The sequence below is a fragment of the Aythya ferina genome (genome assembly GCF_964211825.1).
Source record: "Aythya ferina genome assembly, chromosome: 7".
NCBI lineage: Eukaryota > Metazoa > Chordata > Aves > Anseriformes > Anatidae > Aythya > Aythya ferina.
In genome coordinates, this window is record NC_140302.1 from 30,744,746 (window position 1) to 30,882,058 (window position 137,313).

At 41.4% G+C, this 137,313-nt stretch overlaps 2 protein-coding genes across 2 annotated transcripts; one reads left to right on the forward strand and one right to left on the reverse strand.

Moving 5' to 3' along the window:
• The first annotated feature begins 19,707 nt into the window (after positions 1-19,707).
• Positions 19,708-47,847, forward strand: SLC18A2 (solute carrier family 18 member A2). Its single transcript, XM_084526460.1, has 15 exons — positions 19,708-19,969; positions 21,626-21,977; positions 28,227-28,285; positions 29,388-29,471; positions 32,006-32,098; positions 32,594-32,683; positions 32,791-32,834; positions 32,914-32,974; positions 36,471-36,566; positions 38,862-38,940; positions 39,186-39,237; positions 39,683-39,746; positions 40,164-40,283; positions 40,901-41,034; positions 43,147-47,847. Exons 1-15 carry the CDS (start codon positions 19,849-19,851, stop codon positions 43,255-43,257), a joined length of 1,560 nt encoding a protein of 519 aa, XP_084382586.1. The 5' UTR covers positions 19,708-19,848; the 3' UTR covers positions 43,258-47,847.
• PDZD8 (PDZ domain containing 8) lies at positions 46,551-103,634 on the reverse strand. Its single transcript, XM_084526459.1, has 5 exons — positions 102,587-103,634; positions 84,118-84,240; positions 77,987-78,089; positions 53,001-53,163; positions 46,551-51,157 (listed from the first exon to the last, which is right to left on the reverse strand). Exons 1-5 carry the CDS (start codon positions 103,492-103,494, stop codon positions 48,957-48,959), a joined length of 3,498 nt encoding a protein of 1,165 aa, XP_084382585.1. The 5' UTR covers positions 103,495-103,634; the 3' UTR covers positions 46,551-48,956.
• Between the last annotated feature and the right edge of the window lie 33,679 nt (positions 103,635-137,313).

Here is a 137,313-nt window from a genome sequence, read left to right on the forward strand (position 1 = left end):
AAACTCAGTGAAATAGGACCCGTGAATGCAGGAGCCTCATGCAATGCAGTGAAATTTCATGGCAAGTACGGGGTGTGCACTGCCCTGCTGTCCTGTTTCAGCTCAGCTACTTTACCCCACCAGCTGCAGTCCAGCTCATGGGCACTTGACCTGACACATCGATCAGTCAGTGCCTGACTGTTCAATTCATTTGTTTTTTGAGTGCTGGTATTTATGAATACCTGTTTTCATCCCTGCATAAGCCTGCCAGGTCACTCCTCTGAATACTGGGAAAAGCATCAGTCTGTCAGTCTGCAATTGTTAATTTAGCATTCAGAAATGATCCAAATAGCTCTTGGTCAAGGTTCTTGCAGCTGGCTGGAAAGATGGGAAAGCAGGGTAATTAAACAGAGCAAGAATCTGAAAAACACAGAGTGAATAAGATGTATTTCCCCTCTCCAGAGTGGAGAAAGAGAAATGTGATACACTTGCAAAATTGCAAATTATCAAACACATTTTATGAAACTGGACCAGAGAGTATGTATGTAAAACAAGCACTTATGTAGAAGTTGTCATGGTCATATTACACATTACCAAATTTATGAGATTAATAGTAGGAGAATCGATGTCCTGAGGCCATGAGCATGGCTTGTTCATAGACAGGAGCTGCCTTGAAAACCAAGCTGGAACAGGTGCAGAAAGGAGATCAGTCAGGGGAGCAGCCACACTCAGATGCTTGTTATCTGGTGAGAGGAGATCAAGAGAGACTGACAGATCCTCAGGGGAGAAGGGATATCACAGAGCAGAGCCTGGCTGGCTTGCTCGCTGATACATTTGTCAAAATTGGGCAGGAGTATGCTGAATTGGGAGAGGCCTTTGCAGGTCTTTCCTCTGAAGAAAATAGGGATGTCTTCTAATTATTTATCATTGTGCTATCCTTGTGGGTACACGATCCTTATCCATCTCTGTGGGAGATGGATCTCCCAGTCCCTAGTTTATAAACCCTTAGGACAGAGGTTGTGCTCTGTTGGTCCTGGCAATAGCAGTGAAGAGAAAAGAGCAGCTGGAGGTTACTGTCCAAGCTGAAGACAGCCCAGACTGTTTAGCAGGTCACGTGCCTAACTTATAAAATAAATAGACTCATATGTACTGAAAAGTAACCATCCTGAGTCCACACCTAACAACGAGTGAGGAACTAGTTTTTTTTCCAGTGTCAGCTCTGCTCTGATACCAGAGACCATGGATGGAAGCAACAAGAAGGTAAGCTCCCACACCTGGGTGACTGACATGGCTTGCAAAGCTCTCACTGTCTTCAAAGGAAAAACAAAATCCTTAAAAGTGACCCTATCCCTGAATAATGCACCTCCTACCATTTTAGTTGCACTGCCAAAGTCTTGAGAATGCCTTCCTGCATTTCAAAGACAATGCCATCAAGGGAAAAGGGAAGTATTGACTCAGTATGGCCTATGGATACGGTCTTTAATTGCCCCTTTTCTCTGTAACTGTGCATGCAGAGGATTCCTGGTGACTCCCAGCTCTGTGCTGCCTCAGCACCCGTTGCCACATTAATAGAGAAACTCATCAACTGCAAAATAGCACCTAGAAATAATAGTGTATTTCATATACAGCATAGGAGTAATGCTTTGTACTCCATGAGTATATTTCTAAGCCTCCCTCAAAGATAAGAAATTGCCATTATTTTATGAAACAGGGAGAGGAGGGATGCGGAGGAGTGAAGAGGCATGCCTGAGGTTGCCTACCCACAGAGCTTGGGTAGGCTGCCAGCTCTGGGCTCCCAGGCCTTCACCAGAGATACTTCATCTTGCAAAGCCTGTGTTTCATTCCTGCTTAGTGCTGAACTCAGGGGATCTTAGCTAATATATCTGCTCCCAGCCCCAGGGAGGGCAGGAGGAAAGAAAGGAGGGGAAGAGGAGGTCAGGCCAGTGGCTCTCCTGGTGTCAGGGCCTGTTGAATAATGATTTATTGCTGGGCACCGTCACATGCCTCTGCCAGGTCATGCTTTCCCTATCTCAGTACAGCTGAAGGCTTAGACTTTGGCTTGTGAAGCCTGAAGAAATAAGAAGAGTTAAAGGCTTGGAGGGATTCACCTCTGTAAACACTTAAGAAAATACAAACAAAAGCTATCTTGGTTTGGATATTTTTCAGTATTATGGTTGCCACTGAAAAATAACACTAATGTACTTATGGAAAATGATCTTTTCCTTCTCTTCAACATATTTATTAGAAATATCCTTTTCCTTCCATTCTTCACTCAGTAAAATCATCTCTTTCTCTAGCATCACTTTCACTCCTCAACCCCCCTTTGCAGGAAAGCAAAGCTTTCCCTTATCAGCTACAAAACAAGGATGTGTGATAATGATTATGGTCTGATCTCCATAATCTCAGCCCTTGGAAATGAGGTTGGAATACTTTTTTTTTTTTTTTTTTTGTGTGTGTGTGTGTGTGTGTGTGTGTGTTATAGTGGAAGAACCTTCCTTACCAATTTATTTCATATGGATTCTGGCATATTTTATTTTATTTTATTTTATTTTATTTTATTTTATTTTATTTTATTTTATTTTATTTTATTTTATTTTATTTTATTTTATTTTTTCTTTTTATTTGGGGGGGATACATGTGTGAGTGTCTTTAATGATAATAATATGTAACAAAAAGTGAGAAAAAAAAAGAATTTATGATTCAGAACTTTTATTATACTAATGTAGGTAGGTATGCCTTTTGTATTTCCTATCTCCACGTACAGTTATATGCAACCACAGGTGCCTCCTCTGTATTTTTATCACCCAGGCTCTGCTTACCGGTGACTCGGGCTGCCTGCAGCATCTCAGCTCGGTCTGAGCAAGCCACTAGATGGTGCAAGCAGACCTCGTTCCTCGGAGGGGACGGCTGCCGGCAGATGGCACGGCTGAGAGCCGCGACCTGCAGGGGTGGCCCGAGTCAGGTTTTCCATTTAACCTGGTCCCGACAGCCGTTTGACACCGCCTGGAGGCCTGGTGCTGCTCTGCTGTGCTTCATCTGCTTTGGGAACCAGGGAATGACCGGGAGAAGTCCGTGCACAGCGAGAAGCACGATTCTCCATGTAGGAGCTGAGGCATGTGTAAGTGGGTGAAGGGTTCAGAAGGAGAAGCAAACGAGTAATTTTTAGGAGGGAAAGAGTAGGAAAATGCTTAAACTTTATGTAGAGAAGCTATCTGTTCATAGTTTTAAAGCTAGAAGGGACCACAGCGATCATTTAGTGTGATGCCCTTAATTAACCTATATATAGAGAGAGTAGGTTTCAGGATGCTTCTCAATAAATTCTCATTTTACCCTTTATTTCAGTCAAAAATACCATTGAACCACATCTAGCGTCCCAAATATGATCTCAAAGGCCACGTGAAGAGGCATATCAAGGCACAGAGACTGGGGACAGAGGAGCAGAAGCCCCTCAGCCAGGCTCACCTGACCCCCTAAGATGTGCCGGTAACCATGTGGGGAGGCCGGGCTGTGCCAGCACTGCCAGTGTTGCCGGGCACGTTACTGGAAGCAGCTCTGACAGGAGCATATGATTCAGGACTGGGCCCTTTCTACTCTCTTTTTGATTTCACGTCCCTTCGTCTGACTCACCTGAAGCAAATTACAGCCCTCCTTGGCTTCCTCTGCCCTCCTCCCTTGAAGGGTGGTAATAATACCTCTGAGGGCTGTGGCAAGGCCTAATCTGTTTGTTCAGCATGGGAAAAAAGCTTTAATTAATAGTGGGAGAGTGACCAGATTCTAGTTTTTCATTGTTCTCAGTACTGATCTCTACAGGCCTTCTAGCATTAGAAAGTGAACATGCAAAATCTCAGGCAGAAAAACCTATCTTGACGCTTTTCTGCCGCGAAGTACCAAAGAATCACGATGAAAACAAAAGGTTATATAAAAGGCAAAGCAAAACACCACTCATCACACTAAATCTACCCCAAACAGATGGAGTCCTGATCAGCACTACTTTTAATGCCTGAAACCACATGAGATGATTCCGGGCATACTTTCCACAGACCGGTTATACTAAGACCACGACTTGGTGTTGTGAAGTGCTAAGGATTGGCATCATGGTGCTTCAGGTCTTGCCCCTACCTGGCCTTTTCTTCCCTTTTCCTCCCATCCTATTGCCCTTCCAGCCCCATGCTACACCACATGCTTGTTGTGGCTCTCCTGTGCCATGACAGGTCAGGAACTGACCCCTGGGAGCCATACCCCAAATGCATGAGGCCTTTTTGCAGGCAGATGAGCTCCCCAATCCATTTCACAGCACCCTGAAGCAAGCAGCTGGGGGCTGGTATCACCACTGCACACATCTGAATGTCACAGAGCAGCCTGGGGGCGAGGTCTATCATCTCCACCCAGATTTTACACTGAAACAGCATCCCAGAGATAGCCACCTCCTCAGTGCACACATGCCTTTTGTCTCCTTTGGAGTCCACAGCCTTTGTTGGAAGCCTCCAAACACCATTTTTTGCTGTAGGGGTTATCTCTGAAGCAAACTCAGCCATTTCTGTGCTACTGCAAGCAGTGATTTTCCTATTCTGCAGCTGGTCAATATTTGAACTGGCAAGAAGGTGGATGTTTCAAAGGACAGATAATCTTTTGTTTGTTCTCTTCTAACCTTGCTGATACTCCACCCAGACTTCTGCTTAAATGTCACCAGTTTCTCTTATTATTACTATTTTTAGTGGAATTTAAGCTGCAACAGTAAGAGGCCATGGGGCCTGAATCATTCCAGCTTATGGCAGCATGGCTGACTATGACTGCAAAAGGCAGAGGGATATAACCACGGGAAATGTCAGCCCCACCATGACTAGCAATGACCTTAACCCCCCTGCTCAGCTGCTGAACTTTCTCTGCCCTGACATACACACACGGTGAAATACAATGGCTGGATAGCAATGGCAATAAATATATTGTGAATGGCTCCATGGAAACTGGGGAGGAAAAGGGAAGATCAACCAGCAGAGACATGCTCCCAAGCCTCATCCCCAGAGCACAATGTGCAACCTTCCTGTGAGGAGTGGGGGGGAACGAGCACGGATTGACACTGATGGCCCCGTGCTTCCTCTGTTGCCTGCCCCTGGGCATCTCGATGCTACGTGTCTGAAGGGATTTCTCTGTTTTCTTGCTGAAGGGGAGGACAGGGCAGGTGCTGAGCTGAAGAGCAAGCACAGCCATCGCCATGCCCACCCTGTGCCCACCTGCCCTGCTGCCTGTTCCCTGCCCCAGTTGCAGCAGGGCAACCTATACCTTGCAGTGTGGACTGGCAGATTCGAGCAAGAGGAAACAGAAATGCATTTCACATGTTGTGTGAGGTGGTGGCCATGAATTTACTGGAAAGGAGCATATCCAAATATTAATTTTGACATCTGCCCAAGGAGTGTTGCTTTCTTTATTAGAAAGGAATGACTGAAAATCACTAAAAAATACTTCAGAATCATGACAGATCACACAGATGATAATTTTGTTGAAATGCTTCTTTAATGTTTGGCAAATTATTTTAGACAAACTCAAATGTCATAGATTTTAAAAAGAGGAGGATCTGTTCACTAATGATGCTGTTTGGTTATCAAAGTGCTGTGCTTTAAATAGTATCATATATCTATGTGCAATCCCTGGCAAGGCTTATATGACTCAGAAAGGGAATGATTAACATTTAAAACATTCTCTATTTCTGCTTATTGTTTTTCTCTATATGCATCAAACCTGGTCCTCTTTCTGCATCTATGAGCTCTGTATATAGACCTGAGAAACGGGAACAGAAGCACGTTACCATTGTAATCAAATTACACTAAATCACGTAGAGGGGAGTTTGTAATGTCATCATCCACTGGCACTGAATGACTTGTTTCATAAAGAAATTCAAATTAAGTACAATATGTGATGCATACAAAGCAAGTATGTTCTGTTTGTGCAATATCCTCAAGCAGGAGCTCCACCTGCAGAATATCATTCCTGCTTTTATCAACACTTTAAATACAGCACACTGGTAAATGGCTAATAGGAGTGCTGTTTGGACTCAGCAAGTTGTATTCAGTCTGCAGTGAAACAAACTGCTTGGGTCAGTGCTTTATAATAGAGGGGTGTTGCTAAAAGTAATGATAAACCCCAACTGATGTATTAATATCAGTATGGGGGTAGCGTGAAGAAACTCCAGTCAAGGACTGGAAGCCCTTTGCACTATACACTGCACAACTAAATAATATGAGGTAATGCCTGTCCCAAGTTACATATAACCTGCATCAAACAGAAGAGAGGAAGGGAGAGATGCATTAAGGAAAAGGAGGGAAAAATGGTATAGTCAAATGATCAAGAGGCAGAAATTTCCATCTGCCAGCTCTCCATCTCTTTGCCAAGATTTTGAACTTATCATGGGCTGAGGAAGGACAACGTTTCTTTAAGGAAATTATTGAAGAATACTTTTGGTGTCAAAAATAATGTGAAAGAAAGCACAGCGTATTTATAAAAAAAAAAAAATATATAATGAAGTCTGAGCTTTGTTCGCAGAATGGAAGCATCCTGGCAGCACAGAAGTGCTCAAGGACACCCCTCCAGTCGGGCTCTGTGCTTGTTTGCAGCAGTGGGGTTTACTTTGGTATTCACATACACAGCCACGGCACTTGCCAGCAGGTGCAGCAAATGCAATTTGTTGCTATGGATATTTGTCCTGCCTTTAACTTTGAAGATGTTTTGGGTTATCTGAAAAACAAAGATGTAGCACGATGCTTTGACTTTACTATGATTGCAAATTATTTCTTTTATCCTTGATTTTCCCTTTATTGCTTTGCTGCATCTCTTTTATTTATTCTTGTGAAGGGAGAGACTATGGAGATATTATGATTTGAAAACATAAGCAATGGATGCAGCCTATTGAAAGTTCCTTTCATGTGGATGCGGGCTCTAGCAGAGCTAAATTAATGGTCATTTTCACAATAAAAGTGGAAGTTGGAGTACCTGATAATTTTGACAGAGAAAAAGCACAACGAAATCAATCCAAAGATATGGTTTGTAACTATAGGTTTGAATTTCCAGAACTCCTGAAGCTTACAGGAGTTCAGTTCTCAGACCTCTGGTTTGGGTCTCTTCTCTGTGAAAGTAAGTGTGATCTGCTCCAACAGACTACATTTTAAAAATCAATATTTAATATTGGAAATTTATCAGTTAAAGATATACAAAGTTGAACAATTATTTTCTGCTAATATTCTGGTAGTATTGCTGCTTCATATTTTGTATGCTTTTTTTTTTTTTTTTTTTTTATGATGATTGTTCACAACATACTATTTCAAACTTCGTTCATTTCCCCCAAAATGCTTTTAATGAGACTACAAGTAAAAGTTATTGGGAAAAAAACATTGTTACACAGAAACCAATTAGCACCTTCATCAGTTCTTCACCTTCTTAACTGCAGGCAATCTAAAGAGTTAATTATAATTACAGTTACAGGTACAATTTGCAGCTTTCAGGAAATGTGTATGACCTGGATTCCTCAGACTGAAAAACACACAGAAAGAGAAAGCAAACAAGAATGAAGATATTCAGTCCTGTTAAAGTCCAAAACACTTTTTTTCCCCATATTGGGGACTTAAATAATAAACTAGACAGAGAAGATATTCATCTTCAGCAGAAGTCAGTGTGCTGCTCTGTCCGTTCCCATTGAAATTCAGGGTATGAAATCAAACTGATTGATGATTTATGCTTGAAATCTGCATATAACTCGTGTGAAGCATCTGTAGTGCCTGGATTTGATACCACTAAATGCAAAGCCCACTTATTGTGAGAATTTTGTTTGATAAATATACAGGTGTTTATCCACAAAGCTATTCTTATCTGTAACTTTGAGTATATGATGGGACCCCCTAGAAGCTAAGAAAATAAGCAAGTGTGTGTAATATTTGTGGACATAGAGCCATAATGGCCAGTAAAGGACCTGCAAGTTGAAGGGAAGAGGTTATAAAAAGGGCTCTCCCTTAATTTAACTGAATGAAGCAAACAAACCTTTGTAGAATGAAAGTAAAGAAATCAGATAATGAATAACTATAAAGGCTCATTAGAACTTAGACGCGTTCCCCTCAAATATAATTACGGTTAATATGATTTCATCAAATGTCAGTGAAGAGCTGGAAACTCATAATAATGAAACAGTTTTCGCTCCTTCTGCCCTTCAGTGAGAAGGTCTCACCGGGCTTTATAAATATTGACGATGACTGACTCTTCCTGCAGGGAAAATGCGTCTGGCAGGTGCAGATGCCTGATCTAACATCCAGCCCCATCCAGCATCACCTGCCGAGCGTGAGGACAAGCCTTTTACCTCCAAAGCTGCAGAGCTCGGCCATGGTGCCTGCATCCCCCACGCTTACAGAGAGCTGCTGCTGCCTCCCTCTCACCATGTGCCAGCAGTGGATGGTTTGCAGATGGGCACCCTGTACCTGGTACATGGGATCCTGCAGAAGGAGAGGGACAGCAATGCTGCCCGTGCCTCCAGTAACATGCAGCTGGTGGGGACTGAAACAGATGGGACCTCCTGTGGTGTCCCAGAGGTAGGAAGGTGTCATCTGTGGCACCAAACATCTGTTTGCCAAACATTTGTCAGATCAGAATATCTGTCTAAATGCCCTCCCCTAAAGTGTGCAATTTTTTCAGTGATTAATGAACTGTTGGATCCAAGCTTCAGTTGCAGTGAGGTGGTTTAGAAGGCAGAGGAACTGCCTGCTGAAGGGCTAGCCCTCTATACTTCATACGTGGCTGACTTTGTTCACACAGAAAAACTGGAGAAGAAATGAATTTAAATAAATAAATAAATAAATAATTGAAGTAAAAGTTAGGCAAAGGTAGGATTATATGGCAAAGAAGATATTCCACATCAAAGAATCCTGATTTTATATAACTTCTCCCTTTTCTCCATTTCCTTTCCAGAAAGGTAGAAATGATGTACAGCAATGTTTAATACCCGTGCAGCCATGCGCAGAGGAATCCCTTTGCTCTCTTTTTGGAAACGCTCTCCTGCTCACAGGCTGGTCTCTGCACAGCGATGGATAAACTTCAGGGTTTTTAAACACAGTGCTCAGCAAATCACATTTTTCCATTTCATGACTTCTCTGGCTTTGTCCATCGTGTTGTACTCTGCTGCATTAAAGAAAAATCTCTGGTAGGCAAACTAAGCTCTCCTAAGGCTGTCATGGAGAGCTCTGGGCTCAGCGTAGATTTTACAGTCCGTGGCTTCTCGGTTGGAACAAGTGTATCTTTTGACTCTCTGTCTCGGCATGGCATTTGTATGATAATGCCTCTCAAGGATTCCCTGTTTGGATGAAAGCTAGCAATGCCAGTCACGTATCTCTCCCAGCACTTGCAGAAAGCATCCCCAGGCTCCCCAGGGAAAGCAGCCAGCCCTGCCCTTTACGCAGGCTCTGCAGGCTGCTTCTGCAGGCTGCCTCCTCCACTCGCTCCAGGTTGCAAGCCCCACATCTGGGACACTGCAGGCAGAGGTGACAAGTGGCCAGGCCACCTGGCTGTGCTGACCAGGTCATGCATGTCTCAGCAGCAGCTTTGTTATTTCTAGTTATCTTTGCAATGGAAAAGGGCTGGATTGCTCCCTTCCCTGTCTCAGAGAAGGCTTGGTACTGCTCATCGGCTCCAGCCAGGACCAACACTTGTCTGAGGGATACTGCAAATGTTCTTTTCCATAACAGAAAGCTGCAAGGGGCCTTGCTGCATTTTCCCCCACCTGTGGTAAGGCTCATGGCATTTTGCTTGCTGACACCACCTGCCTCACACCTACACAGCCCCCTTTCCTACATGCCAAACAGAGCCACTCACAATTTCTTGCCATTATAGCAGTTAATTACAGGTTTGGTAACCATCTGACATGCCAAGTTCATTCTTCTGTTACATTAGCATCAATATTTGGATACACTGACAAAAAGAAAGGCATATAAGAAGGTACAAGTGTAATAAAGCATCCTGTTGAACAGCCTTGCTCCCTTCCCATAGGATCACAGCACAGGGCACCGAAGCACTCCTCATACCAGCTTCTCCATGGAGGTAGGCAGGACATCCACAGAAAATGCATCTAGCTGGCCTCATGCGTGGATGTCTGGCAGGTACAAAGTCATCATTTTGCCTCGAGAAGTCTTTGCAAAGTGAATAATTTGTGAGTCAGAGAGCACTGGGGAGGCAGCACTACATGCTTGCCCTGCTTTTTGTGTTTTCCTCAAGGCAATGGCATTTGATGATGGTCAGAGGCAAGAAACCAGCATAAACTGACCCTTGCTCTGACTGTTTCATCTGTTTTAATGATAATACTCTATTAACTGAGTATATTCAAGACTTTTATAGTTGTTTTTCAAGTTTCTCTACAGACTGTTACTAGAAAGTTGCCCCAGACCCACTCTCTAACACACAGTCACGTAATGAGCTTCTTTACAACCCTTCCATTGCCAGGAATCAACAGGATCCATAGCAAAACCGTGGTACAAGTCACCATGGTGGTGAAATCAGTTTAATTCCTGCCATGCCAAGGGAAGACGACTGTGCCCTCACAGTGCTGCAGGCTTGGCAGTGCCACTTGCTTCTGTTGGGGCTCCTGTGCATGCTGTGCATGATTACTTAGCTCATTAAGTCTGCACAGACTTAAAATCGCTCAAAATGCTGACAGAAAATAGGAAGAAGCACAGACAATTTTGATGACTTCTAACATGGAACTGTAACCTTTGATTTTCAGTCATGTCAGCATGGGCCAGAGATCTTGTGCATGGGCAAAGCCTGCTATTGCTAATGCAAATACAGCCACTAGCACCGCTTTTATTTTTTTCTTTTTTCTTTTTCTCCCAAAATAAAATAAGGAGCAAAGCAGACTTTCTGCTAACAGGAATCCAATTCTGAATTTGAATATGTGGAATCACTGTTGGGCACTGACCAGGAAAGGATCATTTGCTCGGCATTTTTTGGGTCATTCATTTGTGAGATAATGAAGCACAAGCCCACACAATCTGAGTTTGCCAGTGATGTTTTCTTGGGGCACAGAGCTAATTAGCCCCTCTGAAATTCTTACTCAATCCCTCGTGGACTTCTATCTGAAAAAGCTCAGAAAGCCAATACAAGAATTCCTGTTAATGCTTTATGTCTGCCGTTCACTACTTTTCAGTGCAGGATCAGTATCAGTGCAGTAAAAGTATTGCAGCCTTTATAACTTGTTACATTTCTAAACACACACACTATTCTGATCATTACTACAGCTGCCTTTAATTTAAAAACAAACAAACAAACAAAACAGTAAAGGGTTTGTCCTGCTTTGTTTTGCTGCTGCCAGCATAAGCTCTGAAGAGGATGGGTAGGAACTCCAACATTTGTACCTTCAGGTCCTTGCTGCAAGCACTGCCGAGCATCTGAACACTAATGCTGGATAACACCACGGATTTCAGGGGATCTTCAGCACAACCAGCAGCTCCACTTGCAAGAAGCGTTAATGGTTGTATATCAGTCCTGTTTTTCTACAGTTTCCTTCACTTTCCACTGTCTTGTTTCCCCTGTTCACCTTTTATTTATTTTGCCTTGTTTGCAATGTCCATTGCTCACCCATGCTGCCCCAAAGGCTGTCTGTGAGAAACCACTGCACAGAGATGCTCTGCAAACTGCAACCTGTGAGCGCTGTCTCAGGAACAAATGTTATGCTCATAATATAAAATCAGGTTCTCACAACAATTTCTGTAGCAGGTTGACAACAAGTTTCCTCTTCAGCTGAGCACACCCATCAAGCAGCTGCAAAAAATTACAGGATGTGAAATCTTTCTGTATCATTCTCTCTGTTAGTGGTAAGGATATGATGGAGCTGAGCTCCCTTCCAAACCTCTAAACTGTGCTCCCCAGGAATACTCCAGCTAACTCTGCTCAAACCAGCCGCCGCTGGATTATTTCTAGGCATTAAAAAGATTTTCTTCAAACAAACACATTTAGGATTTTCTAATAGCAATTTAAACCTAATCTGAGAATGTCTGGAAGTGGAAAATGACTTCTACATGCTGAGGATAGTGTTCCATTACCAGTAATTTATTGTCTTTAAGAGCATCACTGGAACATTTATTGACACAACAAAACACAGACATTTCTGGTTTATTGTAAAATCTCATTGCACTCAGCCATTTGTGACTAAGCACAGAAGTGCAATTTATATTCCCAGGCAGGGCTTCCTATTTTTCCAAGTGTTTAGACTCATATGAAGATTTTGGTTTTTTGAGAGTAAAAAATTTCCTGTTGAAAACAAATGCTGCAAAACTGCATGTCCTCTTGGTGGAAGAAGATTGAACAGGATTTTTAAAAATGGAAGAACTTGGCTGCAGAAATTTACTACAGCATTTCCATTAGTATATGCAGGTCCCTATGAAATGGTGACACCTTTGATTAAACAAAGTATTTCAATTGTTCTAGATCTTAATCATGTTCCTGAGTATGAAGAATTGTAAGTCAACAGGCTCAGCTAAGACATAAGTTTAATTTGTGTTAATTTACATGACTCTAGTCCAGAAGGATAGAAAAGAGAACACTGTTTAGAGAGCACTGATTTATTTATTAAAAAAATAATATATATGTATATAAAAGTAATTTTTACTATTGCTAGCATGCTTTGGGATCCATTCCTGCAAACTAATGTCTTGAAGTGAAGAAGATTATAAGTGTGAGTGGCTGGGAGGGCTGTCAAAGTATTAGAGCAGAAACCTTCTCTAAGTTTCATCCATTAGAAAAGGGTGAGGGAATAAGCCCATGGATGGTTTTAAGCTACTTTATGTGCCTTACAACAGCCAAGTTTTTGTTTGAGCTGTCTCAGGAGCTCCTGTATCTATTAGTCTTGATTTTCTTTGGTCTAGCAGAAGATTTTACTCTCTTTCAATATTCCACTTAGTTTCTCTATTTTAACACAATGCTCTTGGAAATGAAACAAAAACTCACATATGGGGTGTGAAAGAGATGATCAGCTCTTAATGAGACCTGGAAAATGCAGTTCTGGACCTTCCCAACCAGAGTCCTGTAACGTGTGGATTTTGCATTATAAATAGAGAATGTTATGCAATAATCAGAATAAGCTCAGAAACTTTTTTTTTTTTTTTTTTTTTTTTTTTTTTTCCCCCAAAAATTCAGACCTGTCCAACATCAGGTTAAACACTGTCATAGGATTCTTCAGAGACATTCATGTTTCTTGGTACATCTGTCTGGCCTTCAGTCCTACCAAGACCTCTATTGTCTTTCAAAAGGGAAACCTGCTGTCTTCATAGGTCTGTCTAGGAGAGCCACATTGCTCCTGCTTTCAGAGTTGCAGCTCTCTTTCTCTTTTTCTGATGCCCATTGGAAGTGTTTCCTCATGTTTGTGGCCAAACAGCTTTAAATAAAAGACTACAAGCCAGTTATTTAATGATGTCTTTCATGGGAGAATTTCAAATGTAACTCAATACATTAACTCAAAAGGCTGTGCAAAGCTACAGGGGATTAGGTGTGGAGTGATACATTACACAGAGGCAATTATGTCATGGTTTTGTGGTTTGTCCACAGCCGTAGGGGTGAGCACAGAGCAGGGGTACCACATACTCCTCTTCTGCCCCTCGCCTTTCACAGATGAGCAGGACATTTTATTTAAGACCTCAGCCTTCTGCAAAACCACAGCAATTCCCTCCAGACCAGACAGTTAACATTTCATACTGACTGCATTTATAGGTAATGTATTACATACAGGTCTGAAGAGATTTTATACATGCCAATAATATAAATAAGGCCACACAAAAGCTCTTCATCTCCCAGCTGATCTAGTATCTTTGTTCCTGCATTACACTTGTTTGTTTTCTCTCAAGCTCTGAATGTTTCTTTGTGCTCTTATCCCATAATTATTTCATTAGGATCCATGAGGCTGTTGCATCAGCACCGTGCATTCAGCCCAGGTGTTGGTAAAATTATAATCTGTGGGAAGCAATCACAGTATTTGCCAGCTTGCAGATCATGCCTGCTCTGGGGGGTTTGCTTGTTTTTCATTATGAATTTTCCACAGGGTTTAATCCAAGATAATATATTTAGATGAAGGCCTGGAAATTGATTCAATGCCACCAGCACCCACCTACTGCACGGGAACAGGGAGCCCTGACAGCCAGCTGGGCAAATGTTTTGTTAAGCCAGGCCCCCAGTACAGCTTTCAGGCTGGTGGAAGGCGCTGTGCTTTGTCCTGGTGGTCCAGCTACTGCCTGAACTGTAACCAAGAGACATAGGTGATCCTGCAGGATTTTTCTCCAGTTTTTCTCTCTTTGCCATTTTTTTTTTTGGTATGACTTTGTTTCTGCTAAGTGGAGGCTTACACATCCATGGGGAGTCTGGAGCCAGTTTCAGATGTAGGCAGAAGAGGAGAGCCTTCTCTGGCCATCAGGTATTTCCTCCTGTTGGAGGCAAACCTTCACGAATTCTTGAGTTATGTCTTGAACATACAGAGATGCCTGGGCTGAGTTCAAGCACACAGGGCTGTTTCCTCTAATTGGACTCAAGACTTGGTAAAAGCATGTCCCTGCCTAGCAGGCCTGCCTCTGTGTTTCCACTGCTGCCTTTCCACTTCTCTGGGAAATGCACTTCAAAACTTTTCCAGCTTTGTGCCCGTTGCTGTCTCTGAGCTAGTTACATTTCCTCTTTCCTACCAACACCACCAGTGATGGTGATAATGCCAGCCTTCAGGGCTGGCCCACCTCATGCTCAGGATCTCTTTTGCACAGGAGACTCTTGACCCCTGCATTCATTCACTTGGACTTGGCCAGTTCTGCAAAATGAACCAGCACTAATGCAGGCGGCCCCCAGAGAGAAGAGGATTGAACCCTCTTTGTGATTCAGAGCTCTGCTGTGTTGTGGCAAAGGGCTTGGGAAGTGCATGAAAGCTGGCTACTCTTTCAACCAGTAGATAAATGTTAAAGGTGAAGAGCTACTTAGACCAAATTGACCTTATAGCTTCCCGTACACTTCTAAGCTACTGCACAGGCTAATAAAGCAGGAAGGCCTTTGCCTGTGAAGCCCAGTCACTGAAGCAAGAGCTATTGCTTCCTTTCCCCACAGCCTGCTCGGCCTCTGCTTTGCCCTCGTACTTCCCAATGCAAGCAAATGGTGCATTACCCTGTAACTGACGGGCAGTGACACCTTACACATACACACACGTACCTGCCAGCACACACAGGCCCTAGCACATATTTAGGCGTGTGTGCTGTGTGTGTATAAACACACACGCATTATCATTACTAACCAGATTTCTTCAAACATAACATTCACAGCTTGTGCTGGAAGAGACTGTGCTTTTCGCAAAGCCACAGTTGCAGAGGATGTGAGAACAGTCAATATAAACACAATTTACATGCAATGACCAAATTCCTCTAAGCTCCAGGGACAGGAAAGATTTTTTGTCAGATGCCTTTTAGCTTCAGACAGATTTCTGAAGAAAATAATTAGGTTTGTAAAGCTGAGGCCAGCATGCGTCCCCATTGATCATGGAGCTAACAGTGGGCTGCCCTGGGGGCTGTGCTGACTGCAGACAGAAAACCAGCTCGGAAGGAAGAGAGAGAACAAGGTGCTACTTAGCCTAGTTATTTTCCAGCTTTTATTGTGCTTGGAGGATGCTCTTTTCTCATCAGAGCAATGGAACATGTCAGAGCTAGAGGTTACTGTCACTAACCTGTGGTCAGTAATGTCACCGTGCTCACACAAAGCCTGCCACTAAAAACGCTAAGAATAGCTCCCACCGCCACCTCTCAGCGTGACAGCTCTCCCGGCCGGTTCTGAGGAGGATCACGTTAAATCCTCAGGGTAAAGCAGCTTTTCCTAGTGCTTCTTTAGGCTAAGTTTTGAAGGAAGTCTGACAGGAGCGGATGAGCACACCAGGAGGACATCTCACCAGGTGGGCTGCGGGTGAGGCTACCAGGCAGGCCGCAGCAGCCCCACAAGGTGCCTGGCTGAGCAGGCACTGCTGGCACCTCTTCTGCCATCACTTCAGTTGCTGTTCCCATACGTAGCTAAATATTCTCTCCTATAACCTGCTAGCTTGGGTACTGCAGATTGTGTGCTTTCCTCAGGGGTGGCTGTGGACATGGAGCAGGAATGGAGTGGAGATTCTCGGCTCAGCCACTTTCCCCAGAACTGGAAGAGATGAATGTTTTTTTTTCCTAATGTGAAGAGCAAATAGTTCAAAATGTTATTTTTGAAGGAGTGATGTTGTGCTGCAGAATAAAATGTCCTAGTTCTGAAACTCTCTACAAATTTCAGACCCTTATGGTAATTAAATAAATTGTTTTTAACCCATTCCTTTTTAGAGGAAATCCCCAAACTGCACAATCTCTCTTCTTCCCCTGCCTCCCATCTATCTACCCTGAGCCATTCTAGCTCTTTGGATGAGCCCCTCATAGTCTTAAACCTGGGTATCACACACAGTTATTCAGCTAAATCCAGGCAGGCTGTAGTTTAGCATAATGGAATAATAAACAAGTGACCCTTTTAAAAGCAAAATTCTACTTTTTTTTTCTCTTTCTCCTCAAAGCACTACATGCCACAAAGGGCAATCATGTTTATTTATATACACACATAAATACATTCACACATATACTCGCTGTGGGTTATATGGCAGCAGATTAAAACACAATGTATATCTTCAACACCTGGGGAAAATGAGATGCATTACTCAGTGAATCTAACTACCACACTGCCTTACTACATAGTAATTAGTAGCATGACTCTTGGGCACAAAGAAGAAAAGTCTTGAAAGAGCTACAAAGGTTGAAAAAGCTGACTAAGTATATTACTTGTTATTAGTAAGCTGCCAGGTATGTCTTCCAACTTAAATAATAAGAATTATTTATAGCAGGATTTTTCCCCACTAGCAATAACTGTAAATTATTAATTCATACAGAAAGCTGAGATAATTATGAATTATTGCAAGTTAAACTGCAAGCTGTGGAAATAAAAGTAAATCTTAAAAAAAAAAAAAAAAAAAAAAGACAGCTTTGAAGGGAATTATTTTTCCCACAGGAGCCAGCAAAGTATTGTGTTTCTCAGCCTGGATGGTGAGAACTCTCGCATGGTTTTATTTTTTTGTTTGTTGGTGGTTTCTATTTATTTATTTATTTATTTAAGTTCAGCACTGAAGGAACCTGGAGGCAAACCAGCAAAATGGCACTTCCCCCTGGTGCTTGTAACAATGTTGTGTCGTGTGCTGTGACAGCATCCAGCTGTGCACAGGGGACATCTTGCCACAGGGAAACTTCTTAGCGGAGATCAGACTTTTGGCTGCCAAGTTGTAGTTTTTCTGCAGCATCTCTCCCAGACTCATGATCATTTGTAGTATTGCTGCCTGGGTGTTCTTGGCTATTTTATTTGTCTGAATAGCTCATTTGGTTATGCACCATAGAGGTGATTGAGGAGAGCCTACCAGTCAGCTGGCCAAAGCCTAAGCATCAAGTCCATGTTAAACGATATTTGGGTCACCAACTGTATGATGCTCAGTGCCTTTAGCCTATGCCCTAAAGTCCTAGGGGTACCTCCATCAGAGGGGAGCATCTATATGAACAAATGCTACGTTCTCAAAATTTGGATTCCCATATAACTATGTGATTTTGGAAGTTAGTTTTAAGCTTATAGATGTTATTTATCAAAAACTAATAAAGTTATAATATTATAATCTGGGTATAACAGGCACATGTATAATTCAAAGGACAACTAAGGAAAAAAAAAAAAGGCAGATACTTTAAAAAAAATAAATTTGAACATCTTTTTTCAAAGCATGAAATTTGTATTTCATTTTATATTTTGTATACTGGCAGTTCAATAGGGAAACCAAGTCATAAGCAGCTTTTCAAACATAATGTTCAATTTCACTATGCTCCTACTCCTCTTTTACGTGTTCTTTGGTAGACACAAAGATCCCTGACTAGGGATAAATAAATAGTGGTGAAGGAATGGAATACACTCTATACCTGCACAGCAGCAAACCTTGTGTCTTCCTGACCTGCTTGCTTCCTAGAGGTAAACATGATTTAATCAGCTAGATTAATAAAGCAATAGTGTCTGTGCACCAGTGGGCATCTCCACATGCAAATAAGTACACTCAAATGCTCTATGCTTGTCCATGCTAATAGCTCAGGCATGCTCATGCACACATATTTTGGCATTAGTTGTCTAAAAGTCAATTGGCTGAGGGTAAGAGAAGCTAGGAGAGTAGGAGAGAGGAGTGACTTCAAGCAAAGTGGCCAGATGCTGCCAGCATGAATGTCAGCATGGCAGGGACAGGCAGAGGAAGGAGAGAAATTCTGGAAGACAGACTTGGGGGGAGGAAGGGGGTGTTCTCCCCCTGACATGTGGGTGATACAGAGAAAGAAGCAAGAGGCTTCTGCAACTGCATCCCTCATCACAGACGGCTGGAAAAGCATCTTTGTCCACATCTGCTTTCTGACAGGTGACAGTAACAGCAGCACTGCTATCAGATAACTCTCCTCCAAACTGCTGTGCTTACAAAATGCCCAAACCTATGTTTTCCTCATAGGAAATTGCTATGAACATTTCATCAAAAGGTGAGATTTATTTTCCCATGCTGACCTGGCTCCTGTTGCTGACCCAGGCAGTGTTCCCTGCCTCCTCCTGCATTCCTCCGCAGTCCTCAGCTCAGTGATGTGATTTATGGTGCAAGTGCCTTCAGGATATGAACCCTCGTTTGTGAATCAAGAGTTTAGCAATACCCACTGGGGGCATTTGTTGTGCACTGGTAAAATTGTTCCCATACGAACATAATGCTTAGTGGATATGTCAAATGAAAACAGAACTACCTGCATGCAAACAAAACAGGTGCTATTAGCACATCCTCTGCCTGTTTTCACTGTTTTTAGGAAAAAATGTGTGTAGTAAAGAGCACACTGCACTGAATTCATCCCATTCCTAAAGCCTGCTAGACCCCTGCCAGCGATGGATTGGGACCTGAGATCAGTTTAGACCACATTGGTTTTTCTTCAGCTGCTACTTTGCCAAGACTTCACAGAGTAAATGGCTTTCATTAACTAATAAATTAATTCTCAAATGAACAAACCAGCACAGGCAGCTTGTTTATGGCACGAAGCGAGTGCTGCTGCAGGAGCACCAGGCTGAGTCTGAGCACCACGCCACAGGCAACCCGCGTCCTAATGGCATCGTGCTGCAGGGGCTCGGGGTGAAACTACACGAATACAGGGAACACCGCTGAAGAAGAACTGTTTGCACAGCGGTGTTGTCACCGCCTTCAGCCTGCCGTTTGCTTCTGGAGCTGTTCAACTCATCGCAAGGCTCATCCCGACTTCGGTGCTCTTTACCGGGGGCGAAGCACCGGGAAGAGGGTGAAGCAGAGAGCAGCCCCCAGGCTGGGCAGCGGCTGAAAGCTGACTGCTAAGCCGCTCTGAATCTTTGCCCAGCAGCCTCCCCTGCCAGCCCGTGGTGCTGGGGAAAGGCTCAAGGGGAGCGGGCTGGGCACGGAGCCCGGCGCTCCGGGCAGGGCGGCTGAGCGCTGCGGATCGCTCAGGTTGGGAAGGGACACCCAGAGGGGTCTCTGTGCCCCGCCTCCTCCTCCTCCTCCTCCTCTTCGTCGTCGTCGCCCTCCTCCCTCCTTCTCCTCCTTCCTCCAACCCCTCCTCCTCCTCCTGCCCAGCCGGCTGGCAGCGGGCTGCTGGCCGGGGTCCTGCGAGCCGGGGCGGGCCGGGGCAGGGCGAGGAGGGGGCTCCGGCCTCAGCCCCTGGCCCGGGGCGGCCCCCGGGGGCCTCCGCGAGGCCGCGGCCAGCGGCAGAGGCAGCGGCGGCGGCGGCGGCGGCGGCGGCGGGGCCGGGCGGCATGGCCCGGGGCGAGGCCAGCATCATCCGCTGGCTGCGGGAGGGCCGGAGCTCCCGGAGGCTCATCCTCCTCATCGTCTTCATCGCCCTGCTCCTGGACAACATGCTGCTCACCGTGGTCGGTAGGCGACCGGGTCTGGCGGTGGGGCTGCGCGCTTCGCCGTCGGTGGCTCGGGGGTGGGTCGGTTTTTGGTTCGTGACAGTGTTTTTCGTTGGTTTCTCTCCCCCCCGATTTATGCCAGCAGTAATCGCCGGTGACAGATGTGCTGCTTGGGTGCGCGAGTGATGCTCGCAAACCAAAGGTTTTCAAACACTTTGGGTGCCCCAGGTACTGCGGGCACCGGCACAAGCAGCAAAGTCTCACTTTGTTTCTCTGTCACTTGCAGGATAAGGAATTGTATAAAACCACCTTCATAATTTATTTATTTTCCCACTGAAAGCCACTAAAACTCCTCAGAATGACAACATTGATATTTTTAGCTCATCATCTTTTTTCCTCCTGCGGTCATGCAACTGAAACACCAGGCTAGATAACACTGGAGATGCCTGTTTCCTTGCGATAGTTCTCCTCTCCCCCACGCTGCTCGTCAAATGGTAGATTAATAAGAAAACTATCTACATGGGTTTTAAGAAAAGTGCTTCTAGGAGATGGTTTAATAAAATAATCAGAGTTTTGATCAAAGTTGAAGGTGCGACTTTTACTAGCTTCAAGTGGCATGGTGTCATGAGTTAGGAATTAACTCAAATCAAGTCCTGGAACATTTTTTGCTGGTAGTTCTTTAAGTCCCCATGTCAAAAGGCTCCTTTTCATATCTATTTTGTCCAAGGGATCAGAGAAACTCCTGGCTTGTGCCCACACACTGCTCATGGAGCGTGGAGCCCACCCTGTGCAGTGCTGCCCTGCCAGCCTCAGCTCCTGGGGGGGGTTCAGCTTAAAGCTGATGCCTTTAACAAAAACTCCATGAATACTTTTACCAAGTCAGTTTTGTATTTTTTAAATGAACATCCTTTCTTATAAAGTTGTTAATGTTTCCCTATTTTTTCTATAAGATGTGTGCTAGAAGCCCTTAAAAGTATTTTGGTCTGTAGACTCACTGAAAGATGGGGCTGTGTCAGAAGGGAGGCCAGGTGACTCTGCTGGTTCTGTCACTGATGCTTCCCAGTAGAATGAATCTTACATCTGTTCCAATCAGCGTGGATATGCTAGTTTCTGAGATACACGTTAATACAATTAAATTGCAGCTATGAACTAAAGCTTATAAAGCGCGTCCCTTCTAGGTGCTGTTTTCAATGTAAATTTTAAAGAAATAGTGAAATATGTAAACAGCAATACATCAATTCTGATTACTCATTTTTTGTGGCTTGTTTTGTTAACATGTTTTATTACTTTTTACTACTTTGGCTTAATGCTAGTTTCAGTGCTTTTCTCATTATTCACGTTTTCACAATCTAATAAAGGGATTTATGCAGTCATGTGCAACAGTCTGTTCAGACATGGGTTTTGCTACTTCTCATATTTTTCTTTCTGAGTTATCTCTGTATAGAAAAAAATATAATTACAAAAACTGGCAAAAAAAATAAAGACTAATGTAAAAGAACCATGTTTTAAATTGTACTATTTAAGTTCTGTGTTTCAGTCTTTTAAAATCCTTACTGATGTTATCAGTAAGGAAGCCTTGTACTTCCCAATCAATGACAAAGCAAACAAGAAAATTTGGTGATTCCATTTGTACGTAACCTTACGGTAAGATGCTAATATTTTCTATTTGTTTTTCCAGTGCCAATAATTCCCAGTTACCTTTACAGCATCAAACATGAGAAAAATGCATCAGAAGTCCAGACTGCTAAGCCTAACGTAGTTTCAGCAACGATGGACAATTTTCAGAGTATCTTCTCCTACTATGACAACTTGACGATGGTTACTGGGAATGCGTCTGCTCAGCCAGGCCCCAGAGAGCTGCCCCACACCCCGACAGAACAAATGACAGTGAACGTGACTGCTCCTCCATCTGATTGCCCTAAGGAGGACAAGGACCTGCTGAACGAAAACGTTCAAGTTGGGCTGTTGTTTGCTTCAAAGGCAACCGTGCAGCTGATCACTAACCCCTTCATAGGGCCACTGACAAACAGGTATGTTATGCAGTTAGGATTTGTGTTCATGGTTTAGTCTGGGTAGGGATTTCAAAGTACTTCTGTCTCTGTTGTGGCCCTGTTTTCCTGGCCTTCTCACTTTATCTGGAAGAGTATCTTAGCGAAACACATTTGATGAACACATCTTCTGAATGACCGCATCCTTTCCGAAATAAATCAGTAAGCACACAAGCCACTTGACAGTGTTGTACACTTCTCTTTTTCTCCAGCTCCTGAGTCCTCAGGCTTTTATAGAAACTTTTACTGAAGCGGTGTTGAAATTTCTTCAATACAGTTACACAGGGCTAAGATGCTATGGCTAAAAGATGCTACAGCTACAGGGCTACGGCTACAGGGCTAAAAGATGCTACGGCTCAGTAGTTACAAGGATCAAGCTCTGTGACTTGGTGACACATCTATTACACCTGTATTAGGCAAAAATGATGTTGAAGGTGTAGGCAGTGCTCAGATCTCTCCCCAGCTCTTGCAGACCTGCAGCTCTTGGTGTGCTTTAGTGCACAGCAATTCTGAATGTCCCGAGGTAAGGCCAAGCGGGAGGTTCTCATGGGCTTCCACAGAAGGGGAGCAGGTCTGACAAACCCTGCTGGTGCCACGTTCATCTCTGAGTTCAACAGCTCAGATTTACATCTGTGCATGATCTGCTCTGACTGTCAAATTGTCCTCTCTGAGTCCATGTGTACGTTTGATGTATTGAGCAGAATGTGTTTGGGTAGGACATTACACAAAATCCTCCTGAGCAGCATAGGAGATGCATGCACCAAAATAAATCGCTTACAACAACAGCAAACAAATAAACAAACAAACAAAACCAAATCCAAGCACTAATTACGTTTACGCAGAAATTAAAAAGTATTTATAATATCATTTAAATTTTTGGTGTTAATAATTAATTTGATTTTATTGTTAGTGTTCTGTGTAATTGTTCCCCACAGAACAAGCTGCAGCCCTTCTAAACGGAGTGTGAGATCAATCTCTGTAGGAAATAAGCTCCAAATTGTACTTAGGTCACCAACTCTCATATTTCTTATGAATCTATTTTTACAAAGAAAACATTTTCCTTTCAGAAAATTATAAGCAGAGGAAATTTTTCTGTTTCCTGTCTTGTAAAACACTTCTGTTTAGGCAGTCAGTGCTTACCACAGGTGTCAATAACCAAACTAACTGATACTCTTTAAGGCTGGATATTTCAGGTTTTGAACTAAAAGCACCTTTCTTGGATTTTACAGGTTATATGCACACTGCTTAATTTCAGTCTGACAGAGCAGTTTCCAGTGGAGAGATGAGCAGTGGTTGGACCCACAATGTTATGAATTCAAAACCTGTATTAAATCTGTGGAACTGATATAGACACAAAAGTTTTACATTAGATAGACAGCTTCATTTCTGTTTTATTTCACCTTATCTCCTCCCGTGTATCACTGCTCTGAAAGTTTGCCCTTACAAAATCACTTTTACACAAATATTGTTGCAATTTAAGGAGGAAAACAGATTTTTGTTACCCAGATTTCCTATATTGCTTTGTTAGGCACATCCACAGGCAAAGCAGCATGAAGTCAAATCATATTTCCATAACAGTTCTTTAGCTATTTTAGGTTTTACCAATAATTGTCTGTATCATTGCCTTATCTCCTATCTTACTTTTCTCCTTATTCTGCTGTTCTTATCATCATTTCCACAAACTGTCAAACCAGGGAAAAAGAAGTAAGGCACCACATGTTACCAGTGGTTTCCCAACGAGTGGGAAAAGGAGAATCAAGGAGAACACATGGCCCCGTGTGGCACGCCGTCCTCCCATCCAGGCAGAAACGAGTGTCTTCATGGCCAAGTGGCCCTAAATTAGATTTAAGGATTGCTGGTTTTCTTTCATGCACTGTTTGTGTCTCGGAGCAGTGTCTGCCTTTCTTCTGAGAAATGTTTAGTGGGAAATATCAGTTCACATATTTATCAATTAACTGTAGAAGCCACTGGCAAAACAAAACAAAACAAAACAAAACAAAACAAAAAAAGAACAAACGCAACTAAAATTGATATTTCCTAAGAACAATGTATATGTGCAGTTAAAAGGAAGTGTGAAAAATGATTATTATAAATGAAACAGAAGACGTTTGAGTCATCATTATAATGACTCTACCACTGATAAGCTGTTTAATGATAATTATTATTGCTGTTACTGCTTCTGCAAAATTTCAGCAAACTATCACAGCTCAGATTGTTAAACAAGCATGGAGTTACTTGTCTTAAAGACGCAATGTCTTTAAGTGCTTGAGATTGTATAGGATGCAACAGACTGTTCCACTCATATTGCCAATAAGTGGCAAGTCTGTGCCACAAGGCTGTGCCAGTAATTACTGAGTTTAGGTCTTCTGAAAACCTTGTAGGCTTTTTTTTTTTTTTTTTTTCCCACTTTTTCTATAACTTCTGGAGCTGAAAAATTTTAAAAATAAATTTCAAAATTAGTTTCAAGAAGCAAGCTATGCTAAAAGGTGTCTTATTTAAAGCCCATCTCCTTTCAAAGAACACCAAAGAAGACCCAAACCCATCATTGTGAGCTGTCAGCTGATGGAACACCACCATTTCCCTTTGTGCTAAGTTCTAGTGAAAATCCCAGAAAACAAACTGCCATCACTGCCCCTGAGCCTTCTTCTCTTCCTTCCTACATGTTCAGAGGTTCGCTGGGTCATGACCTGGAGGAAAATATTCCTCTTGTCATACATCTCCACTGGGGCTGAAGATGGCCAAAATGCCAGCCAGGGAAGGCTGAGCGAGCGGTGCTCATGTTGGTATTGCTGTAGCTATACTGTAACAGGGTTAAAGTCAGTAGATTGCAATCCTGTAATGGATAGGCAATTAGGCTCTAATCATCCACAGCTGCTAACCTGGTCAGTGTAACCTTTATTTTACTGCTGCACAGGACCCATCAATTGGTCGTCTCATTGCAGTGTAACATTATTAGTGAGTGTAATCCACTTCCAAACAGTTCTGCAGTCTGGGGTCAGCATGACCCTGAAATGGGGTAATTCAGGCTTTCTCTGTCACTGACAGCCTTTCCTATCCCTTCTTCAACTGATGACTGGCTTTTTTTGGGAGTCGGAAACACTTGTAGGAAGCACTTTCAGCTATATGTAGCCTCCCTGAAACATGCTGGACCCTCTGGTTGCTTCTGCTTCTCTTGTAGTGTTTTGTGAGGAGTGCCCAAGAAAATGACTTGTTAAGGTGTGATAGCAAGAAAAAGGAAGAGACAAGACAGGAAAAACGTAGAGATAACTGTGATGGAGCACAGCATGTTGTGCTCCATTCAAATTAGAAACTGCATATGCACAGGTTTCACATGGCAAGAACAGGAACAGCCCAGGACTGGGGACAGAGTCTCTGAACAGCTGGCTGTTACACGTAGTGCCTCCCCTTTTTGTGATCATTTGTTATATATTGTAATTTTTCCGATCAGTAAAAACTCCCAGTCTGTGCTTTCTCATGTCTGTTGGACAGCCCAGAACTGCAGCTGCAGATTAGACATTTGTGGTGGCACAACTGCCAAGTAATTAGCACTGCTATTTTAGGAGGAGGCAGGGTTTGCTAAGATTGTGCAGGAAAAGACAATCTACACTTCTAGCTGTCAGCTGGATGTGGGTAAGAATGGCCCCAGAGCAAGAACAACCACAACATCCAAGGGCTCAGCAACCCTGTGCACGGTAGCACATCATCTCTAAACTGTGGGGGGAGTTCCAGGCAACTTCGACCATTTCAGAGGACTATAAATACTTGCTTAGCTCAGCACAAATGCACGTCCTCTCCTGACTCTACCTTCACATCGCTTTATATGGTGGACCACAAGCAATATAGATTTTGGGTGAAAGGACTAGCTCTGCTCACACAGAGCCTGGTTCTGAGATGATTCTCTGGGTGGGAAAGGCATGTGTTAGACCTCAGCATGTGCAATAAGACGTCATGGTCTGCTGCAGGGTGAGAGCAAGAATGAGTTCTGCCTCCATGACTCTCTGCTATGTGGTGCTTCACACCTTGGTGTGACTCTGTTTGTCCAAGATAAAGGAGGAATAATATGCATGACTGCAAAAGCTAAGACCAAAGCAAATTGAGTCTTAACGCAGTGTACTTGTAGGAGCTGTGAATTGCTGTCTCATGGTCCCTGTGGCAAATCAAAGAATTACTTAATTTCTTTACTGCAATCAGACTTCTCCTCCCACAGTGTCCATCCTAGACACCTCTGGGATGGCTTTCACAGACAAAACCCCCAATTCCAATGGGAGAAGGAATGCACACTCAACTTCTGCATTCACAGTACCACAGAGCCAGATAATATCACTCACCAACAGCAGTAGCCGTGCATGCAGGGGTTATTTATCTGTATTTGTATCAGTGCTTTCTGTAATTCAAAAATTCAAATTCAAAGCAATTGTGATCAAACTCACTGTGGCCTTTTCTACATGAGCCCACTGGGAAGAGCAGTCAAGGGGATGGCAATAGGAGGTGATTCTTTTTTATGTCCTTGCATACACAGAGACATCAGTGGAGATTAGTGTCCCTCTGTATAATACTTACCATGTACACACAATGATAGAAAAGACAAGCCTAGAAAAATCATCCTCTTTAAATTAAACAGACAAAAAAAAAAAAAAAAAAAAAAAAAGGTATAGTTGTATTCTTTTAATGATCAGGTATCAAGGTTTTGAGAGATTAAAGTGATTATCGTAAGCCCACAGAAGAAGAGGAATTGAGGTTGCTGTTTGCTGTTAACCAGTCCAGTTAAGTAACCACAAGAGTAACGTTTCCTCTGCTGCATTTTTGTAGCACCTACTTGCAGATTTCAAGTAGAAAACTCAGTGCACTATGTTTTTGTCATATTTTTAATGGCAAAATTCTTCCACGTGTTCTTCATTAGAAATTTCTAAGGCTTGTGAAAAAGTGCATGCTATATTTCTTCCGTTCTCAAAACTCCAACAAATGTTAGACACCAATAATGAACAGCCTTATGCTTCAAAGACTTTACTATTATCTGTGGTCCTTACTTGTATAAAAATTACATTGACAAATAAACAAAGCTCAGAAAAATTATGTTGTTTTACCTGTCTTAAGACTACCATTATCAAAAATGAGAAGGGCCATTGTAGAGTCTTCCATTATTTGATTGACCTACTTAAACTAGTACCCCCAATATAAAAGCCCAGTACTGTCAAGTCACTGGGAATTAAAGTCAATTACTATTCCTTTGAATATCTTCACTGTTGAAGAATTTGGCCATTAAAAAATGTCTTTGCAAATACATTTGAGATACAGAATTTTAGGGAAAAGGAAGCTGTGAATAAAGTATGGTGACCACACAGACTGTCTGCAGAGCTACCTGGGTAGTACTTTTGATTCCAAGGCAGTGTTTTAATGACATGAAAAGCAGCATATTGTGAGGTCTTTGTTGAAATTTCAAATTTAGCTGCCTAAAAATGCATTTGCTTTCCAGACAGAAAATAATTTATTTCCTGGAAATTTGAAAATGCTCATAGCAGCCGGGCATATCTCCAGGCTATTTCTGATGTTTTTGTACTTTTGAGTTTTGATGAAGAAAGCTTTGATCAGCTCCATACTTAATCCTAACACTGTGGAAAAGCAAAAAATATTACTCTCAGACACTTTGGGACACTTTCAGTACTTGTAGTTGAAGCAGAACTCCCAGTGAAGCTGATGACAAATTTTCCCAGAAAAAAATCCATTGGTTTGACCATGTCTCATTTCAGTCATTGTCTCATGAGGGTGGAAACAGACGATTCTTGAAACATTACTGGAATATTTCAAAGCTCAGCATGCTTAGATGAATCTTCCATTCTCATATTCTTGGCAGCCCCATAGAGAACCAGAGGGGTTTTACTGAGAACAATTATGGTGGAACGAGAACAGGACAATCAAATTCTAATGAAGGAAGGACTTCTTCCAGGGATTTCAGATGAAAAGTGTGCTGCACCAAATGAGAAGGCATTTGTAACATGGAACAATTTGATCATGTTGTCCACTATAAATACTTCAAAACCTGCAAAGAAACCACAGGTTGGGTTTTTGCATCTTTTGTGCATGTGCATAAAAAAACAACCAACCAACCAACCAACCAAACAAACAAAACAACAACAACAACAAAAACCCAAAACCTCATGCAATTAAATGTAACTCAAAATATCAGTGAAACAATCCTGCAAATGTGATTTTATTTTATTTTTTTTTTTCCAGAATAGGCTACCAGATTCCATTGTTTGCTGGCTTCTGCATCATGTTTGTGTCAACGATCAGTAAGTGGCCACTTCTTACTTAGTATTGTTCAGATGCAACTTTTAAATAAATGATCTATAATAATGATCCTTAGGAATTCTTGTTGATGTAGAGGAATTGATGCAGAGGAGTGCAAACAGGAGCATAGCCTGCAAGTCAGCTGAGATAATTTGCCCACCCAAAATGGTGTTAATAAGGCCTTAGCTTCTGGTCTATGTTCAGTTTTGCATGGCACTTAAAGATGTGGCCCAGATGGAAAGAGGACAAAGGAGAACATCAAGCATTGTTAGAAGCCTGTGGGGAATGATTAAAAAACTGGGGTTGCTTCAGAAGGCAGGTGTAAGATTTATCAGAGTTTATGACAAAAAATGGAAGGAAATTAAGAGTTTTCCATGTCCACTGCATGTAAGAAATGGAATAGCAACCTTAAGAAAGTATTAAAGAAAAATTAAATTAAATATTAGGAAAATATTTCTGACAGCAAGGGGACTGAAATGATGGATAAGATTATCTGTTGGTAGAGTCTCTGACAACTCCAGATTTTTGGAACAAATGTTACTTAGTGTGGTTATAACAGTAGTAAGTCTAATTCATGGTCAGCTGTGCCACACAGCATCCAGTGCAGAGCTGGGAACACCTCTGTAAAACCTCTCCACCCATTCACTTACTGGAAGAAACGCTGGTGTGAGCCTGTGCATGTGTTAAATCCTATCTTTGTGAATGCCTGGAGCTTCAGCCTGGGCAGCCCAAAGTGCAGCCATGGGGGGAACAAGGCTGGAAAGAAAGGTCTTAATACGCCTCCGTGTGCAGCTGAATCAGAGCAGGATGTAATCAAATCCCAAGTAATTAGTTAAAACTGCTTGGGCGCTTGCATTCTGTGTTACCAGAAGGCTCTGACACCTAAGAACAATTCAACACTGACACATCCAAATGCAATAAGAGAGAATAATGCTGTTAGCATTGAAAGTGGCACAAGTCACTGTAAACACCTGACTGAATTGCAGAAAGGTGTTTTTTTTTTTTTTTTTTTTTTTTCTTTTTGTGATCATTTAAAGAAATCTAACTTTTTAACCTAGTTAGAGTTAACCTAATTTTAAAAATTTACCTCTGTCTTTTCCATAGTGTTTGCCTTCTCAGGAAGCTACACATTACTGTTTATTGCAAGGTCCCTCCAAGGAGTGGGCTCCTCTTGTTCTTCAGTGGCAGGTAAGAGAGCATATGATAGAGTAAAATACAGATCACCAATTCTGTCTTTTTCAGTAACAGTCATTTCTTAATTGTATTTTGTCTGTGGTTTCAATAATTAACACAAAATTATTCAATTAAATCCATTTCATTATTTTTTTCTGCCTCTTTCCTATGCAGTAGCTCACAAGCAAGTATCTTTTCAGAATAACTTGATATGTGGGCTGCAGGAAGGTAGAGCACTAGATGATGTGCTCTCTCCCTGGGGTTTCTGCATGTGTGCCTTCAAGATTTTAAATTCATTTTTAGCCCTTTTAAAGGTCACCATGAACTTATGTTGGTACTTATTATCATAGGGATAGTACCGCTGCCTGTTTCTGAAATTTCTGTTATAAAATGCTGTTTCCTGTGGCTTGTTATTCTGCCTGCCAGTTTGGACTCAGATTGCCTGTGCTAGATATCCAATATAAGATTTTTATTTTTATTTTTAAATGAACAAGTAAAATGGAGTATGGATTTTCACTCCAAATTATTCAATGATCTCTGAGACTGAGTCTAGAGAAATTATATTTTGTTCATGATGACAGCAGGAATATAAATTTGCCTTGAAAGGGGAGGTGAATAGAGCTTTGTGTCCAGAGCATGTCTCTTGGCTTCCTCAGGAAAAATCCCCCCTCCCAAATGGGACTGGTCAATAAACAGGGCTCACGTACTTCTCATAGGAACATAACAAACATTTGAGAGTTGGATTCCACCCAGATCCCCACTGCAGGGATTGTGCTGCAGCCTTGGGGCAGGTGGAGATATCCAATGGAGATCCTCAGCCCCCAAACTAATTAAGCTTACAAGTCAAGCTTTCCAAAGATAAGACATGCCAGGATCAAAATTTTTGTTCAGCTTTATCTCAGTCCCAGTTCAGGGGTGTACCTTGAGATAGGGTTCTTTGATGAGCACGTATTTTTCCCCAGACAGCCTACAAAACAGAGCAGAAAAGGCCAGGAGTCTCCCTTGTCCACCCCTTTCCTGAAGGCAGGATCTGTAATTCCTCATGCATACTTGACAGATGTGCTCTCAAAAGCCTCCAGAAATGCCCTCAGCATTGAGCTTTGTGCTTAACTACATTTACTGTTAGGAAGTCCTTTTCTGATCTCTCATCTAAAGCCTCCTTCCTGTCATTCATATCCATTTCTGGTTCTCATAGTTGAGAGAACATGAAGAACAGTTTCTACAGTTTCTTTTCTTTATCTTTGTGGCTTTTTTTTTTTTTTTTAATATCAAGACCACATCACATCGCACATCAGTTTCCCCTCTCTAGCTTTAAATCCAAAGACCTGCAGCTGTCCCTTGGTGACGGTCACTTGACCTTTGCTCATGCCCATTGCTCTTTTTCGAGTAGTCTGGACTCCCCCAGCTCTTCTTGCACTGCACCAAGGCCAGACCCAGCCCTCAGAAGAAGCTCAGACCCCAGACAAGTGCCAATGGGAGGGAAACAGTCACTTAATGAGTCCAACAGTCCACCTCATTTCCAATACCTGCTTGCTCATGCTCAGCCATGACTTGCCCTCAGAGCTGCAGTACTGTAGTAGTGGGTGTAGTATCCCCCCTGCGGCTGTGCAAGTGATCTCTGTAAATTTGCTGTGAATTCTGATATTGTTCTCTAAGTTGCTTTTCAACCAGTTTGAAGTCTGCCACGACTTTCAGTAAGCGTGTTCATCCACACAGGACCTCTGTTACCTTAACTTTCAGTACACATGATGGTCTGTATTTACATAGTGATCAGTCATGCAGGGCCGTGTGTTCTCTTTCTGGCTCGCTGTCTGGCTGGGGACCTTATATACTGAGTCCTTGATTTGAAAACAGAATTAATAATTTCTATGAGGACTCTTCTGTAGCATTTACCACTACTGTGTCTGAGTGCTCCACAAAAGCAAATGAAAGAGGCTTCATGTTTCATTTTGTGAAATGATGGCTCATCATCGAATGCAGAAATGGGGAACATGAAGATAAAGGTCAAAAGCGTCCTTTAATTTTGGGTGCTGAACTTGAAATACTCATTTTGAAAGCAATCAGCTGGGCATGATACTTTATGCTCAGAGCACAGCCTGCAGCGACCGGGGTTGTAGCTGTTGGCCATCACCAACCTTTGTGTCGAGCATCCAGAGCACAAATAGCAGATGGAAAATACTCGTCGAGAGCTTTGTTTCAACTGGCTGAAAAGCAGCTTCTAAACACTGTGTGACAAAGGCAGGGACAGAGAATCCAGCAAATCAGGGCATCATTAAACTACCTGAGTAATAGGGTGTAATAGAACATGGCATTGAGACCATTTATGTGTGCCAAACTCCCTTCTGCTTCAAGGCAAATTGCACGTGGAGGGGACTTAAACACACACATATATATGTATGTGCACCTATATATGTGTATAAATATAGATATACATGTATATGCGTGTAGGTATATACTTATATACAGATACCTGCTGTCACCTCTATCTAATACATTGTGGGACACAGCTGCCTAATTTTTTCCTTTGTTCTATTCTGTTTGTATTTTAGGGATGGGTATGCTTGCCAGTGTATACACAGACGATGAAGAGAGAGGCAATGCGATGGGGATCGCACTGGGAGGACTTGCTATGGGAGTATTAGGTCAGTGAGACTGGGGCTCTGCCACCATCACAAACCGCCTAAAGCACCTCCTTGTGGTCTGTGAAAACAGCAGCAGGATCTCCTTGGGTGCAATGTTACTGTGCCATCTCCAGATTAGTTACACAGTGCATGTTAAGAATCGTTTCTTACGCAGAAACGTATTTCTTATGCTGATATACATCAGATGATAATCTCTGAGGTGCTTGGGTTTTGTTTAAATGGAAGAGTGTTTTGGGGTGTGAAGAATATGGTTTTCATAATCACAGAGATCAATGAGCTTTTCTGTTGGTTTTATTCATCTTTTTTTGTTGTTGTTTTGTTGTTGTTTTTGTTGCTGTTGTTCATTTGTTTTTTGTTTTTTGTTTTGTTTTGTTTTGTTTTAAATTAAACTATGTGGTCCCTGTGCCAACACAGGGTGCCCAAATGCTTGCAGAGGACATTTGTTTGGGGTCAGAAACGTGGTTTCACAGCTTTTCCTTCATTTCTCCCCCTCAGTGGGCCCACCTTTTGGAAGCGTCATGTATGAGTTTGTGGGGAAGAGCTCGCCGTTCCTTGTGCTGGCAGCGCTGGCTTTGCTAGACGGAGGTCAGTGCACATGGAGAATCAGTATTGCCTTGTAGCACACCCATTTCATGTGCCTGTGTCCCGACCCCTTCTTGAAGAAACCTTACAGTATTGATTTCTTTCCACAGCTGTTCAATTATTTGTTCTGCAGCCGTCCAGAGCACAGGCAGAAGTGAGTATTGCAGTAAAGCACTCTAGGCAACACCTGATGCTTTGCCTTTCCTAATCCCAACTTTCCATTTGTTTCCTAGAGTCAGAAGGGGACACCGTTACTGACACTTTTGAAGGACCCATATATCATCATTGCAGCAGGTACCAGATCCTTTTTTATTTTTTTATTTAAATCAACTCTTGGCATTATTCCTGCCATCCTGGAAAGCCTCGAGCTAGTCTGGCCTAGCAATAATGTCATTTGCTGTTTTCATTTACATGAAGCACAAAGAACAAAGTAATCCATCAGTAACTCTGGATGGAGGTACCAGTAGAAACACGGTAGGCTGGAAGCTGGAAACGTAGGTGTCTGCCTAGCTGAGAGGGCACTAATGAGCTGCGGATCCTTGCTAAAACAAGGAATTGTGCACTGTGCTGAGATGTGGCCATGAAAATGCCCATGAGACAACTGAATAGGGCAGAGATGTGGAGGAAGGAACCACCAGCACATCCTGGGCAGACAGAAGAAATAACTCAGAAGTTTTCTTCCATCTGAGGAGGGAGTGAGGGTCTCTAGAGCATGGGTTGTGTTTCAGAAAAGGTCTGGGTCAGATGGTGAGTGGCGTTTGGTATTACATGTACTGTTTGTCTTGTGCCTTGAGGGAAGTTTGCCTTTTGCGTCATGTTTTGTTGGTTTGCTCTGAAGAGGGCTGTAATTAAGCCTGACCCTTTTAAATGTCTGTAAAATACCTGGAAGCAGATCATGATTTTTACTGCTTTGTCCCTTAATCCTAACCTGCTTGTCTGACAAAGCAATGCCTACAAGCATTTTTGGGGTGCTCGGGTCTTGGTGATCTCAGGGCATTATCACTACCTTAGCTCTGTGACAGGACACTTGGTCAAGCTGTGACTGAAGTTATACAGAGACTTTTGCTTAAAACATTCTTGGAGCATTTAAAGACTTTGCTATTGGACAAGAATATGTGAGGGAAACAAGCTGCACAGATGGGAACTGTCTTAAGAGCTCAAATCCACTTTTCATCTGATCCAGTACCTGGCCTCTTACAGTGGTTAAGAGCAGGTGCTGCAAGGTGAGGTTCATCTCTCCTACAAGTAGATGTCTTGGGAATAGTGCAATCCCTGTCAGGGTATAATCTGATAGAGCTTGTTTTAAACCACAAAATATGTCGGGGTGTTTATTTCAAGGGATACTTTGCTTGCCTGAGCTGCTCATGCCAAGTTTAGTCTTAACCACGTAAGAGAAAAGGTAGCAAGACCCATGGATCTCACCTTTTATCCCAGGAAGGAAGACTGTATGGCTGTACGGAGGGACAGAAGCACAGAGACCCTCTCTGCTCCCTTCCCTCCTGCTCTCTCCAGCTGCACATGGTGACTTGTCCACCTCCCACCAGGCATTGGTGTCCAGGAAAGATGAAAGTTCCTGCTGAGGGTCCCTCCCGTGGGTTGCACATGGGTTTGGTTCAGTGTCCACTGTCCCTGCATCCCAGGAGAGAGACTGCCCAGTGCTTGGCAGAATGGATGATGCCCATGTTCTCTAACCTCAGCCCCCTCAGCCTTAAATGTTCATTGCTTCAGTTCTGAAGCTGTTGCTTTATGCAGCAAAAAGAGTTTTGAAAGTGTCATTTGCTGTTCCTCACCCCAGTGAGGGTTTTGTTCAGATACAGTGATTTGGGAAGGTTGAAAGTCTCATGGATTTGCACTGCTCAGGGAGGACAGAAGTTCTGAATGCCTTCTAAGCATTCATTTAAAAACTCTTTAAAATTAATTTTAATTTTAAAATTAAATTAAAAAAAAAATTGTTAAACAATGACAAAATTCAAGGCATGGGGTTAATTCTCTAGTGGGTTAATTGCTAACCACAAGTAAAAAACAGGGAAATTTAAGGGGTGCTGCAAATGGACTACTAGTTTAAGTGCTTTTTGCACTCTCAATTTAGGTACACGAATTTTGTGGCATAAATTCAATCTGCTAAGTGTGCGTCATACCCTTGAGTCAAAATTGTTTGCATTTCCAAAGCACAAGAGCTTCCTGACCGATTCCCCTACCTGTGGCACCACGTCACTCTTCAGCACCAGCTGTCCCAAACTGAAGCACACAGGCCCCTCATCCTAGCTCAGCTCTTCCCTCGGCAGCCCCTGCTGCCCCTGGGCTGGTGACAGAGGGGACTTGGCTTCACTCAGTGCCACACTGATGTCCTGAGCCCTGCAGCGATGCTGCAGTGAGGTGCTGTGGTCACCCAGGTTGGGCTGCGAGATGGGCTAGTTTGAGTTACCAGACCCAAAAAGCAGATCTGAGACGGTTATTGTCACTAGCACGTGGGCTCTTGAGAAAACTCAAGGCAGCTTTTTGCTGGGTACTGGGTTTTTCACAGAGAAATACCAGTGATCTCCACGGTGCTCTGCCAGAAAGCTAGGGGGTTCCCAGCCCTGGAGGTGGAATCCAGCTGGAAGGTTGCAATTTCACATCTTCTGGCCAATGCAGGACATTTAATCTATTTTAAGCAAGAAACAATGTAGGATTTCTGCTCCCAAGATACACACCCCTAAAGAGAGCTCAGCTCCAGATAAAGCAGAGGAAAAAATTACCTTGTTTTGGGGAAGTTTTACTGAGGTAGCACGGTGTTTATTAAACTGTGCCCTGAGTTTGCAGAGTACCAACTCAGGCTCTCACCTTTCCCTTGCAGTACATCCTAAAGGTCCAGGTACCTTTGTCACTTCTGTGAGGGGCTGGCAGCAGGGACAGGTTCTGTTACCCTGTGGCTGCTTCAGGCCCTTTGGATGAAGTGGGGAAGGCCTCCCAACTCAAAAAAAGCACTGTGGGGTCTAGCAATCCCCACACTAAGGCTGCAGCCCACTCCTGAGAGAGGGCAGAGGGCTTGGACCCCACCACCAGAGCTCAATCTGCGGGCAGTGGAGCAGGAAGCAAAACCCTACGCGGGCAGAGAGCAGCCGGCAGGCAGGATTGAGTCAGCGCTTCTGTTCTTTGCATGTAAATGACCAAAGGTCCAGAGATTCAAAAGAGATTTGGAAGCATTTGAAATTCATATGGGTGGGCAAGCTCAGCCAAGCTGATGCTTTGTGGCATGGCTTAGTGGCTGCCGGCTCCCTCTTGCAGGGGGTAGGCATCCCTCTGGCTGTCAGGTGGTATTTTTAGGATACCGACCTCCACGGCTCATCTTCCTCATTCACAACGGGTTGGAGCCATGCCTCTTACACAACAGGTTCAGGTTTTGCCCCAGGAGATTGGAGATAAAGACCAAAGGAGGGTGGATTTAGCTTGTCGTTTGTACACGGTCAGACATCACGAACTTTCTAAATGTCATCAGGCTCGCTGTAGACTTTGCTGCCCCCCTTCACATTATGAAAATAGCTTAACCTTTATTGCAGAATTTCTGGGAGAATTGAAACATACAGAAAGTTAGTCTTCAGTGACTTTACACTCTGTTCTATTTAACATTAATCAGCATTTGATGCATGACAAATAGGTCTGTAAAAAGCACTTTTTTTTTTAAATAAAAGCATTGATTCTTTGCACAGGTTTTTGTTCATAGTCAAAATAAATAATTTTTACTTTTTTTTTTTTTTTTTTTTTTTTTTTTTTTTTTTTTTTTTTTTTTCCTCCCCCTTCTTTCTCCAAGGCTCAATCTGCTTTGCAAACATGGCTATCGCTATGCTTGAACCAGCTTTACCCATCTGGATGATGGAGACCATGTGTTCCAAAAAATGGCAACTTGGTAAAGTATAGCACATTACTTCGGTCTGCTATATTTTGTCTGAGGGATGTCTCTGTTCTGGTCCTGTTAATAATGCTCTCCTTAGACACTTAAAGGTAGTCTTTTTTTTTTTTTTTTTTTTTTTTTTTTTTTTTTTTCATCCCTTGCAGCAATGCTGCTGCATTGGAGACTTATCACTGAACAGGGCACAACATGACTCAATTCCTGGCCCAGCACTCTAGACATGAGCACATTTCAGGTTCTGTTTGTAAATATATGTTGTAAAGCCTTTGTGGCACTCTAGAAAAGCACAAAGATTAGACTCTCAAAGAATCAATTGACAAAAATTTTCAAAAATCATTTGGTTTAGGGTTTTTCCCAGAGGGAATCCCTCCTCAGTGCCTAGTGTGAACTGCTGGGAGCAAGAAATCTGTGTTGGATGCAGTGTATGCTGCATCCAGCATGCACACATTAGCATGGACTGCTTCCAGGGCTGCAGATGGCAATGGTAGGAAAAGCATGGACTTCTCTTAGAATGTAGCCACCAGAGAGAAACAGGACACGAGGAACATTTTCTAGTATCAATGAATGGCATTTGAAAGCAAAAGAAAAATCCTTGTTGAAAATAATATTCATCAGACTAATATCCCTAGAGAATACTAATACAGGTGTCCCTACACCACAGAGAAAATACAAACCCTGTTTCTAATGAATGCAAACTCAGATCTTGGGTGGCCATAGGTGGCAGTCCTTAATGTATTACTGTACTGTTGAAAGTGGTAATGATTGCTAGCCCATTACACAGCAAAATTAACACACAGACCTAGATATTTTAAGCCTCACAAAGAAAAACAAAGATGGCTTATCTGCCTCCCCCACTAGAGTATACTGGTGTAACAGAAATGAGATTTACAAATCTCCTATCTGAACAGAGGTTCCTAGAAGGAAAATATCCATTTTAAATTAAGACTAATTTTACCCCTTAATGATATAAGTAATTGAGTCCATTACACTTTGTCTGATTTGACAGCATTAATTAAAGTTTTTAAGCCTCTTAAATTATATCTGAACTGCAGGGTTTTAAGCAAATGATTATCTTATGCAGTTTTGAGATCCAGTTGTTTGAAGAGTGATCAGAAGAAGGTACAAAGGGCTCTAATTTTGATCAATTAATGTTACTTTGCATAAAGCTTATTTAGAAAATCACAGTTCTGCTTCAGTAGAAGCACAGCTTACCACTGCGACTGTACCACACCAACATGCAAGCCTTATTGACCAAGCTTTTGCAGTATTTTTCTTAGTTTTCGAGCTCTGCTGTAAATGGCCATTTCATATAAAAAGTCTGCTCCAAGCCATACTGAAGTAGCTGCGGTTGCACAGGTGAAAAGGTTTCGGCAGCATTGCCATTGTGACCCACAAGGATTTTAATCACAGGATATTGCTGTGCTAAAAATTACCTCTCGATTTTTCTTATGAATATCAGAGAGATAAAGGAAGGAGGATGGATAAGCAGGAAATGAGAAAATCTGTGTTGCCTTGGTGAGAGATGAGGAGCACATACACTTAGAGGAAATTGTTTGATTGTGTACCATAATGTCATGGCCGCTCTCTAAATCTGAATTATCTGATTTAAAAATGACCAAATGGAAGGCTTGCTGTGGCATGTGTTAAGTTGCCAGACTTTCCCACTTTTGTCAGGTTTCCCAGATTTACTCGGGAAGATGCAAAATTGAACAGGAACACCAGAAAGATGCAGTGCCTTACTTAGTTCCAAGAGACATCAACCCTACAACACTGAGCCACCACCTGTGCCCCTGTCTCACAGAAATCTTTCGTACAAGGCCACCTCCTGGCTGGCAGTGGTGATCGGGCATCATGGCATTACAAGCCCACCTGTAGTACAGGGGCTCCTGGCCATGGGGTACCCAACACATGCTCCATATGCCAGCCATGCAACCCAGAAAGAAGCGTGAAGGAGAAAAATGATCTTTCTTGAACTACCCCAAAGTTTACTGCAGTTCGAATTTTTTTTTATTTTTATTTTTTTCCTCTTTGCATCTCCTCTCCCATGCCAGGCCTTGCAGCTGATGCTGGAAAGCTCTGTTCAAAGGTGTCATATTGCTCCTGCATTTCATAGATGATGTCCTGAGATTTCAGGAAAAGGATGTAAGAAACCGGATATTTGATTCTCTGGGCTATGCACAAAGCCTCCATTAGATGTGTTCAGACCAAAATTGCATCGTCTGGAATTTATTAGTTTCTTCTAACACCTCGCTGAAGTCGTTGCTGATAAATCATCTCATTCATATTTTTCAGGCGTTGCTTTTCTTCCGGCTAGTATCTCTTATCTTATCGGGACTAATCTTTTTGGGATACTTGCGCACAAAATGGGAAGGTATGCTTAATTTAAAAATATTAATAATCTTCCAGTGTGTTCTTGTACCATTTGCAGTGTTTCTCAGGGCAGTTTGTTGATGGTGGAAGTTATTAAAATTTTCTTTGTAGTAGGAAAATCATTTTTGGAACACGTTGCTCCTTTGGTTGTGCTCCTCTGCACTTCAGACATGGCTTTGAACCATCCCAAATCACCTTGAATACCTTGCAGGCACTGAAGTCTGACTGATGTTTCTTCTTTGGTAGGTGGCTCTGCGCTTTACTCGGGATGCTAATCGTGGGAGTAAGCATTTTATGCGTAAGTAGAAGATGTATCTGTCACACCATCTAAATGTTCCCGTGTTCATCTTTGAACATGTGCTTTATCGTGAGATTTCACTGGAGCTTCTGCCTTACAGATATGTTATTAAACAATGTGTAGCTAATGGGTTCCAGATCCCCTATCTGAGCACTTCAAAATCTCAGTGGTTCAATTATTTTGAAGGAAGTGTGGCTCCCAAAGAAGGGGGGGGCAGGATCATTCTGTAAGCTGCTGTCACTCAGCAGCTTACTCTTGCTCGTGAGAGAGAGGGTGTCAGTGGTGCAGTGGCACAGCCATCTGCTGCAGCAGGCCAGAAGATGTGTCAAACGCCAGCTGCACAACTGTAGAAAGCATGCTCTAACTACTCTGGGAATTTCTCTTAGAAAAAGAAAACTAACCTCGTTAGTGCAACCTAATTAACTACCTGAAATTTCGTTCATAGGTGCCATTTGCTAAGAACATTTATGGGCTCATAGCACCCAATTTTGGAGTTGGATTTGCCATCGGTGAGAAAAATCACAATGACTTTTTTCAGTCTGTTGTTTATGTAAAAATGGTTTTGTGTGAAGTTACACAGCAAACAAGCTTTGTTGCTATCCTGGCTTGACAGTATTGAGGCCTGAGCTGTGGCCTGGACTGGCAGGTGGAGCCAGGAGGACCACGGGGCAGTGCTGGAGCTGATGTGCTCTAAGCTTGTGTCTCTCATGTCCGTCAGCAAGTGTCATGTGCACATCTGTATACATCCATATGTGACCTCAGACACAATACAGGCTGTTTTAACACAAACTTTTGCATATTTAAGAATAATCACCCTTTTAGTTGCTGTTGCATACCATTTTAGCACATAGTTGGCTGAGATGTTAAATAAAATTTAAAAAAAAAGGACATTTTTTCTGAACTCTGTTCCTCTCCCTCACGACCAGGAATGGTGGACTCCTCCATGATGCCCATCATGGGCTACCTTGTGGATCTGCGCCACGTGTCAGTGTATGGCAGCGTGTATGCCATAGCCGATGTTGCCTTTTGCATGGGCTTTGCGATAGGTAAGTCTTCCATCTTCCTGCCTAAAATGCACTTGACAGTAAAGAGAAATGTGCTGTGCTGCTAGGCATGAATCCCCGTGGCATTTGCAGGCTTTTTGAGCTGGGGTTGCTTTTTTTTTTTTTTTTTTTTTTTTTCTTGCTTTTTTTTTTTCAAGAAGCCAGAAGCAGAGGGAAAGAATGCAGGGAGCTGTTTGGCATCAGTTCCCCTCCTCTGCCATGGTGCTATGCATGTCTGAATAGCTGTTAAGAGGCTTGAGGCAGGCAAGCACTGATCAGAGATAGGATATCCCTAGGAAAAAGACCTTGCAAGACCTGGGACTGCCACCGTGGCTGTGCTCCTATGTGTCTGGGAGGGAAATAACTCCCCAAATTAACTCCCCCATCACCCCCTGTCCCTTGAGTGCCTGGTACAGACACGCCACAGACCCTCAGCACATCTCTGATTTCTGCAGTGAATGCAGGGTCTGCAGCCAGAGAAGGTTTCTGTTTTAATTACCTATGTATGCTTGTATTCCATAAATCTGTTTGTAAAGTGGGAGTTATGCATGTAAAATTACTGTTCAAAGTGAATGCTGCAAATTTTATGGTATTCAGGAAAAGGGTTTTATTTATAAAAGGTCCCTCTGCTGGTGGTGCCATTGCAAAGGCAATTGGATTTCCATGGCTCATGACAATTATAGGGATCGTGGATATCCTCTTTGCTCCTCTGTGCTTTTTCCTTCGAAGTCCACCTGCCAAAGAAGAGAAAATGGTAAGCGTGACATCTTCTTTGCTTTTTTTCTTTCAGTGAAATGAATGATAACTTAATTCTACATCTTTGCCTCTAATTTTCCAAAAACGGGACTAGCAAAGTTTATTTCACTGTCTTGCATCACCTTTGTTATAACCCCCACCTCATTTTCTGCCCAAGATGTATAAAGGAAATTTTTTAGTTACATGTCCCCCGTGCTGCTGTTCCAAGGTTTGCTGTCCCTGTTATACTGATCTGGTTCTGAAGTCCTGTTACTCCCGGAGGGTACCTTGTGCTGTGTTGACAGGGTTTCCTCCGCCTGGCAGCATGCTCCAGAAGGAGTTGTACTCAGGAAAGTCCCGAGTACAAGCTTTGCTGCAACACCACTCACCATGTGTAAGTCCAGGCCCCAGCACTCTGTCCTTGCTCATGCTGAACAAGGTTGGCTTGCACCCAAAATACAGTGGCAAGTTGTTTAAGGAAAGAAAATGTAATTTTGCATGGCCATTGTCTTACTATGCAGTAACAAAGCTCTGAAAGGCAACGACAGAACCTAGTGCATGAGCTGTGCATGGTTTGTACTGGTATTCATAAAAGAGAAGCTGGAAAAATGGATCTTGCTGAAATGTGATGTGTATGAGGACACAGACCTTCGGTGTCACCCATATTTGTACTGCAGAATCCCAGAGATTCCAGCTAATCCCTCAGTATGACCTTTGAACACTGCAATGACTTTTTATTTTTTATTTTTTTAACACTAAGGTTATGGAACAGAAAGAACAGAAACCAAAAGAGCTACTGTTGTTTGCACAGAGATGAAGTTTATTGTCAGCTTCCCACAGCTGAGCAGGAGGCACTGCCATGTGCAGGTGCTTGGCGGAAAGTCCTTTGAAAAGGCAGGGGTAGGCTTGCAGGTGAAGCAATGTAAGAGCATGTGGTGGTTGTCTGCACAGCCATGAGAAAAGATGATTCACAGGCATAAGGTTTTGGTACTATTGCTTGAAATTTGGAAATGTAATAGTTATTGCCATCAAGGATCAAGGACAGCCACAGATACCAGTTCAACTGTTTTGCAGAGAGGAGGCAGAGGTCATAAATTCAATGAACCGTGCTGGACCTAAAGATTTTTAAATTACTGCATTTGTTACCGGGTATTTCCACCTGATAAAACAGCATTCTTGGTACAAATCGGGACAGAAAGTTTACTTTTCAGTTGGTTTGTGCCTTCAGCTCATTTGAGCCACCTCCAAGGCTGAAATCTGAAATCTGTACTGAAGCGTTCATGCACAAACAGAGCCTTCTGTCCCTCTCTGAGCTCCCCTCATCCCCCCACACTGAGCTGCTTGCTAAAGCACCGCACTCAGCTGCTGCTTGTGCTCGGCAGTCCAGAGGGCTTTGTAAAATGAGAGCGTGGGATAGGAAAGATTAAAGAGCAGAGGGAGTCCCAGGATGAGGCAAAGCACACTGTGGCTCCAGGAGTGCTTGGGGCTGGCTTTAATCTCACGTGGTGCCATCCAGCTGAGCTGCGTGCATCCTGAAGTGAGAAAAACAAGCTCAGTTTGCTGCCTTTTGTAGGCTAAGGGCCAGTATCAGACTGTCAGCCTGTGCTCCTGCACGTTGTTCATCACTACAGCCTTAAATTGTGTGTGGATTACAGCTACATGAGGTGCAGTGCTGGCTGCCGTGATAGCAGCAGGGAGCCTGTCATGGCCAGGGTTTCCTGTGTTTTACTCTTTGGGTAATTAATTAACAGCTAAACTAAATCCCTACAACATGAAACGCTACACAACTGCTCTGAGTATAGAGCTGGGTTGTCCTAGGAAAAATTGATCCAGAATGGCGAAATGGTGGGGAAATGTGGTGGCTGTCCCCGGCCTCAGCAGCTGAGGCAGCAGGCCTCTGGCCCGCCCCTCTCGCTTCTAATGATGGTGGCCCCATTTACCAGTGGTGATATCTTGAGGAGTATGAGGTAGGGTATTGACCTACAGACGCTCTGATAGAAATCAGATTGGTTCTGCTTTCACAGAAATCCAGTGAATCCTGAAATCTGTAGATGGCTGCGGTCGAGCTGTGTGCAGGCCGCAGCTGTGCATTAGCTGGATGTGGTAATGTTCACGCTCTCTTCTCTTGTAGGCAATACTCATGGATCACAACTGCCCCGTTAAAACAAAAATGTACACCCAGAACAACATCCAGGCCTACCCGATAGGTGACGAAGAAGAGGAGTATGAAAGCGATGAGTAACAGTAAAAGCCATATATTATATTTTGGTGTACACAATGCAGTGTTTCATGTGAAACATCTCATCCAGAAATGTTTTAGATGTACTGTAGATTTAATAGTGAAATGGTCAAAAAACCAAAGGTATATTATTCATCTCCCATGGTTATAAAGCAGACTGCTAACTGCCTTATAAGGAGGGAAAAAAGCTTTTATAGAGGATTTGTATAGTGTCTACCTTTCTTTTGTGTATTTAATTTCATTGAATATTACACAGTATATTTTTGATTAAATGTGTAGTGTAAATCTGTATAAACGTGAATTTAAACTATTTGATTTTTCAAGTCAACTCACTGACCTACAATGATTCACATTCTGTTTGGAGTCATTAAGAACGAACCGATCTCTTGAATATAACTTCTCTGATTTATTCTATTGATTAAAACCAACCAAACACAAAACCCTTGCAAAGCTCAAAGAAAACCTATCCAATTTCCCGTCTTTTAAATTGTACCCTTGTAAGTACATCCACACACAGGTGCTGAAGGTTGGAATTAAGAGTGTAGACATTGCTATGAGTTTTTTTTTTTTTATCAATTTTGGATCACGTATTATTAAAATAAAAGGCACGACTACTTTGCGATTTGAAAAATGAGCTGTACCTGACCACTCATGGAATGCTTTGAAAAAATATATATATATTTTGAACAGATGAGTATATTGCTATTAGTACAATGTAATGAAGTTTTTAATCAGCTAAGGAGTTGTGCAAGATGAAGTGCCCAAAGACACAAAGAGTACTTGGTAAACAAGTATGTTTGAATGTATGTAGTTCCTTTCCCTGAAAGGGAATAAGAACCACATCAAGATACTTGTTTATATTTCTATCTTTTGGATCTTATTTTTAATATCTCAATTTTATTTTAGATGCATCCTAAGTGACTGACTAGAAAAAACTGCAGTATCAAAGTATTTAGATTCAGCATGTACTGAAAGTAAGCTAGTAACTTAAGCAGTTCACAAAAATACTTGACATGCATTTGCATACACATTTAGAAATTCAGCATATTTTTTTCCAAAAAAATGAAATAAAAATATCAACTTTCCCAAAGATAATGAAAAATATCCTGTTTGTCACCAATTTCTCTTAACATCTGGGGAGATGGTCTAACAGAGGAACACAGCACTGGATTACCTGGTCTCTGTATGCAATGAGAAAAATATGACTTTGAAAGAAAGCATTTAAAACAATTCACAATGTTCTTATCAACTGTGGTGTATCTTTTTATTTGTAAAATTAAAATCTTTATGTGCCTTCTTTCATGTAATTGCAGATGTTTTATGTACTGCAGCTATAGATACTATGTTTACATATAGTTTTGTAAAGTGTATATACTCTGGTCAGAAAATATGAAAAAATAGTGGATCAAACTTCAAATAATGCTTTGTCAAAAATTATGCATTCAGACCACATTAAAATAAAGGTATCTAAAATAATTTCATGATCTATTGTAATAAAAGAAAAAAAAAATTAACCTCTTCCCCCTCATAATTTGCTCTATACATTGTGATCTGTATACTATAAAAAAAAAATCCAGCTCCTGGGAAAGCACTCCTTGTTTCTAGTCCCTTTGTTGTGTTAGAGGACAAACATTTTCACTCTAGGTCACAAATACGTGTAACTTCTTTACACAACCACAATAGCTTCCAAATGCTGCCTATTGCGTGACGGCTGATCTGAGCTGTAACTTCTGTGAAATAGGTAAGGACAAACTGTGCATTACCAGGATACACACACTTGGAGAGCCTGCCAGAAGAGTGTTCAAGAGGGAATATTCTGAGAAAACATCCGAAGACGCTTGAATGATATGAAAGGCCAAGCAATACGGTCCGTGGCTGAGTTGAAAATCCACTTAGAGGTTTTATACCAGTGTATTTTCTACTGCGTTCTTGTGAATGTGTAACAGAGGGAGAACCTTTCTTCAAAGCTGAGAAGTGGTTGAAGAGAGGCATTAACAGAGCATAAACCAAGAATCTGCAGCTTGCCAAGTATTTCACTGCCACTAAATAACACTTGTGCATGTCAATGAATATTTACATTAGGCTCTCATTTTGCTGTCATAGAGCATTTGGATACCCAAAATTTTGCCCTAAGAAATGGTATTTTAGTTCACAGAACATCAAATTGCTAACCCAACTAAAGATGTTGGAATTCAGAGTAAGCACAGGGCAAGGTCAGTTATTCTCCAGCTGGTTATCTAATGGATCACTTAAATTCACAAACATTGAAACTTAATGAAAAACATAGCAGTTACATACCAAAAAGAGCATAGACTGGCTTACTTCATGTATTGGATTGGTACTTCTGAACAAATCAAAGCTAAGAACACCTCACATTTATCTGCAGCAGCAGGTGAGGATGAGGAGCCCCAGGGATGGATGAACTGATTGAATTCCTGTGCTGCAAACAGGGCTGGGGCAGTGCTTTGCTCTGTATCTGTCCCTGCACATGAAGACAAAACGTCAGGGCCATGTGTGGGGCTGTCTGTGCTCTTTTTACCCCACACAGACATTGAACAGTCATTCTACCTTTGGGATTTTCTGCAGCATGGAGAAATAAGTGGATTTTATCAGATAGTAATCGAGTAGTAATCTAAGCAGCACAGAATACTTTCTGTCCTGGAATAATTTGGGTTCTCCCATGTTTTCTCCCATGTTCTGTGTATTTTTTCCTCCCACTACTCAGTCCTCAGTCCTACCTTGAAGGTGTAAACTTCCACACGTGATTTATTTCAAATTTCAGGAAAAAGAAATAAAGGATGAAAAACTGATTAAACAAAAAATGAGCAAGTGAACAGCAGAGACCTCTTTAGTTATCCATTAGCATTTTCTGAGGGAAGGAATTTTTTCTTCCTTGCAGAAAAAATTCTGCAAGTCATTTTTTGGATAACCTCCTCATCTCATTTCCCCACACACAGCAACTCCACTGATAGTTCATAGTGCTGATAACTGAACATTATTTGTATAGAGGTTAGAGGTCTCAAAAAATATATATTTGGCATTTTTTAATGCTAACTACACAATGAATCAACTGCAATCACCATTTTGAATTTATGATTATTATTAAATTGTGTAGAACAAAAACAAACATATTCAAATACAAAGAATGCATGAAAGTTCAATTAATCTGGCACTCAGTAATTTTATTTAATGCAAAATGTGTCTTCTTCTCCCAAAGATATTTTCAAGTAGTGGCTTTAGATGACACACTGGTGTGATACAAATGGTTAAAAAATACTGAGACAATGCAAAGAAGATGATAATTTAGCAAAACTATTTTATTAAAGCTTGTTCTCATGATAAAATAATAGCCAACAAAATCATATTAGGCAGAGTTTCTGCAAGTGTGTGTAGCTGCCACCTATTCAGATATCATTAAGTCAAGATATTCTTGTTTTCTGTGGTATTCTTTATTTTCAGCTATGTACAATCAAGCATGAAGCAAGGGTTACATCAGGAATGTATTACACTCTTCCCCTCAAGATTCACCATGTATTGTAATTAATGCCAGATAGGAATTTATTTTCCTTCTTATCACTAAAATACAACTATTTTGCCCTTTTCCCATTCAGTATATTTAAAAATATTGCACTACGTTTAATTTATCTCTTACAATCATCATTAGCAGTACTATACAAGGAAAACTATATCCAGCTTTTCTTACCCACTGTATTACACAAGTAAATTTGAAACCTCGAATGCATTTTTGAAATCGGTATTTGCATTGTTTTCACAGCTCCTTCATGTGTACCAGGGTTTAAATGATGTACTTGGATATATTTGAAAATTTGTATAGTAGTCCATAAGAGCAAACACTGATGGAGATTTAATGCAGATCGCCACCAATGGTAAGCCACTGAGAAAATGGAGTGGGAAAGTCTTAATACGCATCTCAAGCAGGTATAGGTTAAATAACTTTTAGTTGATAAGGGAAGCTAATTTTGTGCGATTATTTGCTGAAGCTTAATTTCAGAAGTGTGATACATGCCTATTTTAGCATGGATAGTGTTTTCCATACATCAGCTAAATAATTATCAACTGCCCAGAACTCACAAAAAGTGCAAGTAGTTGCATGAGTGGAAGTAATTTTTTTCATTTAGAAGTACAAGTATGCTTTTCCATCTGTGAAAACCGTTGCTTCTTAATTTTGCCCACCACGAAATAAACTGAGAAGCAAATTTAATGGAGAGCTACAATACAAACTGCCTGAAAATTTAAATTATTTATTTCACCATCTTAGATTCAACTCCATTTCCACAAAGGCATCTTCCTACTATCAGTGATACCAGTGATAATGACCCTAATGCAGTACCTAAAATAAAGATGATATTTTATATGGCATTTCTATACAGAGAGTGAAACTTAAAGTTATGTTTACAAGAAATAAATAAGAACAATGGCCGTAGCCAGATAATGCTAAGATCTGCAATTTACACAATGCACAAGACCAGATAGTTCTTTTCAAAAGCTGCTGGCTGTAATTCTTCCTCTTGACTACTGGACTCACTTATTTTGACTCAAAAAGAAAACATGTTATATACACTATACGACATTTTTTCTGAAAAAGGTGATCGTCTGTTCAGACTGCCTCTTCTGTCTGAGAAGCTGAATGCAATTTGCCTCTGTGGTTACTCAAAAACGCTGAGAGACAATGTTTAGGTGTGTTGTCAACTCTTACTTTGTACCTTAAGCTTTCTGAAATGATAAAATCTGCAGCAGAATATTAAAACTTTTGAAATTACTTAAACTGTCATTACACGCTTTTTCATAGAATGCGATGAAACCTCCAACTCTTGTGAAGACCATTTTTTCCTTTATCAGCTTATCAGATAATACAGCAATACTTAAAGACAATTTTGTTCCAGAAGGCAACCAGCTTCTTTTATCTCCAAAATACTCTCAGTTCAATTATTACCAGTGTGTACTTCAATATCTAATATAATTCCATCAGGCTACAGTATTCCAAAGTTGTAAGGAGGCTTTTTCTAGCATGGCATTGTTACGAACTATGCTAACAACTATGAACAGTTTTTGCATTTAACAAAAGGATGGAAAACAAATGACCTGATATTCAATAACTTTACTGAGTATTATTAACAGACACAAAAAGATGTTTTGTTTGCTGTCATGATATGTTTGGCAAAGAGATAACACAACTACCTAGGAGACATACAGTAACCGTGATCAAAGTTTTGAAGCCTGGTCCCTCAGTGATTTCTGTGTCAGTCATCAGCTTAGGCATGCAACGAGCTTATTTTTTTCATCATATGATGGAAACTAAACATTTCAAGAATCCTGACAGTTTCCTGTTGAGAACATTAGCTCAAAAGAAACGAAAGGGGAGCAGGAAGGGGAACAAGTAATATATTAGGGATACCACACACATTAATGTGAAATGGTAAGGTTACATAATTAGAAAAAAATAAAAATAAGTTATTAAAAATAAATTTCCAATATAAACCCCAAAATGTAGCTTTAACCAGCCAGTTTAACAAAATGTCGGTGCTATAGCTGGAGAACCATTATCAGCTGTACTCTTACACAGGCAAATAACTGTGGAGAAGCAGGTGTCTTATACCAGTGTTTTAATTTGATTTGTGTGTTTGTAATTAAGTGCAAAGTATTTCTTTAGTCCAGTCCTTCAAAGGCTAAACGTTTAAGTATCAGTCTACTGATTGAGGTGGTTCTTCTGCTTCTTCTGATACGATGTTGAATGTTGGAGCCTCTGTCAGACTGACATCTTCGTTATCCACTTCTTCTGCTATACTGGCTTCCTCTGAATCTTTAGTCACTTTTCTGGACTGCCGGTCCGACGACATGCTCTCCAAAGACTCTATATCCTCAATGCCTGCTCTGTAGTGGATCATGAGCAGCGTAAGGGCTTGCAGTCTTTCTCCTGATTTAGCCAGCGCAGCAGCAATCAATGCTTTTTTCCTTGTATCATTTGCATCTTTTTCTTCTTTAACAAGTGAATTATTATTTTCCAGCTCCTGGTCTATTTCATTCTGCAACTTATCCAACATAAATTCTAGTTTCTGAAAACGCTCCTCTGTGGGTAAACTTCTGTAGAGATCACGTCCGATTTCTTTAACTGCAATGAAGACACTGTCATCTAGACCACCCTCCTTTCTGACCAGCTTTATCCCAGTACCTGATGCACGTTTTGAAGGACTACTTGGACCACTAATTTCGGTATCACTACTTTCGTTATCAGAAGTGTTTGGTGTGTGCTTTGGCGACGGCTCTACAGCCTCTGTTCCTTGCTCTGAAAGGCGAGCAGCTTTGGGGACTTGACGAAGGTTTAACAAACGGGTACTTGTGTTGATGATATGTCTGGTCAAACCTGTTGTTCTGTTAACAGATTTAGATTCTGAATCAACACGAGAGGACGCGGCTTGTGAAGCTTCCTGTCCTTCTGTTTTACAAGCTCCTGCAGTTCGATCAAGTCGCTTTTCAGCTCCTACACAAAAGGGAGTCTCAGTCAGACATTTTTCTTGACATTTTTTATGGCAAACGTAAGCACAGAGCATGCACTGTGAAGCTGCTTTAGTCCATACTTTCTTTTTGCAGTAATCACACCACGTTGGATTCTGAAACTGAGTATCTTGAAAGTTATGCTTGTTCTCATTAACAACAATTTGTCCCAAATAAGGATCCTCTTTCGGAAGTACAGGAACTTCTTCTTCAAAATGACATTCCTTTTCTTTCTCCACCAGAAAGTTTGAATCATCTACTTCACCTTCTTTTAAATATTTGAAGTGTAATGTTAAATCACCATAACAAAATTTTTCATTGAATCCCTTATGGGTTGTCAAATTCCTCAATGCTGTTCTAGTGACCGCTGCTTTAGGTGCAGGAGCATCCAATTTAAATGTTCTAACATATTCCATTGATGACGTAGCTATACAATCTAAAGCAATTTCTTCAAGTTTTATGCTTGCATAGCCTAAACAGATAAAACCACCGGCTTTGAAAGGGTCCCTGCACCACAGTGCAACATTAAGGTACTTATGGTATTCTTCTACTTCAAATACACAGCAGGATGTTCTTGTCTTTGGCCATCGGCCTTGCCGGATTCGATACGGAATTTCTGGTGACTCCCAAGTCTGATGATCATCTCCACTATCTTTGTTACTACGTGCATTTTCTGAAATTCCATCTTTTGATGGATCTTGTTTTGGTACCGTTGCTACTTTTGATACCGTTGGGTCTTCTGTTTGATCATTATTCTTTACTACTTTCTCTGTACATTTATCTCCATTACTGGCAGGTGGAGGTGGCCTCTCTGGTTTTTCAGAAGATAAACCTCCAGTTTCTAACTGATTTTGAGTTTCACTAGTAGGCAAATTAGGCTTACTTTGTGGCCTAGGTGGTACAGGAGGCTTAGTACTGGATCCTTGTGATTGTTTACCTGATTGTTGTGATGTATCTGAACTCTCAGCTGTTTTGGGTGTTGCCACTTTAGTTCCATCTTTTTGCTGAGTTTTTGATGTTGCCTGATAACTTCCTAAATGCAGTTTTCGATTCAGAATCGGAGATATAGTTCCAAGAGGTTTAGAAGCAAGTATTACTACTGAACGTTTTGGACTTGGAGTAGTTGGCATATCTTCTTTTTGTTCAGGTGATTCGCATGCTAAGTCCTCGAATTCTGAATCAAAGTCTCTGTTATCAACATCAGCTGATAAGCTAGCTGGGTCATCATCTTGCTGTGTCAAGAAAGCAGAGTCTTCCAACTGTCCAAATCCATCCTGTAGTGCTGAACCATGCTGATTATACCCAACAGGCCTTTCATAAAAGACTAAAACTCTGTCCCCAGCCTGTCTAATAAGCTTCAACACTTGGACAGTTGATGTGATTTTAACACCTATAAAAAAGATAAAAATGTCAGATTTGAAAATATGTTAATAATCTAAACGACCAAAAATAGTCAACACATACATTGAGATCTTTAGCCATGAGCAATAGTATTATTACCACTAACAGAGGAAGTCAAGCAATTATGACAGAAGAGCTGGACTGAAATCCTTCCATTTTACTCATACAAATATATTACCTCAGGAGCTGGTAATGATGCTAACAGACAAAGTCCAGTTTTCTGTTTGTTATTAACACTTTGAAGAGTAATGTTGATTTACATGCTAACTTTTGCTTACTTTATAGTTGGATTTTTCAGATGTAAGCATTAACAAAGGTCTCAAAAGCGATGGGTATCTTAAAATGTGGCTATAATTAAAGCAGAGTTAGGCCAATAAAGCTGAGGGGTCTGCTATGTTTGCAAAATACAGGCACAATGCTACATTCTCAGTGTGGCTGAACGGTGAAAATAAATTGAACCATCTTCATCATCACAGACTTTTGGACCCCTTTGGCAGTATCTCCAGCCTACACTAAGAGTTAGATTTAACAAGTTAGGTGCAAGCTAAAGCATCTCGGTAAGCTCGCAGTTCAAATGAAGAAGGTCATATAAAAGTGACTTTTCCCTTTTTCTTAGGTAACCAATTACATGTCCAAAGCAACTTGAAATCCTTTTAAGCCATTGGATCTTAACTCCATGCTAGCACAGTCACATTAAGTAGTCCTTGTATACCAAAATGTGTAAAGTTCTATTTTCACAGTATTTTTATCATACTAACTCTTCTATAGTATGTTAATGACTTAGCAAAACCAAATTTAGAATAAAATTTTAAATCCTGGTTGTACAGTTAATGTTTGGAGAAGTGTGTGTTTGTAAATAGACATGTACCACACACATGGATACCACAAGCAGGGATAACAGGGATGCTATATACACTCCTCCTAAATTTGCAACTCTTGCTGAATTCTATTCTCTACTAATGACATTATGGAGATGATCTCTCTACAACTATATTTACAATATAACCTTACAAAAATGTTATTACCATTTCCCCCTAGTGATTTTAGTTTGCATTCAGTTTTATCAGTGCTACCTACACTTGCTTCTAAGACACATATTAATATACAATGGTATTCCCACTTTTTTGTCTTTATAAGCCTACATCAAACCATTTATTAATTCTCATAAATGCTGGCCCCACAAAAAAAAAACAAAACAAAACATCAACAGTTGTTTGTTTTTGCCTCAATGCAGCACTTAACTCTCTCATTTACAACTTAGCCAAAGTCTTTCATTGTGAGAACTTCAGAGTAGATAAACTACATATCAAAGCTGATGAAGTTTGGTACCAAAAGTATAGCTACTGTTGAATAGTCAACAGATCATCTTGGGTCATTTTGTTATTTCAATTACTTTGGTAATCAAAAGGCATTTATACCATTTGTTCCATGCTCTATTTAGTATATTTAGATTCAATTAAGAGAATGCAGGTCTATGATGCAAACAAAATGTTACTGTTTTCTCTGTAAGCCAAGCACATTTTATAACATTGCTAGCAAAAAACAAGGAAGGAACCTTATAGCATCACTATTTGAATGGTCAAAATGTATTTACATTCAAATGTTTATTCACCTTTATGTTGGCAAAGAGTAAATAAACCTAGCAAAGAATAAATATACAAGAAAACTGATCAAGTGAACGACAACCTTAAGTGGTCATAAATATACAAATGAATTTATTACAAGAGCCAGGCATATGCGTAACTGTTGAGAACAGCAGTCTAATTGAACTCTATGCAGAAACGTCCTTCCTGATTACAAGACATGATTTTGAAAGCTGACATATTACTCACTGCCAATTGCTAGAAGTCTGTCTCCCCTCTGTAGATCAGCAGCTGCTGCAGGTGAATTTGGTGTAACCGTTTCAATAACAACATGTCCTGCATCTTCTTCCTTGGACTGCACAAGGCGCAGTGTGAGTCCAACACTTTGCAGATTCCCTTTCACCAGCTCTGCCTAGAGAGAAGGAAATAAAAAGTTAGAGCATACTGATTAAGCTGACTGTAAGGATTTACGGCTACTAATGCTCTTGTTTTACTAAAATTATACACCTGGTATTATGAAAAAAGCATTAGGACATCCACTGAATTCACTGAGCACGTTATCACATACTGGATTCACTATCTGTCAACATAGTTTATACCTTTGGAGAAACATGGAACCAGTTCTGAAGAGCCCCAAACTAGAAAGCAGTAAAGGAATTGTCAGCAAAATACACATACTGCATGTACATCTGTTTCTTTTTTTACATAAAGAGTTAACCGGTGCAAACACAAATTGCCAAGAATGGCAATACATGGCTCATCTTTGCAAGACACAGCCTCACGATCCACTGTATTGCGAAGAAGGTTTGTTAAAAGGAGTGCTGAACCATCGATCCAGATTTCAGTTTTAATATCCCACAGCTACGTTACAAAACCTGTTACTATCAGAATCTCTTCAGTAGACTATACAACAAGTATTTGGAGTGAAAAACCTTGTAGCCTTACACGTTACAACAACATAGGACAAATCTATGTGGCATTATTCACATTTATTAAGACAGAGTAAAACACTTAATAGCCTAAGAAGTTTCTTGTAAGACCAGGAACCATGTCCTCACGTTTACCTTCCTTAACAGGATAAATACAAGATAAATTTTAGTTGTAATCTCAAGTATTTTGTTTTTAAAATAACGTCTGAGGTACAATTTCCATAGCAGAGTCTCACCCTGTCCACTCATTCACAGATTTCTAAGTCATAAGAGATACCAATTAAAGAATACATCAAGGTAGTGACCATTTATTCATATATCTCAATGTCTAAGATCTTTGGTATTTTTTTCTTAAAGGACATTTCTTCTGGATTGTTTCAAATGACTGCTATCATTCTGCTGAAGCATATTCTGTCTGTTTGACAGAGAAACTCACAGGCTATGTCTCAGCTCCATGGAGAGAAATTTAATTTGCTTTTTCATTCCCAAGAACAGAGAGACAGATACTGTTTGTAGAAAACCTCCATAGGAAATTTTCTATTTGGCTTCAATTTACTGAGCTTAAGTAGACAGTGCGCTCCTCCATCCTTCTGCATTTACTTTGCTGCTGTTCCACTGTCTGTGTTTGAACTGTCTGGAGATGATCCTCCTCTTCTGCGGATGTGTTCGTTTGCTTAGTTTGGTACAATGGCTTCTCATAGGTGAAAGGAATTACTTAACTTCAACACGCAGCTCTCTCTTTGACCATACAGCGCTCATTCCTTTGCTATAATCCTAACATCAGCACTTTTTAATATATTTTTTTTTTGTTGTCGATCACTTCTTTACAAAGTGAAAATGCTATCCTAATTAACAGTACGCTTAAGAATTGAGTTTAAAGCAGCAGACTTGCATTAACTTTCTAAGCTGTACCACTTATTTTCTACGTTTCCCAGAGTCACTTAAAGATATTTTCTCTCAAACTGTTCAACTATTGTGAGTGCCCAGTAAAGTATGCAAGAACAACAAGATCTAAAATAAGCTTAATTGCAGTTCCAAGAGTCAAGGTTCTTCTACAACGCAAACAAATATATTCCTTACAGAAACAACCTGCTCTTTTTTCTTGTTTCAGGTCATTCCCATCTAAAAGAAACTCAGATATACAACACATCACTACACTGCTACAAAGCTTTTAAGATTTAAAAAAAAACAAACAAAAAACAGAAAGATTATTAGAAATACATATGGAAGAAAAGAGAAACGTCTTAAATAAAAGTCTTCAATTACTATTACTACAAGTGCTAATTTGATACTGTTAAGCACTTTTTACTCCACTTTTCACGAGACCACTGAAGTACAAAGCTATTTAGTGAGAGTTTTAAGAAAGAATTTTAGGAAAGAAATGGATCTGTAGACAGAGTAGTAGAGAAAAAAGTAGGATAATTCTCCCCTTAATACTAAGTTATTTTTGTAATTTAATTATGCTTCTTTATGTATACATCTGTTTTGATGGTATATAGCTTATCCCGAAACCTTATGAGTTAGTAAGACATGACATTTTCAAGTCAAAAGAAAGAGACCCTGTTAGTTTGGCATCCCTGCAGAAGAAATGTTGCTCTAAGTTTAATGTTATGGTGGCCAACAAGCAAACACAAACAGGAGGTACTGCATGAAAATTTACTTTCCTTTCCAGTTGGTCGTCCAGATTTGCTCCTTCCAGAGCAAATTTGTCCTTCCCAGAGTAACACAAAGAAGCAATGACAGCCTTTCTGAAGGCCTGTTCTTCAGAAAGTAACAAGCCCTGGTTGAGAAGGAAACTCACACGGAAAACACAAGCTGGTCCCGCAATGCCCAGCACCTGAAACAAGGCAGCAGTGACCTCTGACAAATCACGGCAAGCTGCACGATGAGCGAAATATGAGGGAAAAGGGTGCAATTGGATGGCAAAAGGGGAAAAGTTACCAAAACAACATTTGTCAGTATAGACCCTGATCCTCTTAAGCTTCCTTTGAATCCAAGGACTCTAGACAGCAGCATGGCTTAGCAATGGAGACATTCCCTACTGCAAGAAAGGAGAAACCTCAGAGGTGATTTCCAGCATTTCACCCTTCCCTCCTCCCCCAGGGCCAGACCACATAAAAGGAACTTGGGACAGCTGGGACCAAAGGCATTTAGGTATCTCCGCACATTTGGCTTCCATGCAGGGACACGGCGCACGAATCACCCGTGGCGAGGAGCCCTGCAGCATTACACTGGTGTCTGACAGAAAGCTGTTTTGGGAAAGAGAGGGCCTTTGAACGTAACAAGCAAAGTTCATCTCAACGTTTTATTAACTTTGGCACAGCCACAAGCTTTCTCACAGAGTAAACTGGTTTTATTTATCAACCCAAACCAGATGAGTAGCTTTCTCTTTTTCTGGTATCTCCAGCTAGCCGCAGCACGGCTGAATGCCGTTTCAAGCTTTTTGCCCCAACCAGTAATGTCACAAAAGCCCCCAACAGCATCTTTGTGCATCCAGCACGGCTACCTTCTGCCTTTCTGACCCTCCCTCAAGCAGAGCGTACGTTCCGTGAAGAGCCCAAGATCGCCTGGAACCTGAAGCATCAGGAGGAGGAAAGGAGGTAAATGATGGAGGGGTCAGGAGAGAATTGCTGCTAACGAAAGGACAACTGTTATCAAGGACATTGGGTGCAAGGGAGAAAAATTAGCAGATATGCTTCGGAGAAGCAGGCGCTTTAACCAATTAACTACATCATATTAAAATCCAATTATTTTGATTTAATAGCTCTGTTTTACTAGTTCCTGCAAGCCTCCCACGACAGTAATTTCACTAAGTTTCAAGATAAAGCAGATAATACATTTGTTAGTAAAAGACAGAGAGTAATTTATATTGAAAGAGCTAGAGCTCAACTGTCATAGAATTTGGAAAACTTAAATTTCTTTTTAATTATTATTATTATTATATTTTTTTTAAGTATGCACCCCCAGGCTATCTGTGATGAAATTAAGATGCTACAGAACAATAATGACTAACTTGGGGCCAAGGGGGAGGAAGTAATTTCCTTAGGGTTTTATTATTCAGGTTAAAAAAAAAAAAAAAAAAAAGACAAGATTTCCATTCACTTTAAAATTAATAAAACATTTTGATGCATGGCTGTGAGTGCCAGACTTTCACAGAAAGAAGTATATAAGCATTGATCTCCCAATAAAGGCTTTAGTTCATTTATATGCACCAGTGCATGAGCCACTGTGGAGCACAGCTCCTCCAATACTTTCCGTTCAATAGTGGAAGTATGCTGTGGAAATACAATGTGGGAGAAAATCATGTTGTGTCTCACAGCCTTACCCTACCTCAGTCTCTTCATTCTGAAAGCCTAGCAGATGTTGGATGTCAGTGAAAATTAATTTCTTCAACCTGTTTTAAGCATACTGATACCGAACTTCACAGCTACACAGTAAGGAGTCAGAAGTTTATAGCTTGCTAGTGCCATTTAATTGACTGAACTATCAACATTTAGATTAATGTTGATATAGGATGAAAACTTAATCTCCAAATGCTTCATTAATTTATCAGTGTGAAATAATTTGCAAATGTGAAGGAATTATAAACATCTCTCTCATAGGCAACTGCCTACAGACTTACAGACACAAGTGTGATGCCATCTCATTCATTATTTGCTTCTAAAACTGTACCTATGAATTTATTTTTAAATACAGAGGTAAGAATACCATCAATATATTATTGTTATGGGACTACAGTAAGTTAACATTAGATGTAACACTTCCAAGTTAACATTACATATAACACTTCCATTCAGAATTTCTAAGGTGCCATTAAAGAATGTCCTTCACAATGAGAATTCTTTCAAATAAACGCCAAGAAAAGCTCAATCACCTAAGCACGCGCAAGAAATCTTATTTCACTAATTTACATCAAATAAAAACCAAGACTTTTACAAATACTTTTTATTGACTATCAGTGGTATATAACATGCTATGTAAGTCAAACTGACATATTTTCTGTGCTGTATTGTAGATAAAAAACTTAATTTTTTTCCAACCCATTTGAGTGACTACAGCGGATCTCGTGTATTCGTGGAAGAATGGTCTAACGTTTTGGAGAAAAAGTAGAGATTAAATGCCTATGAATGTGCCTGTGAACTATTACATTCTCCCAGACAACCCTGCACATTGAGAGGAAAGGAAGGAATATTTCATGTCAAAAAATAACATTAAAGAACAAAAACTAGGAAGCAGTTACTTCTATTCAGAAGACTCAGATACTTATATTATTAAAAAAAGGTTTTTGGCATATAATCTTTAAAATATGGACTTTAACATTCTTGCTTTTTCAACACTATTATTGAATGCAGTCATTATATATGACCTACACAGTGAATTGATTGCTAGTTTATTTATATGGGCTAGATGAGACAGCAAAAGGAAGCAAGGATCATCAATCTCTTGAGACACTCCTCAGAAACACCAGACTCAAAAAAGAAGAAAAAAAGAAAAAAAAAATCTGAATGTTCTGAGAGGATTTCAATCTAACCACAAATTGTCTGATGTAGCCCTTGACCAAGGAATCCATGATGATGGATGACAGAGACCAAGATGAATTAGCCCACTCTGACTTTGACATTAAGGCTGTGTTTAGATTTAGTACAGGGAAGTCGGTACTGGCCTCAGGTGTATCGATATCACAGTGCTGTACAGAAGTGGGCACCTACCTTCAATAGCTTTGACAGTGCGCATCTAAGGCTTTTACTGTTTTCCTCTGCTTATCTCCTCTTGACCGTTTCAAATTTCCTTAAGAATAACACAGAATTTTCTCCAAACTGCCAAGAGGAGTATCGGTGAAAAAAAAAAAACAAAACAGTTACAAACTACCTGCCTGAATGAATGGCTAAGTTTGACTCACTATGTAAGTCTCAGGAAATACAAAGAGGTCAGAGAATTTTCCATCAATACTTCTGAAGTGAAAATGTTCTGACCAACTTAAAACAGTCTGAAAAACAAAAGTTTCAGAGAAGTCATTCATACTGGAAGCAGTTTTAGAGAAACAGAATTTCCTCTGAATTGATGTATATCTCAACCACCCCAACTAAATATGATTTCACTAATTTATTTTTGAAAGTGTGGCACACACTTTCTATTTAAACCATCAAATGACATTTTAAATGTACAACTGTCTCAGAAAAAGAATCAGGGTTATGAGCAGTGGAATCACAACCTCGTGGCCTGTGATAGTAGACAGCTTTGCTTTTTGTGGAGTATCAGGGACAGAATTCCTGTAACAGTAACAGCAGTGAAAGAAGTCGGGTGTTAAACCCTGCACTGATCATTCTTCTGGCTATGGGAACCATGGTCTGTGCAGGTGGACACACAATTATGTCAAACTAATAAAGTTTACACATTTTTTTCTTTTAAGGAAGAAGCTTCTTTATGGATAAATTTCTTTTATTTTGGAGAAAGTCCTGTTAGATAGCAAGCTGGCGGGCCTCATCATTTTCTGTTCAACGTAATCCCTTTTGGAAAACAAAAATCTAAATTATAAAATATGATGGCAATCTCATTCTGAAATGAGTTACATATTGGACCAAGCTTATATTTAAAGCAATAATTCATTAAGGTCACAAATTCTACAAATGCTATGCACATGTCTAACTTTTCCATCACACGCTATTTGCCTGAAATCTCTGACAATTCATGGTAGTCAACATCTGCACGTCTCCCTGACGAAAACATTTGATATCAGTGAGATACAGAACAAAATCTAGATACTGAACAAAATAAGGAACCACACATTATTTCTCCTCAGTACTTCTGACGCATTGCGGCTCCTCTTTTACTGAACTAATACCAAAAACCCCTGTACTTTCCAATTGTACAGGGAAACAGGTTATGTGACATGCAAAAAGCAAACTGTTTAGCAATTATCATGTAGTGCCGAGGCATTCTCACTAAACAGTAATTACATGAGCTGAATGGAGGAGGTAAAGACAAACAAGGCAGCTCAAACCTGGCATTTAACTTCAAAGTGTCAGAGGCAAATAAAATGAACACCTTCGGTTTTATCCATAGCTCTTCTTTGGAGAGCAATTTAGTACAAACACCAACGTAGCTCTTCTTTAAGTGCTCCTGCTCACTGACATCTTTAGTCTTTATTAAACCCAACCGTGATGATTTCCTTTGGCCCTGAAAAATGGGAAAAGATTGATTTTTTTTTCAAATCTTCTATCACCACTCATGTCTTCGATAGAAAAAAGGCCTCCTCCAATATTGCTTAAGCATGACTCAGTTACTACACGAACGTTTAGTGAAACGCTCAGGTAGCCTGGTAACAAATACTGAAATAAGCTCATTGAAACTGGGTATTAAAAATCCAGTGTTAGAAATCAACTTGCTCTATGTGCAATGCAGACCCAAAGGGAAGTTTACCTTGCTAATGGTTTCCTTTGTATAAATTTGTTATAAATTGTTGCGATGCAAATTACAGATACAGGAGATTAATGAGAACACAAGAGCATTTGTGCATTTTGAATATGTGCGTGGCAGAGAAAGGTCAATCTGGGGTTTTGTTTATTGCTTGAGATGGAAAAAAAAAAAAACAAAAAACAACTTTCAAGTGTATGTATTGAAAGCAAACTTCTAAACCAGCTAGTAATTATGTTAATATCAGAACTAATTAATAGTTAGAGAACAATTTTTATTGATATTCATGAAATCAAATTATTAGAATATCAATTTAAAGGTCTTTCTAATGGCATTAATAGGCACTCTGAAGTCTTCCTCTTCACACAAAGAAACTGCGTGACGATCTCACCCAGCAGCAGCAATCTGATTACTGACAAGCATATTGCCTTCAAAACTAGAAATATGAAAAGTTATTATCCATTGTCATCAAAAAGCATCACTGATGTGAGTTTCCATGGAAATAAAATCCACAATACTACTTTCTAATGAATACAAATCGAACTCTTAGCTTACACTGGAGGGCTCAAAAGTTAAGTTTTAAAGGGCTTTAAAATTTCATTTCTGAAGGACAAAACATTGAGATAAAGTGCATTATTTATAGGTTTACTTTATTCTGGAGCAGAAGCATTTTCTTTGCAGCAACGCCAATGTCAGAAAGCCGCATCTGGAGTACAGCGCGTCTTCTGAAGAGAGCAGGAACTTTGCAAATAGTTCTCACCTGGGGATCTACAGCAAAACCTACAGATCTGAGACAGGAGCAGAACCACTGCTGAAACCATTCCCAGGAAGAGCTGAGAGCTGCTGGAGCAGTGGGACAGTCCCAGGACAGGCCAGGGAAGCAGCTGTAGTTCTGCTTGTCCCTGCCACCCAGGCTCCCCACTGCTGCCGTCACAGGCAAAGGGACTGTGAGATGAGCCTTCATGCCGCAGGCAAGGAATCAAGCAGTGTTATTAAAAATCGAGTATTTACAGTTACTTACCCAATGGTCTGCAAAATATATGTAAAAACACTCTTACAAGCAAACCCTTGCAGTTTCTGGCAATGCAAATTATGCCCTTAGCAATAGCATAGCCTAAGCAGCAGCCACTCAGGACCAATCTAATCAGACAATTTACTTTATCGCAGGACTTAAGGAACGGGGTTTGTGATTCCTGCACTGCATACGCACACAATCTTTGTCACAACTGTTCTATTTCTTGTCAATATTAATGAACGGCTAGCTGGCCGTGACATAGAAATGCAAGCCCTAAAAAAATCCTACTTACTCCTACTTACCCACAGATCTAGCTGAACCCAAAGGAACAAAGGCAGATGCAATAAAATGATTCATCACTGTAACAACTCTAGCGATTAAACAGATGATCCATCTGGATCAAAACAAAGATCCTGTTGTATCTATCACCGCCGTCCCCCCTTTTTCTGGGAAAGCCAGAAGATGAGCTTACTGCTGAAATTCTGCAGTGCCAGGACCAGAGGAGCTGGGGATCTGTATCTAGCCTATTCTTAATAATTACTGCCAGAAGGCCAAGGTTTTGGTATATAATAATCTTTCTCTATGTAGAACATAATCCAAACCACACAGACTTGTTTCCAATTAAGTTCTGGACATAATGCTGCAGTATGAACACATAACTATATAAACAGTAAAGATTTCCAGGACCATACATCTATTTCTGTTTTTTTCGTTGAACGCACGTCAAATCAATTTGTTTATGGTTATAGGGCACGAGTCAGTGCCAGGCAGTGGAACAGGAGCTCACTGTCACATCTCATTAGATGCACCGAGACAACAGCACATCTAGAAGCCAGATTTTTATACCGTTACCATTCATCGCTTACAAAAATTGCCACTGCTATGAGCTGAAAAGGTCTTTACACCAAGCCAGATAGTGACAAGTCACTTTGCAAAAGAAATCAATACCCACCTCTGTTTGCTTTGCACTTGAAAAAATATTGTAGAATTCTCCCCCATATGCACACAGAAATCGCTTCCCGATATAGCAGAAGACTGAACGGAGCAGGAGAAGGGTTTAGAAAGTGAACACTATCTGCAAATTAGAATCAATACACTCTCAAACTTTGGATCCAAACTCCTGCAAGTGCTTCAGGAAGACCTGAGGGTCTGAATTTTTCACGTTGCAACTTTCTCTCCATGTAATCAAGGCGGTCATTTACTTGGATAACAGAAATGTTCCCTATAGTTAAATGGCCGAGTGGCAAGCAAACAGAAGAGGTGTAGCTACTTAGACAAAGACCCGACTAGCCTCCCCTTCTAGGATATGAAAAAGCTTTACTACATGTCCAAGACAACAAAAAAGCCAAATCAACAAAACATTATGAAAAGTAATAAAAACCCTGTTTTCCTATGTCACAGAGATTTCTGTTAAACATGTGAGAACTGAACCGTGTTAAGGCTTGGGCACAACACAACAGGAATCTCTCCCTTAACTTCCCCAGCTCCCATGCATTTCTGGAGGTAGCAGAGCAGGTGAATTCTCCATCAAAGCATTGCAGACCCCAACTAGCACTGAAATATGCACTAGTGCTAGAAGAAAAACACTCCTCCAGAAATAGCTTACCGGGAGTCAAAGAAAAAATTAATTTCAAGGGGAGCAGGACGTTATCTACAACAGAAGTAACAGTTCATCCCTTCTGATGGGTTTCTGAAGTATTCTCTGGCTTAGAGAAGTGATATATACCAACTCCATGTCTCCCTGCGGGAAGGTAAGTGAAAGAATGAATAGGAAATTATGTCAAGCTTAAAGATGCCTCCTTTTACTTCAGCACTCCCAATAACTTCACAGACTCTGGTTTTATGCTCTATTATTTTTAAATTAACAACAGATCTTATTGATAGCTAGTGAAGTGTATAAGAAAAATACCCAGCGGATTTCATAATGCATTTTCTTCCTACTTCCATTTCCCCTTCTCTCCTCTGCCATCAGAAACAGAGCTTGTTTGGGACTGTGACAAATTACCTCACTGAAAGAATTTACAGCTCACTCCTTATTTGATTTAAAAAATGAGAAAAGAATTAGTCAATACCTTACAGTGCCAGAGAAATAAATATTTTTTCAAAAAATCATTTTTAACAAGGGGGAGAGAAGACTGTAAAGTGCACGTGCATGATAGAAGCTATCCTTAAGAAGATCTTATTTTTTTCTTTTAAGATTGAGGTGATGAGTATTTATTTCTCGAAATATTACAGGGATGGAATTTGAAACCATGATGTATTTTTGTTATTTCTTGACTTTGGTATGAATAATTCAGATTTAATAATTTCCATGAGGTTTATCAAACAAAAGAGATACTGAAGATTGCATCAAAGAAGCTGATGAGACCATTCTGTACACTATAATTTGACTGCTCGATACCAGCCCACAGTACTATACTTGTTGACCATCACCGATGGTCTGATGCCCAACAGCTCAGCCACGACAGCAGCACGGGATGCACACAGAAGCAAATGCAGGCAGGGAGCCCTTAGCAGCCAAAGGCTGCAGCTCCCCGAGGGCTGCTGTGCATTTTGAGAGCTCTCTAAAAATCCCTGAGGAGCAGCAGCCTCAAAAAGAGTCACTGGTCATGAACGGCACATCCAGTACTAAATGTTCAGTCTGTTTCTTGTTTGATACTTTTATTTTAAAATAGTGGAAAAGTAATATGTAAAAAGTTGTGAATAAAGTGGATGTACTGTGCACTGAGCATAGAGCTAGTAAAATATCCAAAAGTTTAGTCTGGGCATGAGTTATATATATAAACACACACACATATATATACACACACGTATTTTACAGTGAATCCATAAGAAGGTGCATTTTTTATAATAAAAAAGCTAAGTTTAAAACGTTGATAATAAAAACAGAACTTGAAAACCGACAGACTAAAGAAATTAGAACTTCGTAGAAAAACAAATACGCAATGTGATGGATGAGGAAATAGCTGAAGGTAATAAAATTGAGAAAAAGTAAAAGAAATGAAATATCTTACAGTATAACTAGAGGATGCAAAACTACAAATTTGATGATTAACTTGCTTCCCAGTTTTAATACAATCACTTAACTTACCACTCTATTTCAAGAGAAGAAGACATGCATTAACTCAAGAAAGTTCTCAATCTCTGAAGCACACTAGGAAGCCTACGAAAAAAGTACCTGGGAAATTATATTTAGTCATAGTTTAGGGTGGAGAAGTCCGGAAACCCCACATATATAGAGTGGAAGGAAAGGAAGATGGGGAGAGAAAATAACTAGCCTGGATTGCAGAACTGTTGCCTGCAAGCCAATGCATGAGGTACCTCAGCAAAGCACTCATCATTTCCCCAGTGAAGATCTCTGACTATTAGAAATATTTACATGAACTACCAAAAACCCCATAGAGCTTAGACTTAGATTTATAGCTGCCTACTCATGTGCAACATTACTCTTCGGTAATCATTTTCATGCAAATATTACAATAGAGTCTGCTGGAGAAAGGTGTATAAAGAATTGTCTCTTTGTGAGACAAAAGAACAATTTGGAGAGAGAAAGAAAAATTGTCAGCGAGGTGGTTTCCCCCCAGACCCCCCAAAGTCTGTTAGGGTTCAGGGCCAGAGGAAAATCCTAATGACTAACCACGTGTTTTCATTATGCACAGCTTGCCCCTCTTGATGAACTCTCGAGGCTCCCCAAAAGAGCCTTTGGCTTACACACTTTAATACCATTGGAACACGAGTCCCAGAAGATAATTAAAACTGAAGGAATTTTACATTGCTATCTCACCCAAATACCAACATGGACTGTAACTTAGATCTCTTCAGTAGAAGCATCACTGATTTTTATTTTTTTTTTTTTTCAGGCAAGGACACACTTCTGAGTTGAACTGGAAACAATATTCTGCATAAAAAGCAAGCCAAAATTAAAAACAGCATGTAAGGATCATGACTTCTGTTCATACAGATTTTGCATACGTGTACCATGATGAAATCAAGTAATACTTTGCTTATAATTACTGAAAAAGCTGTAACGTTATTACACAGAAAGTAAATGTTTTTGTTTCAATGAAGAACGCATGGTTTTGGTAAATGCCTTTCTCGACAACACTGACAATGCTCTAAGTTCTCCGGGACGAACACAGCCCTGATGTGAACAACTGGCTAAACACACCCTTCCCAGAAGGTGATCGGGAAGGGCCAAGCCCCATTCGGCAGCACCACTTGTCCCTGTTACTGAAGGACCCTCCTAGAAGTGGGGCTGCCCTCCTGGGGGCACTGGGCTGCTCCCACTGCCCTCGTCCCCAGGAGCCTGAGCCAACCCTGCGCAGAACCAGAGCTGCCTGGGCTCATCGCTGCTTTTGGGGGAGATGTGGTTTTTAGGAATACAAATAGTAAAGCTCTACGTGTTACACTGGGCTAATGGAGGGACTAGAGCCAACTGGACTGCCTCCTTGGTTTACATCCACACTTGGTTAAATACTTACATTTTTTTTTCCCCTCCTCTTCCAAATACAAGTTAAAACACAGAGATTTTAGAAATCAGTGCTACTTATTGGGATAAACATAAACGATGAGATACCTGTATGAATATGAAAATGAGTCACTGAAGTAAATACGTATCAAACCTCTGCCTCTGGACTGCTCACTGAACTGACATAATTACCGTAAGCAGCCTGGCTAAATATACTGTTCTGACACTGTTTGATGTCAAAAAATTGCAACATTAACAATAACCAATTAAAAATTATGCATACGCTCGTTAAGACCCACACAGTATCTTCCCTTAAGCAGGTCTTCTTGCAGCCACTGCAACTTCTCTTGCTTCCCTTCTGCTGCAGCTTGAAAATACTTATTTTAACATCTGAAGAGTTGCACAGTGAGTTGCAGGTTCTGCAATACTAAAAAGTCTCTTTGCTCCATTGAATTATTTTTTGAACTTGCAAGAGCATATTCTGTCCAGGGCACATCACCAGTGCCTGTACAGCTTTCTGGTTCCAGCTGTCCAAACAAAACCAGAAATTAAACTAATATCTGTGAAAGTAAATTGTGTGATCTTTGCTAGAAACACATTCTTTACTTTCTGGTAAATCTGGTTTCCTTTCATTCCAATTATTAGACATGAGAGAATACTGCTTTAGTGACCTTTTGCAAAATTACTTCCCCCCAATAGCTATTTTTAAAGTTCAGGAACTAATTACAATCATCGATTACCCCAATCATATGCAACCAAAACTGTGGCTCCTAATGGCACTTCTACACATCAGCTGGCAGGAATCGGAGTATCCTTGCTCACAGCAGCAGCCAACACTTCATTCCTAGTTATTACCAACGTAGTTTCTGAAAATCAGATTATTTCAATTTTCCTCCAGTAGCTACAGTTTCAAAAGCTGCAGTGGAAATAAAAATATTTATCGAACCTGGCAAAAAAAAAAAAAAACAAAACAAAAAAACAAACTTTGTTGAAAAAGTATTCTTTGTTCAAATATTGCTTGCAAGTAATAAAAATCCATGACAGATGTTCCCATGCTTAGGTTAAACACCTATTGGAGCCAGGCTGCAGAAATGTAATAAAAGAAACAAACATAGTGCATATTTACTACTTTCTCTGTTTTTAGGCTAGACCCGACTCCTGTCTGGACTGCCTTCAACACAAAAACCTTACTTTGAGTCCATCAGCACAGAAATACACCTAGGTTTGTCTTAAGTAAAAGGAGTGATTTAGTCTGAACTATTGTAAATGAATTCAGCTAACTCTGCTGCTTTCCCTCTGCGTGTAACAGCATGGTCTGTCGAGTACCATTCTGTGAGAGCTCTAAAAAGACAAAAAATGAAGAGAAGGACTCCTCGAGCAATTGCCTGCCATGTTCTGAGAGGGGCCTGAGAGCCTGGTCCAGCTTAGCACTGACCTGGGTTAACCTGGTTAGACCTGGGTGGACCAGGTTACCTCCTGCGGTCTCTTTCACTCCAAATTACTCTGGGTCTAGTCTAGTAACCAGACACCTTGTTCAGATATATTTAAATCTTGTTTGGAATTATATATACGATTAACTGCTTGAAATCTAGCCAATTTTCTTGCTGTTTTCTGCTGAAGTCGGTATTGCTGCTGTTTAATGGTTTTGATAGTATAATTACAAGTTCCCTTGTAGTTTCTATAGCCTACAGATAACACACATTAATTAGGCAAAGATCCCACACTAGCCAAATATTTACAGCTACTGTACTCCCATGACCTGATTACTTCCATGGCTTTGTTGGTGGTACCCTCGTTAGATGCCCTCTGCTCTGTTTATGCAGCTGAACTGATGCTGTTATTCATCATCACACCTGGTCTCCTGCACCAACAGGCATTATTTGCTCTCCCTTACTACTGTGCCTGCTTTCTCTTAATTATTAACAGGCATTACATCTCCAAGTGCTGCTCAGAGAACTGGTTTGGTTCAGCAAAGCTCACTGCCACCCCGCAGGATGAAGCTTTGCCCATGCCTCCAGTGCAGCTCAGGTCCTTCTTTACTGGGCTCCTCATAAAAGAAAAAAAGAAGAAAAGAGCTTGATAAACTTTTACAGGTAGATCTCTGTGCCACATGCAAGACAGTGGAAAAAAAAAACACAAGAAAACTGTTGTTTTTTCAGCTCATTCTAGAGACAAGAGACATAGCAGCAACAAACCAGCCAAAACCCAAGATGGAATCTGGACTTTAACAGTTATTTAAACATATGCCTACACTTGCTTGTTCAGATCAGGTGTTTGGTCACGTTATGACGGTGTGAACACTCTTCCTAAGCTTACATCCCATGCAGTTCATACTGCCATCTAAGTCTTCTTAGCTTACGAGCTGTTTTTCAGGCTATTCTTGCTATACTGCCCCAGCTGTATGACTCAGCTACCTAGGAACAGTTCTGCAATCGTTCTGATAACCATCTTTGCATTTTCGTGACTTTTCTATAAGGTTAGGGCTGTAAGTATAAATGAGCTCCAGATAAGCCAAGCCCAACTTCTCAGAAGTCATTTGTTGTAATTGTAAGTATCTACATTTTTTAATGCATGGGCAATTTGCTCCCCATGAGACTCCCATTTAAATTTAACTGAAGGACAACTGATGGTTTTGATTTTATATATACACATACACACATCTACAGATTTAGTGCATGCATGTTTATATGCACACATACCTTATACATATTAAAGTGTGCATATGTTTATATGTTCAGAGATGAAAAACTGTATGACTGTTTTTATAATTAAAAACAAAAAATATAAACTAATCTTTCTGGATATCCAGCCTCAGATTTCTAGGGTTTTGGGTTTATTTTCTTCCTTCAGCTCGGGAAAATATATAGCTTCAATTAACATGAAATGGATCTGAGGCTGCGCAGACATTGTATTTGTTCCAAGCTAAGCACCTAAAAATGGAAACAGATGACATTAGTAAAGATCTGAAGATACTGACTTTTGGTTAAAATATTTGTAAAGACGTTCGTAGTTCAAAGAGTCTATTTATCTTAAATAAAATTTAATGGAGGCAGCCTTTTAACAGACTGCATTAAGGGAAATGCTCCGTATTTTAACCATGACTCACTTCTGATTACTTCCGATAAGCAGGTGTCCTTTGCAAAGCATCAGTCTGCTCTATCTAACCTTCATACACCGGAATGACCTTTCAGCCATTTCTGGGATGGGAATCTGCAACTGCATTTTTGATCCCTAAGGCTTTTGCAGGGCAATTGCTATGCTGCCCACCCATATTACTTTCCCATTTCTACATGGCATCATTATAGAGCATTTGGAGATCACCTACCACACTTGCATTACAAAAGGTTGGTTTATGGTTTTTTTTTTTCTCTTTATTTTAAAATTACTGGAAGCATTTTAAAATAGCAGCCCTTAAGAAAAAGCAAGAAAAATTGCTCATCCTGTACCAGTAATTATCAGAATTTTTCAAATTTCTCTCCTGCTATTCCACAGACAGAAAATAACCACAGTATTCTAGGCAGCGAAAACAATGACAAAACATAAATAGTCCAACCACCATTTTCTTTACCAGTGTTGCCCCTAGATGCTGAGCTCCACCCTACTAGACCTGCAAGAGATTTATAACACTAGAGATAAGCATCTAATTTCTGCTTCAGCTTGTGGTTAAAGAAGGGGAAAGGAAGGAAAAAAAATAATTGAGTAGTCATTTTGAGGTATCGTTCAGTTAAATAACTGCTGCACTCTAGTAAGGTAAGACACTACCCACGTAACAACACTGTACTTACTCTCAATCCAAAAATTTGAGCTACTTAACTCATTTGACTTCAAAAAACAGCAGCGTGACATAAGACTATACTCAGGAGAAGGAATTCCTCCCACAAAATGAAAGGCTTTATTTGCAGTCACTCAGTATTTTATAGGCTCGTATTTTGACGCTTTTACCACAAAATTTAAGACCACTAGATAGTAACTGTCTGTGCTGTATGAAAATTCATTTTCCTCCTGTTGAAGGACGTCAAATACCTACATTAAAGAACAGCAGGCTCTTTAGTGAAATATTTAATAAAATTATTGTATTATATATTTAATATTAATTAAGGATATTTTCAGAAACCTTCATTTCCAATTTTATTCCTGATATTTAGCCTGATTATGCTTAAGATAATGTAATTTTTGTGTTTAAACCAATTAAAATAGCAATGAGAATCAGACCTAAGTACTGAGATTTCCTCTACTAATGAAAACTTTAGTATACATTAATACAGCCTGCATATCGAGTTTCCTTGAATGCTTTAATGCCATCTCTCAAAACCTCACCAGAACAGAAGGGTCACTGTTGAAATCCAAACAGATGCATAGGGCCAGCACCGGGTAAGCAGCCTGAATCATACAGAGAACCACAAAAGAGACTTGTGCATCTCACCACTTAATGCCAACAGCTCCACTTAGCAACTTTAAGTGCAAACCAAGCTCCTAAGTGTGTAACATGTTGCAGGCCAAAGGAGATGTGTAAAAAGAGTACAAGCTTATGCCAGGTACCATGAGCCAGAGCAGCTCCTGCTGACTATGGCAACAATAGTGAGCAAACTCCTGTTACAGGAGGGACAGGTAACTTACCAACAGCAGAACCTTTCCAGCTACGTCGCAACCTGTACCAGCCACCCTGTTTGGAAGCCTCTCATTTCATACACCCCTCCCAGGTCTGTTCCTGGTGCTGAAGAATCTGCTTCCTTGGTGCAGAGCATCATTTTAGCGACCATCAATCCACCTACCTCTCAGCTATCTCCATCTGCTCCCTGTACTGCAATTTTGTGTCCTCAAAAACATCTCAGCTTCTGATGGCCCAGTTCAGCTGCCAAACACATGCCCTTATGTCTCACTGTTTCATTCTGCCAAAATGAATTGCTCTTCTGAGTCGCTGAAGACCTGATATTTCTCCTGTCTAGGTATGTTGTGTTTTTTTTCATCCTATAAAATGAGAAGTATAACCTTTCCAGGAGGCCAACCTGCAACAGGCTTCCTTTACTTCATGAAGTCTGCCGATGTTATTCACTGCTATTACTGACTTAGCAGGAGTCAAAAAAATCCATTAAGTCTCCAAACTCCTTCAGCAAACTTGGGTTAAAAAAATAAATAAATAAAAAAGACACAAAAGCTAAATACAACTAATTTCTAATAGGATTTTACCCAAATTAGTTAACTCCTCTTAGACATTAATTTGCATATACAGACTCTCCCTGTTCCTTAAACATCGTGTGTTAAGAAAAGGTTAACTTTTATAATGGTTCTCCAAGAAAATATATCTAAAAAGTAAACAAGAAGACCCAAAAGGAACACAAAGTTTAAACAAGCAATGAGAAGTTATTTTTCCAAAGGTTGTTGTGAGTATCTGTGTTTAAGCAACTACCTTGAATGCACTGAAACAAAACTAAGAACTAATTGCACACTGCTATTTGAAGAAGTTTTGGCAATTGCTTGCTTGGATAAGATGAAAATCTTCTTACCCCTTCACATCTCCCATCATACGAAAAGGCTAAAAACAAACACGTTGATTCTAACCTTACCATATGACTACTACTTAGATTTTTATTGTCGGGTAATCAGGTTAGTCAGATTGCTATTCTAATTTAGAGGCTCTCCCAACTTGACTTGACTCTATGACAAGATTGGATGCTATGAATTGTTTCCAAGAATCCCAGGAGACAGAAAATGCTTAACACGAACTTCAAACAAATTTTAAAGTTTTCAATAGATTTTTAAAAGTTTCCACTTTGCTGCTCTCAGTTTATGCCTTGGATAGGAGACACTTGGCCAGTCTGCCAACTGGTAAAAGAAACTCCATACAATAATTCCATTCAAAGTTGATAAAGTTTATTTTCTTTTTCTTCACGTGCTTCATGGGAAAACAATCGAGTCTGAATATACCAAAATGACAAACGATGCTTCATGACGGACATGGAAGTATAAGGTCTGATTTAAAAGGAAAAACTAAAACAAAACAAAAACCAAGCTAGGTTTCTGAAAATGTATCTCAGGCTTCTAGTTTTAAACAGTTTGGAAGCTGCACACCCAAAATAACACTGTCAAGCACACCCCCAAACCAAACACCTACCTTTGGAAATGACAACCTTCAGGAAGCAGAACTCGGAGGGATGGTTCACTGATAACCACTTCAAAGAGAACAGGGGCCTGAGCTTGCCACCCCCCATGCAACAGCCACCAGACCGAGCCGCCTGCCTGGCTGCCGAGCTTCGCAACAGGGCAGAACAACAGAGTTTAGAAAATCCTTCCAGAAACGCACTGAACTGCCCAGAAACCATTTTGTTTACTCTGGTCAATAAAGCCCTGTTATCTCTCGTACAATGGGCCATACCGTTTATACAAACAAGGTTAGCTTTCATGCATCAGACATCTATTTATTTAGCAAGATCAGCTATCACGGTAAATCAATTTCTTCGCAAATGAGAAACACAGCTGCTGTGAGAAGTGCTTAGAACTCTTTCCTGCATCTAATATTTGGAACAGATGAGAAGAATACAAAAAAGTCAGCACGGTAATACGCTAAAATAAGGCACTGACTTAGAGGTTACTAGCATTTTTAAGGAAAAGAGATCAAGCTGCACTGACTTAATAGTTTTATGTTTTAAATGTGAAGTTGCAATTAATTAGTATGATAAGACAATCTTATAAGACAATCTGCAGTTTCCATTCAAACTAGGTACTATTCGAATATGGAAGTAACTCAACTAAAAGTTAACAAGTATGTACTACAGGTTTCTTACTATGTGAACAAGCTTCAAAGCAAAAATACACCGCTAAAATTAATGTTGCTTATCAGTTCAGGAAACAGCACTAACAGAATAGAAGACAAAGCTTAGCTTTTAATAGACATTTTGCTCAAGAACAGTCAGTTCGCAGAGATGAATTCACCTAAGAATTGAAGAGTTGGGAGCCAGGGAAGCACAACCACCAGCAAGCATTAAGCCCTGCTCCTAACAGATTCTTCTCTCTCGTTATTTTATTCATTAATCTTTTTACCTGGCATTTTACATTTGAAACCCAGAAAGTTGGGTTCATTGCAAGCAATATGAACTTCTGCAGAACTCCAACCCCTCTGACTTTGAGCCTGGACACGGGGGAGAAAAGCACATGTAAGGAATATTACTGACTTGGATGTACTCGATGCATTTCACGCTGGCTGCTACCAGAGGCAGCGGAGTGTGGAGAGCTCTGCTTCTTAACCACCGTAACCACACGTGAGGGTATGCATGCCCAAGAACATAGGATATGATACCTTATGATTGATTTTTACAAGCAAGCAATAATATATTTTATATATTAGGTCAGGCTGCGACTACACTGATGACACCTTATTCTAAACTACTTGAACATACACGTACCAAGAAAAGAGAAAGATTTTTTTGGCTTGCTTTTGTTTTAACGTTCATATCCACGTCTCTGCAAAGCAAAGCACTGCAGTGTGCTGACCCAGAAGGTCTCATTAAATAACAGAGCAGCTTTCTTAAGCCTCCAGTCAAAAAAGCTTAAATGTTTAGGATGAGCCAGAAAAAATCCTGATGGCCTTCAAGTTTATTTGAAAGACGGATTACAGAATATTATGTAAGGCACAAATCTCAGAACTATTCCCCATTGTATTTACAAATATTATCAAATTTTACAAGATCATGAATTTTCATAAAAAGTGACATTTTGAAAAAGCTTCGCTTGCTTTAATCCTCCTCCTTTCTTTTGATAGGATTAAACATTGAAATGGCAGACTGTTAAATAAGCAGACTGAAATGCCAACTGTGAGGCATTTAACTCCGTGTATTTACAAATTAACGTTTCACAGTTGCTTCAAAATTTGACATTATTGTTTAGTATCTTCAGGCAACTCATTTCAGAAGGTGCTGGATTTGATCTACATTATTTCTCATTTTACATTCCTATGTCACTCTACTGGAACACCTGTAAGGTTCCCTTAATCCCTGACAAAGGAAATTTGGTTTTATGAAAGGCTGAGAAATATCCCTTTGTTTTTATCAGAATGTTTTTATTAAAAAAGCCAGCCTATAGCAATTTCAAAGTCACCATTAAATTTACCTGTAAAAGTCCATAGCTGTCAAAATAACCCCCCCCAAAACAGAGAAGATCATAGCCTATATGTGTATACACACACAGATTTGGGGTAATACTGAGAGGTAGATGTCAGTGGTCTTCCCCTCCAACCATTCCAGTATCAGCCTCTGAATATTCAGAGTGAATGAGAGAAAAGTGCAAATGGAATTCCTAAAGTGTAGTGGGACACATCTGAATTCTTCAATTCTGTATATTATGCTGCTTCAGAGGTTATTTGTGTGCTTCTGAGAACTGCTGCAAAAGCACAGTCCTATGGGCTATCAGATGCAGCATTTTAGACAGAAATATTTAATTTGCAGAATATGAAATGAAGCTCCTGCATTACCCATGTTTGCATTTACAGAAGAGATTTCCAAAACAAGCAAAGCCCAAGTAACAACAACAAAAAGAGCCCTCAAAACAGATTCCCCAAAACCCTTATTGCCTTTAAGGATATGGAAGTGCTGCCATTCCTACAGCATTACCTCAAGGAGCAACATCATTGAAACCAGAATTTAAAGGTTTTCCCTCAAATTTCCTCAGAGTATGTGACGTGATTATTTCAAAATCAGAAGTAATTATCTTGTGCTCCTGAATTTCTTGTGGAAAAAAAAGGCAGAAAAAGATAGACAAGAGAAATCACAGAGCATTTTGTTTCATAACTGAGAACCTTTCTCCCATTACTCTACATTCTTAGACCCAACGAAGAGCACAAATTTTTCATATATGCACACACTGCCCAGTATTTAGATAAAGATATACCTAAATTTTTTAGCTATGAAATACCTGTCTACTAATCCAATGTTGCTAACTGCTGTCTAATTACTACATCCTGTTCATAAATAAATTTTACATAGCAATGCAGTGATTAACGTTAATTCCAGCAGCACACACTACTAATTAGGGTATTTATGAATGTTTACTTATGTCACATGGGAATGTGCCAAATCATCTCTCTAGAAAAACCTTTGTATTAGAACAGACTCTTCAGAAATAGTCTAGACGTGCTCAATAACACAGCACCTTTTTTCAAAAACCAATTTTGACATCTACTAATATTCCATAAATAATGGGATCAGATTAAAGTCTCGCCAAATTCATTACGAAGTATTAAGCCTGTCTAATCTTCTATCACTATTACTAACGTAGTAAAAAAAATAAAAATGCTAATAAGTGCAGAAAGTTATGAGAATTTTCTTCAGGAACATTGTTGAGTGCAATCACTCAGGTGACGAATTCTGAATGATGATGAATGGTGCCTGTATGACACCATTACAAATTACAGACACTTTTCAACCAGAACCTATTTAACTATTTCTCACTTCAACTTAGTCTATTATTTCTTCTCCATAGCTTCTGAACCTATTATTCATTCCAGCAACTTCATCTCCAATAATTATTGCACACAAGGGCAATAAAAGAAGGATTTAATATTAGCAAGGTATTCATATAGTTGCAATTACTCAGAAAAATAAGTAAGTTCCAATCTTAAGTACGTTAGCAACATTTCTCATTTAACTGCAGGGCTTGGCAAATTCTCTTGCCTCCCAGCAAGATCTCCTGATATTTTGTGACTTAACTTGCATATTTAAAGTCATTTCCTAAGGAAAAGAGACTTCTGTGATTTCCCTACATCTGGTGAACTGAAGCTGAAAAGCAACGCGGTTTTGCAAGGTGCTAACTTACAGGTGCTGTATTCAACCACATCGAGACTTCCAAAATCAGGAACTTAAAGTTCAGTCACCTGAAGCTCAGGGCGGTTGAACCCAGTGAGTTCCTCACACTGGCAGCAGAGCTAGAGGGTGAGCAACGCAGATCAGGAGCCTGTGCTCTCTGGCAGACAGCGACTGAGCAATGAAGAACTGGAACACAGATACTTAAACTTCTGCACATTGCAAGCCATATTACCAAAAGCCAAAATTCTGAAAGCCTGCCATTTCATTTTAGGTGCTCAAACAGAAGATGAGCTGAATCTCAGCCTGAGGATTTATATATATATAATTTTAAACAGGACCCATGCCTTTCTGCCTGCCATCAGTTTAGCCCTACTGCCATCTGCTGTCAGGAACACACCATCTGCCAGCAAAAGAGCAACAGGACACATCCTGATACTGCTGCTCAATATAACCTATAAATTAAGACAAATCAGTTCGTCCAGAGTACTATGTTAAAGCAGCGCACTGCCACCGTAACTACCAGAGCACCAACCCTGAGAGTGTGTTCACAGTTTCACACACTGACTGTCCCCACAAAGGGGTCATTCAGATAAATAAATTAGTATCAGAACTGGGTGCAAACCCTGAAATGGTTTTCTAAACACTGACAATATTGCCTGTTTCTTGAAAATTTTGAAATATTTGTTAGGAATGGGTTAAAACTATGAACTGGCCAGAATTAGGGCTGAATTGCTCCTGTATCATCTTTATGCAATCATACAAATAGAATTAAATCTTTAGAGGTAGAATAAAGCAAACCGGAAGTTAAACAAAATTATCAGCTCCATAAAACAGACTAAACAAAAATATCTGAAAACAAATTACCCCAAACCTCTACCTCGCCTACTGACTCAATGAAATCTTGCAACTTCTAGGGTTAACTGAACTCAATAAATCCTCTCAGGACCGCTGCAACCCATTACGCTTCCTAACACCTCTGGCGGTGCGATGCTTTGCAGCTGACACTAGTTTAAGCTGCCACCATCCCTCTCTTCTTTCCTTACACACCTTTCCTCCTCTTTTGGCTAGCACTGCAGCTGCAATCACACAGAGAGTCAGCTCAGGGAGCCGACGTGCCTAGCTCAACCAAACAGCCCTGACTGGAGAAGGCCAAGACAGACAACTCCAGAAAACACAGTCCTGAGCCACCACTACAACGTTCGGCTGCTGACCCAGGCTCCAAGAAAGCTCTCAGAAGTTTCTCTGCCTGCACACCAGCTCCTGACTCCCTGCTCGTGCCTTCCCCCGCCTGCCTCCCCATGCTGTGCTCAGAAAGCTAATTGCAACCGAGTGCTCGAGAGGGCTGAGGAAGCAAGAGTGCATCCTTTCCACCCGTCAAGTTTTTCACTCGACTGAGAATACAGCAGCTGCAACAACAAGAGGCAGCTGTCTTTGCTGCTCAGACACACATCCTTTTAGGCAAGACACAGTACACAGAAAATACTTCCTGTGTAATATACCCAAAACAGTATTTTTGTCTACTACACTCTATATTCAAAACAAATACCATAGCAGTTGTCACCAGGAGTTTTTAAAACACCACAAAATGGAATTTAACTGCAGAAACTGAAGGAGGTGCTGAATGGCATCTGGCTGCTCCATCCAGACAACGCTGCCGGTCTCCAGAACTCCAGTCTGATGCAGGGAAGGCACAGGGCTTAAGCTAGTTGCACTCAGACAGCAGAGGGTAAAATGCAGGACATTGATTTTCGTTGTGGTGATTTCTTTGTATGAAGCCAGTTGTTAAGATAAAGTCTTTTTAAAGCTTCTCTTGTTTTCAATAGGCACAGTACTTACTGCTCAGCATAAGCCCAATTCCATTTGATGACTACCACAATATCGCTAATGTGAAATTTAAAGGCTCTTTCATATATTGCACCTCTTGTTTGACAGGGAAAAAAAGGCAACTCATCCTCCAAGGAAAAAAAAGGAGAAATGCAATTTGTAGGCTCTGTGCTGCTGAACTCACATTATCAAGTATGATAATAAAAGAGTAACATACAATACCACTAATACTGCCACTTTCTATATTTGCAGACACTTGTAAAAGCATTTTTCTGCAGCAGACCTGGGAGGATTCATATGCTCAAAAGAGACCTACAGCAATTCCCTCTGCCTTTTGTCAAAAATATAGACAAAAGGAGGAAATCAGTCTAACCTAACCCTCTGACCACATACATCTTCAATGCCTGTGTCAGAAGGGAATATGCCCAGTGAAAGACAGATAAATCTCCTTCCCTGTTTTCATTGTTTCATTCACTGTTTCTCATTGCCTCGCTCAAATGTAACAGAACTGCAAAATACCTATTTTACACTGATTTTTTTTAATGCATTGGTACAGCTGATAATCAATATGCTCCAATCAGGTACATTTTCAAGCACAGCTGTGACAACTGAACATGATCCATCCATGCTGATCTGACAATGAATTAAAAAATAGTAACTGGTCCATTATATTTTTAGGGTTTTCTTCCTGCTAAATCACTCATTTTGTCATTCAAAAGATACATTATTCTAGACAATGTGCTAAGAACATAAAACATACTGCAATATGTAAAGCTTAAACCTTTTTTTACCGTTTTAATGGAACTCCTTGATTTTTCTTCCCAAACATTACTGCTCAGCTCCATTGTGCAATGGACATTTGTTTCTCTTTCATAGGATCCAAATATAAGCAACCTGAAACAGAAAAGCGTACAGTAAGAATTGTAATACTAGTATGCATCCTAAGTATCATATTAAACTCCGTGTTCTTCCTTTGTACACCCCATTACTATTTTCAATGTGTACAGACACAGAAGTGCATACTTAAGTGATTCCAAAAGCACAGCCTTTCACAAAATGCAAGGCACTGCCACCCTCTAGTGGAAGTATTTTACATGTATCTAAAATTGTTTTAAAATGTTAGCTAGGGCTTTAGGGACAGGGTTTTAGAGGGAGGAAGGGGTGTTTGTTGTTTTTTTTTGTGTTTTTTTTTTTTTTTTGTTTGTTTGTTTGTTTGTTTTTTTAAGTGTTCAATTGGCAGATTACTATTTTTATATAAAATAGCTTAAAAAATAAAGCAGTTACAGACGCAAGACTCTTTAGCTCTAGTCCTAAACTTCACAACATACAACAGCTTTCCTTGGTTGGAGAGAGAGTGTTACTGTAGTAGCAAAGTCACAGATACACAGTCAGCAGCACACTATTTCCTAACAAACTGAAGTGGTTCTTCAGGCATCTTATTCTATTCCAGAAGGCTACAAAGCTTTTCAGTTAGGTAACAATGCTATAAGAGGGGGTGTGTGGGAAGCAGTGAAGTTGTACACAGTTTCTCTCTCAGTACTTAGAAGCAGATAAATATTTGGGAATAAAAACATCCAATAAATTGTGCTCTTCCAAGAGAGCCATTAGAAACGATCCTTGTCAAATGCATATAGAAAACTTCAAAATAAGTAAGTCTAAGCTTTCATCCAAACTAGCTTATTTATGACTGAGATTTATTACACAACTCTTCAGATGGAGACAAAAGCTGTAATCAAATCACAGCAATTTCCTTGTTCATTTTGTTGTTCTTAATGAATGTTTCTCGGTTAAGTATTTATGATTAAAAAGCATGTAGATTTCTAGATATGGAACTATCTGTATTATTATATATTAAATATACTTTGAAAATTAAGTAAAAGCAATTGAAAACAACTTTCTTCAGCAACTGGAATTGGTAAAATTACACCAATCCCAAGGAAACACCTAATTCTACAACAGTTTTCTAGCTTGCATTAAAGCACGGGGAATGGAAGAAGTGTTCCTTTTGTGTGTCTCTCTACAAATAATTCAACTGCAAAGATCCTTACAGTTACTCAGTTCTACATCTACCCCTGGGTTGGTGCCCAGCATTTTGCTGTGTTTGCTGTTCCAGGTGCCAGCCTTGTGGCTTCATGCTGTGCTGCCAGCCTCAGGTGTCCAGTCTGCGTGCTGCCCCATCCCTTCTCTACTGAAACCCTGCAAAGAGCAGCTGTCAGCAGCACTTCCAGCTTGACCTTCAGCACTTGTTAGTCTAGACGCTATTGATTTGATTACAGTAAGCAGAAATCCAGCCTCAGAACCAACCGATTGGGTATTTTGTCTGAGCAAGACTAAATTTGTTCAGGGTTACCTAAAACTGACCAGCTCGTACCCTCTTTGCTCATTTTTAAACTATCCTCAGCAACCTTCCGTGGCTCTCCTATTCTGCTTTTCGTAGTTGCTTTTGAATAATGCACTTTTCCTTCCATGTCAACTGCAACTCATCGCCATCAGCTAGTTCAGTAAAGTTTTTCCACAGTTGGTCATTGCTTGCACACATTGCATTTCACCCAACAGGACCGCACGAGTTTCCTCTCCAGCTTTGCAAAGGAGGGAAGCACGGTGGGTCAGGGGGTTGGGGGGGAATAATAACGAAGCTGATCAAAGATCCAGTTGGTTAATGCAGTTCAAAAGATAAAGACAGACAGACAAAACACTCAACAGTGTATCTTCCAGGAGTCCTTGCCTGTTTCTAAACCCCTAATTCCTCTAAAATATCAGCGCAGCAGCTATTTATCTGTCTTGTACTGGTGACAAGTAACATACAAGAACAAGGACAGGAGGTACATCACAACTGGGGAAAAAAAAAAAGTGATTTTCAACTACAACCATAACATAAAAGGTGCATAGGAAACAATGAGATTTCATGTTACATTATGCTACGCACGCCCTACTTGAAGAACCGTATCGCAGGACAGCAAAAATGCACGCTTAAAGAGCAGTCCTGGTCCACGGACACTTCGTGCTGGAGTTTGGAATACAATTTCCAGTTTCAGGAAGACAAAGGGGAAATTTTCGCTTCTATGCCACTAAGGAAGTTTTTGTTTGAATAACATCTCCGATAGCACGCAAACAGAAGAGCTGGATTCTCCAATGCAGCTGCAGATAAAGACTGATTACAATCGCATCACAGCACACCCCAAACAACTGCATATTGAAATGCAGATTACTGTGCACTCCACAGATGTAACATTAATAAGCCAGTAACAAACAGTGTATGAAAGACGCCCTGAAACTAAGTTTATAGCCCAAGCAAAAATTACACCAGTAAGAAAAAATGATTAAGCTACTGCCTGAGTAATTAAAATAAGTATATAAGAAGGATGATTTCTACTGCTTCCCTACCTCCAGACGGGATACCCTCGGGCAAGCACAAGGCAGAGCCGAGCGATTCAGCAGAGCAGCCGGAACAGCAGCAGCTCAGGGCTGTCCCAGCACCATACAGACCCCAAATGTTATAGGAGGCCCCCTGACAGAGGGCAGGCAGCAGAAGGAGGCCGAGGCGGGGGCAGTCTCAGCTCTTAGGGCTGATTGAAGCCCAAGACCTTGGCCTGTCTCTACAGTCCCCAAGAGAGGAGGATGACTAGATGGGCTATCAAGCTGGCTGCTTTTTGTGGGGTGATACAAAAGGGTTGATATGCAAATCTAACAAGAAGTCGATACGTGCAAAGTACACACTGATCTATACTAACATCTTATTTATTACCAGGTACATAAAAGCAAGCTCAATGTATTTCCTTTAAAACTTTTTTTTTTTTTTTTAAACTTTTTAAATTTCAAATGTGACCCTTTTATTTGCAAACAGTTTTGGAGTCAAAATAAGCAGAATATTTCCTGAATTTTAAGAATGCCAAAAGCAGATTCAACATCCACACACTGCTGCACGAAGTCCACTTGAGGGCAAAAGGGAAAAAAAATAAACATAAAACTCCAAACCTAACACATCGGGCTCGGGTACACACTGCAGTGTTTTACAAAACGACTGTCTTCGGAAAAGTCTCCTTGTCCACAAAGGTTATTAAAACAAATGTTCATTTTAAAAGCCCACATTGTGGCACAGTTTTAGAAGAATATTCTGCTTAATATAGTAAGAGTTGACAGGATTTAAGACTTTCTTCGCAGAGTACCCTTAAAAAGTCATATGGGGAGATTTAACAGCGTGTTGCTTTGTTCTTTTCTCACCCTAAAAAAATTAAGGCAAGGATGCAGTTGTTAGTCTAACTTCAGTTTTTCCTTTCTCTTTTGTAGAAGAAACTGTCACGTTGTACAACGTTTTCACCTACAGATACATTTTTGCAATGAAAGTATTCTGTGAAGGTATTACAATCATAAAAACATGCTTTCAATAGGTCAGACAAAAATTATAAAATGTTATCTACATCAGTGAAGTTTCCATTCTTTCAATAATTTCGTGTAAAAAATACACGAAAATTTTCTTTCAAACAAGTAACAAGGAAACTTGGGGGGTGATTAGAAAAAGTGCAGGAAGTATGCATTTGGATATGTGAAGAACAAAATGAAATTAAGTTAGACATTTCTAACATACAAAGAGTTTGCAAGATGCTTCATCACTACAATTTCTCCTCTGTCGTTCAAGACTTAATTGCTTAGAACAGAAAACAGGAACTGAACGCTACTACTCCACGCAAGGACCAAAGCAAAGCTTAAATCACTCAGCTCTGCCATTGCTACCATATTGAGACAGAATGTAAAATCCTCAGGCATTGAGCAAAACTGAAAAATATACAGAAATCAAGGTGATTTTTCACTTCTGGAATTGGAAAGATTGCCAAGGAAGAAAACTTCAGGTGCCCCCCTCCGGATGACGGCTCTCATTAGGGGATGCCGACCATTCTGCTGTGAATTCACTCACACAAACTGCCTGTGATGGAAGAGGCTCTTGAGGTTCAGTGACCTCAAAGCACCTTTGGGTGAAAAACTAAGACATCTGGGGAAATGAAGCAATGCTCAGTCAGTATCAGGTCACAGCACTCACTGGAATGCTCAGGGCGAAGTCCCAGCACACCAGCAGGGACTGTAGCAGGTCTGCAGAGGTCCCAGCAGCAGATGTTGGTGAAAAACTCTCTGCATGTCAGCATATGGAGTGGTATTGCAAAAAGAAACCTTGCCAACAGCCCCGGACAGCCTTCACATGCAGTAGTTATGAAAAGGGAAATTGTGACATTGCTACTTTTGTGCATATTGTGTATTTCTTTCTCTACTTCCAAAGTCCTCTCTGTGCCTTTCAGCTTCTACCTCACAAATGTCTTCAGGTGCAAAGCAAGCAAGAATATTCATTTAGAGGGGTATTTTGGAGACAGCAGCTGTGGTTAAGTTCAAAAAAAGGATGGAACAACTTGGAAGATCTGAGGAATTACTGTAGGACCAAAGTCAGCCATTTAGATCGAGATGTGTCTGTTCACACCGCTTTCAAGAGTGCATCTAGAAATTCCACGCTGCATAAAATAGATTAAATCAGACCTGAAGCTCAAAAGGCCTGACAAGCCAGCAACTGCATCCTCTCTCTGCCATCTGATAAGCATCTGTGACAGCTGAAAATACTGAGAGGTCAGCTGATGATGTCAAACTGAGCAATCTGGCTTCTAGAAGGTAACAGAAAGAAACAAAACAGTACTGTTACGTTGGCAACGCTGCACACAGTATGTCAGATGCAGGAAAGACACGGTATTTTAAAGTGACTTTCCAAACCAAAAACAACTGCATGTAACTTAAAGAGTTATTTTGGGCCCTATTATAATAAAAGCAAACACACTATTGGATTGAAATTGGAGACTGTCTATAGAGAGATTTTGAGCTCCTTTATTAAGAGGGGATGAAGAATAAATGCTCTTAACAACCAAGGAATGCACCAACAACATTATTGGTGTGTTCATAAGAGGCTGATCACAATGCTAGAAAAAAAGGTAAGCAGCAATTTTACTGCCCCCCAAAATTAAAAAAAATAAAAATAAAAATCACTCATGACCAACACAATCAAGAAAGACCAAACAAGAAGCATAAGCAGAAGATCATCATCTAGAAATAATCTTGTTGCAAATGGTGAATAGCACCAATAAAAGACATCATCACAGCAAATAAAGTTCCAACATGGTTGTACAAGGCTACAAGAAAAGAAAAAAAAAAAAAAAGCAAAAAGGAGCTTACTTGGTAATACAACTAATGAAAAAGCTAGTTAAAAAAAAAAAAAAAAACGCATTGTAAACCAGAGGTTTTGTTCATAAAGAGCAGAATGGCACAAGGCTAGATCAAAGCCTAAGCACCATGAAGATAAGATCTACCATAAACCAAGAACTAAAAGGTCTGACAAAACCAAACAAAAACCACAAAACCAAACCATGTCTGCATACCTTTGTCCAGTTTTAAAGAGAATAATTTTCTCTTCAATAAACGAAGGAGGTACATTTTCTTTCTTCCCATTATTTTGTTCAAAACAAAGACAAATAATGCCTCATAAAACTTATTTGGATCGATCTAAGTAAAACAGTGAAACAATTACTTGCCTGTGCTTGCAACACAATACAATAGGATAATTACAACTTTTATATTGTCCTGAAAGAGATTCATAATTTGGAGTGCCAAACAAATAAAAACAAAAACAAGAGGCACATTAGCTTTTAAACAGACAAAATCCAAAATAAAAGGAAATCCCTGTTCATACACACACACTGTAGAATTGCCTCAAACTTGCTACAGCTTTCATGTGTTCATTTCTACTTTAAAAATATATTTCTTGATTAAAGCTCCATCACAACAAAGATGCTACTTCTTGAACCAGCACAAGCTTACAGCTATAATTACTACGAATTAAGGAACATGTGTGTACTTGCTTAATAAAGAATGAGCAAAAGACCACAAAAGGTACCTTGTACATTCAATTAACGTGACTTGTAGTCGACCTTCTATCAGCAGAAAATCCTGTATACAGAGGTCCCGATCTTCATATTCATCAGGTGGTGATACTTGAAATGGAAAAAATGGCTTGAACCTGAAAAAAATAAAGAAGAGAATTCAAATTACACAAATTGCACTACCACACCTTAAAAATAGTACGAGATTAGAAAGAATCTTTAATGCTCCAAGAGAGAAAAACTGCCATTTCCGCACGTTTATTGCTCAAAAGGAACAAGCAGAAGTTAATAAAGTTAATAACACTTTCTGAACGGAGAAGATTGGAGTATCTTATTACAAGACCTTTTTGTAGGAAATACTTAAACAAGTTTAAGGTGAAGAAACACTAAGACCCTAAAACCTAAATTGTCACAACACTGCTGTACTTACAAGGACTGATGCAACCTAAAAACCCGTACACTTTAGTTGCCGTACACTTTTAGTTTAGTTTAGTCTCTTATTTTGCAAAAAAAAAAAATAAAAAATAAAGAAATTTAATTGCCTTTTTTTTTCCTTTATCTTCTGGAATTAAAATTAAAATACAGATACTAAGTAGTTTTCCTTGAATTTTTATTTCTCCCATCGCTGCATGTGGCTCAGGGAAAGCAGTTCATGTTCGAAACACTGAGTGTTTTACACCCGTTATCTCACCACACAACGAGCTCTTTCTGATAAGAATACCCAGACTCATAAATCCAGCTTTCAGTTCTGAACGGCCCCGTTTCAGGGCTGGACACGGCCGTGATGCAGGGGGAGCAGGAGGGGGAGAGGCCGCACAGCTGCAGCCCCAGCCCCTCTCACGCACACGCTGCCCCTGCGATTCCAGCAGCAAGGGCCCCGACCTTGGAAATGGGAATATGTTATGGGAACGGCACTGCTATTTACATGAAGTGTTTGAGAAAGCACTCGTAGGGGCTCTCTGCTTTCCATTTTCACTCATTGCTTGTTTCCTACCACTTTCCAGTGCCCGGTTTTCCCTTGTCACCACCGGCCTTCCAGCAGCTCTTGCTGTTCAGAAGACGAACAAACAGCAGAAGATGAGCACCACTGCCTGCAGGACGTCTCTGCCATTTCATAACAAAGAAGTCTTTCATAAAAACTGTTTGCTTAACCATCAGAAGCATCTGCTTGTCACATTCGGAGATCACAATATGTTCAGGAAACAGTCACATGGACCGGGATTGAGGAGTTTCAGAAACCCAAATAAATAACGGAGCGCCCTTTAACTGTCGACACACTCTTCAGGAGGGAGCCCGATGCTCTGCTTCGAGGGACCTCATTTTTGTGCTAGCATCAGCCTCGGACAAAGCCATGCAAAAGACGCTTCTTTTATTCTCCTTGTGAATAAGTACATCTTAACTCTCCGGTTATTTTACTGAAACCCAATTCCACTTCTAACTTTAATTTTGTTCCAAGTTTCTCCCTCATTAACTCCTCCAGAAAAAAAAAAGACTGGAGGAAGTCAGACAAGTCAAAACACTCAGCTTTAAATATTATATACAATTATTTTGTGTATTAAAAATATGAAGTAATTAAATCACACGGGCCACAGTTCAGACTTACGGTACGCTCGTACCATAAGCCACCAACCCCAAATACCCCTAATGCGCAGACACCATCTAGTTTGATATGTTACTTATGATCTTTAATAATTCAAGAACTGCAAAGTAAGGAATAGGAACAAATACAAGACGGGGGGAAATAGCAGCAGTGCTATTTTCACTCTACAAACTGGGAAGAAGCCCTGCTGCTTTGGGACCCTAACACCCCTGCCCGGAGCTTGGCACAAACCTGCCGCGGAGCTCTCACGTGCAGCACAAGCGACAGCACTCCCTCCCTCTGCTAGGGCTGGTTTTTCCCCTCCAACAGAGCTTCTGCTCTGTTCAGCAAAAAAGCATCAGTTAGGCAATTACACTGCAAAATAACGCAAGTTTTGGGTTAGTAATTACTTGTAGGTTTTCTAATTTTCAGCACAGTAAGAATTTAATTTCCATGAGCAGAGGCAAGAATGCAACAAACAAACAAACAAAAAACCACCCAACTTTCCAATTAGTAGCAGCAGCAGCTATCTGTACACCGCCTCCAGAATATCTTCCATGGACAGTTTGTTTGCCTTGGGAACCTCCAACAACCAGCAACCACCAGCAGGCCCCTCAGCGAGCTGCTGACACAAGAGCTCTGGGAGGGACGAAGAGAGGAAGAAAGGGTCCAGTAGATCACCACCACCTTCCTGAACTGCAGCAAATGCAAGGATTTGAGTTTTTGGTATTGATAAAATCTTCCCGTTATTATAAGAAGTCTGCAGGCTATTTAACAACAACGCCTAGACAAATCTATTTTGTCTACAACACATACAGCACTACAAATAATAGCAAGAAAAAAAGCAAAATAACCAACTATAATATTTAGTCAAACCAAAGATGTGGTCTCTAAAGTAACTTCAGAACAAGATGTTAAATACACTGCATGCTGCAATCTTTTGCTACAGTATGGAATAAAGAAAAAAACTCAATCTAGAAATAAATGACTTACTCTAAGAAAATGTTCATTATTATTTTCAATGTAGAAATCAAAATTGAGATTTTATTTTTTTGATTACTGCACCAATGAATTAAAGACGGGAAATCTGAAGTGTCACTGCAGTTACCTACAATAACACGTAAAACACTTAAGAGTATATGCTAAACTTTGTGTTGTGCGGCACTTAACTAATAAAATTTCATAAAAATACAGAGTTAAAAAGCCGTCTCAACAGAAGTTCTCATTACAGCACAGGTCTACATTCACGTTCTTACCAATAAAACTGATTTGCCAAATCAGTTTTGAGTCCCAATACTTTACGTATTTCCACTGGCATTAGCACCAAACCTTAACCCTACATTTTACCTGGGATATGGGGTTATTTATGCAACTGCTGCTCTGAAGCCTCCCGCTCCTGGAAGGCAGCACGAGGCTGTTCAAGGCAGCTTGGCAGCAGGACACGGAGCCCACGACGTCGGCAGCGCGCGGGTACCTCCGGGCTGTACTGCAGGGCCACACGCAGGCAGCCTGCAATCCCTGCACGTAACCCAGCAGGTATCCCAGGTTCTCCCTTCTTCTCCCCCATGGTAAGAAAATCCTATAAGCCATTTTACCTCTTAAAGCAGTGTCCAACAGCCACAGGTGCTTCCCGGCTGCCACAGTAGCTGACCAGCAAGAGGGTGGCCCCACCGCCTCTACCTGCAACAGGGAACTCTCCTGCCTATGAACAGCCACGTTGCCAACAAAACGAGTTGTCAGGTTTTATGAAATGAGCATTTCCACCAAAGACAACAAAACACACTGTTAATATGAATGTGAAGCTATCTTTCGTTGCATTGATGCATCAGGAGAAGGCTTTTAGCTAATGCTGGCTGTAACAATTCAGCGAGGCAGGCAAGAGAAGAACTCTGCTCCCGAGCCCTGCAGCATCTGTTCCCTTTAGAGCCACGGTATCTTCATGACCCACACACTCCTATGAAAAGGAGAAATGACTATTTCCTATCATCCCGGGTTCGTCATTAAAAGGCAGTGCTCATTTTATTAGTTATTTTGCATAAATAACCTCGTAACTTCTGTAATAGCTTTAAGAGGTAGCAAATACACTTAAATTTAGTCCATCTCCAAGGAGCAAGAGTCCACCAATAAATTTGCATTAGAGAAATCCATCACACGAACTAAAAATGAAAATGTGTGTGTGCAGCCTAGCAGGGAACCTCAGCAAGCCTACAAAAAGCCAAAGTGTGAACTGCAGGCACGGAGGAATCACGGCTGGTCCCTGCAGCTGCCTCAGCACCCTGGGTGAGATCAGCCCCAGCAGGCTGCTCTCCCGAATTCACAGCTCTCATAGGCAAACTCTGAACAAGGAAAAATGTGGCTTCTATTTGGCTGTCTGTATCTTCAAACACTACTCCAGTGTTCTCCCTGTCTTAACTTTAAGCTGTAAGCAAAAAGTTGGTTACGTGGAACCGAGGACCTCTATCAGCGGAGAACAAGCCCATGGGAAGTGGGGCCGCTGGCTGCTGCAGCCTGGGGAAGGGTTTTAGGACTTGACAACGGGCTGGGGGAATCTCAGAGTCTCTGCTGGTAGCGCAATGGTTGAGAAAATGTGACCAAAAACTGCTTAAAGAAATACAGCTTGTGTCTGAACCCCGCTGACTTGGTACCAGGGTCCCCAAGGCACGTTTCTGCTGTGTGCACCTTAGATGCCTTTCACAAGGGGTCTGCTGCTGCCTCTCCTTACTCTGTAAGGTCAAATGGCAAAAATTCATGCGTGTGTCACACATCCTCAGGCTGCAAAGCAGGATTACACCAACTCCATCCATATATCTGGAAACCTCCTTTTCAATTCCTAGCCTGTGAAATGATACCAAACAATACTGGAACTAAGGTAGAGTTTACTGTCTGTACACTGTAGTTAAGGTTTTGTAAACTCTTCGCCTTTTCCCTAGGAAAAAAAAAAAAAAGTCACTTTGGAGTTATACTGCAAAGCAAACACCAAGTCCTTGCCTCAAAATCCTGCTTTAAAAAAAAAGTGTTTTAAAATGCCTTACGTTAGATGCTTATAGTGCTTCTTCAGTTTGTTTTTAGATTATCCATCTCCCTCCATAAATTGATCTTATTTGTTCTGAAGTCTAAAACTCAAATAGCACGATTAAGAAAAGGTTACAGAGCATCATTATAATTTAATACGAATAGGAATATACAGCAATCAACGTCATGTGAATTTTTAGCATTAAGAAAAGTAAAAATAATAGTTAAAAGAAGCTGTTGAGTAGCAAAAGTGTTTTGAAAAATATCACAAGGCACAAAGAGGAAAAAAAAAAAAGTAATTTCACACGAAGAATTAGGTCAGATAACTATACTGAAAGATAATTACGATAAAGTCACTCGATTAACGTACAGGATTCAAGATACACTTAAAATAGCGTAATACTTAGCTCCTCCACACACAAAGCCCAGCAAAATGCTTCCAGACCCTGCCTGCAGCCCGTGCGTCTCCTCCGCACAAAAGCTCCTCCGCTGGGCTCATGCCGCGTTTTGGAGCCACTTTCAGGGGCTCCTTCGCTCCTATCCCATCACTCACAAAGCTGAGATCAAAACTGCATCTGAAAACCAAACCCAATTTGCTCCCCCTCGCTTGGGGGGCTTGCAGAGCTGCCACAGCCCCTTCCTTCCTTCCTTCCAGCCGCCAGCTCCGTGGGGGAGGCAGGAATGTGCGACGGCTCACCTAGACGGGACAAGGCTGTAAGTCACTGCTTTGCTTTCAGAAGGGCCTCCTCTATAATGCCATTAATAACCTCTTGGGTAAATCGATTGCTTCCACGGCTCCTACTTAACTGCAGTATTTTTAGTTGCATAAGGAAATCTATTAAAAACGGGGGAGGAAAAAAAAAATTAAGTTATTTGGCCAAAGATCACCAAGGGGTTCTGTGTTTCTGTTCATTGCAGCTATTAAAAACGTCCAGAATCACAGTGCGCGCACACACACACACACACAAAATAAGGCTAAATACAGACTAACAAACTTCAAAAACTCTAACTCAGCAGCCCATTTCCTAATTCACTGAGCAGCAGGACAGACAACTCCACTTCTAAATGCAAGGCTAGGATTTTGTAAGCAGAGCTTCAGCTCAGCAGTGAGAAGCCGTTTCTAGGAAAAAAATAAATTATTCTCTGGTTTCATTACGGAAGTCTGATATCTAAAATAGTGGTCTATAAAATCACGGGGTATCTGTTCAAGCCCACATTAATCATGTGTATTTTATGGATCTCAGCGCTACTTTGCTGCCATAAAACAAGACTAAACATCAACAGGTTTATGAATTTTTAATCAAGTCACAGATTTATGTCACGACACATTACCTGAATGTTTCAATCTTAATAAACAAGGCAAAAAGAGACCCTAAACCTCAGAGGAGCCCACTAGCTAAGAATGTGGCTATCGTTAGCAAGAACTACTTTGTATACGTTGCAAGTCTGCAAAACCTGTTTGCCACAGTAAATAAAATAAATCAAAATCTGAAGCGAAACTGTTTAGTAAACCATTCATTTGCTTTTGTAAATGCTGCTATATTTGAAAATTTTAATATCCAAAATATTTTGGAAAAAATAAAGTTATTCAGCAGGTTGTGTGTGTGTCTTTTTTTTTTTTTTTTTGAATAAACAGAAGGCTTGTTAAATTACAAAATAAAACTCAAAAATACCAGAGTTATTTTTAGAGACAGCTGTCTCTAAAAGACAGCCTTCTTATCCGATTTACAGAAATACAAGTCATGAGTTCATGAAGTATACATTCAGAAAGTGATTGACACCAGATGAGATTTTAATTCATAAAACCCCTCAATTCTTCCCCTGTGTGTATCCACTAAAATTCTAAAATCTTACAACCTACTTCTAAAAGGGCATGACCACACTAATGACATTTTTAAAGTACTTATCAGCTTACAGTTAGGCTTGCTAATGTTAAATATTGTACTGCAAATAGCTTATATCATTCTTCACATTGAAATGTAGAAGTGGAACTCATCCTTACTTTGAAAGCAATAACGAGTGGTGTGTTGGGTGTTTTGCTGTGTTATTTAAGCCCCACCACTGCAGATTTTGCACAAAGTACTTCTGCAGCTTCCACTGATTTCACAAAGAACGACGCTGCACGAGTGTCAGAATTCAGGGGACTTCAGGACCTCAAAGCACACTCCTATTCAATATAGATGTCTGCTAATTTTAGTTTTACTCCCACCCAGGAAAATCTGACCCACGGAACTCAGCGCAGTACGAGTAGGTTTATTTTCCCAGAAACTGTAGGCAAGGCTGCAAGTCACTCCTAGCACTCCACCCACTGCTACAGGATATTCTGCCACAGACTTGTAAGAGGCTTACACACATAAGCTCTCAATATACGAGCAGTCACTTTTTAAATCAAGACCTCAGAAATGCAGGGATTTAATTTTGTTTTTCCTTCCAAGATGTTTCACACATTTCCAGATTTCGACGGCCATCTCCTCCGTGCAGCGCTATCAGTACCTCCGAGTACCTCCCATCAGTGGCTCAGAACGAGCGCTCACAGCTTTAAGACCTACTTCACAATGGCTAATAAAAAGTAAATATTCAAGTAGCAATCTCAGGGAGGAAAAGAAGTGGTACATTTCTTGTCCTGCTTTTATGAGAGAAGCAATTGTAAATACGGCAAAGGAAGTCTCGCCTTTGCCGTCTGTACTGAAATAGCCGAAGGCAAAAAGAAATCTCAAATCAGGTTTATCAACACTACTTTCTTAGCACAAGCAACATCAATTTGACCACACAGAAATTCTTTGCATTTCAGGAACAGTTTCCCAAGTTCCAAATTCTACGTACACCGAGATAACTTAGCTATGAAATGCAGCAAACGACTCTTTCATCTCCCTGAGTTGCGTTTCTTTTGGTTTTGTTTTAAGCTACATGTGTTCTCACTGAAGCCGATTGCTGGTTCAAACTACGAGAAAGATGGAAATCCTCAGGCTGAGGCAGGACAGGACACAACCTCCCTGTCTAACCGGGCAGATGCGTTCCTCATGGAGAGCTGAAGCCAGGCAGGTGTGGGTCAGCACCCACCCCAACAGGCAGCTCACAGGCGCTCAAGAAGAATGGCACTAACACTGGCAGGACCCAAAGGGACCCAAACCCAACGCTCTACACCTTCAGCCAGTGGGGTTGGGTTGGTTGCAGCAAGCACTGCTAGCAAAACCTCCCTACTTCTACAGCACGTTCTCTGTAAGGAGGCCTCAAGTCTCTCCGCAGCCCTGGTCAGAGGGGAGCGGTGCTGGTGTTCCCGTGAAATCCCAGCTCAGCACACAGCTTGCCCTCCGAACTCCAGAGTTTTAATTCTCTACGCCAAGCACTAGCTCCATGGACACGCTGATCACTGACACCTTCCCAGACAGCTTCCTGAGGGGCCACAAAATCACCTCTGACTTTTAGGCCTGAAGAGGGCCTCTGACAGGCGTAACCCAGACGTGGAGAACCATTTCTGCCTGTTCTGCCTCCAAACACCAGAGCCTGCACAGGCTCATCCCCGCTCCTCCACTTAGCTTTGACAAGGCACCAACTACTGAAGCTTCTCCCCATCTTACAGCACCCTGGCCACCCCTGGGCACACAGAAGATGGCCCAGCTCCTGCCCTTAAAGTCCTGCAAAGCCCTGGAGCCAGCCTGGCTCAGAACCCACAGCAATCCCCCCAAAGCTGGGCTGACTGAGGGCTCTCCCATAAAGTCCCACACGGGCAGCAGCAGCCACCAAGGACCACGGCACCAAGAGCTCAGCCACCCCACTGCAGTGATGGGCATGGACGTGGCACGGCACTAAGGGGCCCGTGCTGTGAGTAAATAAGACCAAATGATGCGGCCACCCTGCACGGACAGGGCCTGGGGACAAGCAAATAGAAGGGTGCAGAATTATCGGGCACGATTCCTGCATTTTATGGGTCCCGCACCACCAGCGGCAAGTGAGCTGTGACTGGCGAGGGCGTTTGAAAGCAGCAGCTGCTCCAATTACCCTAATCCTCTCCCACCATCCCCATAATGAATTTGGCTATTTTCTCTAATTTGTCCTCCTTTCAGAAGAACACAACAATCCGAGTTTTTGCGGTATTGTTTTAAAACAATACTGCTGACTAACACTGCTGTTCCCACCCCACCTCCCCTTGTAATCCACTGGGCTCTTCGCTTGGCAACACCCGGAGTTTTGTTTTGTTTATTCTACCCCAGTGCCAGAAGGATGCAGGCTTATTCAGAACAGAATCACCACCAGAAAGCCGAGTTGTTATGAAGTTTTCAGAACTAGATGGCTTCGTTTCCCCCGTTTCATTGCTTAGGAATTGTTCGCCGAGGCAGATCTCTCGCAGCAGCAGCTCAGACACTTCTGCAAAGCTTTCTGTTGTGTCGCTGCACGACCACGACCATCAGCTCCCCCTCGTCCTGTTCCAGCTCAGGCACAGAGGAATAATGTTTTAAGGCATTTACTACACAAGCGATGCTCATGCTCTTAGCACACCATGACTTACTTTTGAAATCCTATGTAAAAGTGTATTTGACAGGGCAATTTGCAGAGGTTGCGGTGCTGTTCAAAGCATTTTATGTATGAGGCACTGGTTACAGAAAGCAGCTGGTACCTAATGGCACTGTAAAAGCAGGCCGTAATATTTGTAAATATTCTCTTCTGAACAGGCATGTTTCATAACTATGCTGCTGTTTAAAGCTGACACAGGAAAATTCATTAAGTTTAGCATTAAGACTAGGTTAAGAAAGTCATATTATGCCTTATTCTTTATTAGATATCCACGGATTATTTCTTAATTTTGTCCAATATTTTAAAACAGCAAAAACCCAACAAACAAACAAGAAAAACCTACAAGACCCAGAAAACAGAAGGCACGTGAACAGCCGGATGTAACCTACATAGGATTTAGGATCAAGAAACAGCTTCGGGCACAGCCCCTGGACCCTTTTTCCTTGCTCACTCTCTGCCCAGCCTGAGTGTGTTCCCTTAATTTACATCAGAATCATTTTTAAGGTTTGTTTTTAACTTAATCCCAAATTGCCCTTGCAAGTTTTTACATTTCAAGCAACGCAAAACTTCTAAAAAAAAGTTTTCCTGAATGACTGACTGTCCAAATTTGATTTTCTGCTAGTCGTATCCAGCAATTAATTACTGCCTTTGAGCGCAGCAATCTGATGAACTCTATCATCAGCTGATCTCTGTAATACAGATTTTTTTTTATGACATCTGATATGTCTTCAAAAACATGAAAAGCACACTGCTGTACTGGGATTCCTCTCTTTGGCATTACACGGAACAGCTTTAAAGGAACGGGTTGCGCACAGGGCTCCCCGCAGACCGTCCTGCTGAAATCCAGCAGAGCTGCAAGTCCAGCAGTGGAATTAAGAAGCTACAAAGGTAAGCTGTTCCCATGCACTTTTAAGGCTAAAATAGATTACAACAGCTGCAGGAAAAAAATAAAATAAAATAAAACCGAACAAGACAAAGCAGTTCTCCAGCGCTGAAAAGCCTTTCTGCCATCTCACAAAAGCTACAGCTTGCTTTGCTACGCGCACGTATCTGTAAGCTCCAGCCCTCACTGCTCCTTTTCTCACTACAGGACCAGATATCCTGGCTGGGATCATCGAGTATCTTGAAGTAAAGTCTGTGTTTTAGCCCAGATCTGCTTGGCTTGTGAAATAACTGTGATTTGCTACCTGGTAAAGGTAAATTACAACTGGAAAAATTTCCAAGGCATTTGTGGACCTTCTTCCCGTATGAATGAAAAACAACATCCCGGCAGCAAAACCTCTGCGTCAGCCAGAAACTCAGTGACTGCAGCAGAAAATGCTCAATTGAAGAAATTTCTAAATTTTAAGTTGAGCTTAGCGTGTCCCTGTTGGTCTGAGCAATGTTTATAAAACAACCACCCACGGATGCCCTTCTTGTAAACTGGCACCCACAGACTTCCAAAATGAGAACCTGCCCGCTGTTAGGCACAAAACACTGATATTCCTGTACCATCCAGAATGAAACCTGCTGAAAAAGCTACCTGCCCTCACCTATCACTAATACCGGCTCATTGCTTTCTTCTGGACAAAAGCACAGTTTGAGTGTTTGTATTACAGCAATTAATTGATTTTAGCAGACCAGGGTGGCACAAATTATCATTAAATTAACAAATCAGAGAGGTACGTGACATTTTCCCCTTCATACTCATTTCAGCCAATGAAGCTTATTAGTCCTACCAGCGCTTCCAAATGTAAAGCCTCTTATGATATCAAGAATAATCAAATGTTGGAATAGTTTAAAATCAAACAAGTGTGAACACGAACTGTAAACACAGAGGCACATTGGGGGACTTGAGGCAGTCTCAGCAGGAATGCAGAGCGAGCAGTTTCCCGTCGGAGCCCCCAGCATAACAGGACCAGGACGGGCTCCAGAGGGGGAACCCCCAGCTGGGGACCGAGCTCGGCAGCGGCTGGAGCACCGCACTGGTACCCGCTGCCTACTGAAGCCTTGCTCCTTATCCATGAGCTTTCAGACCCAGCATTTCACCTTTTTGTCAGCAATATTTTATGTTCTTTGTACAGAATTGGTCCTGTAACACAGTCTTACATTTCCACACCAAACGAGCTGCTGCGAACTGTTAGCTGCCCGTTTCTACCGATCACTTCAAGGCACAGGGGCACAGATTTTACCTCTTTTTAGGCAGAGCCCATGCTCAGTTCCAGCACACCCCCAGTGCTCCCCACATCGCACACCTGCCCCCAGCTCCCAGGGTCACAGCCCAGCCCCATGCTGTAACACACACCCTGCCTGCTGCCCGCAGGGGGCCAAAACCCAAAGGCAGGCTTTGGTCGGATGCCCACAGTTTGGGAATGTGAAGAGCTCCCGTGTGCCCCATATTTACTTTGAAATAAATTATCTTTCTAAAGATAAGAAAGGACGACTGTTTATTTCATATTTCATTGAGGAAAAAAAGATGAAAAATCATGACAAGGTAACTCTAAATGACAACTGAATACAAAGCAAAGTATTTGCTCTCACTGAGCAGCCAGGTCAGCTCCAGTGCTCAAGAGCAGTGTTCAGAACAACAGAAGCGAGAAGAAATACAGGGAACAGAAATATGAAGTATCTTTCTACCATTAAGTGTCAAATGCATTTAATTTTCTGAGCCTTCAGTCACACTCACATGAAAAAAGTTCACTGCAAAATTAAAACAAAGCATTTAAAAATACAAAATGGAAATGTGTAAAGCACACAAGACAATTTTTCTATCACCATCGCACAGATAATCTTTTATAAACTGTTTTTAGGTCGTAGCACAGTTCAGTTGGAAGGGACCTGCAGCAACCACCTGGTCCAAATGCCCAACCAACTCTGGGGCTAGCCAAGAGCTCAGGGGTTCCCAAAAGCCTCCTGAGCAGGGAGCATTGGGCACCGAGCCCTGCAGGGAGCCCGCTGTGCAAACACTGTGCCCACCCTCACGGCAAAGCAAGGTTCCCTCGTGGCCAGCCTGAGAAGAAACCAGAGCCAGTTTTCAAGTTTCAATTAAAAGAATTTGATGGAGATTTACTTTCCTGTCAGGACAATTAACCCTGATGCTTATTGGATTACCACCTGCACCAAATGCAAATGCTGAAATTAATTCTTGTATTTCTTCATCCCCCCCAATGAGTTGTTTGTTTTCTTTGTCCCCAGCTATATCTTTGGTCCCCAGTTTCTTGCCCAGTCCATCCCAAATCAGTGCCACATTAACTCCTAGTCCTTGCGGGTATGAAAACGTAACATTTGTTGACTAGTCATAGGAAAGGGCTCGCATTTAAACAGGAAAGAGCACTGACTGTATTCCAGGAAATGTCCAATATGTAGCTGTAACTAGTCATTCATTAAATTACTCTTTATAACGAAAACGTTTCAAATCAGCATTCTTTCAGAATTAGAGCTTTTCTGCGTTAAAGAACACAAATCATTGGAGTTGGAGTAAAAGGTTTCAAATCCCCTGGAACCAGTGTTTTAGGGCACGGTATCTACATAAAGATGACTTTGATTTAATCTGAAGAATTTGGTGACCCTCTAAACACAATGGCTGAGGTGGACCACTCCCAAAATTAAGGCAGAAAAGCTGTGCACTATAAAAAGCTCCCTTTTAGTCACACAGCACCCTTGAAGAAATCACAATATTTAACGTTCCAGGGCTTGGTTTTGTTTACTATCTGTCAGGTTGTCCACAAATCCACTTATCTAAATCCTGTATGAATAAAAAAATATTACTTGTCCTTGCACTACAAAGATAATCTTCCAAGCGTGAAGCTGCTGTCTCCAGACAGATCCACTGATTGCCATTACCACTGCTCTGCCAGCAGCAAAACGAGTCTCTGTGCTGGCATCGCTCAGAGCATCACCTCTGGAACAACCTGAAAACCCACAGCGCTTCTGTACCATCCGTTTCTGCAGAGTAAAAAAGGACCTGAAACCATTTTTTTTTTTCCTCTTTCTATAGACTAAAAGATTTTTCCACCTAGAATGGACAGAGGTAGGGTGTAAAAAGAAAAAAAAAAAAAAAAAAAAAGGTCTAATTTTTCCTTCTAGCAACAATAGGAATGAACTTCACATTGGTGTGTTTCACAGATGTAGCTGCTTCAAGAGGGTCACATCACAGCTATGGTCACAATCCGCCCAGGTAGAGAGACTCCACGTCCTCTTCCTTCTCAGGAGAGGAAAAGAAAGCAGGTATCTCTACTGACGGCTGATTTTTGAAGTCAGCAGTGCTCACAGTCCCAATCTCTGTAAGTATTTCTGGTTGCATTAACCTCATCATATGAATTACATAGATTTTTTTAATTTTATACTTTTTCCAATACCTGTTACCAAATTATGAAGTCATTTCTATTATAAGAAACACTTCATAATCAATAGCTACTTACATTACCTCCCAGCTTAGGTTTTGCCAAAAATAAGAAACTGCTGTGTAACCCTCTAATTGCATTCTGTAACAGCAAATGAAAATAGGCTTCTCTAATAGTTCTTCCCAGTGAAATTCAATACAGCTCCACCTTCCAAATAAAGCATAAAATGATTTAACGTAGCTCACTATATTGCAAATGATCAGGTCAAAGGGCAATTCATGCTGGAAGGGAATTCAGGAGTTTATCTAATTAATATATAAACTGATATAAAAACGTTAAAGTAATCCATCAAAGATTGCTGCTAACAAAAACAAAGTGACTGCAGCCTGATAACATACATTAAAATAAAGAACAGGCTAATATCTGTACTGAATTTTATTTTATTTTTTTGTTACTGTAATGAACTGAGAAACCAAGTGTACTTAAAATATCCAGAACTCCCTCCCTTGCTGGTTTGGCAGTACCTAAGCTGTTCTGAACCTCAGTGGGTGAACTTGCAAGACCTTAAACTTAGGGGGGAAAAAACAGCAGCTGTCAGAGTTTTGCTCTTGCTGCTGGGGAAATACTGGGGAATGAAGTTTTGGAGGGAGGTGAGATTGCAAGTACTTCTTCCTTTCCCTTTGCGTGCACAGGAAAGGCTTTGGATCTTCATTATGGAAAAGTGTATTTTGGTTATCTACAGAGCGCATCAAAAAAAAAATAAATCAAAGCTCACTGAAATCTACACCAAGGTATCAGAACCTGTTCAAAACAACAGAACTACAGCTGACTTCAGAATAGGCTGGAGAACAGCGTAATTAGCGTACCTGGCATTAGCAGGGGGAATATCAAGGTTGGAACCAATAAGTAGATTAATGAGCAAGGTGTAGCTCGTTAGAGAACTGAGGGATGAGCCTGTGATACCTACAGCAGCAAAGACAGGCAAAAAGATGGACACTTGAAACAGTCCCTGCTACTTATCTCTACGAATTAAACATGCTACAGCAATGCTAGTATCTTCAGCCTAGTATTAACCACTTTGTGCCATGTGAAAGTTATAGAAAGTTCAAACCAACACAAAAAATGCCTACGGTACTACTTCTGAAGAATTGAGTGCATACAATAAAGAACCAAAGCTTGGATTCAGTCTGCAGGATAAACTCCGCTGTGTGCTGACAATCAGCATCGTGCTCTACCAAAAGAAACCTACATGAGAAATCCAGCATCAGGTCAAGCCGTGTGGGTGGGCACGGCTGACTCAGCCTGGATCCTGAGGGTGCCAGCAGCAGAGATTTTGGCACGAGACAGCATTTAATTTCTCAAGAGCACACCAGCACTTACGTATGTTGGAAGAAACAACGAGCATGTCAGTTTAAACCTTTCCCACGTTTGAATGAGAGGCTTCTCTGACGGAGTGGTTTCAGAAACGCATGCTGTTTGCACTTCTGTAACGAAGCAATAAATGCACAGAGATCAAAGTTCGCTATAGAACAGCAGCAATCCCTGCAACTTCAGCTGAATTGCACAACACTTCATCAACAATTATAAAAAAAATAAAAGAAATAGCTACTATTCACTGAGTTTTGCCAACAGCCTTGCTTCCAGAAATATAGCCAGCTTCTACTGTATGAGATAGCTGCTCTACCACTGACTGGCAATTGCTTCAAAATGAGTGTTTACCAGCTAGAAATGTCTCTTCAAGAGCCAAAGAAAACTGATTACACACCATTAGAATAAAACACAAATTACTACTTCTTTGTTTGGACAAAGTGCATCCCGCCTTTGTCAATTAGCAGACAATTGCTTTTGTGGAGGAACTGCTACAAAGAATGCTAGGTGAGTTTCAGAACGCACTCACCAGCTTACACTGCCTCCCTTATGGGGCTCAGAGAGCATCAGGAATGCCAGATTTCTTCTTCCCCATTCCAACCAGTTACAGAGGATGCATAAGTCTCTCTCAGCAATGGTACAGAGGATGACGATCTTACTCATCACTGTTTTGCTGCCTAAAATTTGGCACCCATCTGGGAAAATGTGTCTGTAGCAGCTTGTCTAAGGACACAGTCTATGTGCAAAGACAAAACACACGTATGCGTTCTCTAATACGATATTTCACAATTGACTAATGTAAGAGGAGGAGGGATCTGTTTAACTCCAACTTAGTTACAGGATGTTCAAAACTCAACTACTGACAGTTCTCCTCTTACACCATTCATTACCAACAACCCTCTGAAAGTTACCTAATACAGAAGACAACAAAATCCATTTATTTTAAATGTTACCATCAACTAAATAAAGCTAAAACTCCTTTATGGACTTCAATCTGGAAACTAGCTGGGTAACAAATCCCTTTAACCAGCTGGAAAGAGAACTCCCTGCTCTCCAAGTGCTTTTGTTTACAAGGTTGTAATTACTGCTATTCAAAGATTTATTTACAGAGTTACTTGAGCAAGAGGTTTTGAACTACACATGGAACCAAACACTTACTAAGCACTTAAACATGAGATGTATGGGCCACGGGAAAGAAAGAAATGGGGAGAGGAGAAGCACATTCCCTGTACATGAGGAATTGTTATGTTTTAAGTAAGACACCAGGTTATTAAGCCGTTGTGAAACTGTCCTGACTTCTTCCTACACGTTCTCTGCTAAGGAATACATTACATGGCCTTGGACTACCATAACCCCAAATCAATCCATTCTTTAAAAAAAAATCTATTAAAATGCAAAGTTTTCTATCTTATCACCAGGGAACTTTCCAAATCAGTTCTCCACACCACAGAAGCCGTAACTCCTCAGCCACACCATCAGGTAAGGGTGCACTGTCACTGCTGGGCTGTTCCTAACCCCCGCTGCCAGGGATCTGGCTAAATCAACTCCTCCAAGGTGTGCTGCCAGAGAATATCCCCACAGGTCCTTGGGCACCTGCAGACAGCCAAAGGGTTCATGGATAAGGAGCCTAAAGGTCCCCACGAAGAGGTCAGCAGTCCAACTAGAAAATGTCAAAGGCAAAGTTCTAAGCAGTTCGGGCACCGATGACCCAATCTGCCTTACTTAAGGTAATTTCATTAACAGGCACTTAGCTCAGCCTGCTGCCTTCCCCGTTTACAACACAGTGGGCCAGAATTACACGTTCACAACACGGTGTAAAATGTAAAGGTCAAAAGCACCAAAGACAAGGTTAGACACCGCTTAGCTGAACACCTGCCACCCTGCACAACAAGCCTGCTACCCAGGGTGAAAAACAGCTGACAATGTTTTCTTCTCAAGCATTCCGAAATTCCCAGCTCCTGACAGCTTAACTGTTATTTTAAAATGTTTTCTTTAACTCATCTCAACTCCACAAGAATTTATGCTTCCCGTACTGTCTTCAGTGTCAGTTACCTTCTGTCCTCATACACTTCTACTCATTTCTGGCCCAGTCACTGAGCTCTGCTTCTTTCCTTTTTTGCCCCTTCCTGTCTCTTTTTAACATGCCAGTGGCCTAATGGTGCAGAACGTTTGAGAAATCCATGGAAAATTCAGTACTCTAACCCCAAAGAGAGAGCACTACTGTCCAGGTGCATCTCCCAGGGGAAAAATGAAAACCTCTTTCTCCTGCTCCCAAAGGGGACAAGCACACCATCACTGCTTCCACAAACAGGCCAGAAACTTGCCTAGAGAGTGCACTGCTCATCTGTTCTACTTGGTCCTTCTAGGTATGCCAAGAATGCTCACTTGCCAGGGTGACTGTACTATCCCAGCCTCTCCTTCCAGCTCTTTTCCACAGTAAGCAGCTCCAGTCCCTTCCCAAAGCAGTAAATGAATGGAAGCAAACTTGCTCTTGACAGTTTCACTGCTGCCCAAGGCCTTTCAGAGAGTAATTCAGTTCTTCAGTCTCTGGAGGGACCACCACATTACTTTAAGAAACTACTTACTGCCCTTTCAGGGCTTTCCAAGTCCTGGATATTTTACACATCCATTTTCACAAGAGCTCTTCTAAATTAGATTGCAGAAGAACCAGCTGAAAAGGCTTCAAAAATTATGTCACTGCTAATTACACTTCAAAATTCAAGTAGGCATTTTCAGTTACTCATGTCTGAGGAATTTCAGAGAAAAGGCTTATTGGAAAAGAATGTGGTAAACAAAACGAAAATGTGAATTAACACATGACAAATACTACAAAGAATAAACCAGAGAGAAAGGAAATGTGGTAACCTAAGATACATGAGAGAAGAGGAACACTGTACCTTAGCAGAGGTAAGACATTCAGTATCTTTTTAGACCAAAAAATCAAAGTGGAATGAAGAAAAGAAGATGCCATTTGCAACTTCTGCTACAGAAACATCACTGAACATCGCATTAGATGCGAAATATTACACAGCCTGTGCTGCTACATGTACCTTTAGAAAACATGATAGCTTCCAAAGAAAAAAAAGAAGCCCCTCAAAGCTTTAACACAATAGTAGAAACACATCTCTTACCAACTTCAAGATTTTCCCAAAGCTATTGAAGAAATTAAGCAAACCGGAAAGGAGGAGGTCACCACCTATCACGTGATTCCAAAAATATTCCCTACGAAGGGAAGTTATTCCTGCCTCATGTGAAGGAACAAAATCCTTCTCTCTCTCAATAAGCGTAAGTCACAAGCCTTGCCTTGGGGGCTCACCAGTGACAGAAGGATACCCCCAACCCATGTGCAGTTCCACACAGGCATCCTTTTACCTCTTCCAAACAGAAGGATCCTGGTCCTGTTGTCAGACACCTGACAGGACCCAAGAATTCCTGAAGCCCACTATTTCCACCACTCAGTTATATGCGTTTTGGGGCATATCACAACCTCACTGTGCAAAGTGAGGTTATTTCACTCGCTATAAACGGAAACCCATGCTTATCTTCATGGAAAGCATTTGATATCAATGAAGTGCACGTGCCCCAACTGCAAGAATACCAAGAGAAGCCTCTTTTGGCCTATTAAGCACATGACAACAATTTTAACACATTTCTCCAAGAGTAATGTTCCGGATGCAGGCCCCTTCTTACCTGATTTTATAACTGGGCAAGGTATGCTTGCGCTTGATCACTTTCTTGAACTGGTTCACGATGATGGACGTGAGCTGCGGCATGGGCCTCCCTTCGAACTGCGACTTCACCTCGAAGAGTATCACGGGGTCATCCATGAACGAGAAGTACCAGTGCGTGAAGGGGAGGCGCGTGAAGACCAGCTTCAGCCTCCCCATCACCCGGGAGATCTTGACGAAGAGGTAGGCCGACTTGCCGAAGACCAGGTCGGCGTCGATGGCCAGGTGGAAGCCGCCGTTGTACTCCAGGTCCACCTCGAAGCCCAGCTCCTCGGGGCAGCCCTCCTCGTTGCACACCACGGGCCGCAGGAGCTTGACGGCCTTGAAGACGGGCAGCACGTTGCCCAGCGAGACGTCCCGCAGGCTCAGCCCCTCCAGCACCTTCCCCGTCACCTTGGCCTGCAGCAGCTCCTCGAACTCCACCTTGATCTTCTTCGTCACCCAGTTCCTCACCAGGGCCGTGTCCCGCAGCTCCCTGAAGAGGAAGAGGAAGATGGCATTGAGGAAGTGGCACGTCTCCTCGCGGGACGACGGCTCCGGAGGGGGCTCCGCCGCCTGCTGCTGCTGCTGCTGAGAAGGCGGAGGAGGAGGCGGCGGCTCGGGGCCCGCAGCGGGCGGCGCTGAGGCGGCCGCAGCCGGCAGCGGGGCCGCGTCCGTTGCCGCCGTGCCGGCGGGGGGGGGCTCCGCGCCCTGCAGGTACTCCCTCAGGCCGTGCCCCGCCGCCACGCGGGCGTACACCAGGCCTTCGCCTTCCCCGCTGGGCCCCGGGGGCGGCTCGGGCTTCCTGCCGTAGAGGAGCAGGAGCTGCAGCAGCAGCGTCAGGAAGGCGCCGGCCAGCGCCGACAGCACGATGGCGTACACCGGCAGCATCCCGGCCCTCAGCCCGGCACCGCCGACACCGCCACCGGGCGCCGCCGCCGCCTCCTCATCCGGGTCCCCCCCCCCCTCACTCTCCGCGCCCTGCGCTGCTGCTGCTGAGGCGGCGGCGGCCCCGGCCCCGGTGGCGGCGGCGGCGGCGGCGGTAGGGGGCGGGGCCCCGCGGGCTCTCCGCGCCACCCCATTGGAGGAGAGCGGGAGGCCCCGCCGGGCGCGTCACGGCGCCGGGCGCTGCGGCGTCACAGGGCGGAACGCGCATGCGCGAACGCGGGGTTGTAAGGGGGGGGTTTAAGGGGGAGATGGGGTGGGGGTGCCCGAAATGGCGGCCGGGGGGTCGTGAGGCGATGGGGAGCCGCGGGGTGCTCTGCGCTACTGACACGCTCCGTAGTCGAGTTTTTGTTGGAAAGCGCAAATGTGCTTCAAAAATTGAGCCCCACCTGTTGGTCTCATGCGTTGGAACGCGTTGAAAGGCGCAATGGGAGCTGCTGGAGGATGTGCGGGGGCAGCCCCGCGGCGCTTTGGGGTCATTTTGGGTGATTTTGGGTGCTTGCAGCCTGCAGGTTTTCTGATTTCTGCAAGGCGTCTGCGATGTGCGCGAAAGTTACTTAATAATAAAGCTTGTGGGATTCAGTTCTTGTGTTTTTTCTCTGCCTGTTTTTATTTAGTCACCTACCTCTAAAGAAGCTCCTATTAACTATATTTTAATACCAGGAAATCCAGGGTCACGCTGATTCTTTGCCAGCCTCGGGAGATGCTTTAAAAAAATGCAAACGAGGAGAAGAAAATGTGAAATCTAAACGCTGGGGAGATAAAAACACCCCCCCTTTGTGAGTGTGTGGGGTGGGAGGATTGAAAAGCTCTTAATGAGGCAGGGCTGCGGTTTGAAACTGGAGATTCAGAGTATGAATTTTTTATAGGTCTTGTGACTGAAAGTTGAAATGCCTGGGTGTTTAACAGGGCATTTCTATAGAAATACCAGAGAGGTCATTAGTACAAAATTTGAGCCGCTCTGTTGCGGGCCTCCGCCATGGCTAATACGGGCATACGCAGCAAGAAAGAAAAGCTTTGGGATTTGCAACTAAATGACTTTTCAGATAAGGAATAATACCTTCAGGAAGGCAATAGCAGCCTTGGTTTTGTGTCGGGAAGAACACCAGGAAAAAAGGGGAAAAAAAAAAGTGTTGCAGATGTCTCAATTGAGTATCTTCCCCTGTTAAATAAGCAGAACAGAAAATCTGGCGCATTTCGTGCACCTGATGGCGGCTTAAGAGTCTGAAATGTTCAGCTCAGTAATCGCTTTTCTTGTCTCCTAGGAAGTTTTTCAATAGGAGCCATGTAATCTTGGAGACACTTTACAAAGCTAGAATTGCATGTGTTTCAGCATTTTCAGTGACAATGAAAGAATGAAGGGAAATTAGTAATGTTAACACAAGTACAAGAAGGGCATGCACAAATTTTATAAAACATTAAGTAGGACTGAAGTAAGTCAAGACAGTAAATAAAATTGTCAGGTAAAAGGGAAAAAAAAAGGTTCATCTTCATAGTGATTAAGGAGGTATTGGGATGATCTCTAGGCATATTTGACTTTGGCTTCAGTTTAGAAGTTACTGTTTGCATTTTCTGCAGGTCTGGATAAATAGAAAGGTGTGTGCAATCTGGCCAATTTCCACCATGGTTACACAGAGCTTTGTACAACTGTATAGAATATACCCACCTGCTTGCTCTTTGCACAGCTGTAAATTAATAGGATTGCCATGCAAAAGTTTGACTATGTATATATGATTTTTAATTAAAAAAACATACTAGGGGAGAATTTATTAAAAAGGATATTTCATCCATATCTATGCAAGAAAAATACTCAGGAAAAGTCCAGGTATATTATTGTATTTTGTAAATCAGATTTTAGAACAATAAACCCGTAAGTATAGAACTTTAAAAAAATTTTTGACACTTTACAAGAGATTGCAACAGGGATAGTGAACAAGGATTGCAAAATATATAGAAATAGGTAATCTAGTAGAGAAAAGGAAGTGTAAATTCACAGAAACTGTATTTCTCATGTTTAAGCATGAGTAGTGCTTAAAGAGTAGTGGCACCCTGGGAATATTTGTCAATATTCATCTCATTAGTGACTGATCCAAGAATCTATGGATGAAGCGAAATCTAGAAGAATTATTCTGTTAATCCTATATAGTATGACCAGTGGAAAAAGCACTCTTTAAAATGTGGCACACTGTGGCACTGAAGAGAGAAATGCCCTTGTCACAAGCTTAGCAAAATGATTACAGGTTGGGATTTTTCAAAACTGCAGCATAGTCTAAATAACAGATTCTTTTTCAAATAAGGAAATGCTGGGTTATTTTGTAATGAGTGGTTTTAGTAATTTTCTTCATCAGTGTGCTTTAGTTGTTGCCTTTTTTTGTAATATCTTTTGGCAAAATTATTTCATTCTTTCCTGGGCCTCCTATTGTTTTTGTAATACGTGTCTTAGAGGCCAAAATTAGATTATCATTCTCATGGTACTGCATGAAACAGGATTTAGAAAGTGATTAGGTAAATTCATGAGGAAAAAAATCCACTGAGGGCTATTAAATACAAAGATTGCTGGAAGTTGCACTGGTGACAGACTACTGTGGTGTGTCGTTTCCTCTTAACTGTCCTCAGGCTTCTACCATTTCAGACAGAATACTAGAGAGCAGCTGGTCTGGTCCTGTTTTGGAGTTCTGTAAAATAAAAAAAAAAAAAAAAGGAATACTGTGATCAGGACTGCCTGCAGTTCTAGTTCTGAACTCTCTATGCACAAAGTCATCTACTTATCAGGTGATCCTACATTTTATTGGAGTGAACCTCATTAAAAACTGAAGCTTTAGAGCATGTGAGATTTCTTTTGATGCCATCTAATTTATTTTTTTTTTCCCGTCAGTTTTAATTCTGCCTTTTGAGGAGGCAGGTTGCAATATGAATCTGCTCCCAGTGTTGGCAGAAGGGGCTCACCCCACCTCCAACTGGTCATCCCCTGGAAGTCTTCTGTTCAACTTACCTGGAGAAACTCATCTGTTGTGTCCCTTCTGAGCCCATTCTCTGCACAGAGGATGGTCTCCTCTGGCTCAACATTCATTTCTAAATCCCTCAAGCATAGTGCACCATCAAGAGCTCAGTTCCTCCATTCCCCACTTTACCAACTTTTAGTAATTTTTAAGGGTGGTGACTGAGAATTTTAAGGGACTTTATTTCTGTCCTAGAACTGACTCAGAGTGAATTCAGAAAAGGGAAGTAGGCTGATGTTTTGGGGATTTGGATGGATTTTAAATGCTGTTTTTGGGATAGGCCCTCCCTATCTGAGATGCCTAAACCTCCGTTTTCAGTGTTAATAAGAAACAGCTTTGCAATCTTACATGCAACAAGTAAAGTACTTGAGCTGGTTAGCTGGTTACTAGTAATGGCTTAAGGGCCCAAACAGTTTGGATCACAACATGTCAAAACAAAAAGATAGTGAGAGTTTGATTCCAAGGTTTAGTTCAGCCCAAACACAAAGCCAGTATTTTGACTGAAGCTCATCTTTAATTATCATCAAAAGTACTTTATGCTTGTTTAATCAAGAGCTTAACATTTTGGATGTAAAGGTGCTTTGGATACTTATTTCAAGAGGCTCGTGTTCAAGCTTAGGGTAGGTATCCTGTCTCTTAATTAGGGTTTCTGCTACTATCTCACCAGACCCTGGCTTTTATTATGTCATGGAACAAGATCCTCCACTTATGAACTGCAGGTCTGAGATAACTTATCCGAGATTAAAAAAAAAAAAAAAAAAAAAAAAAAAAAGCCATTTTAAATGTAAATGTAACAAATTCAGTTTTTTTATATTACCAGTATCCAAGGCATACTGAAGAATTCCTTTATTTCCAGCCTGTCATTACATCTTAAGTTGAGGAACTGCTTTTTAATTCAAACACGCAAGTGAGATTTGTCACATGTATGCTGCTTCTTGCTGCATCTGCTTCACTGACTTCTGATAGTCATGTAAATGGTAGCTAAATCTTTAGAAAGTGGAAGTTTGAGATAGTCATTACCACATCTGTCATTTAATGCTCACTCAGGTAACTTTTCTTTACATTTTCTGAAACAGCTTCGCCATCCCTCATAAGAATTCCAGTCAGCCTCCCCGAAGCCCTCTTGCATGCTCCCACATCATCTTTCTCAGAGTGGAGATTGTTTCAGCTACTTCCCCTAATACATTTCAAGTGTAATTACACCATGATCAATATATTTTAGATGTTCCACAACCTCAGAGGTTGGCTTTTTTTTTTAATACTTGGCTCCCTTCCTGGATTAGTCCAAATCGGCCTCTGTCTGATATATGGGCCCCAACAAACTGCATTAAAAAGCAGTTTTGACTTTGTGGAAGGGCTCAATGGTGAAACAGTTAATGTACGCTTGATCACAATGTTTGAGACAAGGGTTCCTGTGAGGCTTTGTGCTTCACTTGCCCTTCACTAAGTGTCTGCGGGTGGCTGGTTATGCTCAAGGGCAGCAGGCTGGGGCAGGCCGCTTGCTGTGTCCTGCCAGCCTCCAGGTAAACCTGCCACCTCAGAGCAGGGCTGAGGCTGTTATTAGCCCTTACTGCCATGACCAGGGGAAGAACTGCCCGGTGCCCTGACCTCCTGAGCAGTTCTGTGTCCTGGACTCCAGGCAGTGCTTCCTCATGCAAATAGTCGGCCATCCCATTTCACTGACTATGGCCCAGACCAGTGCTGTGCTGCAGCAGGTCTTGGGTTTCAGTCACTACTCACCAGCACCTGCGTGTGCTGGTGTGTCCTGGAAAGAAAAGACAAGGGAATAGTACAGAACTGTGAGGCAATCTGCACCACTTCTCCAAGCCAGAGGGAGCATCTCAGAAAATTTAGCCTAGATCTGTGAGGTTTCTTGGAAGAAGTGTCTGGGATTTATCTGTTATTTACCTTTGCCTCTCGGATCACCTCTGAGATTCATTGCACTGAAAAAGGAAAAAGGAAATTACCAGTCAGCTCATCTGCTTTCCGTATGGAGAAAGTGTGCTGTGTAACTGGGGCTGCAGCCATGCCTTTCTGCTGGCAGTCTGCGACTCCCCAGCCCTCTCAGTGCCTGCAGCATGGGCAGCCTCACTGCACTTAAAAGTTGTCCATCTTTTAGATGGACACAGGGAGGTGTTGGTGGAGCAGAACCTCTCAAACACCTGAAGGATCCTTTAATTTTCTCTCCTGTTTGCACTCCCCTCCACCCAACTTAAACATTTAAGTTGGAAAGAACTTGTTACAGAAAGTCGACTTGGACCAGGCATCTTGATGTAAATAACTTCTCGGGGAGAAAAATACCTATTTTAGAGATGAGTCTGACAAGCACTAAGCAAAGAAACAGTTTCTTCAGTTCCCACAGCAGAGCTGGAAGATGGCCATTTCATTACATTTCCTCATGCAAACTCAAGGCCGTTTGAGCACTGAGCAGTAGGTTGGCTTTTTTTTTTTTTTTTTCCCTTTGTATTGGCAGCAAGCTAGGGAAAGGTAAACAGAAACATTAATTCACATAGTCTCATTTCTGCTCTTCCCTGGGAACAGTTTTTTACAACAGGCTTCCTGTGCCTCTATTGATTTTTCTAGACTCAAAGAACGAAAAGAGAGAGCATGACTCACGTGACCAACCTTTAAGCAGGTAGTTTTATCACAAAATATTTTTTCACAAACTCAAATAGCTTGTCTTAAGGATATGGCCTGAAGACTAGTTTTAATGACAATAATAGTTGCAAACCTAACTGTAGTCCAGGCAGCCCCAGCTAGATATTTGTAATAACATAAATTACTCTGCTCAGCTATGTAAGACAAATAGCTGTATTACTGAAATCTATGTAAGTACCATTAGTAACACATTTCTGCTGAGAAGGCATAATGCTACCATTCCTGTCTTCATCCTGTTACAGTTTATTTAATAGTCTGGTTTCATACTAATGTCTGCACTGCTTCTGCTCAGAATCTGTTCAAAGCAAGGCAAACTCAAGCCAAATATGAATGCACCTATAAACATTACCTCATGTTTCACCCTGAAAAGTGTCATTTAGGACAGAAGCAATCTGTAGCTTCACAAACATTTTGCCACTTGGAAAGCTATATTGTCTAGTCTTACCCTTGTACACTGAGGTTGTGTTTAAGACTTCAGAGGAACAGGCTGAATGAACTGCATAGCCAAGGAAAGTGTCAAAAATAATTAAGAAAAATATTAGTTTGGGATTTTTTTTTTTTCTTCCAATGTTTGGATGATCAGTAAAAATAGTAGATAACCTCTGGCAGAGGTGTGATTTAAATCCATGTTTTTCATGTTCATTTCCAAACTACTGACAGGGAAAAACAAAAAAATAATTTTTAACTGAAGAATAATTTTCCCATTTTGGGGCAGAGTTGTAGCTTCAGTAAGCCAGAAGGCAAAGTTCATGTATATTCATACAGTTTTCATTTTGTTCAACTTGCATTGTTGCTTTTTTTTTTTTTCCTTTTCTGGGCACTCACTGATGTTTAGAAGAATGGACTGACTGAGAAAGCAGAATCCTGGTCTGAAGGCTGAAAGAAGCGAGGAACTTGTCTGCTGTCCTCAGTATCTCAGCAAATTATTTATAAATTCCTCCCACTACCAACCTACAACTTTTCAGTTATTGCAATGATTTTAGAAGCTTGGCTGTAAAACCACAGCTGCCTGAAATGCAGCATTATACACTTCTATTTGAATTTACTTATTGAGCTGTCGGTCTAACAAATGGAAAAACTGAAGTAAATATTTTCAATATGAAATTTAAAACTTCTATGAAATAAGCCCTAAAGAAGCTTGGCTTCCTGAATAATTTCTGCAAAAATTTGTCATCCATACAAGGTTATTTAATCCAAGTCAATATTAAAGAAAAAAAAAAAAGTCAGGAAGATGAAAACTGTCATATAGAAGTGAAACAAGTTCTATGAGGGCTGCATTTCCATCTACTGTTATTTTTATTGGACTGGGTAAAGCTTAGAATACAGAAATGAAAACTATTTTTTCCCGGATTTTGACTTAACAGCTTTTGATCAGCAGCATTTTCTCAGCAGTATTTTCAAAAAGCAGTCCATGTTCCTGCAAGAACACAAGCAATACATTTTCTGTGTTTAGCACTGTGGCCTAATCAACTGGGCTCAAAGACAAATAAAATCTTTGAAGTAGTCAATATATTTTTAATTCAAAGGTAACTTGTTGAAACTACTCAGCTTTAACACAGAGCTCTAGATGCATGCCCTGCCAACCATATCAATTATAGCCTCTATTTTTATGATAGGGTTGCTATGTTTATCATCCCAATTACTAGAATCCTAAGCATGTTTGCTTTAGAAAAGGCAGAATGTGTTAAACAAGGGATATCTTCAAGGGTGAGAAATTGTTAATAGAGTACTAAAACAGCACATTTCATTTTTTTTAAGAGCTGAAAACCGAAGTAAACTCTGCCACGACCTGCATGGTTCTACATACTGCCTTGTATGCATGGGAGAATCATCAGCTTCTACTAGTCTGAGCAAGGAATGTTACCTATGTGGAATATAATCATTGCACATCACGTACAATGGCTATAATAGAGGTCTCCGTAGCAACATTAAGAACAGTTATTTTAAAATGTTCTACCTTAGTCTCACGTTCTTTTTTTTTTTTTTTTTTTTTTTTTTTAATACAAATATTAGCTGCTTCCATTGCAAATGCTGCTATGAGCTAGTCACCCATCAGAACTCCATTGTTGAGGCATGAAAAGATGATCCCTGTTTTGTTTTGCCATAGATTACTGCAGGCTTTTTTCCTTTGCTCTAAATAAATATCCACTAAATATTGCATAATTATTTATTGACATGCAGCTGGTCCGGAAAATTAACCTGTGAGAACTTCCTCTTCTCTTGGGAGGAGTAAAGGATAAGTAAAGGAGTAAAGGATGGAATTAACGAGGAAAACCTGAGCAGAGTGTGGCCCCAAATGAATTGCACACAGTCAACGGAAAATGGGTAGAAAACCAGAGGCTGTCCAGGCACACTGTGCTCAGGAGCAGGTCTGGGGTGGCAGAGAGAGCAGGTAAAGTGGTGAGGAGAAGGCGGGAACTGGAAGGCACCTCCTCAAGCTCCCACTGCCCATGAGCACGGACGCTGCAGCAGAGGAGCTGCTGCAAAAGCAGAGCTTGGTGAAGGGAGGAGGAACGACAAAAAATGCCTTTATCTCAAGGATCATGGCTCAAATGGCTGCTTCTGTAGGAGGAGCAGGAAAGGAGATAACATTTTTTTTTCTCAGAAATAAAGCTTTTTTTTTTTTTTTTTTTTTTTTTTTTTTTCTTGCATGCTTGTCCTTCTGAATCATTTCCCAAGAGCTTCATCCCCCCACTGAATCCAGTGTAAAGACAGAGTTAAGGCTGGCAGGGACTTCCAGACCTCCTCACACCTGGCATTTTCCTTTGTTATCTAAGAGTAGTCCTGTCACTTTCCCTGGTTTCTTAGCCCTGCAGAAGTCAAAGCAGTTTTCAGGGGGAATGCAGATTTAAGAGAGCTAAACCAGGTAGAGAGCAGGCTAAGCTCAGCCCCATGATCAGCATGGTTGCTTCATTTCTGCAAGAAGCAGAAACCTCTTCCTTTCCATTGCTACCTTCTCGAGAGACAATCAGCAAGGGCCAGTAATAGGAATAATTTATACACTGCAGTGCACAGGAGTGATGTAGGAGTAACGCAGGCGTATACTGCACAAGACTTGGATTTCATTAATAATATATCAACATAATATACTGGTTTAAAAACAACAACAACAACAAAAACCACCTGAGTTTGTTAATAGATTTCTGAGATGCTAATCTTTCTTTCATTAGCTTAAATGCTTAAAGTACAGTCTGGCAATACTGCTTGCACCCTGCAGAAATGATCTGATTTGGAGGGAGCACAACGCAGGGAGCATGAGAATGCATTCATCCTTTGCCCAGTCTGCTAATACACACACACACCCCTGCTTGTTCTCTGGTGGAGCGTGGGTGCAAAGGATGTCAAAAGCAGAGGAAGAGACAACCACAGATAAATACATTTAAATGACATGGTAAGAAGGATGGCAGGAAAAAAAAGAACTAGGGTTTTGACAGCAGATCTTGTCACGAACAGTATCTCAGTGAAGGCCAGGGCAAGTGAAATGAGTGAGCTTTGCCCCATGCTAAATCTCTTCTTTTACAGATATGCAAAGAGGTGAGTCCTGGTGCTACAGAACTGCCTGGGGTGGGAGAGCTGGTATCAAAGCCTTACATTTGGGGAGTTCCTCTTTCCCTTCTATGAGGAAGGGAGCGCAGATTTCTCCATCTGATCACTGCTGTGTTCTGGATGGCAGTCATCTAGGAAGTTCTCCTTCAGGACTGTCTTCCTCCTTTCTCTTAGACCTTTGGCTGTTTTACTGGGAAAGCCTGGGACAGAGCCTGTCGATGGCAATTTGGCTGAGCTGTCTGTATCTCTAGGAAAAGGGCAGCCATCAGCAGCTGTGTAAATGCTGAATGTAAAATGTAATGGGTACAGCTACTAACAAAGTGTGTGTGTGTGTGTGTGTGTGTGTGTGTGTCAGGGGGGAAGTAACTCAAGATTCAGGACCTACTGCAAGGTCTGTTCAGGACTCATGCCAAAGAGCAGCTAGATAAAGGCTGTTACACCATAGGTTCATAGTCAAGGTAATTGTGTTTGATTTTACACAGGAGATTTCTGGGCATTAACGCTTCCTCCCCACCAGTTGCTCAGCCTGCCTGGTGCTGTAACATGAGCGTGCCTGCTTCTCGCTGGTTAAAGGGGCACTGTCAAGGACATTTTCAAAGTATACGCCAAGTTAATTGTGAAACTCACACAGAACAGTGAAAGTATTTTTTTACCATGAGGCCAAGTTCTTCTTTTCCTCTTGCAGCTACTCTCATCAGCACGACTCTTCCTACAGCAACTTTGCTTTTAGCATCTTTTATTGGAAAGGTGCATTCACTGACAGAGACAGTTCACCTGATGATAGATGCCTTTAAGTGTTTGCATGGGGTCAAATTTAGGTAAAAGAGGAGGTCACAGGAGCAATAAAGGAAGTTTTTGAAAAGTAATTGCTACACGGCCACACACCACTGATTTTCCCCTTCGGTTTCTCCCACTTTCAACTTTTAGTAGCCGTATTGGTAGTATCACAGTTGTTGCATTTTGTTTTTGTGTGTGTTATTGTTATTGTCGTCGTTTCATTTTGGCACAAGCATTGTCTGCAGTATCATCTTTCGGTCAGAATTCAGCGGCACAGCCCTGTCTTCCCTCCTGCTCATCGTTCTGGCTTGGCATTTTGTTCTTGTGTTACTCTGCACCTGGGCTCAACTTATCCTGTTTTCAGGGTGGTTTTGCCATGAACCTGCCCCATCCGAACATTTAGCTACAGTATTGTAAATATTTGGATATCAAACGTGGAGAGAAAGGACAGTCCCATTAGACAACCATGCCAGGGCCCCTACGCTTCCCATCTTGAGTGGGAAGGTTGTTGGCTGAGTCCCTTGAGAAGATGGGGCTTAGCTCTTTAAGCCCTGAACCGGATAAATGCGCTTACTAAAATTGCAAGTTGTTTAGATAACTTGTTAATGAAGGTTGTGTGGGCACCTCTGGGACTAGAATAATTCTTCACCTTCGCCCAGAGCAGTGAGCTGAATTCAGCCCTGGCTGCAGAGCGCTGCTGCAGGAAGCTGCTCTATCGAAGGACCACAGGGCCAAGTGAGGGTGCTGCGGTTGCTCACACTGCATTTTCTCTCTCTGTGGCTTGGTGACTCATCTTTCACACTTCCTTATTATCCCATTTACCGACAATACGAAGCACCATTTTCTAGTAGAGAAGCATTTAGGAATGCTGGGTTTTGGTAAACAATGTAAAAATGAGTCTTGCTGCCTTTTAAGAGGTCAGCTTCACAGCTTTTCTGAGGAGTGCTTATCTTCACGCAAGCACATCTCCTTTCCATAGCCCACTGCTTACACATGGGACCCGACTGGCAGTGGTTTCAGCAATACCACCGATGTACTGAGTGCTCCACTAGTCCAGAAACCCTGATGAATAGTGAAAATTTGCAATAGCTGATTCCTATCATATTAAGATTTCACGCTCAATGAATTTCATGCATTTTTTTTTCTTATTTTTGTCTGGGAACAAGACTGACTTTTTTTGGCATTGCCTTGGTTCATCCTGTTCTAGCTGGCACCTGTTTGCTCATTAGCTCATCTAAGGAAATTAATCGAGTCTCAAGCTGGTCTGACAGACAGAGTGTATGTTCTTGTGTGCTGTGATAAAGTAGCTGGATGAGAACTGGATAACCAGAGTCTGTTATTTGTAAATGCAATAAAAATGCCAATTATTAACTTACAAGAATTTGCTGGACACATCCAAATGAGCTCCTGCTAAAGTGATACTGTACACAAGCAGAACTGAGTGGATGAAATAGCACTTACAGGATGGTCACAAGAAAATATGTTTTCATGTAGGTAAGAATAGAGGGAGCCCTCGTATTGATATTAACAAGCTTTGTGGTTGTATAGGCAAACTCAAACAATTATTACAATGAAGGGGACTTTTGGCATCTTCCCTCTTTTTGTCCCAGTTAGAACCCCTGCTGAGCCAGAATCAGCACAAGAAAGCTTGACCCCATGCATAAAACCATGCAGCATCAGATGCCTTTTTTTTTTTTTTTTTCATCTCTGTGTAATGATGCAACTGCATCTCTCACCAGGGAGAAAAATCTACATTTTGTAACATTTTTTTGAAGAGCATGAGTACATTTCCCACCACTCAGCTGAGTTCCCTCAGTTCCAGTGGCAGTGTGACACCACCACAAAGCAAGCATCCTGTTGCCCAGTTGTCTCAATAGCTGAGACTTTTCTGGACAGATGCACAAAGTATTTTAGCATAAGTTAATACATGATTTTGTACCTTATCAATCCCTTTATATTTCTCTTATTTTTTCTTTGGGTATTTTTCTCCAACAAGACCTAGGAAGCTCAAAGTTCCACCTTTGTTTCTGGCTACAGGAATCAAAAAAAAAAAGAAGAAAAAAAGAAAAAAAAAAAAAGAGAGAGAGAGACAGAGATAGCCAACAGTTGGCTGTACAAAATAAAATAAAATAAAATAAAATAAAATAAAATAAAATAAAATAAAATAAAATAATAAAATAAAATAAAATAAAATAGTTCCGTGTTCCACAAGTAGTGAGGAATCTATATGCCTTGTATCTCCAGCAGCAGGTAGCTGTATTTTGTATTGATCCCTCCCCACAGAGCCAACAACCTCAAGGCTTGGAGAAAGACCAAGGTACCCAAGAAGAAATGTGTCACACTCCAAGACTACACAACACTACATGACCATGCCACTGCCTTTTTTTGTTTAAGTCAGTGTCCACCCTCCACACCTCTTCTGTAGGTGGGTCACATAAGGGCTATCCCTGCCAGAGATCTGAAAGATTTAAGATGATGATGACGACAATGATAATAATCCAACCATCTCTCTCCAGGTTTCATTTTTTAGTGAGCTGCCAAACGTGCAAGATCTCAAACTCTCCAGGAAAGCAAATCTCACTATTTGCTCTATATTCAGTCAAGTTTAATCCTATTACTTTCTTCATGACAGGACAATTAGCTCCTGCTATATTTACACTCATACTTTGCCAGACACCAGTCTTGCTCACTTTTTCCTTCTTCCTTCCTTTCAACCAACCTGTTCTGTCACCCAATCTGAGACCAATTACACAAAGCTGTCCACTTTTAACTCCTCCCTTGCAGTCTAATATTTTTCTCAGATGTTATGGACAGATCTGACATCTGTTAGGGGCAGTTTGTTAACTCTGTCCTGCTCAAAGGATGTTTCAAACCCCGTTGTGTCATGGTACCCAGGTAATGGCTCACACAGTAGCTCACAGTATTTGTGGAGACAGTCACTGTTTAATAACTTTGTCATTCCTTAGCAGGAATCAGACTTCTAGATAATGATGAACTTCTTGTTCTGTTCAGCACATTAGGAGAGAGATGGTAATTTTATTACTGCAGTATTGGAAGTTCCTTTGATACAGTATTTTTGATTAATCAGGATTTTTTATTTTCTAAAAGGACCAGAGTCTGATTTTCTGAAGATACCTATCTGTTTTAGAAAATAATATCAATGATCTACCATATGACTAAGTAATAGCTTAGTAAAAGTAATTATAAGCATTCAGTGCCTTGCTATTAAATATGAGCTTGCTGCCATCTGTGTCTTATTTGTTGCCTTAACATCTTCTAATCCCCAAAGAGGACTGAGCATTACTAAGTAAGTAAACATGCATTACAGGAAATGGGAGAAGGGGAGAAATGAGAGCCATCCCTACAATCACAAAACTAAAGGTTACGTGCTTGACGTGTCAGCCATCAAAATGTCCTAAGTACCCATACCAGACAGACAAGGAGGATGTTTTATTAGGTTGCTCTCTCAGATAAAGTATCAGCAGGATCTGAAAGGCTGGCACACTTGCCTCTGCTTTTTAGTTTCAGTCTGTAAGTCTGTAGACTCCATACGCTCCTCAAAACATGCACAGTCTGAATGAAAGCAATGAGTAATGAGCAAGGCTTTTACCCCAACGTTTCCCATAGCTATGGATTAAAGGTTTGGATCTCTGCAAACTTTGTTGCTCAAGCACCTCAATCTAATACCCCAGCTCAAGTGCAAATCAAGTGCTCCAGCACCATAACACAGGCAAGAGCATTAACAAAGCTCAGGGCTCAAAAATAAGTGAGTTCCTGCAGTGTAATGAGTTACTCACTAAGCATCGGCAGAGCCAGATGCTCTTGGCCTGTCACATATTTGAGGAAAAATGTGTTCATTGAAATGTCAGCAAAAAAGATTTAAGATAATGCATTTTTGCCGTATGCTTGTGAGGGTCTGGAAGTATGCATGTGGTTGAGCCTCCAGCCCCGGCGAACACACAGTGACTCTTTAACCAACAGTAACTCGATTATCTGTCTGAGCCCTGAGCTGAACCGCAGCAGTCACTTCAGATTAGAATCCAGTGCGAGGCAGAGGGCTGTCGGAGGGTCTGTAAATTTAACTTCTTAAATTGCAAGTGAGAAACAGCGTTTTCCTGAGGATTTACTCTATAGAGTCACAGCGTCAGCACTTTGGTTAAGAAAGGCGTATTGTCTCTTTAGGGAGAGTTGAGAATTTCCCATTTCACAGTTAGGCTGTGAAAAGTGTTCTGTGGACGGCTGCTGATGTGCTGTTCTCCTGGCTGCACACTGGGCTGGCAGGTATTTCTCTACCGTACTGAGAAAGGGAAGCAAGCCGTTCCCCAAATTCCCTCAGTCAGACGAAACAGCTGATTCACGAGTCGGTGGCCTGGTGCATACTCTCCACCAGCATCTGAGTTGCTCTGAAGCCCTGTATCAGCGAGAAGTGAAGCAGTGTGGCTCCCGTCCAACAAAGTGCTCCTGGGTATGCTTGCTCAAGGTCAGGGACGCTTGAAGTATGTGCTCTGCTGTATTTAGCACATTGCATGTTGGAACACCATGATAACATGATAAGAAAAGACAAAAATCACTCATAATTTCAGACTGCCAAGTTGCACTCAGACTGCCTAGATCTCATGTCTGTATCTAAAGCCCTGATAATGCTGTTGACATTTTAATCAGTGTATGCATTGGGGAAATGGATTTCATGCCCATTTTCCTCAAACAAACAAACACCCCCAAAGCATTATCAGCAGTTCTCTTACCCCTTCATACACAAACTTTGACACCTGCAAAGCTCTGTATACTGAAGATAGCCCCTTGGTTCAGCCAGCATCATCAGAAGCCAAACAGATAAGTAGGAACCATGTAAGGGTCACAAAGCCCTTTGAGAAAATTGATAACAGCAAGTTGGCAACCTGCATAGGCAATCCAAATTCTTCCATAAGATCTTTACTTCACAATACCTTGTAGAGTGCATAAAGCTACTTGCAAAGGCCAGCCCAAATGATTACTTGATTAGGGGGGCCAGAGCAGAACCAGGGCCCCAAAGCAAAGAAGTTGTTGCTTTGGGTGAATATGTTGTTTTTCTTCACTCCCTGGACAGCAGTACTTGTGAAAACTGTAGACAGAATGTTTTTGTTTGTTTGTTTGTTTGTTTGTTTGTTTTGTTTGTTTTTTTCTTTCATACAGAACACTTTTACGATGCTTCTAACTGGCAGTAAATCCAGATGACTCTATTACAACCCCAAATTATTACAGCTGTCTCAGTTCACGGCCACTGGATGTCACTACTGATCCATTTCAGAGGACCAGCAGAGTTTTATGAGAGCAAAACAAAAGCCTTTCTAATTTGGAGAAAATGAAGTACTATTTCACTTATTAATATTGTTTATGAGAACTCATTAGCTCATTCTCCCAAGCCAGCACCGCGTGTCTGTCACCTTGCCTACAAACGCAGAGGAGTACACTTGCAGGAGGGTTTCCTTGGGGTGCCAGACAGCTTCTCACAGGGGAAGAAACCTTGGGAGGGAGGGGAAGAAACTTTCTGAGTGATCACACCACGTCAAGATCAGTGTGGAAACAGCAAGGCCAGCGTGGAGCAGGAGCACATCAGGGCTGATGTGCTGGGGGACCCCCGACGTGGGTGCTATGAACCTCCTCTGTTTGCCAGGAGCTGCTGCTAAGGAACAGCCAACCACCTCTCTTTTTCTATTAATCTGCTTCTTTTCTTGGGGATAAAAGATTGATCCTGTGTGCTATAAATTTTAAAAAGTGGTAAAAAGAAAGCAGCTGCCAAGTCATTAAAGCTCAGTTCTCTCTAGATCAGTTTCACTGCACAGGACACTTGCGTAGACATCGAGTGTGAGGCAGGTCTGCCTCTGAAGGCTTGCGACGAAGGAGGTAACAGAGATGAAAAGATCTTTCTCTGTGATATTCTTGATCTGCTCTGCTCTGCTGGCATCCCCACAGAGAAGAAGGGATGAGCAGATGAAATGCGGCACCAGGGGGGAAAAGAGAAGACATCAAGATTTGGATGAGACTGGTGTTTGACAGCAAGAAAGGGAAAGAGAAGGAGCTCCCAGAAATATTATATAGAAAACATCATGGAATTGGGAACCAGCCTTGCTTCCCTGAGATAGCAGGCCAGATCCTACACATTTACACATTAAATGCAGTGCTCTGGCATCACCTACCTGCCCGACCAGTGCAGCACCTTGCTGAAGGCTCTGCCAGACCACCCTGCGCCGCCTGAGAGTCCCAGCCCACTTCAGGGTCACTCAGCACTTCCCAGAAGAAGAAGCTCTTTCCCATTCTGTACAGCTTCGCGAAACTTTCATCATTCAAGCTGAAAATTTCTGTTAGATTTCTGCCTCAAGCTGGAAAAAAAAAGAGGGGAGAAACTATTAATCTATTTTCAAGAAAGAAAATTGAAAGAGAAATCACATATACTCAGTACAGACTTATAAAAATTAACAACTGGACTCTTCTAAGATGTATCCCCCTTAGGCAAGCAGGGGTCTCCAAGCCATTTGTATGCCAGCCTCAGATGCTCTGGTGATGGGGAACTGGGGTGCAGACTTGTGGTTTCGTTGCTGCTCCTAGGTGCTGTGGTCTGGGACCACACCACTCACCAAAACTGGAATAAAGACCCTGTCTTTTTTGGGCTTGCCATCATCTCTGCCCCGCTGGCCTCTGGTTAGGCAAACAAGGAGAGGTGAGTAAATGTGAACACAGGGGACAGGAACTGGGGCAAGAAGAGAAGAACTGGCGTGAGGATTTGGGTGAGACTGGATTTTTATGGGGAGGGGAGAACCTGGGACCAGACGGGCTTGGAAGCAGGTCCTACATGGGAAGCCATGAAGACAGCCTGGGAGGAGAGAGAAGAACAGGACCAGTTGGTTAGAGGGATGGAGAATTGATTTTATGCTCAGGATGGAATTAAGTTGCTACAGGCAACCCAAAATCATCGCCTTTGAACTCCTCCTTGACTCCTTGAAGTGTTGTGAGTAATTTTCAGAGTGTGTATCTTCCTGTTGCGACCCAGCTTGGGGTGGGCTGTCGTTCAGGGCGGCTCAGTTATTTTCAGCAGCTCAGGACTGCTGAGCTCAGGGGTTGTTGAGCTCCACAACAGGCTCTAGAGGAGCAGAGCGTGGCCTCAGTGTCCTCACCCAACCCAGGAGACTGGTCTGGCGACGGGTTCCCTCAGCTTGATGAATGACTTATGACATACCCAGACAAAGATAGCAGTGGCTAACTCCCGGTTATCTAACGGAGCCGTGGATCTAACGGGACTGAGCTGAGGCTCTCCCAGTCACCAGGCTCTGCAGCAGCCTACCAGCCCACTGAGCTCATCGGAAACCTGAGAAACTTGTCTGATTTCTGCTGGGAGGTTCATTTTGATTTAATCAGCCTGGCAGGTTGCCAGTGGATTTTTCTTTATTTTTTTTTTCTCTCCGAAATTTCCAGCCAGTTTTAGCGAAAGCTAAAGGATAACATGAGGAGGTCTTCTGCACAGCTCCTTTTTGCCTCCTATTTCCTTACATGTGGAGCAATATTAATGCCGCGGGGAAATGACATTACATGCAGAGCTAGATTAATGTCATGGGAAATGAAGGAAGGACCTACCTGTAACAGCAGAGGGGATACACAGGGCAGGTACTTCAGTTAATCGGCTGCCTTTGCACAGGAAAAAAAGAAGAAAAAAAAAAAGCAGCAAGACCATACATATGGGATCTGTCCTTTTCCTCTGCTAGCAGAAAAGCTACTTTCTTTTTGAAACCAGTGAAGCATTGCTCACTTTGCCAGTATGACTGGGAACGTTGCTGGAGGAAGGAAGAAGCACAAGAAGAAAAAAAAAAAATCAACCAGAAGACAAAACGCTATTTTGGCCAGAATTTTGCTCCATCGTTCCAGACTCTGTATTTCTCTATCTGGCCCACACCTTAGCCCCATGACATTGCAGTGACTGTAGGTGTTAGAAAGTTTTTAACACAGAAGTAAACACTGTGAGTGGATGTTGGGAACCAAAGCCAGCAACCCTAACACTGTGCCAACACATCCTTCAGGCCCACCAGCAGTCCCGTTGGTTTCACTGGGATTACTCACGGGGTAAGGAGCTACCCAGCCCGAGGCAGTGAATCTGATCCCTCATTTTCAGCTGAAGATGTAAACTTTGGGACAAAGATCATTCGATTTCTCAGAGGCTCAGTCTGGCTTTTGCTCGAGCTAGGGGAAAAGGTGACCACTCTGTAAAGCAGCACAGTGCCAGAAAGCCATTCATCAGTCTGAAAAAGGAGACTTAATATCAAGTTTAAATCTCATTTTCATCAGCCTCACTTCAAAATCACACCATATATTAGACTAATAAAGACAAATTTTCCTAACAAAAAAGCAAGGTGGGCAGTAGCTGGCTGGAGCTTTCCCAGAGACACTGGCAGGGTCCTTCCTTCCCCGCTCCTTACATTCAGCCTGGCAGAATAACCCTGAACACCTTAACACTGACTGCACGCACTCCTTCCTTTACTGGAAGTGTTGCTTTGTCCTGTGGAAACCTGAAACAAAACTATGCAAGGAGTCCCCACCAGCTCTCATTATGAGCAGTGTAAGGGATGCCAGATGATTATCGGAGGCCTTCCCACTGAACCCACAGCTTCAGGGGGACGCAGGGAGGCTGGCAAGATAGGGAAATCCTGTGGCCAAAAGCTTTTGGAGCGAGCAGTTTCTCCTCCCACTTGCAGAGACCACACTTAGATTTTTGTGGTGTCATAAATATGCTCTTTAGTGTGCGCACTAATAGGTCTCTGGAACACATCTGGGTTTGGTGGCTCCGGACCCCGAGGCGTGTGCATGAAGGCGAGGTAAGAAGTGTCCGCTGTGTGTGTGTGCCCAGGGGGCTGGCTCTGTGTCTGCTGGGGCTTAGTGCTGCTTGGTTTGATCACCTCTGCTGCTAATACAACCTGCTACCTGGGCAGCTGTGGGAGGTAGAAAAGAGTTTTCTATCCCTAGCCTTGATTACTGTAGCTTATGTGTTATATATAGGGTAGGTAAGTTACTACTGTAGGGAGCAAACTTATCAAAACAGACCTCTACAGCCTGGTAGGTTATATAGCCATTTACGCGTTTAATGGGAATAATATATTCTCAAATTTGCTGGTATAAATATAACTGATAGTGCCCTGCTTCCCCTCAGTACAGTGATTTTATGCCACAGAGTGCTACTTAAGAGACATGGTGCAAAAGTCCCAAACTGCAGTCTTAGATCCCCTCTTCAGGCATATTAAATCCCTTTCCACGGGGAGGGGAACTTCTGTCTGCACTATCTTGTGATGCTTGTGGCTTTTGAGAACTGTCTTCAGTCTTGGTTGTAAGGTCCTTCCCCAGAAAGAAAATCAAAAGTAAAGACATTTAGTAGGCTTTCTTTGAGATGTGGTGTAGGAAGACAGCAGTCCCCTGTTGGGGAGAGGCATTGAGGTTGGCTTTAACGATTTCCTTCGTGTTGAAAGGAAAGTTTAGATTGCTGTGCCCTCAGTGTGAGAGTAGAAGAAGTGATATCTTTTTAGGTAAGTGTTAGGAGGTAGGAAAGAACCCTGCAATAACAACCTGCCTCATAAGTGAGATGTTGGATCTGTAACCAAACAAAGAGGGAACCTGAGTCACAGGAACATTTTGTATTTATAGGGCAGCTTTCATCGGAGAATTTGAGTGTTTTACCAACTCGGAGAGCCAGGGGTAAACACACAAACTTACCCCAAGTCCGGCTTCCCTCGGCGATGTCACGGAGCCAAGCCATTAAGGAGCACAGAGTAAGGAACTGTTTCGGTATGAGTAAGAGGACAGAATTTGGCCCTACACACTTAACTTTCACATCTCCTTTCCCCCATAAAGGAATGTTTACCTCCACTTTATAGATCGGTAACTGATGCACAGAGATCCTAGGGAGGTTGTCCAAAGTCACAAATTGAGAAAGTTAATGAAAAAGGACCCAAGAGTTTTGACTTTGTGCTCTAACCCCAAGGAAAACTTAATTTGGCACCAGCAGCTGCTTGATCTTTAGGGCTTCTGCATGAACAGGGAGTAGTTTGCTTAATGAAATAATATCCCAGGCACATATGAGGAGCAATTACTTGCTCTCATATAAACTCTCATGTATTCATCTAGAAAAAATGTTCATGACTCAGTCATCTGGGATGGTTCAAGCTACTCACCCTCCAGCATGAGGCGTAGGCATTACAGTGGTGAAGTTGAAAAGGAAGACACATGACCTCAATTACTCACAAGGAGTCAAATTATGATCTCAGATACAGTGGTATAAATCTGGAGTCATTCCCCCTGAAGTAATTGGCATGATACTGTATTTCTTTAACATAGGGGAAATCAGAATGCAGTCTATAATCTCAGTATGTCTGTGGAGCTTTATTCAGAAAGTCTATGCTCTCCAGCAATGTATTATTAGTTATGGAGAAAAATAAGGTTGGAAAATGTTCAAGGTAGAAAAATGTACTGAGTTTCCCTGTAGCAAGAGCAACAATTTATTACCGAGTTTTGACAGGGTAAGTAGTAATGATTTTCCTTTTTTTTTTTTTTTTTTTTTTTTTTTTTTTTTTTCATCAGGATTTCTCTGCTTTTTATAAACATTTAAGTTAACTGCTATACAGAAAACTTCATAAGGGAATATCCACTTGGAATCTTGTCTTTAATCCCTCATTTTCACTTTTAATATCATAAATGGTGAGGAAGGGAGGGTTCTGACTTCAGAAAGATGAGGAAAATGAGGAACTTACAAATTTACAGATGGAGTATGGCTACAAGCATGGACCTAGAACCAGGGACATTGTGAGTTCAGAGGAAAGAAAGATTAATGTAGCAACTACAATGAAGGGTCCCGGTGGGACATCTGAAATTGTACAAAACTGTTTCCATCAGCGCAGAACAAAGGACCTACGGCTTTAAGAGCGGGGACACTGGATTAAGCACAGCAGGAGACCGAACAGCAGTGTATTATAAATAGACCCTCCATTTATAGTCCCGAGCTTTCAGTAACCACGATGTTCTCAGCCTTACGGTTCTAGCAATTTGGAACTGATAGATGAGGACTTTACCCCCTTGGGACTGTGGCAAACCTGGCAGAAATTAAGAGGAAAAAAGCTTCAGATTGACCAAAGAGACCTCACTGCAGGCACCTCATGATGTCCCAATACATCAGGCAACCCAGCCTTTTTACAAATATTTACATTTTTAACATTTTCTAAGCCTCCAGAGGCAGTCCAAACACGATGTAAATTATATTACCAGTAAATTCTACGAGCAGAGTGCAAAGAGACACCCAGGGGACCTTCCTGAAAAGCTGTGGGTGTTCGGGAGAGCTGCAGGACAGCCGGGGAACAGCCTGTCTGCCCCAGCTGCTGTCCTGGAGGGAATATGGCACATGGTGCTTAGCGGGCATACATCACGGATCCTGGCTCATCTTCCAGATATTGCCCAATTCGGATGCCTTCCTGAAAAACATTGGCACACATATCTCCTAGATGGCATTTCTAGGCGTGCAGGAGGCATACATACACACCAGTAAATTAGGAATCTTGTAGGCTTAGGGAAGTGATACCTGTATTACACACAGGAATGCAAAGCAGGAATATTTACACATGCACAAATTGTAGATGTTGTGATGTAGATTCAAATTTCTTTTTGAAAAATGCAAGAGCAGATGTGTTCTGGAGTGCAGAGCAAGTCCAGGGGTGCCATTAGGAGAAGCTCCAGGGTAGGTGATTAAGAAGCTGTTTGCACTGGCACTGCTGAAATACTGGAGCCTTCTGCCTCTTTTCAGACAGGCTTTGTAACAACTTGAAATGTTTTTTGTGGCAGATCCAAGAATAGTAAGCCTTTCCCAGCACTGAGTACAGTTGAAAAGACAGCTTGCAGTCACTTGGTATGTGAATGGGAGCTGTGTAATTAATGCCTTGCTGTATCCACATCAGTTGAGCCTTCTGCTATGAAACTTCACGTTTCTGGTTCTCCTGGCAGAAAAGGAGTGGAGGTGGACTAGCACCACACAGCACCCACCTCAGTTTAGCTAAATGTGATACGCCACTGCTCCATGATATTTCAAGATCAAAGCTGTGTCCTGCTCTGTTTCGGGTCTGGCACTGTGTGTATGCAAATGCATAAACAAATAAACAAACAAAAGTGCTTTAGCTAAGTTTTCAGTGCTACTACAGTAATCAGTCTTTTTGAAGCCTAGTCAACATGCAATTTTATACAATATCAGTTCAGGGCTGATCTTGTTATTATTATTATTACTGAAATAATAGGTCATCCCATCACTGCACATCTGCAGTGTGCAATGCTGCTACCAGAGCAGGTGCTGCACACCACACAGCATATTCCATCCTCCCCTGATAAGCTATCTGCACTCTAAAGAAGCAGTTCTGCTTTCCCTGGGGAGAGAGGGTTAAAGCAGTACAACTTGACAGTGCAAACAAATCAATAATCAGGAACTTTCCAGGGAGATGCTCCCTAAGCATTGCTGTGTTATTGCTAACTTGTCACAGTGCTGATTGTACAGCTGGGAACAGTGTTTGGCATGAGCACAGTTATGTTAGCATTGCTCAAAAACCTTCCTGGGCTCTTCAGAGCAGCATCAAGTAGGAGGGAGGTTGCCACCAAGATGATTACCTTTGCCTGGATCTGGTTTGAATGAAAAGGAACAGAACTGCAAAACCACATGGACTATTGCTACTAGAAAATTCCTGAGTGTGGGGGTGGTAGAAATGCAGGTGATGAGTGAGGAGCAGAGGTGATCCTGATTCTGTTATGGAGAAGCTCCCCCACGAGACTTGTGTGTTGCAGTGCTTGGTGGGTGCAAGCATCCCTGGAGGGACACGGGTGACATGGGATGGGCTGCAGGGTGGGCTTGGGCCTGAACACATTGGGTGAGGAAGGAAGGGTGGGTGCATGTTAATAACTTGCTGCTTTGGTAGATGACACAAAATACGCTTCTTCCGGCCTGGACCCCCAGCACAAAGGTACCAGTAGTGGTCCTTTGGCTAGCCAGCCACATCTGGGCATCTCCAAGCCAGAGAGAGGCAGCAGGACACACAGCTGGTTCATGAGGTGATGGTGACTGTGAGGTGGGAGCACCTAAAAGACCCTGAGATATTAAAACATGCCCTGTAAATGCCAAGAACATGTTGACAGTTATGGGTTTGCTGCTGGGAGAAGGTCGTGCAGTATAGGACAGGCAGGATTCTGCTCATAATAACCTTTAAGGAAAGGAGGTTTAAATGTGATGTTTAATTGGGTATTTATTTAATGTGCCAGAGCCGACAGGTGTAATTAATTTGGAACTGCTGAGGACACATCAACACGTGTAAAGTTAAGGCAGTTATTGCAGAGAGGAGAGAAGGAAGGGGAAATAGTGTGTATTAGCATAACTAGCTCCTCGCACATCCTCTCTTGCTTTTGCATAGTATCTGAGCCCTATGGGCTGCTGCCAGCAAAATAAAACAATGATCCCAGCCCTGTGGGTTTGCAATTATTGATTTACTCACAGCTAGTTGTGTTAAATGCGTCCTTCCACTGTGAGAAAGAATTATTGAGCATACAGTGGTGTAAGGCTGCAGTGCCGTTATTATGCTATATGAGTTACTCATAAAGGCATCTTCAAAATGTCTTTTTTTAGGCATTTCAACCACTTTATGGAAACCCATCTGGAAATAAATGTAGCTGGTCTAATGTATGTAATGAATTTAATGTGCTGTTCTTCCACATTAAGAAAAAATCTAATAGGATGATTGAGTGAGGCCAAACTTCTCCAGGAAATTCCTTCATAATACATGATTGAATTATTGTTTTTCTATTAGGGCAGCCAAAACATTCAGTGTCCTCGACAATACAGGATGTGTGCCGTAACGTTTTTGCCACTAAGCTAGGCATACTGTATCTGGACATGTGCCCGGTTATTTGAGTATTTCCATTTGAATGATTTATTTATTTTCCAAAGAAAGGCTACATAAGTTATACAGAACTCTGCAAATTTCTTTAGGATCATACAACAGGACTAGGTGCCTGGCTGCCAAATGAATGAAATCTAAGGAATCCACAGGCATTTACAGCAAAGCTGAGATTTTCCTAATGGACACCTAAAAGTTATGCTCGTGAAACTCCTAAATCTTTTCTCAATAGAGACAGGGCACCTAGCTGCTTTTGCAAATCCTCCTCTCAAGACTGCGTTCAAGTCCCTGGGTAAGTATCCTGATTTTTGAACATGTTGGCCCTGCGGCTGCAACTGCATGTGCTATGAGAAGCTGCTGAACATAGCACATGTGAAAATTGAATTATTTATTTGTAAGTCTAAATATGATCCTATTAGCCTAATTTTAAATGTTTTATAAAACCTAGAACCAGCACTTGTACCCAGCGAAGTTACACAGAACAAAGTGTTTTGCAAACTTCTTACTAATATTATGAAGCTACTAATACACTAATGTAACAGAACCACACTGAGAAACTGGTATAAGGTATACTGACCTGGTAGCTCATGTTCCACTCTCATTTCCCCACAGAAATTGTAGTTGTGATACACAGGAGTAGGAAGTCAAATAATTTGAGTGTTCTTTTTTTTTTTTTTTTTTTTCTTTTTTTTTTTTTTTTCTGGAAAGATATTGTGCATTTGAGGCATCTACCTGCACTGTCTCTCTGGGGCTACACCTATAAAATGTATTTCATCATTACCTCACATTATTTTTTTTGAGAACTTGCTAGTGACTTTGAGATATCCTGGAAACCAACATGTAAGTGATGATATGGCAAGAGGCATATATACAAGAGGAGTACTCAAGATTTTTCAAAATGCAGCTTAAGAAAAGGTTGTGTGTATTAGTGTGGAGTCCTAACCTTGTCTACAAGATTCCGTGGCTCATTTCCTGTAGCAGCACAGCCTCTTCCCTTCTATCTTCTTCACAGGGAGGGCAATTATTTTTCTTCTGTGAATGAAATATTTGCCCCTGAAAAGTAGTCTCAGGTCAAATTAGTCATATAGTTGCAGCTGGAAACTATTTTTGGCCTAGGTTTACAACACTGAGGAGGATATCCAGATCCTTTACCAAATATTTAAGGCACTCAGCCAAGATGTGGGAGATGCAGGTTCAGATCTCTCTGGGGAAAGGGATGTGAATCCTGCCTCTGGGAGATAACCATCATCAGCATCTTGCTGTGTAGGGAATGGTGGGATAAGAGAGAAAGTATGAATCAGTGAAGCAGCCTGAGGTTTGAGCAGCTTCTTGTCTCATGGAGCTGTGGGTCCTTCCTCAGCTCCCAAGCTCCAGGGACCTGGACGGGGCACTGAGCTGGGCAGGAGGCTTGGTTTGACCTGTGGCTTGTCGGTTCTGGCAAATTAAACCAGACCATTTATACATTCAGCCATCACCTGTTTCGGAGACAAGATTGGGCTAACCATCCCCTGTCCCACTCCCAGAGAAACCAGTCTTTCATTTCTGTTTTTTTCCTACTCATGCTCCTTAAACTGAAGCTCTGAGACTTACCTGCCTCTGAGCCAGGATCCTCACGCATTATGGCAGGGATTGGGCTGTGGCCTCTGGGACACCAAATAAAAACAAGAGAGGGATAATATTTATTGGCTTTATTGGCAACACAAAGTGAAAAACACTCTAGTGGGTAAAATAAACCTGAGTGGCTCAGTGCCAGCTCTGTGCATAGAAAAGTCATGGCCTCAACTTGTGATGGCATCCCATTACATGTGCCCTGTGGCCTTGCCCCTCAAATTTATCTTGAGTAAAAAAGCTCACCAGGGTAACCCATATTTCTTTGTACAGGGTTCTAAAGCCAGCTGAGAGTTTATCATCCTTGAGGAATCCATTCCGTAGAGGTTTAATTATTTTTTTTTTTTCATACACAGACAAACAGATTCAAGATGTTTTGTTCAGCCACAGAATAAAGGTTTCTCCTCCTATCTCAGTTTTCAATCAGAAAAGCGGTCAGTTCCAATGTGCCAAGATTCTCCCAAAGGCTTAATTGCCATCATCTGTGTTTACTAATGCAGACTGATAAGCATCCTCAAAAGCAAGGACAATATCCTTGTCCAGCATGAGCTCAGGAGTCCAGATAGGCCCAGGCCCGAGCTTCTCATTAGCTGTACCTGCAACCTGGAGGCCTCTTTGATAAGAGTAGAAGATCCCAACCACACTGCAGTTGTAATGCTGGCCAGCTTCACCAGCAGCACAACTTCTCAAGAACAGAAATATTAAACCCATGATTCCAGTTTGGGACAGTCCAGAGCATTACCTAGATCTCTGTTCACTTACGTTCTTCACTTTCCCTCTTCAGTTGCCAAACCACACCACAAGGCACTGCATAACTGCTGGTGTGGTTTCCTGCTGTTAGCGCCCTGCGTGGGTGGATGCTAAAAAAATCTTATCATTAGTGATTCCTCATCTCCTATAAAATAATAATAATAATAATAAAATTACAACATCCAAAGAATTACAACATCATTGTACCTTGTCTGAGGATTGGGCCATGCACAGCATGAAGATGCTGGGATCATACAAAATGAAAAATGAAGGATTCTGCCATGTAGCAGCTAGGGTGACCCAGCTTGGCTCCATAGGAAACAAATTCAGCATTTGGGAAGAGCCACTGCAGTGCCTTCCCTTCCACACAGAGCACCCCAGGGTGCCCGGACCTGCTTCTCCCTTCCTCTGAGTCAGAGGGCAGGCTGTCTGTCCAGCACAAGTCCAGCCAAACTGTCTCCAAGTGATCTCACTGGTCTTAAATAAAGAAAAGATTACTGGGTCTAGGATTTAAAGAACTGAAAAATTTCTGCCCTTCTCTTCCAAATCCCAAATTTTTAAATTGAATGCAACTGCATCAGGACAAAATAAAAAAAAAAATAAAATCCCTGAATATTTTGATTATCTGGGATATCAGACTTGTCACCTAGAAATCAGGTCAGAGAAGATAGGAGAGAAAGTACATCTTAGAAAATACTTGATCCCAATGCTTCCTCCTTGCCCTTATGTCCATGTCCTAAAAGGCTTTGTGATGTCATTGTCTAAGGATGAAAGGCTTTTCTGACCAAAAAAGCCTGTTTTAGTTCTTTGTAGGACAATGAGGTGCCTGCTGGTACAGTCTAGTATGGCTGACCCACACTATCTCATTTATGGTCTAGTCACCAGCACAGGAACACAGCTGTATTTCAAGCTGACAACACGTGCAGGCAGGTTCAAGAACTCTGTTGTTTTCTTTCTATCTTTCCCCTCTCTCCCCCTTCTAATTTGCATGATGCACATCCACGCTTCAGAGATACCCAATTATATCAAAGTCTTTGAACTTTCCTTTGCCGTGTGATATCACAGAGTTGTGTAATCTAGAATTCTTACTTCTGAGAGCCTGGAGCTTGTCAAAGCACTGCTCTATGCTACTTTCCATTGATATGCTAGTGATGCTTTGCTCCAAGGATTCTTTCCATTTCTTAGCTGAATAAAAGCTTTAAACTGTGATTATTCCTACAGTACAGAAGCATCCAGTTTACCAAGAATGCAAACACAATTCACTTCTAAGAGCAAGAGATGAGCATTAAGCATTATTAAAAGATAAGTGATTTTAAAGATACTTAGTTATTCTTCTAAACAAGAACTTGGTTCTAAACTCCAGGCAACCTGGCAGCTCTTAGGTAATCAGCATTGTTTTTGATACATTCATCCATACAGTAAGTGTCCCAAACAGAGTCACAAAGCCTGGCATCAATTCTATTTAATATATACAACTAATTGTTTATTCCATTTGCTAATCCACTTCTGGAAGGCTGATGAGGGACATGGGACATGCTAATGTGGAAAAGAATAAAAATAGAGCAGATTTGTTCCTCCATACAGTTGTTCTTGAAATCTCCTTGTGAGGGGTGTGAGTTGTGTCCTGTAACCATAGATAACATTATCTATGTATCCATAGATAGTATATTTTTTTTCTTAACACATGAGTTCAGTTAACACAACCACCCATGTATGCTGGCTGAACATGTATATTAACAGTCAATAAATATGTGGCTATTTTTCTTCCCAGTGAACCAGACTTAAATCAAATCTGGTCAGAAAGATTTAAGTGACAGTAAGTCCACTAAAGCTATGCCAGAAGAGGATCCATAGCACTGCTAAACAAAGTAGGAGAGGTATAACTGGGAGATGTCATTTGGCAACCAGCAAACCATCACAGGTGGCTCCTTACGCCCTGTGCCTATGCGTCACTTAGCCTGATACCTTGGAAACAAATGGTCTGGAAGGGCAGGAACCCATCCCAAATTTTCCTGGGAGTCTGCACAACCTGCCTACTTTCAATTTCCACGTATGCTCAGGTAGTGCTGAAAATGCCCTGCTGTGTGAGCAGGCTCTGGTCCTGCTGCCAGGGAACCAGGGAGTCAAGTGCTGCTTGCTAGGGGGCAACACCAGCACCAGAATAGGTGGTGGGGGGTCTTCAGCAAAGGAAGATCCAGGATGAACATACATTTCCCAAATGAAGAACCTCAAAATCTTTCACACAGGGTGAAGTTAGGTCCCAAGTTACCATATTATTGGCACGCTTTAGTGTTAATAAAATAAAATGTTAGAATTTAGGATTCTCTGTAGCATGTGGATGGCTTTCCAGAGCAGTCTGGGTAAGGACCTTCTTCACATATTGCTACAGCTATTAATAAATGTCATTAGTAATATATTTTTATTTCCTTTATTGAGCAAAATATGAATTCTTCCCTCATAAATTTTAACAGTAACTCCTCCCTGCACAGTCCTCTAGATGACTAGAATTGTAGGTCTAATTATTGGAACATGTGCTTTAATGTGTTTTAATGTCATGTTTTCCTTTAATTGTATTATACCGTAAGCCTGCTGTAGAAATAACACTATTAAAGTTTCCTTTCAAAACAAAGATCAATCAAAGAGACAAGCAATTATTTCATTATCCTTAAGAAGCTCATAACATAATGAAAGGAATGTTAAAAATAAATTAAGTGGGTGTACTTGATTGAAAGAATAGATCAGTCATAACGACTTTTCTCAGAGAGTAAAAAATTAACCAGGATTAACTTTTCACAGCTTTGAATATATTATGGATTCTCTGTTTCTAATAATTAAATAGGGAAGGCTTTCTCCAATAATAAACTAAGAATGAAATTAGCAACAGTTGCATAGAATAAAACCAAACACCAAGGATTAAAAGCCAAAAGTGCGGTTCTGCAGAGCAGGAGGGGTTAGATAACATTTGGTGTGACCAAGTCCCCTCAGTCCTGGCTTGGAGGAGATGCCACGTGTAGAGGTCTTGCTCCAGTCTGCCCCTAATGCCATCCCTACCAGTCAGCCACGGGCAGCCTCAGCCCAGAGGGTCAAGGTCACTCGAGATGTTGGACAGTAGCCTGAGGATGAATTTAGCTCCTACCTGCAAATTGCTGGCCTTCAGGCTGCCTTCAGCATGTCTTGAGAGGGAGTTTGAGGTGCAAGGCAAGGGAAGGATGTGGGAGGACATCATCTGCCCTGTGGTCATGAGGCCAGGAAAGAAGGAGGCTGGGAGCCTGCCATTGGTGACTCAAGGCTATGTGTCTCTGGATAGTGCTGAGGCTGAATATGGTCCTCCCTGTCCCACAGGACACTGCATCTGTTTCTTTGGAAGAATAGAATGAGGTTCTCCTCCCAAGATACTTTTTTTTTTTTTGATGGGAATCTTGTAGAGCTTGATTTATGGGCCCCACTGTGACTTTTTGTGGCCTGTAATGTTGGAGCCTTTCAGAAGCTCAGATATGGAGAGGAGAAGTGTTGTAGGAGGACATGAGAGAAGAACTTTTGTAACAGAAAAGCTCTCAGTTTCTAAATCTATATAACCAGTTCATTCTTCTTTAATTGTATGCATGAGTACTTATGAGACTCTCTTGTGTGTAGACGAGGCAGCTGACTACAGAACACACTCCCTGCCTGACCCTTTGCACCCTTTTTTCTGCTGTTTCTTTCTCTTGAGGAGGCCTTGCTGTAGTGACTCCTCTCACATGTTGAAACTGTTGTTTTTATAACACAAAATACTAGAAGTTTTCAAAAGCTTTGTATGGAAGATATATTTCTAAGTCACGTTTCTTGCCAGAGGAGTAGTGAGCACTAAATGTTGGCTGTAGACAGTGGTAGACTCGGGATTTGGTAGTTAACCAGTAAAAATATTAAAACAGGCAAAGTCTGTCATCACATAAGAGACAGCTTTCAACTTTACTAAATGTCTTTCTACTTACAAAGTTAATGGAAACCAGTCACAATGATAAAATCTGTGACTGTCTTAAATAGAAAGAATTCTTGGTTCCTTGTGGTAGAAAAAAGGCTGGAATTTAAATTCTTGGGCTTTCCCTCCTCGTTTTTAATTCCTTTCGTTTGATTAAAAGAAAGTTTTAAAAGTGAACAGTCCAATGCATGAAGAAAAGAGAAACCTACATCTTAGTTAGATAAAAACCCAACCCTTAAAAAATACCCAAACCTTGCAATTATGAGAAATCTAACAGCCCCAATACATGAGAACCAGAACAGATAGAGAAGGTAAACAGAACCTTGGGCAAAAAAGGACGAATGCAGGATTGTTACTGGAGGATGCCTGATAAAAACATGACGGGAGAAACCACCATGCAAACCACTTGCAGCTCAGGAAAAAGAACAGCAAACAAGCAGAGATTGGAGTTGCAGATAACAATGTGCAGAAACTTTCTGAGAGAAAGCAGGGAATAAAAATAAGGGCAATAATCACATAAAAAGAAAGCTCAGAGATCCAGATGTGCCAAAAGGCCAGCAGAAAAGAAACAAATAGAAGAAACTCAAGGACTATGGAGTTGAAAAGTTGCAATAGCTCTGGAGAATTTCACAAATTACTGGACAAATTATGAAAGAAAGAAAAAACAGAGCAGATCCTCCTCACCTCAAGCATCTCTGCCTGAAGAATGGAGCTCCAGTTGCACTGCATAGCACAGTGCTGCCATTGCAGCCTTACTGCAGGTCAGCTCCAAGAGCAAACATCAGCCTTCACAAGCTCTTCAGAAGAGAGGCTGTCCTTCCATTTGTTTTTGCATGCTGTAGCACTCCTGCTAGGGCTCTGAGACAACTATAGTGGTCCAAACAATAAATAGGAGAGTTAAGCTAAATCTCACGGTGTCAAAACTGGGTGAACTGACTCTTGTTAGCATAGCAAAGACAATATTGGCCATTGAAAGACTGCCAAAAAGCCAAGTCAACTGATATTTACTGAAGACTTTTGTCTGCTGTCTGAAATACTCTTTAAGAGTGACGAAAGGGAATTAATATTTTCTACTCTATAAAAACTTCTATTGTAAAAATGGTCTGGTTTGTGCTAGAATGAAGCCATGGCTCCCTGAAGTTTTGCATAAACAACCCGATTAAGAGCAGGACCATCACCTCATGAGCTCAGTGTCTGCCTGTTATGACCAGCTCTCGCCTATCTCAAGAGTGTCATCACAAGGTTATTTTGGGGTTGAGATCTTTTCTTCATTTTGATAAAAAATCTCATCCTGGACCGAAAAATCTCTCTCAGTCACTGTTAGAATGTATTGTCCCCTTATGCTAGCAAAAAAAGATTGAGTTTCGGCAAACCAATATAGAGACATTTCTCCAAATAAAAGGACTTAATTAAAAATTTCTCATCAAACTCTATTTCCACTTGCATATGCCCTTGTAAGGTCTGATCCAAATATGTCAAAGTCATCTGGTGGATACTTCTAAGCAAACGCTACTCATGTGCAAGCTGGATGTTTTACCTAAGTAAAACCGTTAAGTTGCTGTTCTGGCCTATGAAGAGAGAAGCAGCCGTGCATACTGGTATGCGTGGTTTAGGTGCCTGTATCAGAAGTACATGGATATTAATTGGGATTTCTCATAGTCCTATTCCCAGGAGATTGTGTTTCTCCATGAGGAAAGAAGGTGCCTAGCTGGTAAGCTACAATACAAGTTACCTAGTTGGTAAACTACACCAACAAATGTTGGAGAGATTAGTTCCAGTATGTCTCGATGTAGGTTTGGGTTACAGTCAAGATCCTTCAATTTCCATTATAAAGAGCCACTACTATACTAAATTAAGACAGAAGTGAAAGCTACTGCAGTTATAATTGCTCCCGTTAGAGGAGCCTGAGCTTCATTTGGGAGGCCAAAACATCATCTGAAAACCATAGATACAAACCTGTCAAAATAGCATTCACTAAACATGCAACTCATACCTGCCCCTTCTCTTCCTCAAACTCTCCTCTACTGAAAAAACTCTCTGTTTGCAATTTTGGGGGCAGAAATATTAAGAAATATTTACCTGTGCCAAAGCTTACAGTCTTACTTATAAAAGTATATCACCAAATGGCCAAGTGTAAAAGAGGTACACAGGCATTTATACTGCAACATGACTCTTAAATGAGTCCTCTTAAATGTTTAAGATTTGTAATTCCAGTCAATTTTGTGCAACATTGATAGTTTTTCTAGTTTTTAGTAGTAATGGACAGTACATCATTACTAAAATCGTAATATTTTTGCACCTGGGCTCTTTTATGATAGTGTTACTCCTGTGCAAAATTAAATGTCAGCAAAAGAAGAGAGATTCTGAAATGAAATTTTAAATAAATGCATTATTACGCTGAGGAGGTAGTATAGTGATTTAATACGGTGACTAGTCACACCTGAATAACTAAAGAGTTTGTTTTCACAGGGAAGCGCTAAGTTTGCTAAAGCGAAGGGAAAGTATTTTATTACAAATAGGTTATCTTAGCGCTTTCACTCAGTTTGGGGCAAAACTTCATGTGGAAACTGGTATTTGACAGAAGCATAGCTAGGAAAAAAAAATAAAAGAAAGGAAAAATAAGTAAAAAGTTATAAAAGCAAGGTCCCTAAACGCAAAGTGCTCCGGAAGACACCCAGAGCAGGCAGGGTCCTTCCTCCGCAGCTGCGGGTCTGGGCTCTGCAACGAGACCCCAAATCCTGGTTCCCCACTCCTCCTGTGGACTGCTGTAGGCATGGAGCTGGGAGAAGGGTCAGGATGGGTCCCTTGCTTCCTGGGTAAAATGTGCAACTGCTCAGGATGACTCCATCTCCCTTTCCATGCTACACATGGTCCAACTCCTGCCGACGAAGGCTGTTCTCCACAAATTATAACTTATAGGGCTGGAGAGTTTAGTGTAGCTCATTTGTAAAGCTGCTCAACAAATGTACAGCAGGTGCTGGAGGAATGCAAAAGACTGTTGTACTTCTTCATCAAGTCATTAGAAACTTTTGGAAGGGGTTAAATTACTGGGCTATCTTCAGATTCATTAAACCTATTTCACAATTAAAATAGTGAAGGAGTGGTCAAGCCATGAGGACAAAATTCATAGTCTTTTAGGATTTTTTTCCACTTTGTCCTAGAAAAATAGCTTCCCTGCATTTTTTTGTATCTTCCTTGTTTTCCTTCATTGCAGTTTCCTTTCAGTATTTCTTTGCTGAGTTCGTGCATCAGCCTATTCATTAGATATAAGGATGAAAAAAAGAATGAAAAAATAAAGCAAAAATAAGGGTCTGTTCCCAAAGCCAGTGAAAACAATGGGAGTCAAAGGAACTGGCATTGACAAAACATTTTATTTTCCTCGGGAGAGTAAGAATGATCCTAGCCAAAGCTTTGGAGCACAAAGATCCCAGTAATACATCCAGCACAACAAAATGTAAGTTGATGTCCTATTTAGGTTCTTACCACCTTGTTAATCATGACACTCACCTCATATTACGTTTGAGGAGCAGAGTGACAG

Coding starts and splice junctions, on each gene's coding strand:
- SLC18A2 (XM_084526460.1), top strand. CDS start 19,849: ATGGCCCGGGGCGAGGCCAGCATCATCCGCTGGCTGCGGGAGGGCCGG. Junction 29,472..32,005: donor CTCTTGTTCTTCAGTGGCAG/GTAAGAGAGCAT, acceptor TTTGTATTTTAG/GGATGGGTATGCTTGCCAGT. Junction 32,975..36,470: donor ATATATCATCATTGCAGCAG/GTACCAGATCCT, acceptor TCTTTCTCCAAG/GCTCAATCTGCTTTGCAAAC.
- PDZD8 (XM_084526459.1), bottom strand. CDS start 103,494: ATGCTGCCGGTGTACGCCATCGTGCTGTCGGCGCTGGCCGGCGCCTTC. Junction 78,090..84,117: donor ACGTTAATTGAATGTACAAG/GTACCTTTTGTG, acceptor TTTCTGTTTCAG/GTTGCTTATATTTGGATCCT. Junction 51,158..53,000: donor CAGACTTCTAGCAATTGGCA/GTGAGTAATATG, acceptor TCTTTTTTATAG/GTGTTAAAATCACATCAACT.